The sequence below is a fragment of the Phaseolus vulgaris genome, chromosome 9 (assembly GCF_000499845.2).
Source record: "Phaseolus vulgaris cultivar G19833 chromosome 9, P. vulgaris v2.0, whole genome shotgun sequence".
Classification (NCBI taxonomy): domain Eukaryota; kingdom Viridiplantae; phylum Streptophyta; class Magnoliopsida; order Fabales; family Fabaceae; genus Phaseolus; species Phaseolus vulgaris.
Window position 1 is genome coordinate 25,771,384 of NC_023751.2, and position 144,179 is coordinate 25,915,562.

Genomic DNA, 144,179 nt, shown 5'->3' on the forward strand with positions numbered 1-144,179 from the left:
AAATGGTTATCAAGATTGGTTTTTGAGAATATATACATGCAAAGACCCATTCATATCTCATTTCCTCTTTTCATTTGCCGAAGAACAGGTGATTCTTTAATCATTTATTTTCATTTTTGTTGGGTTTTGATGTATTTTTTTATTCGCAAATGATGATTTTGTTGGGTTTTGATGTATTTTTTTATTCGCAAATGCTTATTTATGCGAGTATAGATCAATTTTTTTATTGGGTAGTATGTACAAAATAATATCTATGTTATTATCCATAAGATTAAAAACAGTTTCTAAGTAAGATTATAGATCAATCACAAGATTCATTTTTATAGGGAAGAGGTATGTTGGATAGTGTGTTAGTGGCTAATTAGGTAGTTGAGGAAGTCGAAGAAAGAAAAAAAGTTGTGTCATTATCAAAGTGGATTTTGAAAAGACATACAACTCTATCATATGAGAATTCTTAGAGTACATGAAGAGGAGATTAGGATTCTAGAGTAAATGAATTTCACAGGTGAAGGGTTGTTTAGAGTCGTATACAATATCGGTATTGGTTAATGGAAGTCCAACCACAAAGTTTAAACCAACTAAAGGTTTAAGGCATTAGAATCGGTAAGTGCCTTTTTTTTTATTCTTAATAGTTGTTGAGGGATTAAATGGGATTGTAAGGCAAGCAATTAGGAGGAATTTGTTGGAGGAATTGAAGATAAGTAAAAAAAGAGATAGAGATAAGTATTCTACAATTTGCAAAGGATAAAGTTTTATAACTAGGCCGAGTATAAACAACATTCTCACTATCAAGAGCATTTTGAAATGTTTTGAACTTGCTTCTAGGTTAAATATTAATTTCTATAAGAGTAATATAGGGGGATTATAGAAGAGTATCAAATGGATTTCTTTTCTAAGAAGCTAAATTGTAGTCACATGAAAATACCATTTAAATACTTGGAAAGGGTGATAGGAGGGAACCCGAGAAAGGTAGTTATGTGGAAAAAGATTATGAATAAGATCAAGAATAGGTTGGGTAGGTGGAAAGGGAGATTTCTATCTTTGGAAGGTAGAATATGCTTACTAAAATGTATCATTTCTGTTATACCCTTGTATTACATCTCTTTCTATAAGATTCCAACTACTCAAAGGAATTTCTTGTAGGAGTAGGGAAATAAGGGGAACAAGATAACATGGATAAATTGAGAAGACATATCTAAACCAAAGGAAGAAGGAGACTTAAGACTTAGATATCAAACTATTTAATGTAACATTATTGGCTAAGTGGAAATGGAGTTAAGGTCTGTAAATCACAAAGGATACATAAGGATATTTTAGAATCTAAATACGACTCTCGGAGAAACTTGAATGATAATGGAAATGTTACTTATGGGTCATGGTGGTGGAAGACCTTACAGGGTTTATGGGCAAGGCATAAATGGGGGAATGCTTTGATGATAATGTTACTTGGAGGGTAGAACAAGGTGACATTGTAAATTTTTGGGAGGATAGATGGCGTGGGTATATCTTTTTAATGCAGAAATAACCTAAAATTTATGGGAATGCAAAAATATAAGAACATAATAATTAACGATGTTGAAGGATGGATAAACAATAATTAGATATGATGTTTAGAATGAAGAAGGAGTTGGTTTGGATGGGAAGAACAACAATTTACTAAATTTACACATGACATAAACCAACTTGGTTTTCAAATTGGTGGTCTAGACGAATGGGTGTAGAAAGACGCGGGGGAGAATGATTGCATAGTGAAATCTACTTATAAAAAGCTAGACAACTACAGTAATGGAAAACAAAATGAATTGTTTGAGATGTTCTGAAAATCTAAGGTCATCCCATCTTCACAACATGTACCATGGAGAGTGCTTTTAGGCAAACTCACTACAGTGGAAAATCTGGCTCTTAGAGGAGTACACATCCAAGATAGGCTATGTATCATGTGCGGTAAGATGAATGAAACAAATAATCATCTTTTCTTTCCATGTCAATATGTTGGGAAGGTCTAGAATTTATGTTATAGATAGGTACGTGAGACCACTGTATAACATTATCACTCGAGACTACGCTTTCAACAATTTAATTTAATGAATTTTTTTAAGAGGTTGGGAATAAGATCTGGAGAGGGAAGTGGATAGCGGTAGTTAGATGTATATGAGACTAATGAGATGATTTGAAGGGAAAGTGTAAAGAAAGTTAGGGTGTTTGGATTAAGGTAAATAGAGTGGAAAGTGTGGGGAAAGTTTATAAAAGTTTGTGAGTGATGTGATAGATGTGACTAAAATTATATATTTTTTAATTGATAAAAATGTAAGTTTACATATTTATCCTTATATTTAAAAATGGTTAAAAATTAATTTGATATATTTATTTATAAATTATAATTATTTTTAATTAAAATATTATTTAAATATTTATAATTATAAATATTTGATAAAAATTTATTTTTCATTATTTTTATCTTTCCTTTTTTTAATTAATATAATTATTATATAAATTTATTTTTTAATTATTAAAAATATATTTATTTTTATTATTATTATTTATATTTATAATTAATTATATATAATATGATTAATTATGTTTTTATAATAATTATTTTTTTATAATTTTGATTATATTTTTTATATTTAATTTTAATTATATTTTAAGTAAAAATTAAAATAATTTAAGTTTAAAATAAAAAGGGTAAAAGAGTAAACTAAAGTTAAATATACAACTTTCTTCGCATATTTGCGAAGAAAGTTTTGCAAGCAATTTTTTTTTCGATTTGAGTGCTTTTTTGTCTCTATTACGTGGATTCATCTTCATTTCACTTCAAATAGTGTTTCTTTGCTTTTCAGCGCTTTGAAACAAACACAGCCTAAAGGAATCTCATTTTATTTAAGAATGCTAGGCAAGATGTAAAGGAGTTAAAGATGAGGACATAGGTGCACTGTAATTTTAATAAGACTATTTTCTCTTATTCAAATTAGCGTGTATGTCGAATGACATGTTTGAATATGACTAGTAGAACATAAAAAAAAATGAATATAGATAGTTGATAAGTGTCAATGTGTAGTTTTTATGATTGATAAAATTGAACACTTTGGAACTTAATTGTTTCTTAATTTAAGAAAACTACCCTAATCTGAGAATTATTGAATCTGATTATATATTTTGAACCAAAAAACAAATGAAGAAATTTAATCTCAATTTTTTGTGTAAATTGCAGATGAATATGAAGCATGGAAAGAATGTATTCAAGTTGGCATCGAAAGAAAGAAAGCAAAAACTTAATTGGATCACAAGAGGATTTAGCTCAAGCTAAATATGTCAAGAGTTGATTAAATGTGCAGTACTGATCTAGCCCAGGCTAGAAACGCTAGCTCAAGCTAAAAATGCACCGAAAGATCTAGCTTAAGCTAAATTAGTTAGCTTGAGCTAAAGTTCATTATATAAATTTTGAAACACAACTCAAAAGGAGGGGTGGAAAAAAGATTGGATCTTTAGAGAGAAGTTAGTGAGAGAAGAAGAAGGAGACCTCTGTTCTGAGGAGAAGAAAGTGCTCAGATCAGCCCTTCTTATGCAATCCAGATCAAGAATGAAGATTGGAGGAACTGTCATGAGTGGCTAAGTTCTTTCTAACTTGGGATTGAATGTAATTTACCTTGATCAAATGTATCCTTGGTGATATATATATATATATATATATATATATATATATATATATATCCTCTTTTCTATTTGTTCTTGATATTTTCGTTTTATGTTATTGCTTGATTATGTCTGATCAATAGAGTCTTGATTTTGATCTTTAAATTTAACTGGAAAGTACCTTTAAGGATCTGAAATAGACGAAAAGACTTTATAACTTGTAATGCTAGGAATAGATTCCAGGTTATTAATTGCATCATAATTCTATTAATAAAGCTAGATGATTTGTTAGATATCTGAGGAATCAGTATTTGAGAAATTATCTTATGAATTTCATTTGTGAGGAATCAAGGTGAATGACTTTAAATTAAGCATCAAGAATAAGAATAAGTAGTTCTGAGTATTATATATTGTATTATTCAAAATATAGATGATTGAGATAGATGTAATTCAATCCCAAGTATCTTTCTCTATATTTGATAAATTGGTTTTGTTACGTCCTGAATCAAATCCTAACTCTCCGAATTTGGTTATGAACAAAGTCTCAACGTTATTTTCTATACTTAATGAGTTTTATAACATAATAATAGTATAAAGAGTGTCATAACTAGGTTGATTCTTTATGCAGGAAAGGTACTTGCCACGACCCACAAAGATCATTCAAGGGCTTTCTACATTGATTTACGCAGATCATAATGGTATCACAGTACATGGCAGGAGCTACAAACTGATATAATTTATAAATAATACAAGCAGGAGGAGATTGTTCTACAATGAACTGTGACACAATAATATATGGGAGCCTACAAACCTGACAAAGTTGGAATGGGTTGAGGAACTAAATTATAATGAAGAATACATTAGAAATGGAGCAATGAAGCTATCATGACCAGCCAGTACACCTTTCTCAAGTTGCTTTGATATGGGGATAAAGAAGTTTTTACGGGAGAATTTGTTTTAAGAGGGAGGATTTGTGAATTTAGATTACCCCAAACATAAAGGAGAGGGTATGGAGTACTTGATTTTTTGGTATAAAGACAAATTGACTAACATATGATCACATCTTGTATATTTGTCTATAAGGATTGAATCACGTTTGTGTTTATTTTTTATATATAAATTTTCTTCAGTGATAAAAACAATTAACCTAGTTAAACGTGGCTAGAGATTATGTGTAAATTATATTAGAGCGATTTCAATCGCATTCAGAATATGATTTGATTCAATGAATGAATTGTGTGATATACTCCGAAACGTGTTGTTTAAAAGTTTTAAGAAATCATTCATATAGTTTATGTGGGTACCTACATACCATTAATTAGGTTACACATGAGTCGTGATGGACTGATTCTGTTGTATTTGAAGGATCCGTGAGGATTTGGATCCATGGTTCCTCACAAAAGTTTGAACAAAAAACAAATATCATGCATGCTAACACACGTACTTTGTACACACCACAAATATAGTAACATAACTTTATTGAAATTATATAAGATCTATAACGTAAGTGATAACTAAGGAGCAATTTATTTAAATCAATCACACAGTGGTGATACTTATACTAGCAATAGTCTTCCTTAGCAAAATAGGCTCATCATAAGAAGTTGAAGTTCAACCCTAGCATGCAATTCAAGGCCACACTGTTCTGTCTTCGTAGACAACTTCACCAACACGCCTCTCAGGAACTTCATATTCTACAACTTTCACAGTCTCACGAGTTTCTGGGTGGTGGTGGTGCCTATGGAAGAGGTGGTGGTGGTGGGGTTCCTCAACCTTATTTTCCTCGTAAACAATCTTCTTGATGGAAAGAGGAGCATCATTAGGGTATTCAACAGTGCTAGACTCCCTCTCAACTTCTGAAACATGGCTGTAGTACTCCCCTGATCTCATCATTTTACTCTGTGTTTTTGGATACTCACAAGTAAATCACACAAGGTTTAAATATGTAGGTGAGATTTGAGAACTATATATATAGGAAAAGGTTAATGCATATATGCATGCTATCATTTGTTTTCAATATTCAAAATTGACAAAAGTTGAATCTAATTCCAAAGTTTTTATGTCAAATAGAAAACCATAGATTCCTCCTAAGTTTAGATCCATCGTTCTTTACAGACAAGGCCAATGATTGACACTTGTCCATAGATAGTATTATTAATTATTAAGGAACGGCTATTAAAAATGTTTAAAATAATAACTATTAAATATATTTTTCATCATATATTATAATATACGCAAAATTATACTTGTTAGTAGTAAGTTAATATAAAATATTATAATGAATAAGTTAATATAAAATATTTTAATATTTCAATTGATATAAAAATTTGTTTATTATATAAATAAAACTGATGAATTTATTATAAGTATTAAAAGGTTTAGACTAATAATAAAAGATAATTTCGTCTGAAAATAAAGAGGAAAAATATATTTAATCTAAATTTTTAAGAGTAAAAATATTTTTTTTTTTAACATAATTAAAATGTAGTGAGATTTTTTATAGTAGGATTTCTCTATTTAAGATTTTACATAAAGACAATTATTTGGGGGCATAACTAAAAAGTTAAAGTAGTTTTATTCTCTGCGTCATAAGTTCACAAGTTCTTTTCGAATTCTTCCAGGACATTGTATGGAATAAATATAATGGGGTCATCTAGAATATGAAATTCTTGCCACATGCTAGTTAGTGAGAAAACCTAATATTTCAAAATGTGGTCATAAAGTTGCGTTCATATTTATAAGTTTAACACGTTACTTAGCCTTTATGGATTTATATTATGCTTTCGTGTGTTTTAATTCATATCCCATGAACAAAATACTGGTCTCACCTTTTGATGCAATATAAAAAATATTCATAATTTCAATATTACCTTTTCTATATATATTGTTTTGGCAAATGATAGATGACTTTTAGTTCCGATTATCTAGCCTTTATTATGATATAAATTTAGTATATATACATAAATTATTTTGGATGAGTTGAAATTGAAAAGAAAAAATAATATATAAAAAAAATTAATTAATTAATTAATGTTTTTATATTATGTGGTTTGAGTTTTTTTTATTCTTCAAACTTTTTCTCTTCTCTCATAGATAGTTTTGAGATTGAAGAGTGTGATGATGTTTACGTTAAGGTTAAGATTCACGTGATGATAGATACAAATAATAATGACTTTACCAAAAAATAGAGTTACTCAAAATAAAGTGAAGAGAGAGATTGAAAATGAAGGTTATTTTATTTTTGATATGAGAGATTTGATGTGAGAACCGATTGAGTGTGAGAGTATACTCTTTCTTTCTTTTGTTGTTACCTTAAAATAAAGAATTAAGGGAAAAGTAGAGAAGTTAATTTGCATATAAATTTTTTCCATTAATATTAATTTAAAAAAAAATATTTTTTAAATAATTCATATAAAATGATAAAATATCTCATTTTACTAATAAAATAAGATATATTAAATAAGAGTAAAATCAGAAAAAAAAATTATATACCAAAAAACGATTATTTAAATAAATTCTCTTTATATACCTGTATAAATATACATTAATATTAAATTTTTAATTTATATACTAAATTATATTAAGGTTTTAATGTCTGAATTATATTTAATACCTAAACTGTATATACTTAATTACTCAGATAAATTTAAAATAAAAAAAAGTCAAATGATTAGGTATAAATTAATGTATATATACGCATATAATAATTCACATGCATACTCATGAATATGGTGTATTACTGATATCTGGCAGCTCTTACATTTTGATTTCCATTTTCTTTCATTCCTTTACATATAAAATTATAATTCCAAATTTTTTATAATAACACTACAAGAAAATCATGAAATGGAAACCAATTTTTAGAAATCAAAATAATTAGTTGCAATAGTAATTAAATTATAGTTCATTCTAGAAACTTAAAAAAAAAAAATTGGTTTCTAAATTAGTTTTTATTATTGTTAAATAGTTTCTAAATTGGTATCTCATTAGTAACAAAGGTTTTAACTACCAATTATTTAGTTTCTAAATTTGGTACCAAAAGTCTTGGTTACTAATTAGATACCAATTTAGAAACTATTTAACAATAATAGAAACTAATTTAAAAACTATTTTTTTTTTAGTTTCTAAAATGGTCTCTAATTTAGTTACTATTGCAACTAATTATTTTGGTCTCTAAAAATTGGTTTCTATTTCATGATTTTCTTCTTGTGTGATAGGTACAAACTTTAGAATCTAATTAGATAATAGTTTAGAAACTATTTATTAATAATATAAATTATTTTAGATATCAATAATATTTTTAGTCTCTTAAATAATATGTAATTTAGTTAACATAGTGGCTAATTATTTAGTCTCTATTTAATTATTTTCTTGTAGTGTCATATCTCATAGATGAGAGTTACTTGACTAATTGTCGCCTAACGTAAGCAATGTAAAAGAATTCAAAAGGGAAACATGGACTTACAATATGCAAATCCATAAGTTGTAATAATTTTTATCTTTTTCTTCAATTCCTAGTGCGTGTAACAACATAAGACCAAATGAAATAGACAAAGTCATATTTTGTGAACTTATATACTCTTATTAATAACTCATTACAAATAATAATGACAAAAAATAAAATAAACCCTGAAACTACTAACCTGGTAAGAGAGCATAAGTTGTGGAGGAACTCAGGAGCTTCGAAGGTGGCGCATAGCTGCAATGGCGAGGTAAAGACGCCTAACAGTTTCAAACTCTATAACTCAACTCGTTTTATACTGAAAATGGTGAAAAACGAATGAAGAAAGCACATAAACTATGGAAAACAACATAAAAACAATAAGGAAAACACATTACAAGCATTGAGAGAAAAATGAAAGTGGTAGAGAAGATAACAATGAGAATAGCAAAGAAGAAAGTGTGAAGGGAAAAATGCCTGTTGGGAGAAATAAAAAGCCATATAAACGACGATTATGACCCAATAATCATAGTTTATATGGAATACTAAGGTATAAATGACGGTTGCCACAAAAACTATAGTTTATAGTGTTCACAATAGATGACAGTTGCCCACTAAAACTGTTGTTTATATCTTTTTTTCCAAATAGGGGACGATTGTAATTATAATCATCACCTATATGTTTCTTTTATTTACAAAATTTTCACCACTTTTTTTAGACGAAGCTTCCGTTTGAATCGTTGTCTATAAACATCGTCAAACCTCCTTTTTGCACTAGTGAATGGAAATCATTTCATGCTTTACACTCCATTCTTTGTAACTTTTCCATTTTACTTATTTTGATAGTCTCAAATTGTTATCAATTTTTCATACTTACTCTGCTTCCCATGATCTTCTTTCCCTTATTTGATTAAGTGTTGTTGTCATAAAAGCTACTCTGGTATGGTATTGTCTATGTCGGTCTAAAAGCTACTCTGGTATAGCTGTTGTTTAGCTTCATGGGGCAACCTTTTCTGTTTGTGGTTATGCTTGCTTGTTTTGATGTAATTTCATTAAGTGTTGGTGTCGAGGGGTTTAGGTGTTGATCAAGTGCTGATGCTTGTTAAGTTGTTATTGGATATGATCATGTAGGTAAGCCATAAGGGAGTTCTTCTTAGCTCTATGAAGAAGGCAACTTTTGATTTTTTATATGGGTTGGGATACCCCTGAAGTATCCCAGTTTATTCAATTTATCTCTTGCTGATAAAAAAAAAAAATGTTGTTGTCATCTTATATTTGAGTTCAAAAGAAGGATCTAATATATTCTTGGATTTTTCTCAAATACGTAGTTTATGTTATTCATTTTGAGCACGTTCATGAATCCTAAAGATTCCTTTTGCATCTCTAGTTGTATTATATTGCTTATTTTGCCCTACAATTGTTAGATAAAACCATTGTTCACTAGGTTTCATACTCGGATTTGTATTTCATCTAAACATTTTTCTATTTTCTCCCTTATGTACAACTAAACTATGGCGTATGCTACTACTAACGTGGAACAAAAAAAACATCCTGCATCTCTTTCCTTATTTTTCTAGGATGAGATTTTTATGTTATTTGTACTCCATAGGCTTAGAGGGAATTCACATACTACATCCTTAAAGTTACAATTGGAGTAGTTTTTCTGACTTGAAGACTGTTGGTATTTTAGAGGGACCTTTATAATTATGTCTACTAAGTTGATGGGTATTGAGAATCACTACAAATTATTCCCTCTATATATACATTCTCCTTCATGTAGATTGACGCATTAGCCTGATTGTGGCATAAATAGAGGTAAGAGAAATGAAAAAAGAAATTACCATTGGATCCACACCATTCTCATGATTTTAATTTGACTTATGTTTGGGGACAAAATAATGTCAACATGTTAAGTAAGTCAAATTGATGTATGCCATTTTCTATTCAAAATTCACTATAAGAAAATTTCGAATTATATACGGATTATTACATACGAATTAAAATTCGTATGTAAAGTGTATTAATAATACTAAGTATAATAAAAATCATAATATGATCAAAGAATTTGTCTAGTCTAGTGATTAATGTTTATTTGGTCTCCAAAATGATTTGGCTTCGAGTTCTTTTTTTATTTCCTTTTGCATCCGTTCAGAATCTCCATAATCGATGTTAAACTTTCTAGTTATGTTTGTGTCGGAATACCGATTCTAATAATATTTTGTGTTTTGGCCCACACTATAATTTGATCTCTAATTCATTGCATTTATAGTAAGTTTAATTAAAACTATACGTTTTAATTGATTAAAACAGTATAAAAATGAAGTTCAACAACATTTTAATAAGTTAAAATACACTACAATCGGTTAAAATAACCTAAGTTGTCTTTTTAAAGATTTTAATCATTTAAATAATATTTTAATCGGTTAAATACAACAACTTTTGGTTCTCAATAAAACTTTCGATATTTTATCAAAGGAAGAAATGCGTTTAAGAATTTTAAAAAAGGGAATCCACGTTGATGAATTTCTGAACGCAACGTCAGAGAATGAGCCATTTGTTTGAAAGGAAGATCAGTTTTGGATTTGCACGCATCGTACATACAATTCTGATAGGTTAGATGGAGATTGCACCAAATGAACTAGTTATTATTAACTATAGCATAATTAAAATTAAAAACTCAGAAAATTTTGTGTGCGTCTATCACGAATCATTGCCTTTCATAGAAGGAAACTACGTACTTTCATCGAACTTCTTATTCTTAAATTTTACTCTGATATATAGTATTAACAATATCTTCAAAATCAAACCCGCACTTGAGAAGACATTCAAGATTTTGAATGACAAAATTATGGAAACGTATCATATTTCCAATTCTCCAAAACTTTTTTAGAAATCCGTCTCAGTTTCTTTGGAAAGTATATATTGTTATCATTATCAAAATGAGTTTATGATTGTAGTTAAAAGAATCTTTTCCAACAGTGATTATTTGGTCAGAACTTGAATGAAAAATAAATCACCATGCATGCAGATTTACACAGACATATTAATTAACATAGGTTTATTGATAAATAACGACATATGGTTTATAACATCATGGGTAGCTAAGCAGGGATTTATTTAATACAAAAGCACACTAGTGGTGATTTTGATGTACTAGGTTAGGTGACCTGCTAGCAGTTCATAGTCACATGAGAAGACCTCGTAGGTTTCTTGCATTTCTGCAACATTCAATACCTTGGAAGGTATCGATCAGTGCCATAAGCCATTCTATTCTCTTCGTAGATAACTTCACCCATGCGCCTCTCAGGAACTTCGTACTCCACCACCTTCACCACCTCACGAGTCTCAGGGTGGCGCTGGTGGTGGTGGTGGTGGTGAGATCCCCCAATCACACTGTCCTCATAAACAACCTTCTCTGTGAACTCACGGTGGGCATTGGGGTGGTGGTAATTGCCCATCATTGGTGTATGTGTTGAATACTCAACAAAAGGCTCTCTCTCATATCCTGAAACACGGGTATACTCCATCTTTAGATTAGTTTGTGTTGATATCACAACTCACAAGTGATTAATGGCACAAGAACGAGGTTGAGATTTGGTTGGTGGGGTATTTATACACACCATATTCTGCCCTACTTTCTTTATTCTCAACATTAAAGTTGAATCTAATTCCTTCTAAACAATATGTTGCTTAAAAGTTTAGATTCTTTGGTGTGATATGCCCATGACATGTGAATTGCTCTAAAAGTAATAATTGACATGCACTAATACTTTTTTAGAAAATCAACACTACATTGTCTTCAACTTTCAAATTTCATAAAAAGAATTATTAAATATTTAAAAACAAAAAATAATTAGTTGTTATATTAATTAAGTTAAATATTATTTTATAAATTAAAAAAATTATTGATATTTAAAATAATTTTTATTATTAATAAAAGTTTATAAAATAATTTATAAATTAATATTATTAACTAGTTATTAATTATTTTATATTATAAATTAGATTTAAATTAGTCACTAATTTAGAATTTAAAGCAGCTATTAGCTAAATCTTAGTAATTATATTAAATATTAATTTAAAAATATTTTATAAATTCTATTAATAATAAAAACTATTTTAGATATTAATAATTTTTTAATTTATAAATAATATTTAACTTAATTAATATAATAATTAATTGTTTTTTATTTAAATTAATTGATATTTAATTGTTTTTAATAATGTTTCTTAAAATAAATATAATTATATATAAGTATTGTTAATAAAAAGATAAAATCTTATTAAAAGTAATTGATTTTTCTGTAGAGATAGATCATATATCAAACATGCTACTGGTGACACAGGTCTAATCTGTCTTTTAAGAAAATAAAAAGTTAAATTTAAAGCTCTTATTATATGTACTTTTTTTTCATTACTTTTATTGCTTTTAAAAAGTTAAAATATGTCTGTTATTATTGATATTTTATTTTATAGATTTAATTTCTCTAGAACTAATAAAAAATTAGTATTCAAATAAAATTTAAAATAATTTTTAAACTAAAATTATCTATTTAAATAATTTTATACCTTTTCTTTTTCTATTTATATACTTTTTTTCAGGTGGATCAAAATTTCGATTTCATTTTTAATTGGAGATTCATCTCCATTCATTTTAGAGGAGCTAGTTCCAAATAAACCAAGTTTATTCGTTTTGCCATCCTACTATAATATAACAAAAAATAAACGTCTAAAGTAGATATATTTCTAAGTCTTAACCTAGTTAAAATACGGGGAATTTTATAGAAGATTTTCCGTATTTGAAGAACTTTTTGTAGAATAAAAATGGAGACGTGGAAGTATTATTTGGCGTATAGCGAAAAGATTTAAGCTACTATATTCGCTAAAAGGAAATATGCAAATTCTTTCCAAATTCCTCACGCGTAGTGCTTGAAAGTAATATCATGGGACCATTCGAGTATAGAATTATAGGCACGTGCAAACCACTCACAAAAGCCTAATTCAGAAAATGTCTTCAATGACAAAAGATACTAGAAAAGATATAATTCACAAAAATTGATGCCATTATTTCACCAACTTGACTTCCGATGTATAATTCCTAGCAAAAGTTTAAGATGTTACATAATAGTTATTTATTACACTATATAATAAATAGACTAAAATTATAATTCAATTAATTTTAAGTTTAATTTAACTTTATAATATTAATTTATGAAATAAATTTATATTAATTTATATATTATAATTTAATAATATTTCTAATCGATTTCAAGGTAAAGTGTGTAATAAAAAGTTCAAAAGGTCGAGTATGGAAGAAATTTTTTTAAGGTAGAGTGTGGATAAAAGAATTCAAATATAGTGTGTGAAATAAAGGAAAAACATAAAAGAACTAACTAGATCTAAAATGGTACTAAAACTAGTGATATAATCAAAATCACATCAAAATAAAAAATAATGTCATTTAAATAAAATTGAGCACATATCATAATAGCAATAACAACCTATACCACCAACTGTTGCATAATCTAAGATTTGACCTTCTTTGGAGAAACTTATGCAACAACTGATTATGAACACCATGAATTTTCAACAAAGAATAGAGGCTACCACCAAAATTTGGAAAATTAAATGGGTTAGATGGCAACCAGCTTGAATCATTTTCAATCTTAGGACTCTAAAATTTCCAACCTAGACGATCACAAATCCAAAGAATGTAAGTGCCACCACTCTAAGATCAGGTAAAAATGTCTAAATGCCAGATCAAATTTTTGAATAGGATGTTTAGACAACATCAGTTGCAGATAGTTTGATCAAACAATCTGATTATAAATGATCTATCTAGATCATCTAATGGGTCGAATGCCTTTTCAATAAAGTGTAATGCACACAAAAAAAAATCTAGTAAGCCTGAGCAACCATTTATGCCTTTTCCATTCCCTATAGAGCTATTCTAAAGAGTAAGAAAATGGAAGAGTCTGATAAAGAAATTATGGAAACTTTCAGGAAGGTAAATGTGCTCTCATAGGAAGCATGTAAAGGTAACACTACAAGAAAATCATTAAATAGAAACCAATTTTATAGACAAAAAATAATTAGTTGCTATATTGACTAAATTAGAGATAATTTTAGATACTAAAAAATGATTGGTTTCTAAATTAGTTTCTATTATTGATAAATAGTTTCTAAATTGGTATCTAATTAACTACCAAGGTTTTTGCTACCAAATTTAGAATCTCAATAATTGGTAGTTAAAACTTTGGTAGCTAATTAGATACCAATTTAGAAACTGTTTATCAATAATAATAACTAATTTAGAAACTAATAATTTTTTTAGTCTAATGGTATCCAATTTAGTCACTATAGCAACTAATTATTTGTTGTCTCTAAAGTTGGTTTCTATTTAATGATTTTCTTGTAGCGTAATGAGAGGGTAACATGGTAAGGAATGTCTCTGCACTCATTGAGAGACATGTGGCCACTATATCTGAAATATGCAAGGACCAAAGAACCTTCTCCATTGCCTACATCATAAGTAGTACAAAGTTTGATAATGCCATGTTTGATCTAGGAGCATCTATAAATGTTATGTCTTTATCTATTTTCACTTATTTTTCTCTTGAACCTTTGCAAACTATAAGTGTTGTAATCCAGTTGGTCAATAGGAGCATTGTCCACCCTACAAGACTAGTAAAACATATGCTAGTTAGAGTTAATGACCTTGTCTTTCTTGCAGAGCTTTACATACTGAATATGGAAGGAGGAGATATGCCAACTGAAGTAGCAACCACCGTTATTTTTGGCAGACCCTTCCTAAAAATAGTTAGGACAGAGATTGATGTGCAAGTAGACACACTTATTATGGAGTTTGTAGATAGTCTAGTACAGTTCAACATCCTAGATGCTATGAAACATCTAGTTGAGGACTATTCTATGTATCATCTTGACATACTTGATGACATTGTAGATGATTCTGGCTTAGAACTTCTAGGAGATTTTAATCTAATTGATTGTACAAATGCAAAGATAGATATGTTTAAATCGTCTGACAATGCAAATTCCAATAATAGTAGTGATGCAGGTTCTGATATTAATGCACTAGTAAAAGTCATTAAGCCATAATGCACAAACGTGTATGATTATGCAAAATTACAAGTTGTTGAAGTATCTCTCAGCATTAGATTGTTACTTTTTATCATCTAGCCACCATCACTAGAACTGAAGTCATTCCTTGCCCACCCCAAATATGCTTATCTAAAAAATGGTAGAAGCTTCCAATGATTATTTCTACTACTTTTTCTAATGATCAAGAGATGAAACTGCTGGTAGTGATTGGAGAACAAAAGAAAGCCATTGGTTGGACGCTTGTAGATATTCTAGGTATTAACCCTTCCATGTGTATGCATAGGATTTTGCTAGAAGAGGGAAAAAATTATGAGACAACCTCAACACAAACTTAATCTAGATTCTTAACATGGTTAAGAAAGAGGTCACCAAGCTGCTGCAAGTTGGTATCATCTACCCCATATTTGACAGTACTTGGAAGTAGTGCTCAATAAATATGGGATAACAATGGTGAAGAATGAGAGCGACGAACTGATCCTAATGCAATCCTAACTTATTTTGGCTTCTTCTTTGTTGTAGTTTTGTATGTTGCGGAAGAATGGACTTGAAAGTGACATCAATGACCGAATTGAAGTGTGGAGAAAATGAAATGAAGAGGAGAGGTAGAGACTTAGAAGAGGTGTGACCAACTTTTAAGAAGATTCAATCAAAACACTAATAGAAGTGCAAATCTGAGAGTGATTGAAGACAAATGAGCTAACAACTTGGACAACCTTTCATTATCAATTCAAATCTGATTTACAAGGGGGCTAACACTTGTATTTATAGTGCTATGGGCAACCAAGGTGCAAGCTTTAACCCTAAAAACTCTCCACTCATAGAAAACACTTCATGTTTTCTATTTGCACTCTAGTAATTTATTTGTGCACCTGATGGTCTAGAGTTGCATTGGATATATAAAAAAAGATCTCAAACACGAGTAAAAGAATATTATTGTATGGTATTAATATTCTTATTAAGAGAAGGAAAAGGAGAAAAAAAAATTGATAGAAAGAAAGATATAACATGTTTGGCCAAGTTTGTTTATAAGTAAATTATAAGATAAAAAAAAATAAAAGAAATGTTTTAATAAATGAAAATAATTTATATACAAGTTAAAATTAAAAATTTAAAGAAATTAGACATATATAATAATTTGAACTATTAATTTTTATAATTATTGTATATAAGTGTTTATAGAACATTTGGCCGAATTTTTTAACCTAATCCCATGATTCATGCAGCAAATCTCTTTTGAAGATAAAATTTTATGTTAGTTTTTTATTGTAAAATATAAAAATAAAAGAAAATGGTACCACTGTTTTTGGTTTTGGTCATTATCATTAATAGCATCATCATCCATGATTGATATTCTTCTATCACTGTTGTCAATTTGTTCTTACCATTGTTGTTTTGGAGTATCCATGGAGCATCCTTATCATTGGTATCATCCAACCACCTATGATCTTCAATCACCACTACTTTTGGAACACTCTTCCAATCACAATCATCTCTCTAATCTCTTTTGCCCTCTTCTCAATTTCTCCATTAGCATCTTCAATCACTGTTACCTTTGACATCTTCCTCTCACCACTCACATCCTCAACCATTCACCTCTTCTTTCAATTCAAATTTCTCATTTTAAGGATTTTTTAATCATTAATTTCAGTTATCACAAAAGTTTAAATTAAAATTAAACTTATAAAATGCAATTACATATTTATTATTCAAAGACAAAGCTTCCACAAATGAAGTTAGATTCTTTCCTAGCCAAAAACATCACAAAACCTGTTGCAACATGAGTAGTGTAATACACCTTCCAAAACCCAGTTTGTTTTCATTATTTTATCCTTTTGTATATTTATCATTTCATTTCTTTTCTTTTCTTGTTTCCTTAATTTCAAAAAGGCATTTGTTTTCTAGCAAAATTTATTTTCCACCAATCTTCTTTTCAAGTCCATTCACTTCCTGCACTTTATCTTTGATGCTCTTAAATTTACTTTTTGTTTAGCTTGTATAGATTTCAACTTTTACTAATCACTTACATTTAGCATCTTTATTTATCTGTCAATTACTTCTTTCCACTAATTTATTTTTTTTTATAAATTTTTATATTCTATATTTTTACATTCAATATATAAATACTATTTACTTGAAAAAAAAAAAGCAAATGAGGAACGCGTTCTTTTATATTAAGTGCGAAGACTTATAAAATACCGATTTGCAGGAAAAAAAATTCCCTGCAGAAAAAATAAAAAAACTTAAAAAACATCACATAATATATATTAAAAATTATATTTCTTCTCAATTATTTCTTTCAATATATAAAATGATAAATTTCAATATAAAATAAAAATATTAAATATATTTATAATAAATAAATTATATATATTTATAATAAATAAAATATATATATAATAAAAAAATAGTTATGTTATAAATTATAATCTTAAAAATAATATTAATAAAAATATATTTTTTCAAATAATAATAAGAATAATAAAATCATAAATAATAATATTAATAAATAAATAAATAAAAATTAAAAAGTTAGAAATAATTAAAAAAAATATTAATAATAATATTTATAATAACAATAAAAATTATAATTTATTATTTTTATTTTTATAAAAATATTTTATTATAACTTGTATCATTTTTAAGAGTCTACCTAAGTAACGTTTCAATCTCAGTAGTAAAAGAACTTCTTATGTGTCTTATTTGCTAGTTAGCACGTGATTTATGAAAGTTAGTTACAATAAGTATGTTATATAATTAGGAATCTATATTAGTATTTTTGTCAACTGAGTTATTGTTCAACTATGTAACAGAAAACTATTAGTTGAGTGAGAGTTCATTAAGAGAAAATTTGAGTTGTAATACACTTTTGGTAGTAAATTTTTTCGTTGATGTAGATTAAAATTCGTTAACACTTCAATTAAACTATGTTATTTTTGTGTGATTCTTCCTTGTCCTTCCTCCATTTACATTTTAGCTATTTTCTTTTACGAATTTTTTGTTATCATTTTATTTTTTGTGTGGTAGATAGTTCTATAGTAGATTTGTTTTGAGCTATTCCACAACAAACTAGTATAGTGAATGTGGAATTCAATTATCATGACTTCTGCAAAGTATGAGGTTGAGAAATTCACTGAGTTGAATGATTTCAGATTATGACGGTTGAAGATGTGTGCTATTTTGTTTCAATAGGGTCTCTTTGAAGCTTTGCAAGGAGAATACAAGCTTGATGTAACCATAACAAAGAGTTGTTGGAGAAAGCTCACAACGCGATTGTTCTCAGCCTTAGTGACTAGGTGTTGATGCAAATCTCAAAGCAACGATGGACAAAGCTTGAGAGCTTGTGCATGACAAAACCTCTGGTGAACCATATGTATTTGAAGTGTTGTACTCATATAAGATGAGTAGTATAAAGAAAATTAACGAACAAATGGATGAATTCAACAAGTTTATTCTTCATCTGAAGAATATTGACATTTAAATTAAAGATGGAGATCAAACGTTGTTATTGTTGTTGTGTTCTTTGCCTAAGATACACGATCAATTCAAAGAAAACTTTTTGTATATCTCTCTCATGAGGAGGTTTACGCTGCATTGAGCTGGAAAGAGTTGAACGAGAAGTTTGATGAGAAGGCGTCCAATGCTAAAGATGACCTTGTAAAAGGAGGAAGATTGTATACTAGGGATAACGATGGAGTTAGAAGGAGTTGAAAGTCAAAGACTCGTGAAGGGGGATTTATATCGTTTATTAGATGTTATTATTAAAAGAAGGATAGTCACATCATAAAGTTATATCCACAGATATAGAAGAAGAGTAACATCTTTGACATACCATCAGGGTGTAGTAGACATCTGGTCAAGATAGATCATCTACGTCTTGTGAAGCAACTTTGGTAGAAAACAATTATATATCATCAAAAGTCCTCATGGTGTCAAGCAATATTGGTGATTGTGAATGGGTAATGGACTCAGGATGTTCATTCCATATGACACCTAGCCATTTATGGTTTCTGGAGTTTACATAACTTGAAAGGGGTGTAGTTCTCTTTAGTGATAACAAGTTTTGTAAGATAACTGGAGTTGGAATCGTTAAGTTTCCTTTGCATGAGAGAATTAAGAGATTGCTTGAAGATGTTAGGTTTTTACGTAGCTTGAAACATAACCTAACATTCCATGGTGAGCTTGAAAATAACGGATATGTGTTTAAAGATGAACGGGAGTGTTGAATGTGTTGAGGGAATCTATGGTAGTGATTAAGAGTGTGAGGAAGAATGACTCGTATACCTTGAAAGATATCGTAAGAGTGTACTGCTGAGAAGACAATCTTGTCTAAGACTGATATATGACATAGAAGGTTAGGTCATGTAATTGAGAAAAACTTAGTTGAGATGAAGAAGCAAGACTTGTTTGGAAGTGACAAAGTCTAGAAAATTTGTTTTAACATATGATAGTAGAGGAAGAAGAAAACTCTTGATTACGTTTATGCTGACCTTTGGGGACCATATTCCACTCTATCACACTATGGTGTTAGATATTTCCTTTTGATAGTTGATGATTACTTAAGGAAGTTATAAGTCTATCCTCGAATGACCAAGGATGGGGCCTTTGAGAATTTTAAAAGTTGGAAGCATCTGGTTCAAAACTAAATCAGTAAGACGGTGAATAGGTTCAAGGCTAATAATGGTCTTGAAGTTTGTCCAAAATTGTTCAACAACTTCTATGCAGAGAATGGCATAGTACGACACCAGACAACTGTAGGGACGCCTTAATATAATGACCTAGCGTAAAGATTTAATAGGATTGTTTTGGATTGAGTGAGATGCATGTTGTTGAGTGTTGGAGTTCCAAAGGATTTTTGTGTTAAAGATACTACTACTACTACTACTACCTACCTGATCAATAGATGTTCCTAAATAATAGTTGATATGAAGACTCTTGAAGAAATTTAGTCAAGACATTCTCCCAACCTTGGAAATTTACTAATCTTTGGTTGTGTTTCTTATTCTCACATAAAGGAAGGAAAACTAGAAGCGTGACGTTAAATGCATGTTTGGATATCCAAAAGGTGTGAAAGGATATCCCTCTTGCTGTCTTGAGTCAAGTTCAAGAAGTGTATCATCATCTGAGACACTGTCTTCAATGAAACTAAGATGCTCATAAGCTAAGAGTTTCAAAATGTGAGCTTCAGAGTAATTGTGATGGTGAGATGGCAAACATTTAGGTGGATTCTGATAAGTGAGAAGTGTTTAATGAAGATATACACTTTGAGGAATATAGATGAGAAGCATCTTATGAAGACAAACACTTTGGTGCATTTGATGAAGAAAGATGCTTTAATGTTTCTGATTAAAGACATACATGTTGATGATTACAGACTTTCTAAAAGACATAAAAAGGAGAATGATCATAGCTCCATAAAAGTATGGCTTCTTAGTAGTTGTTAGTGAGGTGTTAGAAGATTAACCTTCCAGTGTATCCTCTACATTAGCAAGTAAGGGGAAGACTCAATGGTTAGACATCATGAATGAAGAAATGAAGTTGTTTCATCTAAAATAATACCTAAACTCTTGTTCGTATACCTTTGGGTTATAAGTTGGTCAGTTGTAAATGGATTTTCAAACCTAAATATGGTAATCCAGGAACTAATCAATGAGAATTTAAAGTGAGATTGGTGTTGGAGGCTTAATTCAGAGAGTAGAAGTTTATTGTAATGATGTTTTCTCTTTGGTCATAGAACACATCCATACTAGTGTTGTTAGCTATGATTGTTGAGCTTAACTTTGAGTTGTAATAAATGGATGTTAATAATATATTTTTATATGGAGACTTAGAAGAGATCGTCTACATGGAGCAACCAGAAAGATTTGAGGTAGGAGACAAGAAGAATTATATTTGTAAACTAAATAAATCTTTGTATGGTTTGAAAAAATCTCCAACAAGTAATTTGATAAGTTCATTGCTAATGTTGTTTTTGAACATAGAAGTATGATACTTGCATTTACTTTAAGTTACTAGTAGAAGATTAATTGTTTCATAGTATTTTTGTATTTTGAAACATTATGATAGCTAGTAATGGTAAACTTGAGGTTAAGAAGGTTAAGATTGAGTTGAATAACAAATTTGATTTGAAGGATCTTGGGGTTGCTAAGAAGATTATAGAAATTTATATCATCAAAAATATAATTTGAAGCATATGTATGTGTCTTAGGACACCTACCTTAGGAAAATTCTTGCCAAGTTTGGGATGATAAACATGAAACTTGTATCCACACCTATTACTTCTCATTATAAGATGAGTGATGAATAGTCTCTTAAACGGTGGAGAAAATAATTATATGGATGGTATTTCATATGCAAACGTTGTTGGTTATGTAGTATATGCTTTGAAGTCACCTAAAATAACTTATGTTGTGAGTTAAATGTCAAATCTTGGACAATCTCACTAGCAAGCTCTTAAGTGGATTCTTGGTTATTTAGAGGGGGGCCACTTGGAAGAGTTTTAGTTTATGATGTGGCATGCCAGAGACATTTTCATAGAGGATTGTGTCGACTTGAACTATATTGGGTGTTTGGACACAAAAAAATCTCTCACAGGTTATGTGTTTATTACATATGTCACTACAATTAGTTGGAAAGTTAGTCTATAGAAGGTAGTGTTTTTATCAACCATTGGGTAGAGTATGTTGCCATGACTTAAGCAGTGATGGAAGCCTTATGATTTAAAGGTCTAGCTAGAGAGCTAAAGATGAAAATTTAGGTTGTCATTATCTATTATAACAAAGCTATACAATTATCAAATAACCAAGTTTACTATGAAAGAACTAAACACATTGACATCAAGTTGTATTTCATAAGAGAGAAGATTATTCAAGGGTCTGTGAAGGTGAAAAGGGTCACAACATATCATAATTTATATGATATGATTACGAATGTTATGCCAAATAAAAAGTTTTTTCATTGCTTTTATTCGATCCAGTTGATCGGTGATTAAGCATTCAATGGGCTCAGTGGCAGGTAGTGATTCTCATTCATAAGATTTGTATTGAACCAAGATGGAGATTTATGAGTATTGGTTCACTAACATCTTGTTGAGGTTCATAGTTTGTCTGACTATTCCAAATCGTCTAATGGTTTGAGATAGCCTAATGGTTCAAATCCATTTATCTTGACCAGTATGCATGTCTTTACTAGAGCTTTTATTTTTCATAAGATCATCTTATAGCATCAGACGTCTGCTTGCATCAAACTTTAACTTCCTTTTCTACTTGTATCATCACAAGAGTTTCCTAAGTGAGATTTCAAACTCAGTAGTAGATGCACTGTTCATGTCTCTTATGTGCTAGTTTAGGCGTGATTTACAAATGTTAGTTACAATAGTTATGTTGTACAAATAGGAACATGTATGAACAATTTTGTCTATTGAGAGTTGTTGTTCAATTATATAACATAATATTGTTAGTTGAGTGAGAGTTTGTCGAGATAGAAACTTCAAGTTTAATCTTTTTTTTATAGTGAATTTTTCCATGGATGTAGATTGAAGTTTCATGTGTGTGATTCTTCAATTGAATCACATTATTTCATATAAGTGATTCTTCTTTGTCCTTTCGTTATTTACCTTCTAACTAATTGTTTCTTTTGTGGATCCTCTGTTATCGTTTTGTAGTTTTTGTGATAGATGCATCTATAATGAATTTGTTTGAGCTATTCCGTAACAACATGCTAGATCGGGAAAAAAAAGATTTTGTTAGGATTGAGATGCTATAAAAGTTTGATAGTGTATTTAAATAAACTATGCCAAGGAGGTTTTGAGAAGATTTGGTATGATTGAAAGTAACTTAGGGGCAGTTCAACCGTTCTAAAGTCCAAAATGAATAAAAATGGAATAAGAAACTTTATTGATGAAACTTACTATAAATAATTGATTAGTAATTTCACATATTTAAACCAAATACAACGTTTGTTACAAATAAGTAGATATATTGCAAAACTAATAGATATTAAACTATAAGTAACTAAGAACACTTTGATATTTAAAATATATATATATATATATATATATATATATATATATATATATATATATATATATATAAACTATGAAATTCATTAGAAGGTAGGAGGAGATATCAAGCTATTCACATTTATATCTATTATGTGTTTTTGATAAGTTCAAGTGTTGTTTCATGATGTTAAAAAAACAACTTATTATTAATTAAGGAATTTGAATGAAGAGAAATTTAAGCATTTCCATAGAATATGTACAACTATAATATGGGATAACAAATTAATATAAGATTTCATTTCTTAAAAGATATTTACCAAATAAAGTACAATTGATGAATTAGTTTATTACGAAAGTCAGAATCAAGTAGCACGTGTAATAATCATGCCATTGAAAATGGAAGTTTTTGAAAAACTTCAAAAATTGTTAGGAGTTTGTGATATTTTTGAAATAAAAATTATTTATTTTATAACAACTAGTTTAACACAAGGATATAAGGATTTTATATTTGTTTTTCTGTTGAAATAATATTTTGACTTGCCAAGAGAGTCGTAGACTCTAGAGATATTTATTTGGTTTGTTGTTATGTTTCTTTTCCTTTGTTTATGTTATGAGAAGATTCAAGAGTTATTATCTTTTAGATATTGTGTGCACATGCAAAGATGTAGATTTACTAATTAGCTATTTAAACCAACATTATTGTTAATAATAACACACTTATTCTCTTCCATATTTTTCAATACAAATTCTAAAAAGTTGACGTAAAATATTTGCGCAAATTAAATTTGGTCAATTTTCTTGTCAAACTAAATTGTAAAAGACACTTTTATCCCCTCATTTTGACCACCTTTCTTCTCACCAACTCTTGTCGCATTTTCTCTGCTGACATTTCCACAAAAAATTGCCAAATAAGAATTTATAATTCTTTGATGGTGAGAGTCAACTCGCTTAGACCAAATCATGCAAACAAAAGTGGCACCATCAAATAAGAGTCAATAAATATCAATGAAAACAAACATGAGGCTTCATGTTCCTTCAATTCTTGATGGTGAACCCTATTGTAAAAGAAGAACATTGTTACTTGCCCCTTTACCTATTGTGTGTTTCTTCCTGCAATCTATCAAAACCCTTCCTGCACCTCATCAATTTAAAAAAAAAACATTTTACCCTTTTTTAAATTGACTTCTAGATTATCTTCTCCAGAAGTTTTTTCAGAAATTCTTTTCCAGAATTTATGAAATGTATTCTAGAAAAAAAAATTCAGAAAACATTTTCTAGAGATGAATTTGCAAGATAAGCTTTCCATAACATATATATAATAGGAGGTGTTTTCCAAAATAATTTCCCTTGTGTTCCGAAAAGAGTTTTCTTGATAAAAGTGAATTAGATAGAAGATTTGACCATTTTACCTATTTGATAGGTTGAAGGAAGAACTTTGATCGGGTGCATGAAGAAACACCCTTATCTATGAAGTAGACCAAAGCACTGACTTTGAGATCCAATAGTGAAAAAAATTCTAGATCCCTTGACTTTGGTTAAGAGAAAATAGAAATCACCAAACAGGTGAAACCAATCAAAGGCTATCAAAATACTTTAGTTTTGATCATTTTGTCCAACCATTGCTTTCCTTGGCTGCAATATGAATGCAAGAAACAAAAGCTGATAACTTCATGTGTCCACTGTACCCTTTGGGTTGGCAAGAACCAAAATTCCACATTATAGTCCATGATGGATAAACTCTATGTGCAAATCTGAACAATGCTGGATGACTAGTTAGCTTCAACAGACTGATGTCCTATGCATACATCTACGAGAGATGAAAAAACATGCCAAGTGGGATTGCAGAAAAAAGAACTAAATTTTACTGGAATTGGAAAGGTATTTTTATCTGAACATTTACCCAGTTGTCAAAAGGATCACTTTGGACTAGATTCTATCTAACATTTTTTTGTCATTTTTAACTCAAGACTTGATTTCCAGTTAATAACACTGACTAAAGCAGCAAAGAAAACCATTAGGCTTGACTTCGTCCTTTGCTCTTGGTGTATCGCCTGTGTCATCACGTTTTGCCATTAAGGAGCTAGTTCCGGGAGACTCTGGCGGCAAGACAGTGTTCTCAGAACTGAATATTCTTGAAGGAATCATGGGTTCAGAAGGTGCAACAGTGTAAAGATAATTTAGGAGCATTTGGATTATCTGGGTGAAGTTGGGTCTGGCATTTGGGTCCTCTTGCCAGCATGAAGTAAGAATTAGAGCCAGTTCCTCAGGAAGATTCTCTGCACTTGGCCTTACATTCTGAAACCAAAAGAAGCATTTTAAGTTATCAACTATATGCAGTAGTACAAGACAAATAATATTATATAAAAAGACGTAACAGGCACATGATCTTTTAACCTTAAAGGCTGCAGCATATGCAGCTTGAAGGTTTGACATGCCTTCAAAAGGAACTTTGTTGTGTAAGAGCTCCCACAACACAATTGCAAAACTATAAGCATCAACTTTATGGTTGTAATGCTTTTTCTCCCCTTGCCTCAATGTAACAGTACTATACAACTGCAATTTTTTGTCACTGTAATCAGTCATAGATGGTCATAGATATGGAGAGAGGACAGAGTGCATCTATTAATCAATATACCTCTGGAGCCATCCAGCGGTAGGTTCCTGTTTCAGCAGTCATCATCTCGGTTAATGACTCTTCTCTTGCTAAACCAAAATCTGCTAGCATGACTGTTTTCTGGTCTTCAGTCAACAGCAAGTTATCTATATAGAGGAAAATAAAAGGATCTTCATAATATTCAATATTTAGATGTTCTTCACTATGAAAAGTTTTACAATTGATAAAAGAATACTAGCTTAACAGCTAATAGCATAAGATGAATAAAAATGCTATTTCGTATTGCCATGGAAATTAAGAAATGTTTTCACACAACTACATGACATACTTCCTTTGACTCAAATATAAGCAAAATTAACTAATTTTTGCACTAATTAAGAAAGATAATTAATATCCTTTTAGTATTCTAGTAATCATAGTTAAAAAATAACTTTTTTCCTTAATGGGTCATTTGTTGGAACTTGATATCAAGAATAAAAAAATCATTAAAAATAAAATTTCAATTAATTGAAGGGCATTTTTGGGATGGTATCATTAAAATAGTGAATGTATATTATAGCATATTTGGTAAGGTTTCAGATATTTTTTTATACAAAATAAGTTGTTTCTAAAATAAGCTGGATGTTTGGGATATCTGCTGAAATTTAGTAAAGATTTTCCTAAAAAAAGTTATTTTCATAAATCTGAAAATTTGTAAGTTGGGATTTCTTCTGTAAAATCTGATTTTTTATTCATCCAAATATATTAAATATGTTAAAATCACTTTTCAACAAACTAAGCCAAACAAAAAATAATTTTGTATATAATCAATTATACATATTATTGATTATTAAAATGATCTAATTTTAACAAGTGTCCCAAACAAACACTAATGTATAACGTAATCCCAAGGTTAACAAAAATATAAAAACAATCCATTAGTCCCAACTCCCATTAAAGAAAATGTTGAGGTATATATTATCAATGAGCTAGTCATTCTACATTGGAACACAAAAAAAGTGTTTAGAAACAAAGAACCAATTAAAGCCTGTTCATTTCAGTATAAATTTTAAAAAGACATCATAGAACTTAAACACAGCAGATGTTACAGTATTTGAAGAGGGTGGGGGAGAATTGGAGATAAGCATAGTGCTTAGATAGAATAAGTGAACAATTCCTAGCAATTATCATCATATAAAATAGTGTTGAAACAATTATAAATTAATTTAAATCTTAAATCCCAACGAAGATTTGAAGTCGTATTGCATATGTACATAACTACTGATCAATTCAGTGCCAGTAAAACACAAAGATACACGATGAGAAATACAGTCTTCAAAGTAGTGTCACGTTCACTTTGACTGCTTTGTAAGATGCAACAACCTAATTGAACACTCATTTTATTTCAGTATACGACCTAAAGATCCAATTCTATCTCTCATAACGAACATACTTAGCAATAGCAACCTTAAAAACTGATTGTAACAAATATTCACCAGTTATTTGATTATGTTAAATTTTCTTCCAATAAAAACTATCTGACTTACGGACCAGTTATGAAGAAATGAAGACGTATTTGATAGAGGCATCCAATTAACAGTAAATGGAGACAAGTGAAAATAATGGTTGGGAAAATGAGGATTTGAAACCAAACCATCATGTGATATTCTTTTGAACATAAATTCTATACATATAAAAGGAGAAGAATAATAAAAATAGATTTGAAAAACACACATTAGGGCCAGGCCACTTGCAAATAAAACAAAGAACACATTTGATTATGGAATTTCTTATTTTAGAGGGGTCATAAAGAAGATATAAGAAAAAGATAGAAGTCTTGCCATGAAGAATACTGTTGCAACACCTGTCACGAATTTTCCCAGGAATGCAAATTAACTTAAACTACAATGCATACAAGCAAACATCTACTGGATCTGACTTTAGTTTATTAAAAGAAAGCAAAGCAAATTATTACCAGGTTTGAGATCACGGTGGATGATCCCATGGGAATGCAGGCACTCCATAGCACGTGCAATATCAAGTGCAAAACCAATGGCAACATGTCTATCCAAGCATTTGGGACGCATGTTAAGCAAATACTTACGCAGTGTTCCTCCTAATAGCAGGTCAGTGACTATCACCATTACTGGCTCCTTACAAGCACCAATAAACTGTTGAGAAACAGAGTGGAAATATTTACCATCACTAGTTCAAAACTTGGCATATAAAGTAGTTTTTGTATATTGCACATTGCTTCAACAACGAATACCAGACACAAGAATAAGAATCAGCGAAAGCTTAAACCAAATTCCCACCTTCACCAAGTTCTTATGTTGCACTCTAGACAACATTGCCACCTCCCTTGCAAAACGCCCTTCTCTCTTGGCGATGTCATCCGCAGTTTCTCCCTTGTGTACAATTTTAATGGCAACAGTTTGGTTTTTATATCTGAAACAGCCCAGCAAAAGAATTAGAAGCTGATTGACAAAACTGGAAACTTCGTGAAAAAAATTCAAACCAATTACTCTGATCACAGAAGCATAATTCAGGTCCATTAGTGATTGTTGCAGGAAATGAAGATGAAGGTCAACCCAAGTCCAAATTAAGAAGTAAAATTTTTCCAATCAACACAATAAACTATAAAGCATGAAGCTTTACAAATCAGTAAATAACACACACAATCAATAATTACAAATCCAAAAGCAAATGACATCCAGGTATCAGATATGCAATTTCCCAATAAGTAAAGATAAAAAATTCAACCTTGTGGAGAGGAAATAGGAAATGGGGTTTGAAGATATGAACTTACTTTCCCTCATAGACTTTAGCATGAGCTCCCTCTCCAATCTGTGGCCCAACAAAGAGATGCTTAGGATCAATCAGCCATTTGGGGTCCAATCTGAACTCGTCAACTGAGTAGAACCTAACTCCAGATTCCATTTTTTTTTTCTTTTTCTTGTACAATAATGGGAAGATGTTTTCAAGTGAAATTGTTCATGAGCCAGTTATGAGGCTCCACCTTGGCAGAGTGAAATCAGATGGAAGAGAACCCTAGAAGGGAGCCATTGGAAGAAGGCGGATTTGCAGAGGAAATGAATGGATATGCTGACATGTAACAGAGAACTAAACTAAACATGCTCTGCAGTGTGTTCTGAGGCTCAGAAACCACATCTCAAAAAGTCAGGCCCGGAGATCAAAAACTCAGCAGGGTGATGTTTCACATTTCCTTCGGAGGCAGAAGCATGGAACCCACATGCTTGAGATATAGAGAGAGAAAGAGAGAGTGACCACAAAAGAAAGCAAAGCCCAAAGCCCAAAAAGATATTTTGAAAATTCATGGGGAATAGAGAAGAATCCCCGGAAAGGGGAACATGGAAAAGAACCAATCACCAAGCCCTCAAGTAAAAACTAAAATCCTCTCTCTCTATATATATATATGAAAATCATAGTGAAAAATGGGTTATGGTTTAATTAATAATAATTAATTACAATGAGTATGGGCACAGAACGTTACACTTGATCTGCAGACAGAATCATGATCCACGAAAAGGATTGAGACTATATATTATGTATTAATTAATTAAAGAATAAAGTGTGGGAAAGTAGAGTGAAGAAATTTTTTAACTTTATTTTATTTGAGAAGAAAAAGGAAGAAGTGGAGGAGGAAACCAGTGATATAATAATAATAATAATAATAAAGAAATAAAGAGTGTGGGAGCCATAAACCCATTGAAGTGCACATGGAAACTGACCATGTCAACATGGGACGAACCTCTACGTAAGCTACCCACACGGACAGAGGTTAAACCAGGTTTATGGTAAAAAAAGAAGAGATACACAAACATGGTTTTAGAAATCTTAAGTAGGGTCCCTACGTATATGGGATTGATTAAGGAATTTTTATTCTTTTTCTTTGTACGAAAATCATATTAAAAATTTGCATTTTATATAGGATTTCTTCCATGACTTGGTATTAATGTACGATCATATGTTATGATAGAGACACCTTAGCTTAAAGTAGGGGCTTAGAGTAGGGAGATTTTAATCATTTATCAAATTATATTTAGATTACAATTACTTATTTGGTTGGATTGGGGAGTGGAAAGTTGAAGGTTTGAGAGAATGAGAGTGTGAGGATATGAAAAAAAAATGTGAAGAAAGTTCAGAGTGTTTTGATTAGAGTTTGTTAAAGTGAATGTGTGAAGAAAGTTTATTGAAATACTTGAACGATTTGATGGTTGTAAGAATATTTTAAATTATTTTTAATAGTGTAAATGGTAAGATTATAAATTTATTCTTTATATAAAAAAGAAATAACTAATTATTAATGATGTTCATATTTTAGTTAATTAAAATAAATTAAAGTTTTAATTATAAATAAAATAAAAAATAATATAAAATTCAAAGAAATAAATAAAAGTTTTTATATTTAAATATAATTTTATTATTTTTCAATTTATTAATTTAAATTAATTTTGTTAGTTAAGTTAATTTATTTAGATAATTTTAATATTATTTATGTTTATTTAAATTATGTTATGTTATATATATAATTATTATTATTAATAAAGATTTTTATTATTATCATTAACAAAATCAATATATTTTAAAAAGTAAATGGTTATTTAGAACATAGCATGAATATTAAGTAGTTGTCAAAATATATAATATAAAATCATTAAATTTGATGTGGAAAGAGATAAACATATGTTAATTTGTTTGTAATTTTGAAATTATGAAAAAAATGAAGAACATAATTATGTTAATTAGAAAAAGAAAACACATCCCTACTAATAACATTTTAATCCTTCTTGTGGAGATCTTCAAACTTCATCTATCTGAGTCACATATCCATGTTGATATTTGACTATCCACATATCTCACTTTAACACCTTCCAAAAGATTCCCACTATGATGAACCACAAGGTCAAAAAATGCTTCATACATATAACAAATTTATAAAAAGTATCCCTCTAAGACATAAATACTAAACAAAGTACAAAATTGCATACGTTTTAAAAAAACTTTGGGATCAAATTAAATTTTTTTTAAATCATTGTAGTAAATTAAATATTGGTCCTAAATATATGAAAAAAAGATAACTATATCTTAATTAAAAGCTCAAATTATATAATACTAAGTATATAGTTGTTAAAGTATTTGAGAAAATATTTATGCATACCAATTAATTAGAAGCATAAATTATATCACACTTATGTTCAAACTTTGTGCATATCTTGTTCAACCATTATGATTTTGATTTTGATTTAGTAACTTGTTTCAAAACAAATACGTTATTTATACTTAAAAATGTAATTACACCTGGAGCGTGATGAAAATCAAAAAATAAATATTAAAAAAATTAAATGCCTATTACTTAATATATATATATATATATATATATATTCACAATAAATATTTAATATATAAGAACAACGCATAACAAACAAGAAACACTAAGAATGTTATATTCATTTCCATTTATAAGAGTTAGACAAAACAAACATATTTATAATATAATATGTAGAGGAACATAATGAAAATATTATTTAAAAATGAGCATGACTTATTTGTAGAGTTACTTTATACCAGACAAAGAAAAAAAAATCTAGACAAAAAAAAAGTAAACAAATTTAAATGAATATTTGCAATATGAAGTAAACAAACTATATAACATCTATCTTTGTACAAAGTAATGATAGAAAAATTTATAAAAAATTATGTAACTTCACATACACTAAACATACTGGACAAATCTAATTTTGCATAATTTCCATATTCTTTAAAAACTATATCTATCATATCTTATTTTTAATTATTTATCAGTTTATATTTTAATAATAATTTATTTATAACTTGTCAAAAAATAATTCCATTACATAAAATAGAAGTTTGTATCTATATATATAATAATTGAGGGAGTAAAAACAGGCCTATTTTGACACGTGTCGCAACCTCAATGTAATATGTATTTTTTTAATTATATTTTATGTTGTACAATGGATATGGATATACGAATAGAAGCAAAAGCCAATGTTGTAGAATTTATTTTGTATTTTCTTAATTATTTCTGTTGTATTTTGTTTATTATGTTCCATTTCTCCATAAACCCTAAACTAATATAATGTATATTTTTAAAATACATGAAGAGAAAATATAATTATAATAATATGAAATATGGAATTATAATTTAAAGTTTACAATAAACTTCTGCATGGACAAGTCAAGTGAAAATTAATTTAAAAGCATTTTAATGACTTACTGTTATAAATTAAAATTAATATAATAAGTAAAATTAATATATTGTATATTTTTAAGAATACTTTAATGTATAAATTATTACCTTAAGTAGGACATCATAATTAATATATATATAGAAACATTATATTAAGTAGGATTTTAAGTAATACAGTATTTGTATTTATTAAATAATTTATAAATTTTATTGATTTCAAAATTAATGTAATGTATATTCTAATGTAATGTATATTAGAATACTTCCATAAACGGCGACTATGTACACTGCAGAACATTCATTTCACAAATGGCGATTATGTACACTGCAGAACGCCACTTCCACGAACGTAAACCCTAAATCCTAAATTATTTAATGTCATTCTTGAATAAAAATCTAAAATTAATAAAATTTCTAAGTTTTTCAAAATCATAAATATATACAAATCCTAAATATTTTTATTTCCTACTTAAATAAATCAACAAACGGCGACTATGTACACTGCAGAACGCCAAATCAACAAACGGCGACTATGTACACTGCAGAACGTCAAATCAACAAACGACGACTATGTACACTGCAGAACGCCATTTCCACAAACGGCAACTATGTACACTGCAGAACGCCACTTCCACGAACGTAAACCCTAAATCCTAAATTATTTAATGCCATTCTTGAATAAAAATCTAAAATTAATAAAATTTCTAAGTTTTTCAAAATCATAAATATATACAAATCCTAAATATTTTTATTTCCTACTTAAATAAATCAACAAACGGCGACTATGTATACTGAAGAACGCCAAATCAACAAACGGCGACTATGTACACTGCAAAACGCCACTTCCACAAACGTAAACCCTAAATCCTAAATTATTTAATGTCATTCTTGAATAGAAATCTAAAATTAATAAAATTTCTATGTTTTTCAAAATCATAAATAAATACAAATCCTAAATATTTTTATTTCCTACTTAAATAAAAATATAAAAGAAATAAAATTTCTAAAATTTTAAAAATCTAAATTATTTAATTTTCTACTTAAATAAAAATCCAAAAACAAATTATATTCCAAATTTATTCAAAATCGTAAATAAATACATACCTAAAGAAGAAAATTGACCAAAGCTTCACCAATTACCACATGACACCTAGACCTACCAGAGCTTGCCACGTACCAATTCTTAAAACTCACTTTTTTCTTTCTTTCTCTCTCATCCGGATATTAGGGTCTTTGCCTATTTTATAATGCAGGATTGTATAAAGTTCATAAAGCTATTGCAACACTTCAAGATCTATGTGCAGGTTTCCTTTTGTATATAACACAACTGTGAAGTTCTGTGAGCTATAGAAAAAGTTGTGCATTGGCAAGTCTCTTTTGTAAGGCACAAATGTATGACACAGCTTTATTTTAATGTGTTGCATGAAGTCAACCAAGTGCCCGAATGGTGTTTAAATTAGGCTATCAAATCAAAAGTGGGTTGTATTATGTATTATAGAAAAAGTTGTGCATTGGCAAGTCCCTTTTGTATGGCACAGGTGTATGACACAACTTTATTCTAATGTGTTGCATGAAGTCAACCAAGTGCCCGAATGGTGTTTAAATTGGGCTGTCAAATCAAAAGTGGGTTGTATTGAAGACAGAAGATAGATATGGTTTAATATGGCTTAGACTTGAGGTGAATAGTGCACATTGAACAATGTTTGCTGCAATAGTGTATAAAGTTGAAGAACCTATCCCAGAAGTCTAACAACTATTTCCAGATTTCCTTTTGTATATAGTTTAGCTTTTGTAGGCAACATGATGTATTTCTGAATTGAAGCAATTGTCAAATCTGCAATACAATATAGTTCTGTGGACTATAAGAGCAGCTATTCAATGGCCTTCCCCCAACGATGTTAAAATTGGGCTGACACATGCAAAGTCCAATCCTAAAAGGCATCATAAGAAGTGCATTCTGAACCTGCATTCTAAACCTCTACTGTACAGCTACAAGGTAAATTAATAAATATAAAAAAAATAAATCAATTAATGAAAATGGTGCATCATTTTTTTGGAATGTCACTATTTAAATGAACTTTTGTCATTGTGTTGTGTCACTGAAACTGTTTGGTCCATTTGCTGGAATACACAAAAATTGTTTGGTCCATTTGTTGGAATACACTAATGACGTTAACTCATTTCTTAAATGACGTTAATTCAACAAAGGAGACATGGAATGTGGTTGTTAGAGTGTTACGACTATGGTGTGTGCAAGATTTCACCAAACAGAAAATTCCATTTTCACTAGAGATGGTTCTACAGGATGAAGAAGTAAGTTTTTCAAAAAAACTCTCGGTTCTAACAAACATATATTTTTCATTTTTTGTGTTTAAAGATTGTTTTTTTTTTGAACTTTGTAGGGAGTCCGTATACATGCATCTATGAGGAGGACTCTTATATACAAATTTCAGAATCAAATATGTGAAGATCGCGTATATTCCATACAATCTTTTATTGTTGCCTCCAACTTAGGGTCTTACAGAACAACAAAACATGAGTATAAGATCAACTTTCAGTATGGGACGAAGGTATCTTTAATGGCTAATGAAGTGGTACCACAAAGTACACCACAATACACACCTCTCTCTCTGATTTTTGCTCCTGGCTTTGACACAGACTATTTAGTGGGTTAGTGAAATTATATGTTGTTTTTAGGGTTTAATGTTTCAATACAACATTACCGTTTTTAACTTCAGTAATTTTTTTATGTAGATATAATTGGAGTTCTGACTGGAGTGGGAACAGAACGCGAATTGCGAAAGGAAGGATGAACTAGCAAACTGAATGTCATCTCCATAGATTGTGATGGGTATGTTGTAACTTCAGTCCACCATTGTTTCCTTTTTTTAAACTAACGTTTTAACAAAGATGTTTTTTTAGAGTAGTTTTCGGATTCAATGCACGCTCTTCGGCAATTATGTAGATCAGTTAAATGCCTTCCTCGTTGTTGGGGAAGTAGAGAATGTAGTTATAGCTATCCAATTTGCCAAAGTAAAGTTGTTCAGAGGTATCATTTTGGATCAATCAAAGTATCTTATTTCTATTTTCAATAATTAGGTTCTAAGTATATTTTTCTTACATGTTAATTTATATTATTATATAGACAATATCTATATTCAGAACTGCATTGATTGCACAAAAGTGGAATATAATGTACTGACTGAAGAAGCCTTATTGTTGAAAAAGAGGTACTTTACAAATATCATTATTTGTTGTGTTCAAAAGATGGTTTGCATGTATTCTAATGTAGTTTTAATGTAAAGGATGTTAGAAAGTATGGATTCTCCATCCCAGGGGCTAAGCCAGCTATGTGAATCTTCAAAGCAAACTCCTGAAGATGAATTCCTTCAAACCTCCACCAGGACCACCATAGCAGGGCTGAAGGATTGTAGAGAAGTAAATGTCATTACATATTTTGTAATTCGTGATTTGTCTTTGGTTTTCACTTATTTAGACATGATATTTACAATTTATATTTACACAGGTGAACACCTTCATAGTTCTTTGCACTATAAAACATGTTGTGGACAATGATGATTGGTGGTACACTGCCTGCATCTGTAATAAGGCAGTTTATCCTAACTCCAAAATGTTTTTTTGTGAGAAATGTAACAAATACATTATGAAAGTCACGTTTAGGTACACATTTTGCAATGTTTCTTATTTATTTATTACTCAATATTGACTGCAGTTCAATACTAATATTGTTTTTTTATGGCAGATATAAAGTGCAACTACGTGTCATTGATGAGACTGATTCTACCATTTTCATTCTCTTTGACAGAGAAGCAAACTCACTGCTGAATAAATCATGTGCTGAAATTTTGGAAACTCATGATAAGGTTATCGTTGCACACCTTTAGATGTGAATTATATTATATTATATATATAAAGATCTTGGTTAATTTGAATTTCATTTTGATTTTAGAATGGAAATCTTCCAAAAGAATTTGCAGACATACTGGAGAAAAAGGTTTTATTCAAGGTTGATTCAAAAACTGATACAGGTTTCAGGTTTGAGCAAACCTTTAGAGTTAAAAAAATTTGTATGGATGAAGACATCATAGAACGTTTCATTAGTGACAATAATAGTTTATTGGTAAGTTATGCTTTCCAGTACCATGTGTGTAATATAAAATATTTCTTCAATACTGATTTCTTTAAATGCATTTTTTTGAGAAGGAATTGTATGATCAAGATGGCAAAAAGGGCAAAGGCAAACTAGCTTTGACTGATGCTTCCTGTGAGAACATCACAGAGGTATTGTTTAGTTCTGATAGAGAGTAACATTAGTTGAAAACATTTATTCTTAATGTGTGTGTATTGGAACAGGATTTGTTGAACAAGTTTGGCAGTGAATGCAACGAGTGTCAATCCCAAACTGTGGATTTGAGCAAGGACAATGCTACATTGACTCCACTTAAGAGACAGTCTCCAGCATTGATTGAGGTTGCAGAGGAAAATCTTCCGCTTAAAACATTTAAAAGAAATATTAAAATTGAAAAGTGAAATGTAGTTTAAGGATTATGCTCAAATTTGATGTTTGGAGGATATTATGGAACATTACTGAATCAACAAACATTCTTCAATTATGTAATATTGCTATACATTTGAAATATTTTGCAGAATTATGTTTTTCATTTAATATTATTGGACTTATTTATTGGTGTTATTTATAGATAAATACTATTATATATGACATGTTATGTCTTGCATTGTATAGTTGTGCATTGCTATTGTTATTTTGTACATTTGCATATTTTGATATTCAATGGCTGAAGATTGTGAGAGGATGCAGAAACTTCTGTCACAGGAAAGTTGTAGATTGTGAGAAATAAAGCAAGCACATTTAAAAGTCACGCTTAGGTACACATTGCAATCTTTCTTATTTTTTTGTTCCTCAATATTGACTGCAGTTCAATACTGATATTGTATTTGTATGGTAAATATAAAGTGACACAAGGTTGATTCAAAAACTGCTCCAGGTTTCAGGTTTAAGCAAACCTTTAGAGTTAAAAAAATTTGTGTGGATGAAGACATCATAAAACATTTCATTAGTGGCAATAACAGTTCATTGGTAAGTTATGCTTTCCTGTACCATGTTTGTAATATATTTCGTTCACTACTAATTTGTTTAAATGCTCATTTTTTTGGAGAAGAAATTGTATGATCAAGATGGAAAAAAATTATATAGAGGTTCTGTCACAAGAAAGTTGTAGAGGTGAACCAAAATGCTGGAAGACAAAGACTTTGGACTGAAAAGTGTTGAAATTTAATAATTTGGCACAGTGCCTCGTGTATTTGATGTATAATGTGAATGCATTAGACATTCTCATTTTCAACATGTATAATGCATTAGACATTTCATTATTAATGTGAAGGAATCAATACAGTGTCTTACAGCAGTCCACATTTTGAGGATGGAGCAATACTTTGTCCCACAACTGAATCAGTAGAGCAAGTGAATGATTTTATTTCATCTCTATTAAGTGCTCAAGAAATAACTTATCTTAGCTCGGATACACCTTGCCAATCAGATGAAGACCAGGAGATTCAAGGGGAATGGTTCACGTCTGAATTCTTAAATGAGATAAAATGTCCAGGAATACCAAATCATCGACTTAAGTTGAAAATTGGCGTGCCTATTATGCTTTTGAGAAATATTGATCAAGCCAATGGTCTTTGTAATGGAACAAGGTTGCAAGTTATTGCTTTGAGTAAAAATGTAATTCGTGCAACAGTTCTAACAGGACCAAACATTGGTGAGAAAATATTGATTTCAAGAATGAATTTGATCCCTTCAGATGCAGGTATGCCCTTTAAATTCCAAAGAAGACAATTTCCAGTAGCTTTATGTTTTGCAATGACAATTAATAAGAGCCAAGGTCAATCATTGGCGAAAGTTGGTATATATCTTCCACGTCCAGTTTTCACACATGGACAGTTGTATGTAGCTATCTCTAGAGTCAGAACGAAGAAAGGATTGAGAATTCTTATTCTCGATGAAGATGAGAATGTAACAAACAAGACAAAAAAATGTTGTTTATACTGAAGTTTTTGACAATATTTGAAAAACAATGTTGTTATATGTTACACCTTGAATTGTAATTTGAAGTTAAATCATATTGTCACATTCAATTTATATTACAAAATGACAACATGGATATGTCCCACAATTTCATACTGTTATATATGACATGTCATGTCTTGCATTGTATAGTTGTGTATTGCTATTGCTATTTTGTACATTTGCATATTTTGATATTCGATGGTTGAAGATTGTGAGAGGATGTAGAAACTTCTGTCATAGGAAAGTTGTAGATTGTGAGAAATGTAACAAGGACATTGGTAATAACAATTCATTTGTAAGTTATGTTTTCCTCTACCATGTCTGTAATATGAAATATTTCTTCACTACTAATTTGTTTAAATGCTCATTTTTTGGACAAGGAATTGTATGATCAAGATGGAAAAAAATTATATAGAGATTCTGCCACAGGAAAGTTGTAGAGGTGAACTAGAATGTTGGAAGACTAAGGTTTTGGACTGAAGAGTGTTGAAATTTAATAATTTGACACAGTGCCTCATGTATTTGATGTATAATGTGAATGCATTAGATTTCAACATGTATAATGCATTAGACATTTCATTATTAATGTGAAGGAATCAATACAGTGTCTTACACCAGTCCACATTTTGATACTGTTCTTTTCATTTTATACTTTTCTTTTACTGTTTTCTTTATGATATTTTTACTTCTAATGATTTGTAATATACACCCTCATGAATAAATAACTTTTTTAGTGGTTAAATATCCATTCACCTTTATGCAATATCTAAATAAAATAAACAAAATCTAATTAAAAAGTATGGTGCATATGTGAACATATATGTGCACATTATTATTATAACATTTTTCTTCCAATGATATAGTAATAATAGTAAAAAAGTATAAAAAATTATTAATATAGTAATAATACTTTATAAATAATTATACATGTATTTGTTAATATATATATATATATATATGTGTGTGTTTTTTTTATATATTTATATTTATGTATATATAAATATTTATTCAATAATTCAATAAAAAAAACCCCAAAAAATACCATAAAAAAAGTCAAAAATATAGTATAAAACATTATTAATATAATAATAATAATAATAATACTTCATCAATAATTGTACCTAATAATTATATCTGTATTTCTTTCCCGAGCGATGCACGGGTTAGTAGCACTAGTACATTTTACAAAACAGAAGCAACTAAACTTTTTCAAAGGCCAAAAACTGCAAATGAAAATAGGATGCAGCAGAGACAAAACAAAAAACAGAAAAAAAAAAAACAGAATTCATCAACATTATGCAGAACTATACAACAACACAACATCCTTTCACACAACATCCAGAACATTTATAAGAAACAATGAAAAAAGATTGTACCGAGACTAATCAGAGACAGTGTTCCAAGAGTTGTATTCGATCCTTGAGAAAAACTGGAGGCACGAACGCGGTATAAAATGCACCGCAGCTTTGAAAATGAGAAATGGAGAAGATGAAAACCAAATTTAAAAAGTCAAATAGCAAAAAACTAAAATGAATACCTAATATAACAAAAGCAGAGTGAGAAATGAACCTTCAATTCAGAGGAAGAATGAAGAAGCTGAAGATGATTTTCTAGGACAAAAACGAAGGGAAGAATGAGAACGTGAGAGAGCTGAAGGAACGTGAGAGAGCTGAAGGAACGTGAGCTGAAGAATAGGGAGAAATGTTTAACAGTGAGAGAGCTGCTGAACTTTTGAATGAAGAAGGTGTAAAAATCTGAAAAAGATTGTAGTGTGTGAAAAAATAAAACATGAGAAAGTATTGAAAAAAGTAAAAAAATATTACTTTTAAGAAAACTTTAGGAACTTATCGGGGTTATGAAAACCCCATGTACTAATAGAGGTTCTTATAACCTCTTCTAAAAAACTCCTAGTAAAATTAATTTTTTTTAGAGGTTCTTATAACCTCTTCTAAAAAATCTCCTGATAAAATTAATTTTTTTTAGTGATAATAGAAGGGTAAGTATTTAGTGGGGGTGGGAAGAAAAATGATGAGTGGTGAAAAAGAGTAGTACAGAAGAAGCAATTATTGAATCAAACATTAGCTTGAAGCATCATGAGTCTGCGTCTCACAGAAAGTCTTGGATTAAGAGGACACGTGGTGGCCATGTCATACCCTATCAACATAGATTTCTAGTTTTAGTTTTTGAAGATTACATGTGAACTAAAAATAACAATATTTTTTAATATATAAATACTTTTGTAAATATCATTTTATATGTTATTGTAGAATTGAATTAAGTTTAAAATTTAATTTTTTAATGTTTGGACCATGTCGCCTTCCTTTTTCCTCAGCTTACATCAACTACGAAGCTTGGTTTCGTAACGGAGCTTTGAAGGCTGATCTTTTAGGTAAAGTTTCTAATCTCACTGCAAATTATAAAATTATCTTATATGAGACATGTTAATTGTTCGGACTTTAAGCTTTTAAGCTATTTGATAAGTTTTCGCTTCAACTTATATTCAGATTTTGAAGTGCTTAAACCAGTAACTGTTTATATTCATCGCGGTCGTTTTGAAATTTGTACACAATAAACTTCAAAAAAGGTAGTAGAATTTGTCCGTGATTCTAACTTAGCTTGTTTCAAGATACAAGAAAGATTTCTGAAACAGTGAATTTGGGAATTCCAGGTTTTCATGTTTAATACAAGTTTTAACTTTTTTCTGTAATTACTGAGATTAACCAAACAAGTTTAATTTATACACACTATAATTCTTTGGTGTCTTTGAATTTGTGGCTTTTAATGAGGTAGATGATTCTGAAGAGCATATCTCATCCCACTCATAAACCTAATATTAGTTATACGCATGCGCCTCCCCCGATTAAACCTACGGCCCCTCACATAATCTTCCACACTTAAATTTAATAATTATTCCACCCAACCTGAGTTCAATATTAACAATATCCTGAAAATGATACATTTCATTTTCCTCCAACATTCTCCACCAATTAAACCTAATATTCAAAGTGTACAACTCCTATTTAATCTGTGACCCAATTGGCTTCAAGATTCCACTTTGAAGACAAAATGTTTTCTGGAGGGGATAGTATTGTTAAGACAGATCCAATACCATACTCAATCATCTATTCAGATAACAAGGTTTCTCTGAATAAAAATGAAAAAATTTGGTAACTAGTTTTATTAGTCTAAGTATATCTTAGTGTTAGTCTTTACTATATGTAGAAGCTTTCTATCATGTTCGTTACTTGGGAGTGGTTCGTGGAATGTGGTGCCTTGGTGTGACCAATTGAAGGTTTTGTCACATCCATCTGTGGGTGGATTTTGGAGCCATTGAGGGTGGAATTCCATTCTGGAAGCTGTTTTTGCTGGTATTCCAAGGCTGATATTCTCTCTTTTCTTTGACCAAGTGACACAGTAGACAAATTTTGGAAGTGTGGAAGAATGGGTGGGAGTTAAAAAGATGAGTTGGAAAGTGAAGAATTGATAACACACAAAGAAATATTGGAAGTGATTGGAGAGTTTATGGATCTTGAAAAGAGTAAAGAAATCAGAGAGAGGGCCCTAGAACTTAAGGGTATATATGACCAAGCAATCGCTGAAGGTGGATCCAATAGGAACCTCAATGCACTTATAAAAGATGTTTTGTGTGTCCAAGGTCATTGAGCTTCAGTGGAGCGCTAGTTCCTTATTATGTACATTATTTAGTTTTGCTTAAATTAGCCGGATATAGCTACAAAGGAGAAATTTTATAAATAAAATAATATTGTTCTTATTTGATTTTTTATGCTTGCGAGGGTGAAGACTAATGATAGTGAACGGGATAAAGAGAAGTAGTACGGATATATGCTGACAACATTTTAAATTCAAATTGTGTGCATGGTTGCATCTCTTATTCGAGCTTAGAGCTATGTTCCTAAGAAACCTTTTAAAGTTCACTTGTATGGAATCACAATAACAACGAAGGAGGATAAAGTTTGCTTTTATTTAAAATATATTCTCAAACGGGGTAGGAATTAGAGAACTATTTCACTTCCTCTCCGTCGGTCAATTTGTTCTTCCTTCTTCCTCTCGAACGGACTCCTTCTGCTCCTCTCACTCTTTCACTTTTTGTCTCTGCGAATTTCGGACTCGGATGGTACCTGCAAAAGATACTCATACGCTCAAGTTAAACTTCGACACTCGGCACTCAGTGTGTTTAGTACTAAATGATGACGTACATAATCCTTTGGGAGATGTGCTTATTTATATAATTATGGATCCTTCGTTATTGAACCTAATTAAGGATTTAATTTGTAATTAAGAATACACTATTTAATGTTTGACCTTTGATTAGTCGTTAGTCCTCTATTTAAGTGTAATGGTCTCGATCAACTTTGATCCGACGTTGATTGTATAGAACCCAACTCGTACACCATCTTTGCCTTTGGTTTCAATCTTAAGTTTATGGTTTAGAATGTTTGCAAAATTGTCATTTTAATGTTTATGAAAATAATAAATATTGTTAAATTTGTATCAAATTTATTGTTGGTCAAAAATTTTCTTCATTTATATTATTTATCTCAACAATTCTTTTATTTAAATTAATTAATTAATTTTTATTTTTTATTTCCTAAATTACATTAATAACTTGTGTAATTTAATTAATGAATCCCATTATGCAAAAATATATTATATGTACTAACAAATTAGATAAAAAAAGTTAGTTTAAAATTAAAATCTATAAGTTAATTTTTATTTTTCATAAAATAATAAATAATTTTTAAATATTTAAACAAAAAAATTATTAAAGATGTGAAAATAAAATAAAAACATGATTTAAGGAAAAAAATAAAAGTGTACTTGAAAACTCCTTTTTTTTAAATTTAAATAAAAAACATGTTTGAAAACACGATTTAAAAAAATTAAAAAATATAAAAAAACGTGTTTAAAAAAATTTGAAATCATAGTACTTCTAATCACATTTTTTCTAAAAGAAATAAAAAAATATAATACGATTTAAAATTACTCTTAATTTAAGTCATAAGTGATGCTTGAAAACACAATTTCTTCATTTCATATTTTTAAACACAATTTATTGATATCTATAAAAAAATTAAAAAATTTGTCCAAGGAATTACACCACCTTAGTAAAATAAAATAAAAACTGAATTCGGAATCCTTTTTTTAAGCTGTTTTAAGTAATGTACGGAGATAAATACAATCGGGAACAACCTTAAAAACATGTCTAGAAACTTGGATAACTAACCCATATTTGACTAAAACTATCACCAACTTCTTGTTTGGACTCTCTCTCGGAAAACATGGATGATTGCAATTTGCAACCAAAAGATGGCAATCTTAACCGCAAATTGCGAATCTGAATATAAACAAATAACAGCAATCTCAACTTCACAAGGAGGAATCCATTAAACCTTAACCTTACTCCACCTCTTATAAACGGAAGTGCCAGAACACGCCCATTCAAAATAATATCATTATGCCTCCACCATCAAATAGCATGAATCCGAGCTTCTATTTATAAGTGTTTTACACTAACTTTAATAAGAGACCAAGTTCTAAACCATTTCATTTCATTTTACTTTATTTCATTTCTTCCTATCAATCCGAACAGGATAGAAATTCATAATTTCCCCTCATTTAAAAATGGGAGTCACATATTTAGTTAAATCTACATGAATTCCACCTAATACAAAAAAGTTTGGGAAAGAAAGTTAATACTGGCTTTTCTCATCCAGATATTGCCTCAGCAAAACAAAAGTATATGTAAGCAAAGCAACCCACGTTATTTTTAGTGGGGCAGAGAACAAAAGGAAGGAGTAGCAGGAAATTGTTGCTTAGCAGCACATAGTATGTACATTATTTCTCGAAAATACAGGTATGACAGTTGGACCTTTACCTCATAGCTGCTGATCAAGATATGCGTCTCTGGGAGATTTGGGCGACATAGGAGTTCCAACGGCAGTTCCAATATACCCAATTACATTTCCAGAAGCATTCTTCAACCAGGAGGTGCTTCGTGTTAACCAACCACCCTGTTCTAGTTCTTGCATTTCTTGGCTGCTTTTGCTCTCCTCCTCCAACAATATATCAAGCCACCTCTTGGCCATAAAGGTCTTTACGGCTTCAACCCCTTGATTTACAATCTCCATTGGTGGCAATTGAAGAGGATTCTGCTCCAAGTTTAGCTTGGTCAAATTATCAAGGCGCCCAAATGTATCAGGAAGTGCATGAATCTGATTATTGCTGAGATCCAATTCCCTGAGGCTAGTCAAATCACCAAATGTCTCTGGTAGTTCTTTGAGGTCACTGAAGTTACTGCTCAGGTTGAGAACCTCCAGATTAGTCAGTCTCCCGATTGCAATAGGAAGCCCATGTAGCTCATTGAAGTGAGCATCCAAATAGCGCAAGGACTTCAACTCACAGATAGATGAGGGAAGAGACCGAATCTTGTTCAACTGAATAATGAGTTTCTGCAAGTTCGGCAATTCATATCCAATGTTTGTTGGCAAATATGATAGATTGTTAAAGCTCACATCCAACTCAACCAATGACCTGATCATTCAATATAATAGGAGATCAATCAATGATATTCTTTATATTTTAAACAAATTCCTCAATGACTCCAGTATGATTTCTGGTACCGGTTTTGAAAAATGAGATGAGGGAGATACTGTACACTGTTTGAACGTAGATTTTAAAATGGTGAAAGACGCAGAAATAAAATGACAAAATCCATATAATCTTGATATAAGACACTCCAACAATTTGAATAAAAAAACAGTTTTTTGATCATGCATGCACAAAACTGGTCCTATTTTACTATTCTAGCCAGACTGGTGGTCTATTAGAACCAAATCACAAGGCATAGCAAAACTGGTGACCATAACATCGTGTTACTCTAATGAATTTCTAACTTACCTGCAGTGACAGATGGGATCAGGAAGCGCAGTCAGCTTGTTTCCAGAGACATTGAGCAATTTCAACTTTTGTAATAACCCAATTGAATCAGGCAGAGACTCCAAAAGATTTGAAGACAGATTAAGCTCCACAAGGTTTTGCAGTCCAGCTATTGAATCAGAAATAGCCTATTGATGCACAGAATATTTATTAGTATGTATGTGGAGCAGTTAAAAACTTGTTTGGATAAACTTCTAATAGCGTGCTCATAAAAGAAAAAGTTAAAAAGATAAAATAAATTAAGTTTTTCTCATAACAAATTAAATTAACTTATGCAAACGCTAAAGTTAAAAAGAGCTATTATAAAAATTGAAATATTTAAGCTTATTTTAACTTCTTATTTTCTCTCAAGGTTCTAAATTATTAAGACAAAACAGTACTACGGCACGATTTTAGACATATCAATGGTAAACCAAGAAACACAACACCCACATTCAAAATAAGAGCTAACATTAACTAGAAATTTGTGTCGCAGTATCTACAGCATCTTGAGAGATGAACAAGCTTATTAGTCAATTTTGCACAAAGACACATGTCACTACCAGCTTAAACGGAAAAAAACTGGGATCAGGAATAAACATTTGCAAGAGAAAAAAAAATAATAAGATAAAATGCATTGGGTGTCTCCATTTAAAATTAACCCAATTTAGTTTATACAAGAAACTAAAATAATTATACTTATTTTTTCTTCTCATAGAGCCTAATTGATAAATTTATGGAAACAAAATATAATTGATTGATGATGTTGTATGATAAATAGAATGGTGAGTATTATTAGCGTGTTTGGAAAGGGGTTGAAAAGAAAGGAATGAGTTGAAGTAGTAGTTACGGAGAGTTGATTGGCAGAAAGATCAAGCAGGAGCAAGCCAGGAATGCGACCAAATGCTTCAGGCAAGAGCTTCAATTGGCGTCCAGAAAGATTGACGCGTTCCATTCCCTTACCATAGGCCTCTTGAAGAATTCCCACAACCTCTTCGTTCACTTCCTCGCCAACAACATCCCCATCACCATCTTCCTTCATCTCGTACATTTTCACCAACCGCTTCTCCGCCTCCTTCAGAAGCTTCTCGTAGGCCTCGTGCATCTCGTCCAGCTGCACCACCGACTTCCAGATTCGCTTCTCCGTCTCCGCCAGCTCCCGGCACTCCCTCTCCTTCTCGGCCTGCTGGGCCCGCCACCCGTGAATCTCCATCTCCGCGGGCCGGGCCCGGAGCACAATCTCCTCCAGGTCGTGGGACAGCTGGGCCTCGAACTCCGCGAGCCTGGCCCTGGCGCTGTCGACTTCCTCGTGCGTGGGCCGCTCCCCGATCAGGTTCAGGACCGTTCGGGCCTGGGCCACCTGGGATACGGCCCGGCCCATGGAGGCCATGAGGTCCGGGTCGGCGAGGTGCGGCATTTGCCCCAGGATCTCCGGGGCGCGCGGCTGCTCGATGTCGAATTGGTCGGAGTCAGAGTTCGCGGGGGCGGCGGCGGCTGGTCTGGGAGTGAGGGAAGGAAGGCGCGACATGACGTAGGAGAGGAGGGGAAAGGTTCCAGGGTTGGGATCCATGGCGAGAGAGAGAGAGAGAGAGAGAGAGATTTTGGGGTTTGGGAATTGGGAATTTGTGATGAGTTGGGATAATATAGAATCGATTCAATGCAGCGTTGAGAATATCGTCCTTGAAATTTTGTCTGATTTAGTTACAAGAATTAGGAATTGGACAGTGACTTCTGATTTCATTGCTTCAGTTAAGTAAAAGTTCATATGGAATCTGGAACAGCTCACTTCACTCACTGCTTACTCGCTTCTTCTTTTTTCCTATCTCTCTCTTCCTTCGTCTTTTTAGGTCCAAATCAAACAATATCTGATTTTTTTTTTTAGTTGTATATCACAAAGATATGTACAAATTAATCAAATTTTAAATGAAAAAAAATACGGTTATATTTGGTCTCTTGAAGTTTGAAAAGGATCAACAAATAAAAATAAAAGTTTTTTTAGTTAAAAAATAATGATTATAATTTAAGCAATCAATGGTCAATACATTTCTTCAAGCGACCCAAATGGTTGGACTTGTGTTATGTTGAAAGACAAGGGTATAAATAAAACATTTATCCTATGTTTTATAACTTTTAAGTAATTATTTTTGTGCATAAGAAAGAAAGATTCGTTTTATGTATTATTATTGGTGAAAGAAACATATTTTTATTAGAGAAGAGAGTGAATAAGAATGAGAAAAATAAAAGTTTACTTGTAATGGGATTAGAGATTACTTGCAATACATTCTTCTATTTTGGTAGTGCTCTCCTTCTTCTATCGGCTTCGATTTGGTCGGTCGACACTTGATATCGGGTGTTATAGGACCGTTCGATCCTGATCGGTACACCTAACCCTCAAGCTTGAGGGAAAATCCTTCCAGAAGGGTCTAGCATGACTATTTTGTGTTTCGAGGTTGGAGGAGACAGGACTGAACGCTTGTCTATACAAATTCGACGTTGATGGGACGCTTTTCAAGACATTTCTTTAAAGTGAGAAGTGTAACTACTCGATGCGAACATGTCTGATTGGTTCTACTGGTCGTGACGTTTTAAGTCGCTACGATTAGACTCGTTAGATATGAGTAGATCTAACGGTTCTGAGGGGTACGACGCTTCGCGTTCTCGTAGTAGGACCTCTATAAATAGTGGTTCCCTTCATGTGTGTTTCTTTGATAATTCTCTCTGACTCCGAATACCAAGTTATATTTTGAGTATCGAATTGTGGTGTGGTGTTTTCCACTCTATTCAAAAGGTTAGTGATGTCTTTTTTCCGAGTCTTAGTTTTTGTCTTCTTCTTCTAGGGGGTTTCGTTAGTGATGGGGAACAAACTGGGGCGGTTGGTTGGCCTTAGTGGGGCAACCGACCTTGCTATCCTACCACCTCGTCAGGCTGGTTACGACTGGGTGGATCCTCATGTAGTTGAGCATATCACCCTGAGGCTCGTCCTCGGTTGACAACTTCGTATCAAGAGTGTCATGTTAAAGTCAAACTCACCTTTAGACGTTGTTACAAATGAATGTTGTAGTGCCTCTGAAAGTGTCTGTCATGGTCGGGAGGGGTCGAGTCAAGAGTTCTTTATGTTTATTGTTGTCTTTTTGCTAACCTCCACGTGAGTTTAATTGTTCACAAGTTTACAAGAGAAGTCCTTAGGATTCTCAACGTGGCTCCAAGTCAACTGCATCCCAATTCATGGGTTGCATTGCAAGTCTTTTCGCTTATTTATGATTTATTTGGACTAAAGTTGTCTCCTCAGTCCAATCTCTTTTACTACAACTCCCACTTGCCCAATCCCGTGGGTTGACTTTCTTTGTCCAGTCGGTCGAGCAATATCATTTTTGCTCCCTTGACCTCATTCTACAAAAAAAATTAAAGGTAGATTTTCCAAACTATTCATCGAATCAAAGGGGGAACCTTATTTTTATAATCTCAAGGGAAAAACAAATTTTCTTTTTATTTGACTTGGTCTCCCACTCGGTATAAGTCATCGTCGAAGTCATTTATGATCCGCAAGATAGAGAAATTTTCTATGTTTTTTATCAACTACCGAAGAGGCTCCCTTCATAGAGGATTCTTGCAGTGTATCAATCGTCCCACTGTTGGGTAGACTTTTCTGATATGTAGAAATTTCTTTAAGTCCTATTTTCCTAAGTTTTTTTACCGTGCTGAATTTGATTTTTGTTTATAAGTATCATGGCTCAAACCAATCCTGAGGCTACCAACATGATGAAGCAGCTCCGCCGGCTACAGTCGACAAAAGAGCTCGCTTGAGATCATCTGCTTCCCATCCAACCTTTTCATATTGTAATGTTGAGAATATGGTCATTTCTCTATTAGTTATCATACATATATTCAATTGAGGCATGACATATTTTCGCAATAATTGGAAGAACCATATCCACCGGGAAAAGACGTGCCATCATCATGGGCAATGGATTGCAATAATTAAATTCGTCATTGCATGAGTGGAAAGACCAAAGTATGCATTCCAAGATGTAACACTAGGTGTCTTGAACATTGTCCAAAAGATAAGGTGAAGCAATATTTGCACAATTGTGTCCGAAAAACTTTCTTGTACAATTTGCAACCATCTTGGAAGATCATTATATGATACCTCTCAATCGCTAAATTACATGGTAAGATCACTTTGTTTAGTAATTCATGTTTTTTTGTACATCACAAAATAACCATGATGACTATTTATTTTTACAATTACACTTTTATTAGGATGGAAAGGTTTGCCTTGACTGAATTTACCACAACTGGATTAATTTGGATTGAGTCCAAATTTAGGTGTTCCTGAAAAAAATAATTAAGAAATAAGTATGAGGTGCTTCAATTATTTTATCTCTCATTGATGTCTGAATTTGCTAAAAGATGTTCGCAATCGTTGTTGGCAAGCACTATCATAATGTATGCAATGTGCTACTTGTCTATTTGTCTTGGATTCCACTACCATAAATTTGCAGCATTGGTCAATGTAGTATTGCTTAGTGGTAGTTAGTGATGTGAGTTGATTTTTAGGATTGTTCATTTTATGGTGTGACATTTTACTTAGATTGAGATTTTAGGAATTTAAGAGTGAAGACCTTAGGAAAATCCCCACTGGACATTAACTTAACTAAGTGGTTAAGTAGATGTGAAGGTTAATTTTACAAAGGCAAAAGGAAAAGATAATTATAAGGTGAAAATGATGCTAGAAGGTGCAAAATTAAAGAACAAGGAAAAGAAACCAAAATAGAATTGTCGAATGGAAATAAGGAAAACCAAACAAGAACATGATACAAAGAGTAAAAATGGAATGGCAATGGAAGAATAGATGAAGGAAGGAGAAATCTTATGTGATGGATTTGAGAAGTGGAACATGCCACTTGGAGTGTGATTGACCTCCAAGATAAGTGAAGATAGTCGCCACTTGAGAGCTCTCAATACTCACAAGATAAGACCTAAATGCTAAGAGGAATTCAAACCTCACTAACACCTCACACAATTTGTGCAGAGTAACTCTTTTTCTATTAATTTCAACTTGTCAAATACACTAGGTAGGTCTCCTATTTATAAATGAAGGAGGTTTGGAAAACAAGTTAAATGAGTAGGATGGGAAAATGGAAAAAATGGCTACTTCTTGAAGACTCCTTATAATCTTATAATGTTCAACATCTTTTATAAAAAAAGTTATTTTACGTAATTTAATTTATTCTTATTTATTTTACATTAAAACTCATGTTTTAATACAAATACTTATTCACATAAATAAGATTGTAATCGAAGACTATCAACTATTTCTATAAATAAACATTTATAATATTTATATAATGTGTTTAAATTTATAAAGATAAAGTTATTCCGTTATCTAAGTTTGTCGGGACAATGATAATACCAAAGTATTTAATAATATTATATTACACCTTTATACGTTAAAATCACAAACCAAATTAGTGAGTTTTGCAAACACTTCAATAACGTGATATATACCACATAAATTCATTAATTAAAATGTCATTCAAAACTTATTTAAAATTCAAAGTTAAAGTAAAGAAAAATTTCATAAATCTAACTAAGAAAAGGTTAAATGTACATTCCCATATGACAAATAGCAAGTGTACACCTTCACATTACTTCATATTTTTTAAAATTTAGTTATTTTTTTTGACACAAAAGTTATTCTTATATGTGTTAGAAGAAGAAAATATTAAAGTACATGATATTTATTAGAATTATCGATTAATAAAGTTTAAGATTTTAGTTAAATCACGTGAGTTATTTTATTTTTTTATGATATTTCATAATATATAATATAAGAACAATATATATATATATATGAGAGTATTGGTTAAAGACTCATATAAATAAGATTGAAAGAGCTTATTACAAAAGTTCATGTGTTACAGATTCAGATAATTTAGTGGTTAGTTTAGTACATCACTTCGTTATTATGTTAATGGAGAGTCATACAACTTTTACATAAGTTGGAGTAGACACAGGACACTATTGGAAAGGTGAAACTTTTGTGTGAAAAAATAGTTAAATTATAAAACTTCATATTTGTCACTGTCATAATACACTAATTGATGAAGTGAAATCTTTTTATTAAATCAATACACTATTTTATTATTATAATAATAAAAATTCATTGTAATCTTGGATGAGTTGGGATAGACACCTGACAATAGTGCAAATGTGATGTTTTTGTGTGAAAAAAAAAATTAAAATATAAAATTTTATGTTTATCATCTTCATAAAAAAAATATTGATTAACAAAATTGTAGATTTTTACCAAATTAGTACAAAAGTTGGTTAATTTAGTTCTCATTCTACAAATTGTATCAAATGAAAATATATTACAGAAGTTGTGTAAATCCCTAAAAATATAAAATTATAAAAGAGTGTTAACAAGAAAGACATTTAACTCAGATAAACGGATAAAGAGAGAGAAACATTGAGTTGAAAAAAAAAGAGTGTACTAAAGAGTTGAAGAGAGCATGAGAACACCAAAACAAAACTCCCAAAACTGAGTAGAAATAGAAAATGCATAAAAGAGATGACTAGTGGAAAAGAAATGTAAATTATAAATAATGGAGAATGAAAGAAAAGTAAAACGGTAAACAATAAAAAATTATTTAAGTGAAAAATTGAAGTCACTAATTTGTGATATGGCACGTGGAAAGGTACCTTATAATAACATAATAACTCTATCATGTGCATGCTATATTACGTGTTCTTATTGGAATCGTACACGTGGCCTAGCTTTGTGTGTGGTATGAAGTTGATGAATTGAATTAATATTTAAGGTGCATGTGTTGCACAAACATCAAAACATGCATGTGACACAACCCTCTTCCTCGTGCCACTTTCCATTCTCCTCTGAATCAAAACCCTTGCCATTCAACTTTATCACAAATGTCGGCTGTGCGGCATAGGCCCATGGCTCAAAATCACTAATATATAAATTTGCATAAAAAATATTTTTTAAATTAATATATTTTTTTTAAATATGAATTTTGAAAAAAAAATTTAAGTTATTTTTTTAAATAATTTCATAATATTATTCTCTTGCATAATAACATATAAATAAATAAAAATATAAAAATATTTTTATTTTTTATAAAATAAAATAAAATTTCAATCATACTAATAAATTGATTAATAGAATATTTTATTAAATATATACAAAATTTTAAAGAATATATGATTATTATTTTTATTTAAAAAATAATATAAAATATTATATATAATAATAATAATAATATATTTAAATTTTATTATAAAAAAATAAAATTTGATTTACTGTATTTATCATGTATTGAAATTAAAACAATATATGCACTTTAGAAAAAGATAAAAAAAAAAATACTATTAAATATTAAAAAAATTATTATCATTGTGAAAGTGTTATGAATTAGTGATTTTGAGTAATTTCTTTCTGCACTCTCCATGTTTTTCTTCTTGCATCCCATATTTCAAAAAATATTCAAATTACTTTTTAATATTTTTTATTGATTGTTTTTTTTTAATTCTAGAATGTGAAATTCAGAAATTTTCCAAATTATAAAATAAGTTAAAATTTGTGTTTCGAATAGTATAATATTTCCTATCTCACAATCCATAATACAAATTTGTATTAAAGATTATAAAATTTAGAATTGATAATATTAAAAAAATTTAGAATAAAAGGATAGAAGAAAAAATTATGAATGAAAAAAAAAGTTAAAAATATGCTAATTATGTTAACCAGTCCGTCAAATAAATAATCTACCCGTATTTTTTCTTAATGAATCACATAAATATAATTCTTTATAATAATTTCAAGAACAAAATTATACAAAATTCTAAATACCAAAATAATGGTTTTTTTTTTTACAATATAACCATGACAAATTTTTTTTTTTCAGCAGATTATACTTTAATGAATTAATTCACTAATCATGATACTGTAATTGTAAACATCAAAATATCAAGAGTTACTCCATTTGGGTCATAAAATTGAACACCTATTTCGTATTTTCTACTTCATTAACTAAGTAATAGTTATCCATTGTTAAGGTTCGTTAAGTAAGTAATAGATATTCTTAGCTTGTTTTATCCTTCCTTACATAACCTATCAATCAGTGTATTATAATAGTCCATCCCATCATTCCTAAACATGTTAGGAATTTATTATGTTCTATTTCTTTAAAAACAAAAAAACTCTTTAAAAATCATTCATTTTACCGATTGACTTTATCAATTTATTTTATAATAAAATAATTGGATTCAACTTTTCTTTTGAAAAATGTTCATATTTATGATATAGTTCTATTAGTTATAACTTCTAAACACAATTATGGGTTATTGTACTGTTCAATGCATCACAGAAATAAAGGCTACGTTAAGCATGTGACTTGAGTATTATTTATATATCAAGTTATTGTTGATTGATATTGAAAAAAAAAAAACTATACATTAAACATCAAATTTCTTATCATACGATATTTTTCTTTACTATTTTTTATAAAAAATCAATAAATATTTAAACGAATATCTCACACTTCTAATAATTAGTCATTCCATTTTCCTCTAATTTCTTCCATTCAAACTTTCTCACACAGTTTAATGAACAGAAAGCAGTAAATAAAGTTTGAACAAAGCATTATAAAATAATACAAAAATCATAGCTGATAATATATTTCAGAATGTTAATTGTTCAAGAGGAAACTCATTTTTCTTTTGCCTAGTACATTTGTTATACCTCCCTAACATAATCCTTATTCATTTGAGTTCTGAGACATAAGCAAAATCTCTTTCTGAGCCAGTTCAAATATTTCCTTCAACCGAAGGTTAAACTTGGCTATTATGTTCCGGTTGATCCTCTGCTGAAACTTGGAGCTCTTAAGCCACATAACACCAATGTAAGCATCACACTTGCAAGCACATTCACCAAGAGATGATTTCTCAATTTCGTACCTAAGATGAATCTGCAGGCAATGAATATTAGGTACCCTTCAATGGAACAAGATGAACTAAGTTAATTTATCACAAAACAATTGAAGTTTGAGTTTCCAATTAGCATACATGAAAGTGATCAGCAAATGGGACACCATGAAGAGCCATAACTTCAATCACAGTCCAACCTCCAGTGTTTGCATTTTGGCATTTTTGTTGTGTGCATGTGACTTCACCTCCGAAAGCTGACACTTGTCGATTGAATTGGTAAGAAACACGCCTCTCGAAGACATCAGGTTTTACTAGCTCCCACGAGGTAGTTTCATAGTTCATACATCCTGTTCTCTGCATAATTTTATGCTCCAGGTTTCCTCCACCAAAAATTCCCATCACAGATATCATCTGAGCCAGAGTACGTAACACAACTCAATAGAGCTAGATAAGCTTATTACTACACATAAACTAATCTTAAAGAGGCCATTTCTGTCTTTAGTTTTATTGTGGTATTATTAATTGGTAGCTTACCTTGATTGGTAGTTCTGCAGAGAAAATTCTGGACATTTTTTCTTCATTCTCTAAGATAGATGCAGAGTCTTCTGGAATTACAAAGCCTTCTTGATCTTCATGTTCTTCGGTAATTTGTTCTCTCTGATAGGGGTTTAGGATTCTTGTTCTCCACAAGGCCTTTATTGTTCTTTTGTGGAAACAAAATGAGATGTCAATAGATGTCATCAATATATGAGATTAGGAATATAAGCATGCCTTGTTCATACCTGGAGGCAGCACTAAATGAAGAAAATGATTGAAAATGAAACCTAAGTCTCCCTTCTTCATCTTGAGTCTTTGCACCGTACCTTGCATCAAGACCTCGACCTCTTCGCAGAATTATGACCAATGTAGGGCTTCCTAATGTTGCCCATGAGGGAGGAAGCACTTGTATCTCTTCAATATCTTCCCAAAGGAAGAAAAATTTGGTTTTGTGTCCAAAGAAATTGGCATGAAACCCCAGAATCCGTGCTGAAAGAAACAGTCGACCCTATAGCAGGAAAACATCCTTTGTATACATTATGGATATAACTTGTTATGCATCAAGTCAACATTTCATATTATTAGAGCAAATCTCCCTTTTGATGTCTTGCGTACCTGTAAAGGCATTTTTCTCTTGAGGTAACAAGTGAAATCTTTTATGAGAAATTCTTCCGGAGGTAATGCAAACAATTTCTGGAATGTAGAATTCCTTTGTGGTGATGTAAGATTCAACTGCCATTCAGATACTCAGTTATATACAATAAATAGGTCTAAATGTTCTATGACACAAGTAGAAAAAAATGAAGTAGGCTAGGTTGAACTGCATGATACCAATTACGAAGGCATGTGCATGGGGCAAGGAGAAGGGAGCAAAGAAGATTCCTAATGCTAATGCTTACCTTTTTGCCTACTTCCTTTTCCATCTTCTCCAAATATTCCTTGATTGTCTCAACTCCTTTATTATTGTCCAAGAAAATTCTCAGGTGCAACTTTGACTGAGAAGATTGAGCAAGTTTTCCTTCGAGCAAGAGCCACATGTCTGCCAACTCAGTTGATGTGTGCTTTAGGAAATTGATCTCAGCATGTCCAAGTGAAACATCCTGGTCAAATGGACCGTCAAAATCAAAAACTTCCACATCCAAAACTGATGGTGGTTCTTCCATAGCATCAAACTCTAATATTTCTGCATATAAGTATCAATACAAATAGACAATTTCAGTGAAGATGTATCCATATCAAAGCAAGTTATTGCAGATTAGATAACTATTAACAAGTTAGAAGGCAAAACCATTCCATTGAGGATTCGACGTTTGAAGCTTGACAGAGCTTGATCTTGTTTGTCCATTACAAGTGAAAACTACATAGGGATCTGACAACCCTTCTGATTCCAAGGAGGCCAAGTCAACCCCCTCAATTAAAGCCACTGTAAGAACCCATCCAACACCATGAGCTTTGAGGCCATGGTCAGTTCCTATTAGAGGAAAATGAAGAGGAGTGTGATCCCTCAGATGAAGTCTCTTAACAGAGATAACAAGAATAATATGTTCAAATGATATTTTTACTTACCCATTTGAAATCTTGCTTGAACAAAGTGAGACAGCATATTATAAACACGCTGCAACTGGGTGATTAAAACTCCACTTATAATGAGTTCCCCAAAACTATCTGGCAATTCAAGACCCTTAAATTCCAAGCCCTGGGGTAGACTTGGACCACAATATAGAATATGCACCACCACATACAAACACATGAAAATGGTAGAAACCACAGTGAAATTACAAAAGTATGTAATTGCCTGCCACCAATGCCACTGGTCTTCAGTTTGCAAAGTTGCTAAAAAATGTTCCTTGTCTGAAAAATTTGCCTTATTTTGCACCTTAAAATTCTGCGCTAGTTTTTCGGAGAACAGGCTAAAACTCTCCTTCAAACCCTGTCTTGCCCCACTTTCTATCATGCTTTTCATCATTGTGCTATGGAGGAAGACAATGCTCCATGACACAACAAGATGGGAGGATTCCTCTCCTGAAGATACCTCTCCACCAGGCATTATCTTGTAAAGAAATTCAATCCTAAATGTATTCCCATATGGGACCTCTGGTGTACTTACACTAACAAGTATAGCAAATTCCTTTCTACACACTCTAATGTACTTTTGCTCCTCAGTGGCAGTGACTGCCTTAATCAATTTTGTTGCAGCTTTTGTATAGGAAACAACTCGTGTTAAACTTGACATGTCTCCATTTTTCCATGTCCAAGGTCCCTCTTGCACATTTGTTGTTCCCTGCAGTTCAGCCAAATCTTTACGAAACTGTGAATTGGGTGCAAAAAGAAACACATTAAGGTCACTTGGAGAGACTAAATAAATCTGGTCTACTAAAACACCGCCAGACAAATTTTCAGGCATCTCAGGTTTGCTATCTCCTGATTCCATTAGTGCAAGGGCTTCTTCAAAGCTGCAAGGAGATGAATCTTCCTGAACACTATCTTCACAATCAGATAACATAGTGGATAGTTCTGAAGAATCCCCGGTCTTTGAGTTTCCTTCTTTCTTTTTGAAAATCTTATGCACAACATTAGCAATAACCTTCAACTGTTTGCCTAGGCCCATTTTATCACAAGGTGCCCGACATGAAGTGTGAAGACATTCCAAGTCTTTTGAGTTCTCAACTGCAAAAGTTGAATTTGGAGGATGCTTATGCTTGGTAAAAGAAGCACAGCATTTACCATGAAGAGAAACAGTAAGGAGAATTTTCCCTGATTATACAAGACATTGAGCTAAATATCAGTCACATATGGCAAAGCAGTTCAAAATTACACAGAAATAAAAGAGTGGTTTAAAAGAAACATAAAGTAAGAGAGAATAGTTCATACACTATTAGTACAACGACAAGTTTATAGAATTGTGTATCTAGTCACAAGTCATATAAATCATTATATATGATAACTTTATTGAATTTAAAGAAAAAATCATTAGAATCATATCTACTATGAGTTTTTGTTAGTGTATGTATAGACATTAAACTCATGTCATGTGGTAAACACAAACAAGTAGAAAAGATGATTATGTTAATGCTAGTGTGTGTAAGTAATGTAGTGAGGGAAGCAAACCGCAATATTTATTGAAAAATTTTCCACTCTTGGGGCTTTGAAGAGAGAACCAGGTGGGCAGCAAGGTTTGCTTATCCTCAAAAGCAATTGAGGCTACAGGTATCCGTACCTCACCCACGAAACCCACATAACCATTGGTCACCCTGCACTCATTCACATGACTAACAACAGACACAAGGAGCACGTCCTCAGCATCATGCACCCTGAAACAAAACTCCTGGTTCCAAATGGGGGTGCACTTGTTCGTCAAAATCCTTGTCTTGGCCTTGAACTTGGCAAGTCTAAGCTCTACGTATGTATCCTTCACGGGAAGGTCCTTGGCCTCCAAAATACACACGTAAAGCCTCAACATAGCTTCTAATAAATTTGGCTCTTTACAACTCGTAACACATAAAGCAAAAGCAGGGTAGCATGTGAAAGGGTGTTACAGTAAAAGGAAAAGAGTGGTTTTTTCTTCTTTATTTTCGTGGAATGAAGAGGGGGAGTCACGTGTTAGAGGAATACGTGGACATTGAAGTGAGATGACACGAGGTTTGGTTGCAAACGGAAACTCTGGTAGTTGTTATTAGACATTCCTTATGGATGATGGTTTCTTCAGAATTCATGATTCACTTGTCAGGTTTGGTTGTTGTTGTTATGGGGTCAAAGTTTCCTTAAAGTTAGTTTTGTTGTTGTCAGTGATGTGTTGTGTAAGCGGTGCCAAAATTGCAGTAGGGGGCAATATAGGATAAGGGAAAATGATTCATCTACATCCAAACTAGTGAGCAACACCTAAGATACACATAGATACATAGGAAATATAAAATATATAATATAATGGAGTTATAGAAAGAAAGAATAAGTGTTTAATAAGTATATAACATAAAGGTGTAAGTCTATTTAGAGAAATACAAATTTAATTTAGAGAAAGATACCATTTTAATTTAGTATGTGAAAAGTTCGATTTTTAATTAAAAGCACATATATTATAAATAATTTTTTTTAAAATAAATTTACGAGTATAAATTGTATATTAGAAATACGATATTAGATTGAAAATGTTCATCCTATATATGCTTCTAAAACAAATTTGTTTTACTAAAAAAAAATTGTGTATAGTTAAAGAATGCCCGAAAGAGCTATTAATACTGCATATGTATTATAAAATCTGTATATACGCTTATAAAATAGTTAAAATTCTATTATAAAAATATTTTAAATATAAATTTCATTTTTGTAATTTTTAGTTGTTAATACACTTAAATGATTTATGGAGCAATTTTAAATTGTTAATAATAATTATGTAATGTTTTTATAGTATAAAAGACATAGAGCATGGAAAAGGTGGAGAGTTTGAAACTCCTCACAATCACATCACTATTCATTTAGTCTTATTGTGTATAACGTAGGTAGTATACATTGTAGTTGGCAAGTGGATAACTCTTGAACATCAAAATTTGAATTTTCTCTATTGTACATTTGGACATGACACATAGCAGATTGTTATTCATTTTTCTGGAACAAAAGAGTAATATCTTCTGGATATTGATGGTCAGCTCGTAACATGCACTTTGTCTTCGTCCCTTGATTGTCATCCATGATTTTTAATATGTTACGGAATAATGATAACAACTTTTAATTTCTGCAACATGTCACGATGTGCAAGAACTCCATTCTCAGCTTCTCACCACTTGATATTTTAATTTATGTGACTTAGACCATTAGTGAAACAAAATGATCTCTTTTACAACATGTGTCAATACTTAATACATTACTTAAACAAAGATTCACACATCATCCAAATGTATGACCCTAAATCCATAATAATTTCATCATTTTCAATAAACATTAACATATAATATAACCCATTTGCACAAAATCTCAAATCAATTAAATATATAATTTAATATTAATTTTTCATTTATAAAAATATTCATAGTCAATCCATTAAAAAGAATAGAAGGAAAGAAAAAAGAAAAAAGAACAGAAATTATTTAGCTAGGAGTGGTTGGGGTCCAAACAATACTTGGATTTTAACCAGGAGTGGTTGCACATTCAAATAATAATCGAGTTGTTTTAGGAGTGGCTCAGGTCCATTTGCATCTTCGTAGTGTTAATTTGCTTAGTGAAACTTGATCGATTGATCGAGAACTAGAAGTAGTTTATTGTTTATGTTGGAGATCATACGTCAATTAGAGATTAAGACATTTCATAGTATATAAGTTGGTGAAAACCTCACCTTATAAGTCGGTTTTATGAGGCTGAGTTAGACTTAAAGTTCATTTCTCAATATGGTATCCGAGCTCTAGTTGCTACATTTACCCATGAGTGAAGTTGTTGATACCTCACAAGATCTTTGTTCACCTTACCTTGCTACATTTACCCATGGGTGGTCTCGTTCATTTTAAATGAGCCTCATTTCAAAGAACAAGATAGGTTTCATTGATGGAACTGTATAAGCTCCCAATCATACTAACTCATTATTTCCAACATGGCAGAGAGTCGATATACTATTGTTTCCTGAATTCTCAAGGTTATGATTCATATTTTTGATATTCAAGAGATGATGACAATTACAAATTATTTCACTCAACTAAAAAACTCTTTGGGATGAACTTGATCTTTTTCGTCCGGTAACTGTAAGGACCGAGAAAAATAGTCTTAGAGTAGAAATGGTACAATTAAAATGACACCTGAATATTTTATTATTTAAGTGAAAAAGCTATATAAATAGAAAATTAGTTATTCAGGTTTCATTTTAAAAGAACCACCATCTCTCTAGAAGTTTTCTTTTCCTTTCCTCTTCCTTCTCTCTAAGATTTTGACCTCTTCGCTCATCTGTTTGACAATCGGAGTCCACCATTAGACTCCTGGCAGCGAGATCTACAAGACTGCCCGATTAGAATCTTTGATAGAGTAAGTTCATTTTGTTCCCCTTTTTCTTTCTTCTCCCTTCTCTCTAAGATTCTGATTTCCTTGCTCATCAGTTTGACGATCGGAGTCTGCCATTGGACTCTTGGCAGTGAACTCTACGAGATTGCCCGATCAGAATCTTAGATAGAGTAAGTTCATTTTTGGCTCATTTTCTAAGTTAGTTTTGATCTGGTTAGGGTGCCTTTTAGTTTAAGTTTGCATGTGAGGTTTTTATCTTCAGAATTAGTCTCTGTTAGATCAGGGTCCTAGTGATATAGTTAGATTTGTGATCAGAACTTTGTGGTGCAGGTTAGACTATCCTTTAGGCTTTTGGTAGATTTGGAGCTTTTAGTGAGCATCGGCTAAAGTTCAGGTAAGGGAAACTAGTCTTATTATTTTAATTAAAACCCTAGGTTAGAAGATTCTGGATGTGGGGGTGACGTGGTCACCAATTCCAATTGTCTTTGCTTGCAGGATTGTCTCTTTTGAAGAGTAAAGTAATATATTGACTGAAATGGTTGATTTTAAATCTTTTATATTGATTTTAAGGTGAATAATTTGTTGAAACTGTTTGTGATTGAGAATTGAAAGTGTTTGAATGATAATATAAATGAGTTGAACTGTTCTTTTTGAATATTTTGTTGAATTACTTAAGTGAGAGGTTTGATGAGAAGTGGTTGTGTGATTTCAAATGATGGTTGATTTAAAAAGCATATATTTTGAATATTTACTTATGATTCAGTTTATGAACTAAAATTGTTTGTGACAATTTTTAAAGTAAATTATGAGTTGATTATTTTGAGAGCTATGTTTATTGTAATCTGAATTCTGGTGTTTTTGAGATAAGTTAGTTGTTGGGTTTAACAATTGGTGATCAAACTTTAATTTTCATGTTGTGGCTTCCTCATCCTTTTTTATTAAATACTGTTGGATATAGTTGTAGTTGGAAGATAATTTTATTTCATTCTCCTTTTATTGTCTCTCTTTTTGGATAGTAAAACTTGATGTTATTTAGATACACTTTGGAATCCTTTTGATTCAAGACATTTATATGATTAGTGAATGAATTGTTGTGTGTTTTGGAAATTCTAAATTGTGGAATGATTTGATTGTTTGATGAGGGAGATTTTGATGTTTAAAATATATTTTTAATCAAAACATAGTATTTTCAGGAAAGAAAATACCGTGTTAAGATTGTTTAGGATGTGCATTGACTAGGGATTCGTCTAGAAGGAGATATCCTGACTCTCCTGAGATAATGAAATCATATAGATGAAGTTATTCAGGTGGTGAGAGTCGAAGGAGGTTCATATGAATGGGTAAGTTGTTTGAAAGATAACTAACTTGACCTGTTATATGAGTTAACCCTGTCATACTAGGAGAGATATGATATTGAGATTCTTTATGCGCATAACTATGTGGATTTCACAGTGAAATAGTATGACAGGTGCAGATCTCTGAGTCTAAGTCAACGCACGAGTCTTCCGGAAGTAGAGTCAAGAGTCTATGTGTTATGAGTCAGTAGAAGTCCGACATATGAAATATGAATTTTATGAATGTAATAGACACTTGATGAAATTTTGAAAATGTGTGAATATTGATGGTTTATGTTGATATAAAGTTTCATATTTGATGTTTTAAAAATAGCTAGCTTACCCTGTGTTTTGTTTTGTGTTTGTTTTCTTTAATCTGTGATGATCGTGTTAATTTACACGGGAGCAGATGAGGTTGCAGGTGACAAAGCTCCTTAGTGAGTAGTCAGAGGAACAAATGTTTTATTTTAGACTTTTGTGTATATATTAAATCCCTATGAAGAGGGATATCTTTTGAGATACAAATATGAGAAAGTAACATATGTTTATATGTATAATATAGTAGAAAATATGGGTAAAAATAGGGATGTGACAGTACCTACTTGTTCATGTTCCTATAAATGCACCTGCAATGCTCTTGTGAATGTCTCTAAATATAAAGTACAAGACCACATTATTAAATTTCTAAGGGGGCTAAAAGATAATTATTTGACTGTGAGAACTCAAATCCTATTGATGGATCATTTTCCATCCTTTAATAGAGTTTGCTCTCTCATTACACAATAAGAGAGACAATTTTTTGGTGATCAATCCAAGGCAATGATTGCTACTAGCAAAGGAGGTTATAAAAACAGTGCTACAACCTATGGAAGAGGTGTTGATTATGGAAGAGGAAGCTATGGAGATGATATACTTCTAAAAATTTTAGTCATTGTGGAAGAACAAGACATATCGTTGATACTTACTATAGAAAGCATGACTTTCCACCCCCATTTCAAGTTTAAAAATAAGAACCATGATCATAGTCATACTAATGCAGTTTTTTATAATACAAATTTTAATAATGATGAGCAAAATCATAAAGGTTAAAAGTCAAAAGTGGAGTCTCAACAAATTGGTTTTACTCCTGAGCAATATCAAACATCGTTAGCTCTTTTACAATAGTCAAAATCCAATGACAATGTTTCTAATCAAGTCTTTGTTATTCTTTCCAACATGACAACACAAAATGGTAATAAATTTCTTTCTTCCTTCAGTTCTTGGATTCTTGATAATGGTGCTACTTACCACATTTATTGATCCTTAACTGATTGATAAACTATCTTGTGTTCTTACCTTTGACTTTAATGGCTATCACATTCAGGACAACAACTCCTTGAAGATGATTGGCTTTGCTAAGATGCAAGATAAACTTTATACACTCAGAATCTCATCCTATCAAAAACTTCAAATCAAACCTATCAAATCTACTCATACCATCAATATCGTTAATGTTAATGCTAGTGATCTAGATCGATTAGGTCATGTTTCAAATAAATGTATTGATGTTATCAAGAATAAGTTTCCTTTTCTTAAATATAACAAATCTTTTGTTTGTGATGTTTGTCATTTTGCAAAGCAAAAAAAAATAAAATTCATTTCCTATTACTACATCTAAATCAAATAAATGTTTTGATTTGATCCATGTAGATATTTGAGGACCATAATCAAAACCATCAATTTCTGATCATAAATATTTCTTGATCATACTTGATGACTATTCGAGGTACACACGAATTTTTATTTTAAAACAAAAATCTGAAGTTGTCAAGATTTTGGAAAAAATTGTTGTTTTTGTTCAAACATAATTTGAGACAGTAATAAAAATAATAAGTGATAATGAGACTGATTTTTTCATGACTAATTTCTTTGTCAATAAAGGAATAGTACATCAAATATCATGTGTCAATATTCCACAACAAAATAGTATAGTTGAAAGGAAATATGGTCATTTATTAAATGTAGCAATAGCTCTCATGATACAATCTCATTTATCCAAAATATTGGTCATATTCTGTGATACATGTTGCACATATTATAAACATGCTTCCCACACCTATTTTAAACTATTTTTCTCTTGTGCTTTGATGACGTTCTCCATTAGTCACCTTGAGGTCTCGACATTGTCTCTCAGCCTTTGTTGCTCGGCTTAGGATTCTTCATAGAGGCGTTCCTGCTCCGCTCGTAATTCCTGAGTTTGTCTCCTTGACTCCTCGCTTTCACGTTGTAAGGCCTGCATCGTCTCTATGACCTGCTGCAGAGTGAATGTTTCTCCGTCGTCAGGCGTGGTTGTTTGTTTGGTAGGCCTCATGATTCTAACTTTTGTATTTGTTTTCCAGTGAGAGTGGCAATAGGAACAATTTTACCTACCCCATGGTGGGAATGTTCTCGTCGAGATGAGGTCGGTCGAAATCTGGAAGAGTTCCAAGTGTTCTCCCTTCAAGCTCTTAGTGATTCGGCTTCTAAGGTACGAGGGGGCTTTACCTGCAAAAAATACTCTGACACTCAAATCATTAAGAGCATAAAATTTTGTGTATGTAGTGAGTATAACGCAAGATATGAGTTGAGATTATTCTCTGTGAGTGGTCATCTACTTATAAGCCTTCATGAACTTGGATCTTTGATGTTGGTTTCTCCAAGTTTAAATGTGACATACTATAATATCTTTTTATAAAATTTGAATATTATGTATATAAATCAAAGCATTTATGTAATATAACAATGGGATACTGTGTAAGTAAATTAGAACATTTATGTAATGTAATCAGGGATATTGTGCATAACATTTATATAATATAATCAGGGATATTGTGCATTAAAATCACGTTAATAGAGTGTTAATCGTGTTTTTACGGGATTTTATTCTCTAAATGTCACACTTGGGTTTTATCAGTATTTTATGAATTCTCCTTTTTTCCTTAGGCCAACTGGCGAATTGGGCTTGGCCCATCTTGTTGAGTTTGGGCCCGTTCAGTTATATATTGGTCGAGACAAGCCTTCGTGCTAGCCATGATACAAGTGTTGTTGGACTATCTCTTTGGGTCGGTCAGCTCAACAAAAATGGTCGAGCAAGTCCCATACGGTACAATATTTGAGTCTTTTAAAGTTTATCATAATGAGAGTTTGTTGAGCTTATCAGGTCACTTACTATCAGGCCGTCATCGGATCATCCATAAATATATAGTCTCACGCACGAGTTGTCACTCTCGGCGTGAGGAGGTGTGTTATAGATCCCAAATTGACTAGAAATTAAGACATATTATAGTATATAAGTGAATGCAAATTTCACCTTATAAGTCGATTTTATGAGATTGAGTTAAATTTAAAATTCAATTTTCAATAGTTTATAAAAGAACCAATATAGAAATAACTTGTGCAAATCTATCTTATCCATTATCTCTTTAGATTGCTTGTTATCTTCATCTAATTTAAGAACTAAGAGCTTTGTGAAAAACAAGTTTTGAATTTTTTTTATAGTACGTCTATCAAATTTAAAGTTACATCTGACGATAAGTTTTGAAACACAATTAAATCCATTTTTTTTATATGATTTCTTCAAGTTTTCTCAAAATGTTAAACATAAAAAAAGACAAAAATATAATTAATTATTATTAAGATTAAGTTTATGAAAGAAGCACAAAAATTTAAAGAGAAAATAAATTGTATAAATTTTAATATTTTCAGTCCCAAAAAAATACCAAAAATAATAATATTTAATATAAAATAACTCTAAAAGTTTAAACATATTAATTTTATTCACATTGTAAATAAATAGAAAAATAATAATTCGAAATCATCTATACTAAACTCATCATCCAATTTCTACAATAAAAAATTAATTTGGGTTGAGTGAAATTTAACCTAATATAAATAGAACCTAAATGAATTTATTTGAAAACTCTCAAGAGAATAACCTTTCATCCATTATCATTCATAAACTAAAATGATTTAAGGGAATGGATACCTTTAACAGTGGATTAAATAAATTCATTTTGAAGAAAGATGGGTGATTCATTAATAATTTTATAATAAATTAAATATATAAAAATTAATAATTAATATATTTAAAATTAAAAAAAAATTATGTAACATTTTTTATTACTGGTTGATAAATAACAGGTGGGATGAAATAGAGACGTTGGAGCGTGAGTGAGGAAGAAAAGATGTTACAGTTTCCGGCATATATGACGCAGTACCCACTCTCCACCAGAACTATTCCGACGTCGTTTCTTCTACCCTCTCAGTGGCCCCACCCCCAAAACGAAGAACTCCTCCTCGCCTTGGAAGAGTCCGATTTCGAAGAAAAGGTCCTTTCTTTTCGCTCTACCCTCCACCCTTTCTCTTCTGTTACCTCTCTTCATTACATTCTGTTTCTAACGCCATATAAATTCCTTCAAAACGCTATTTTTGGGGATGTACTCTGTCACTTTTATACGCATCTTTGCACACATTTTTTCTTCTAGGTTTCTTATGTTTCTAATCAAATGATTCAGAATTTGGGATTTCAGAGGCGTGTAGGGATTTGATCACATGGTACATATGAAACATTAGAGTGTGAATGAATGGTCATAACTGGGAATTCACAAAATGAGAAATATTACACATGATTTTCTGCTGATATGTTAATCTAAACACACATGGTCGGAAATTTATGTCAAAATTATCCTCTCTCCTTCTAGAGAGGTATAATAGGTGGAACATTTTGTTTCTTAGATTTTGTTCACATATTTAGGTTGTTAGCATCTTTCTCTTAAAATTTCATATCTTAGGGAACAACAAAGTTTGGTCATCCTATAAGGATAAAATCTGCCAACTAAGTTTGGCACAAAAAGATGGTTGGATGCCTTCTCTTGTTGATCTGACCACTGTTTGATTCTTAGTTGTGTATATGATAAAAGCTTTGTGGAGAGAAACAAAGTCTACTTTAATGATCACTATCTTTTGTTTAAGGAATAATTCCCGGATTTCAAGTTAGGAGATATCCTCGAACTATACTAAGTGCATGTTTGGTTTTTAGTATCATGGTCCAAAAGTATGTTCACAAAGTAAAACATGAAAAACATGCTGTTTGGTTTTCAGTTGAGCCTGATTTTAAAATTTAAAGAACATCTTGTTCTATTACAATTTTATCTTGAAACTCGATTTAAGATAGAAGAGAAGGTAGAGTTGTTTTTATAAACTCAGTTTGCGAAATGAATTTTGTCTAAACTTAAGTTTACAAACTTTAGACCAAACATGCCCTAGGCTATGTTAGGAATAAAGTTTGCAACATGGATAGCTGTTTTCTCATTACATCTATATGAACCAATAAAAGGTAGCTTCAGCATCATTCAGGCCTGTGGATGTGATTTTTGCCAAGGATGTGGCGTGAAAATGACATACCAAACACACAAAACAATAAAATCTCCTCAAAGGGCAAGCTATCATTTTACCACATCAGCATCTAGCTGTTTGCTTGAACTTACCTGCATGGCTGTCATGATATTAACTAGTAGGCATATTTGTAAAGTAATCGTCCGCATATACATCTTGACAGTTAAGAAAGGCCTGGATTATCCATGACATAAGGTAGTTTTCACTTAACAAGATAATAAGTTACAAGGTGCAATTCACTGTGCTCTTTGAATTTCTCTTTCATATTGTCCATTGCCGCATACTCATCATACCTGTCATTGTCGTCACGAATCATTGCAGTGCAATGAGATTAGGAAGATGAACAGCAACCTCATTGTGATAGGGAAAACCACAAACGAAAATGATAAAGAAGAGTTTGACAACGAGGCAGATGACGACGATGCTGACAATGTAGAGGAATCTGAAGGTGAAGAATTTGAGCAAGAAACTGGTTGAGTTGAGAAAGCTGCACATCAGTGGCCAATTATGTTCTGTTTGTATGATTTGGGACTGCTAGGCCAAATCTTTGAATTGAGTTTTTCTTCTATTTTGTTATTGGACCTAGTATTGAGCATTGGCTTCTCATTCATATAGAACTTTGTATATATGTGTTCCTGATTTTTGCTTAATTAAATATCTTTAACCTTCAAGTAGCATAACCAATGTTTAACAATAGCACGAGTTAAATTCAGATGAAACGATGAGTCAAATGTTAATTGTTTTGGTGAATTTAACTGAAGAGTAGAGAGCGGTTAAAACTTAAACTGCTTGAAGAGTTGAAACAAAGACAAGAAAAGTACTGGAGGCATTGGGTACATGGGAACAAACAACTGAACAGATATAAACATTATATATATATATATATTTATATATATATATATACACACATATATAAAACTAAGCATTAAACTAAAACTTTTGAAACACCAAAAAACACAAGGATTTGTCCATCTTTGTTCACTCAACTTCTCTAGCCACTAGAAAGTGTGTAATGTAAGTTTGTTAATTACTTTTTCTTACAAAAATAAACTATTTCATTTATATGCACTTCTGTTCTGATTCAATAGATTGAAGAGGCAAAGAAACTTGGGAATTCTGTGTAATGAGCACTTACAACTTTTCTATCAAATAGGTCATTCTTTGTTGAGTTGCTAAGGATTTTTACCACATCATCATTTGATTCCAACAAACAAAAAACGTCTCTTATAGTTGATTTTATGTTATTTATGGTCTTTAAGAGGGAACAACAAAAAAAGTGAGAATTATTTTAGGAATTTTTCTTTAGACAAGAACATTTTTAGAAAATTTAACAAGTCTTGAGTATCTCTCAATCTATAATTTTATATCTTTAAGTCTAACTTGTATTTAACGTTTTAAAAAAAAAAGATTATCAATAACTAAAAGTGTAACATTATGCTACAATGTAAAATATTTATTACAATAAATATATAAATGTAAAACATAATTTACATGTACATAAATATTTCTTTATTATAAAATTCAGTTATAATATAAATATTTATGTACTATAAACTATATTATATAGGTATACGAAATAAATGCAATGAGACAAAAATAAAACACTATTTTTTTGTTAACAAATAGTCTCTCACTGTATTTTTTATCTTTTGTAAGATACTTCATTTTACTCCATTAACAAAAAAATAACTAACTTCGTGTCTCGTTAATACTAATTAATATAATTACATTGAGTTGGACATTTTTAAAATTATTAAATTGCAAACTAAAATGAACTCCATTTCCGTCAATTTTGACTCTTGTTTTTGTTGTGTTGTGTGTACCAAAACACGTGTCATTAGTCTGTAAGAGAAGTCTGAACACACATTTTGAAAACTTCAATATCAAGTTCCTTAAATGGTACGTTGTTATTCTCTTCTCAAAGACTAGCTACTAAGAGAATTCCGTTTCACATGCAAAACTCTAAAAAACCATATCCTCACAAATTATATACACACCAACCCTACAAATATTAGCCAAGAATCAACATGGAATATATGATATAGATTCTACTCAACAAGCCTCTATCAAGCTTCCATCTACATCTTAATACCTTAATTAAATTGATTATCAAGTTAATATAGGAAACAATGTTTTTGAGATATTGTGGGATAGTGTAGTCCTCATTATATATAAAACCAAGGAGATGAATAAGGTGATAATGGAATTTCTTCGACAATAATATTGATTTAAAATGAAAGTTGTTTGATTAATAGAAGGCTAACTTCTATCTTGAAACAAAACATCAAGTCTAATAAATATTAATAAGTCAAATGTATTGAGGAAGAGAAGTTTAAAATGCATCTACATGTAGGATAAGACCCCTATTTCAATTATAAAAATATCAAAGGAGGTCACATATTTAAATTATGAGTTATGCAAAGAAAAGTTAGTTCAACAACCAAAATATAATTATTTCTAGGAATCATAATTATAATGATTTAAGATTTTAAATTAAGTTAAAAAATATATTAATAACATAATTAAAAAAATGAATAATATTGTGAATATAATTAAGTTCAAATTTTTCTTAAATATAAATTTGATTTACTATAATCTTAAATCATTAATTTCTTAAGTTTTAGTTTATCTTAACTCTTTTTTTATTCTTAATGGTGAATCAGAAAGAACGTAGCGATGGAGAATTTGATCATATCAAACACGTTATGTAATGTTTGATGATCACTCATCCTGTTATCATCATATTCACCTTCTCTACCATGAATTTATCTTAACTTATAAAAGTTCATATTTCAATATTTTTTTATTTGATTGTTGACAGAAAAGTGTATTTTTAAAGTAGAATGAAGATGCTCACCTTAAACATTTTGTTCCAGAAATTCTGAATTCTGATTTGTTTTTTTTTTCCTGGCAGAATCAATATTACTTATACATGTTTCTGTGAGATTGTTGGGTTGATTTTTCCCCTGGTCATGCGTTTGATCAATTCAGTTCTGGGTTTTGCCAATCCAATCTGTTGTTATTGGGGCTTGATTATAAATAATATTCTCCTTCTGCATGCACTGCATTTCCCTTTTGAAAGGTTTTTCTGGGTTGCAGTCTGCTGAAGGAAAACGTTGACTTCTTTGCCTTAAGATTGTAGATATAATTAGAAAATGAAGCTGTGGTTCGTGTGATTGAGGAAAAAAACTTGGCAGTGACGGATTCCAGTGGGTTCAGTGATCAAATAATATCGGCAATCAGTTAGTAGTACCTCCAACAAAATGTCCTGATGCAATTACTAATTCTCCTTCGATGTCTTCTGCCAGCTTTTGAAACTTGTCTTCTCCTGTAAGGGAAGAAACTGCATCTTCCAGTTCTATAAAAAAATCATTTCCTGCCCGAATTGCTTAAATTTTAAACAAAGGCACTGATGTAGCTTCAATGTCACCCAGCAGAAGTATTGACTCAGGCCAATCTGAAACAAGCAAAGTTGAAGTTGGTGAGACCAGCCCCCTATTGAGACTTTCCAAGAAACTACACAGTCTGCAGAGCAAGGAAGTGAAATTCCAAGCAATTTGTCAGGAGGAATTCTTATTGATCAGTTATATATACATAGTTGCACCAGGAGACTTGAACACATTACTATTTTCACCTGATTCTAAATTTCCCAAGGCACTGGCTGATCTACAGGGTACTACAGAACTGCAAGTTGGTCCTTGGAAGTCAGAGAATGGTGGGGAGTCCTCAAAAAGATCTCTTACTTACCTCAAGGCAGCCATTAAATTTATGAACGCTGTCAAAGGATACGAGGACCAGACATATTTAAAGGCTGATGGGAAGAACTTGGCTGTTTTGGCCATTGTCAGCATTCTAGATGTTATGTACGGCAGCACCTTCAGGGAAGAACTACTTTATGTGATCATACCTGGACCAGAGTTGCCATCAGAGGAACAGTGTTCACGTCTGGTGATATCTTGGCGAATGAAATTTGTACAGAGCACCATGATGAGAGGGAAAGCTTGATCAATAAGCTATTTTATTGTCAGACTGTAAAAGCTGTTGTCTCAAAGGACCTTGGTTCTGGTAAGGAACAAGCTTTGGCAACATTACGACCAGAGCCTCAGTCACTGCAGGTTTTTTTTATCAGCCTCAGTGACTCAGGTATCTAGCTAACTTCAAAGTCTTCTTAATATTCTTAATGGTAAGAAAAATATACATTGAGAACCTGGTCCAGTATAAATCTTTTTTCTAAATTTTAATTTTTGTATAAAATGACAAAATACCCTTTTTTATATCAGGCTTAGTGTGTCAATATATCATTCCTGTAATGGTAATGTCCGTGTTTGTGCATATGTGGCTAGCGTCTCCTAGTGGAATTCAAGGGCTTAAATTCAACAGATTCTTTTCGGGAATTTGTTGTGTGTGTTATCTTGGTTCTTCAAGGTGAAAAACTATTGGGTCTAATCTCACGCTTAAAGCAAGCCAGAGCACCAAAGGGTAGCGATCATGGAATTAAAGCACAAGGGGAAGGATGGATGTTAACTGTGGCCATAATAGAAGGAAGCAATTTAGCTAATGTTGATTCTAAGGCTTTTTGTGATCCGAATGTGGTGTTTACCTGCAATGGAGAAACAAGAACCAGCTCAAAAAGTTCAAGAAATCCTGAGATGTCAATTACCACTTGGAGACCTTGTTTTCCATCTCCAGCGACGAAGATCTCGCTAACATAATCGAAGGATACGATCGTGCATCGTTGAAACTGGCACATCCAATGAAGATCAGACCCGTCCTCTTTCCGCATAAGTCGGAGAAGAAGGTTTCGTCTGCTTCATCGTTGTCCTCGGCGTCGTCCAGCGCTAGCCACTCTCCCGCAAGATCGCCTCACACATCCGCTGAATCCTTGCCCTACGCGTACGCTATCGGCGCGTAATGGTTCGTCTGTTATCTTGAGATGTCAGTTACCCAAGGGAGACTTGGAGACCTTGATTTCTATCACCAACGATTAAGATCTCGCTAACATAATCGAAGAATACGATCGTGTATCGTTGAAGCTGGCGCATCCGATGAAGATCAAAGCCGTCCTCTTGCCGCCGAAGTCGGAGAAGAAGGTTTCGTCTGCTCAGTCGTTGTCTTCGGCGTCGTCCAGCGCCAGCCACTCTCCGGCCAGATTGCCTCACACATCCGCCGAATCCTTGCCGTACGCGGCGGCGTACCGCCGCGGATACAATTACCGGACACCGCCGCTGCCGTCTGCGTATGCTATTGGCGTGCGGCTCGGCGAAGTCCTGTTGCTACACGCAGTTCGATGGAAGTCCTAGGTTTTGGCGTCGAGGACATCACTGCTATAATTACTGTCATTGATGCCAACCGATTATTCAGATACTAGTAACAAAAGAATCGCGAATACGATGGATTCCATAGATGATGACGAAAATATCAAAAGGACCGAGAAAACGAAAAAGAAAAAAGGAAAAAAGATGAGAGAGGGTTGTGAAATACAATTATTTTTTTTTTAAATTTTGATAAAATTTAGAAATGGATGAATTGAGGCTCCAGTTTCTTGAATCGACCCTAAACTTATTTTTGAGTATAAGGGCTACTCGGGACTCTAATTGCCGCAAGGTTCCACTCTAATTGCCGCAAGTACTACTATCCTCCATCCCTCTCCCATGGCGGAGTCAAAGATGATGCAACTGCTACGAACTTTAACATAATTCTTTGTTCTTCCTTTTCTTTTTCAAATGTCTTTCTTTATAAAAGTTAATTAATCCACTTTTGTTTAAAATATTGTAGATACTTTTGTTTGACGTTCAAGTTTAACGCCACCTGTCGTAGCAGTTCTCATGTTTTCAGCTCGACCAAACTTGTGTGTGCCTAAATTCAATGGCCCCTTCATGGACTATTGGGACCATGGCCTTCTCTTTCTCCATCTAAATTGTTTATTAAGTTTTCATCTTCTCCTGCAATGGTGGGGCAGATTCTTACTTCACACCCATTTTTCTATTTATTCCAAAACCGCATCCAATCATCGGTAAAAGCCGTTGAATTGAACCCATAAAAAAAGGCTACCAGAAATATGCCTCAATCATGTCACTTTCACTTAACCAACTTGCCGACTTGCTCAACCAGCGCCTATCTTCAGGTTTCGGTCCTCAATATAATTATTGCATTCTTTATGCCATTCATTACTTTTAATTCTATTTATAATTGAACCTTTCTTTTTAGGATAACCTTCAAAATAACGTGGCTTTTCATTGTAATAGCCTGAAACCCTAATTTCAAGAACGTTCAAGGTTTTGTCCTTTTCAACAATCCCCACAATTCACGCTACAATGTCTCCGTCATATTTCGACCTGCAAATTCAACAAGAAATATATAAATCAACAAGAATAATCGATAACTAATTTCAAAAAAAAAATGTCAAGGGAAATACGTACCCACCTAAATAATCAAGTCGTATAAAAATTGAACGCGTGAGGCCACAGTTAACACGCGAAACCGCCAAAGCAAACGTATAGCTCTTGGAATCGTTGTCTCGAATCAGACGGTTGTTAACGGAACACTAACTGTTAAAAAACAGAGTCCCGAATAGCTCTTATACTCAAAAATAAGTTTAGGGTCGAATAAAGAAACTGGAACCTCAATTCATCCATTTCAAAATTTTATGAAAATTTAAAAAAAAAATAATTGTATTTCACAACCCTCTCTCATCTTTTCTCTTTTTTTCTTTTTCGTTTTTTCGGTCTTTTTGATATTTTCGGCACCATCTATGGAATCCATCGTATTCGCGATTCTTTTGTGACTAGTATCTGAATAATCGGTTGGCATCAATGACAGTAATTATAGCAATGAGGTCCACGACGCCAAAATCTGGGGCTTCCATCGAACTGTGTGTAGCAACAGGCCTTCGCCGAGCCGTTACGCATGCCAATAGCATACGCAGACGGCAGCGGCGGTGTCCGGTAATTGCATCCGTGGCGGTACGCCGCCGCGTACGGCAAGGATTCGGCGGATGTGTGAGGCGATCTGGCCGGAGAGTGGCTGGCGCTGGACGACGCCGAGGACAACGACGGAGCAGACAAAATCTTTTTCTCCGACTTCGGCGGCAAGAGGACGGCTCTGATCTTCATCGGATGCGCCAGCTTCAACGATGCACGATCGTATTCTTCGATTATGTTAGAGAGATCTTCATCGTTGGTGATGGAAATCAAGGTCTCCAAGTCTCCCTTGGGTAACTGACATCTCAAGATCACAGACGAACCACAAAACTGGCTAAGTTTCACCATCAATTCTGCACAACGACGTAAAGAAACGTTAAATTAAATTCACAAAACAAAGAAGAAACGAACAGACGCAAGACTGAAAGCGGAGGCTTAAAGATTGCTTAAAGAACCTGAAAAGAAGATCGAACGGTGGACGTTGAGTACTCTGGTGTGGCCGCCAACGTAACGTAGTTCGCCGTCCGTGGTGCGCGGGCGTATTTTGCCGCCGTAGCTACAGAGGAGCTTGATACTTTGACTGGGTTTGGATTCCATGACTCGTTCTCCCTACCGAGTGAGTTATTTGTAGGGTTGAAAGAAAAGAAGGTTTGAATTGGAAGATTCTGGAAAGAGAGAACTGAGTAAGAGACTCGGAATTTTCGCTCCTCCGTCGTTGGAGGCTTAGTGCTTGAAACCCTGGGCAGTGCATTTGGGGTTTATTTATAGGCGGAAATAACTAGAAGAGCAGGCCCACGCGTATTGTTACCAATATAATTTTCTTACTCGTTAAACAACCGTTGATTTTTATTTCTATAAAGAGGACCGTTTATTACAAGTAAAATATTTAACGTCTTTACATTTACGATATTTATTAAATATTGTTAACTCTTTTAAAGATAACTATTAAATAATTTTATTTAGTGGAATATATCTTTTATTAACTTTTTTTCAGTATTTTCTAAAGCAATTTTGTTTAGTTAATTCATTGATTAATTAAATACTAATAATAATTAATAACAATTATAACAAAAAAAAACTACGAACCTACTAGGAGTGTTCCTTACGTGACTAATAAGTAGGAATTAAAATGAAAATAAAACTAAAAAGAGGGAAAGGAAACTACCTGGAGTGTTTGGTAAGTGATTAATAATGACGGTCAATTCAGACTATTCCCATATATGCGGATATTCCTTTCTTTTTGCTTTTTTAGTAGGAAAGACTACGTTCGTATTCAAGAAATAAAATATAAATATATAATAACGGAAACTTTTAAATTTTAATTCTAATTCATCTTAAAATTATATCATTTTCAACATCGAAATTATCTTACCTAAATAATAATATAAAAAAATAGCGAATATAAAAATTCTACTTCTGTTAAAAGTAATTGTACGTAAATCTGTTTATATTTTTTCATGTAAATCTATAATTTAAATTACTTTTTTCAAATTATAAATTACGCATATAAGTCTAAAAAATACATATATTTTTAATTTAATAAATATATAAAATTAAAATGATTTATAATAACATATAATTAAGTATTTTGTGTACACATTTCGTATTTTTATTTTACTTTTAATTTTTAAAAATTTAAATTTGAAAACTATCATGTATTATTATACAACAATAAAACAATAATGAAAATAAACTACTCATCAACTTCAATGCCCACACTAATGCCCCACAATGCGCCTTTCTTATTTCTTTCATTCTCATACAAATCTATAATTTATATTACCTTTTTAACATTATTTTGATTCAAATTATAGATTACACATTAAACATAAAACAATAAAATTGAGATTGATATAAATTTTAAATTTCAAGTCAATAAAATAAAATAGTATAATAACAAATATATCTGCTGGTTAGTATGAAAGGAAATATTTTATTCATGTAACTAGTATTATTTTTCTCCTCGGAATCTTATGTAACCTTTTTAAATTATTCACACCTTTTAACGATATATATCACACCACAAACTATTCATATTTATTTTAACTATCTATCACTTTTTTTCTTTAATTTTTAAAAATATAAAAACACGGAGGATCGTTATTATTATTAAAATAAAAAATTAAATAAGAAAGCAAGCGATTTCTTTTATATAGATTCGAAAGAAAGAAAAAAAACAGTTGGACTGTGATACCCAGGCCCATTCTGATAGCCACCCTTTGATCGAGAAGATTCTAAATATTGAGCCAATATTAACCTTTCTTTTGATAAAGTTTTCAGAAAAATTATACTAAAAACGGTGTTTATTAAAAAGTGTTAAAATTAATTATCTAAGATTAAAATAAATATGGTTAATGATTGAGTTTTAATATGTATAAATTATTTGTATTTTTATGGTGTTGGTATTCAATAAAGTTGTACATGTACATTCCCGTTACCGAGTTTTAATATTATTAAATACTCTCTTCTCACATAAAATAACTGTAAATTAAGAAGTATCTTAATTTTATTTGTCTCTTTTTTTACTCTACTTTTGGATTTAAAAATACTTAGTATCATATTTATTACGAATACTTTCATTTAATCTTTACTCGTGCATCTTCTCTGGCGCAATCATATGCATGTTTTAAATATGTAAAAAAGAAAAAAAAAATATACGTGGTTAAAGAAAGCCATAATTAATAAATATAAAGAGACTGCCTCTTTTGTTTCTTTAAAATGGTACAATTTTTTCTAAGATTTATTATAATGGATAATTTTTTTAAAAATTAATTAATTATTCGTATAAGTAGTTAAACATTATATGATTTTTTAAAAAAAAATTGACACGATTTAAGTGTAATTTTATTGAAAAAGATATATTTTGAAAAAATAGATAAATTTTGTCAATCTGATATGATTTTATTATAATGAAGTTGTGTATATGTGACACAATTTTATTATAAAGAAGTTGTGCATGTATGACACAATTTAGGTTTTGTAAAAGTTAAGTCATTTTAGTTTGATACGATTTTAGTACCAAGAGGTGAAATAGTTTTAGACATACACAACTTTGATTAATATTAACTGAGATTTGTATTTTTTTTCTTTTAAATAAAGTTGTGTCAGAGTGACACAACTTCAATTGACACAAATTCAGTATAATCATATATGAAACCTTAACCGATATACCCTCCCAACATCTAAAGATGTGAGTCGGTCAAGGATTAAACCTTAATCGGTATACCCTCCCAACACCTAAAGATACAGGTCGGTCAAGGATGAAACCTTAACTAGTATATCATACCGATAACTAAAGACGCGGTTCGGTCAAGGATGAAACTTTAACCGGTATACCCTCTTGATACTTAAAGATGCGGTTCAGATAAGGACGAAACCTCAACCGATATTCCCTCCCGACACCTAAAAGACTTGGCCCAATAAACCACACTCAACCTGGTCGGTCATATCGTCTGACACTCAACAACTTAAGCAAGATAAATCTTATTTATGATTGTTTCGATCGATTGACAATTACAATTAATTATAACTTGTATTATATTAAACTGGAATGAGAAAGAAATGGTCGATATATTGATAAAAGGAGAAGGGAGTCAAACCCTGGCCCTAGAGGAACAAAAAAGGAGGTCACATCCCGATCATGAGGGAAAAAAGCATTAAAGACTAAACCTACTGGTCTTCATATTCAACATCTTCATTAGTGGCCCTCGACGTCGATGTCGGAAGATCAGACAACTCAGCAAAGGTCACCATCTGACCCTCATGAACGTCTTTGTTGACGTCAAAGGAACTATCAACAGGTGGAACCCCATACAGTGGGTGGGACTGTCGAATGGCTTGGTTGAAGGTCTCGCCCAGCAACAAGACGATGTTCCCTTGCTGAGTGAGGAACTCGTCCTCCATAGAAACCTTCTTGGCTTCTAAGGCTGAGTTCTCTAACCTTAGCGCTTCCATGGCCTTCTCCAGCTTGGCCACCTTCTTCCTCTCGGTCACGTTCTTCCTCTAGGCCATCTCCTGAGCCATCGCCTCAGCACACCGAGCATTGCTCAGCTCGAACTCAGCCTCAACCCAAACCACCCTCGACTCGTAAGTCGACACTGCTTACAGCGACGACTTCAAGGAAGTGGTGGCTTCAGATAGGTCGTGCTCAAGCCAAGATATCTCCTCAACCTCTTGGTTGCAGGTATTAGCGGCTAGTTGTGCCAGCACTACTCCTCGATTGTGCAACTCTATGGAAGCCGAGAGGAGTTCATCTTCAAGAACCGAGGAGAGGAGATTCTCCTCGGTCGGTGTTAGCCCGATCTAGACACCCCTTGAAAACTTGGAGTCTCCCCTAAGGAGCGCCAAAGGGTGATCGACAGCGGCTTCAGTCGGAGGGGTCCTTGTCGGCGAGGGGGTCTCGACCCGGATTGGAGAAGAATGTGGGTCATCGTGGAGTGCCACTTAGAGATCGAGTGGTGGTGGCAATGTACCTTCTCTTCCTTTTTTTTCTCTTTCAAGGTGGTGGAGGGCTTGGCCCAGACAGTAGAGGGGTTGTGGGCAGCAACTGTCGCTAGGCTTCCTCTGGCCATACTGGCTGACTTATTACATCAAATGCTTGTGGAGCCTCTTTCGTCATGATATCTACAACAAAAAAGGACTCGTTAGTTAACAACACATGCCAACCGATAAGTAAAGCGATAAAGAAAACAAGATACCCTGAAAATCAGTCCACCGTTGGAACGACTTATATATAAATAGGAGCTTTCGAGTAGGAAGCCTTCTTGGGAAGCTATCGAACAAGGTATAGACCTCCCGCTCCTCAGCACTGGCGATCGAGCGAGGCCATTGCTTGAAGCGAGTAGCGGTCTTGGTCCAATACAATGGGAATTTGGACTGCCCGAGCTTGTCAAAAGAGAGCTCCCTACCCTCAGGCTCAATAAAATTTTTGAAAAACTTTCCTATGAAATTCGTGTATGAAGAGGTGAAGGGAGCGAAGAGCGTGTTACCCGACCGACTGGCAAAGGACAACCAGTTGATAGGGTCAACCGGGTGGGAGGTGTAATAAAGAAGAAAGGGGGAGGGAGATGGATGGAAGTGGAACATATCACATATAAGCCGAAAAGTTTGGAGGGAGGCTTATGTGTTTGGGTGAAGTTGTGAAGGAGCTACGTTGAATGCCCGAAGGACACCCTTTTGTAAAATCGTCGAAGGGTAAAGCTACGTGTAAAACCGAAAAAAGACAAGAATAAACAAAGAAAAATGGACCTTCCAAGGAAGCTCGACCCATGCAAATGGTTTTGGTTGGATGACAATAATCAATAGCCAAGATGTCTTCAGGAGCATCTGATTTTAATAGATGATGTTTGTCCATAAAGGAGCCAAAGAAGGTTGAGTCCCTATAGGCGGAGATGAACTCGGTCACCTTTGGATCAACCCAGTCAAGTCCCGAACAATGGGATGACTATTCGGCAGGTTTTGCCCCGTCGGAAGCATCCTTCGGATCGTTGAACCTTACAGAGATCTCCATACGGGACAATGTCTAAATTGACCCAACCAGCAAAGGCTCGATCGTGGAGGAGTCAGAAGAGAACGAAGGAGAAGACAAAGATGATGAAGAAAAAGATGAAGAGCTAGAGGAAGACATGACTAACCTTTCAGAATGAAGGGAAAACACCTCGCCAGTATGTCTCAGTTTTGGAAGTCGGAGCAAGAGAGCAGTGAGGTGGAATAGTGGGGGACCATTATTTATAGCCTTTGAAGAGGAAGGAAGCCGAAGCGTCACATTCATCTCTATCGTTGGATCTCCCTCAATGAAATGGTCCACGAAGAATGGCACCAAAAAACCTAAGTCATCATTACACGTCACATCACACGTTCTGTGCCGCCAACGTCACATCTCACCTCGGGAAACGCCAACGTCACATCTCACCTCGGGAAACACAACCTTCATAATGACCTCAGATAAAGACTCTTTGGATTAAACATCCTCGAGCCTGGAGGGCAAGTCAGTACGGTTCGCACAACCGAGACTCTTACTCGGCACCCGATCCAGACTGACCGACATGAGCAACAACGAGACTGATTATTGACCCAGTGTTTGTTAATCTCATTTTATTAGGCCCACTAACGACAATGAGTCCACAATAATTATATAAATTAGCACAGATCCCAAAGGACCAGGAACGCAATCATCTAATCCTAAATTGTGAGTGTCGAGTGTTGAAGTCTAACTTGAGCACCGAAGTACCTTTTGCAGGTACCATTCGAGTCCGGAGCTAGCAAGGAGGAGAAGTGGAAGAGTGAGAGGGTGAGAGTTCAGCTAAGAGGAAGGAGCGAAGTTCAGACTGACCGACCCACCGACCGAGGAGTAGTTCGAATGTTCTTTTGGTTCCAACCCCTTTTAAGAACAGGTTCTTTCAATCAAAATAGGAAACAAAGTCTGTGTAGGAGAATAAGATAATAAAATCTACAAAATCTCAGGAACAAAATTAAAAGCAAATCATCTGCAAAAATACGAAGAAACAAATTTTGTGTTAAATTTGAAAACAAAATCTAAAAATTATGAAAAGTTGAAAACTGAGAAAATGTGAATAATACCTTATATTTCCAAGATCCTTGGAGCAAAGAAACATATAAAAATATGCAAGATTCAAGGGAAACAAAGGAAGTCTTCACAACGCGACGTGTTTGAAAAACATAGCATAATAGTTTTCTTTTTTTTTCCATTGTAATCCTTTTGTTTTGTCTTCGTATGAAAGGTTAAGCCCATTTGAGTTTATTCTCTTGTGATTTCGCAATGAATATTGAGATTTCTGTATGATAAAATTTTGTTCTTCAATTTAGTGTGGCAACTTATGCTTTATTGTTGGTCTTTTTGAATTCTGATTTTTGTTAAAGAAATTGTTTTTATCGCTTGTTGATAATCTAGTTCTTTTCTTTATTTAAAATCTTTGGTTAATTCGCTTAGTTCTAATAAATTTGTTGTTCGCTTAGTTGGAGACGAGTGAGATACTAAGTGTTTGATTTCGTGTAAAAATTGAAAGGATATTAATCTTAAAAAATCAATGATGAATTCGTTCTTGAAAAAATATGAGAGTCAACCTATTTCTTTTATTATTTTTAAGCGTTTATTTTACTTCTTATAAGAATCTCAAAACCCTCATTTTTATCTTTACTATATCTCTAACCTTGTTTGAAGATAGATTTTGAATCCTAGATAACTAGGTTCACTACTAAATTCTTTGGAAGATGACTTAAGATCATCTGACATCTATACTAACTCTTTATTGTTAGACAATTTAATACTACATTAAATTTTTTTCACTAAAATCATTTCAATTTAACAATTAAACAAATATATATATATATATATATTATCATAAATAAATCAGTGCACATAAAATAATTGGTAGCATATTTTTACAACACACTTTTTCTTTATTTAAACTTATTGAAAATTATAAAAATTGATGTGTCCCTTCTCCGATTTAATAATTTTTTTCTCAATTATATAATTTATAATAAATTTGAACCAGAAAGTGTATTAATAAAAGTGTGGTGTGAGCAGTTTGTGTTCCTGTGGAAGAATAATGGAGAGTAAAGTGGTGAAGAGCATGTTCCCCCAAATATGCATCAGGTGCTGACCACAATTCCTATTACCATCTCCATCTTCAAGTCACACTCTCACATTATGTCATCACCATGTGGGATATTTCCCTTGCCAAGGCCAAGCTTGTTCGGTTGTTGTCACAAACACCTTCTATGCTTCTACTTTCTTCTTATCCCAAAACATTATCCCAAACTTTTTTCCTATTTAATATATATATATTAATTAGAGGGGACTTGCTTTTTATTTTTTAATGTAATACAATACTAGATATTTGTTCAACCCTGTTGTTTTCAGAATTATACAAGTATTAGTCTATAAATACTGTAGCTTTGGGACATAATTAAAGTTATTAATACATTTATATATGTTTAACATAAAATATTAAAATAAATAAGTTTGTGCAGATTTTTTTTATATATTGGTTTTTTTTATGTATTTTTATTTAATATAAGACTCTAAGATAAACTTCATTTTAATAATTTTTTCATTGAGACCCTTCTATATTCGCAAATTTTTTTTGAGAGAAAATGTTTTTTCTTTAAATAATGAGTACGTCAAGACCTTTGATATAAGAAATTCACGAATTTAGAATTATTTACTTTATCCACTACATCATTAATGAACTGATCATATTTATACTACTTAATGAATTTATTTTAGAAAATATATTAAAAAATTCATAACAATTAATCATAAAAAATTCATTAAAGAAATCTAGAACTACAATTCACACCTTTTTTTATAAAAATGTTTTTCATACTACACATTGATATTCAATTTGATATCTCAGTTATACTAACACCTCAAGTAATAATAATCGCCTGTCATCACATGAAAAAAGTATTACTAAAAAAAAAATACAAAAATATGAATAACTAGACCAAAACTCATATGTTAACAAAAATAATACATAAGTAGATTATATTTATTCATAAATAATTCTAAAAACATACTAGATGGAAGTTTATTATACCAATAAAATAATTCTCTATGAATAAATTTTAAATTAGCCAACTTATTAGTATACACATTTCCTTCACGAAAAACATAAATAACCTAAACCTAATTTTCTCGCAGAAATTAAGACAAGTATTTTATCGATTATGAAACATCTACGAAACATTAATTCTAGCAGTAAACGTAACACAAATCAAGACAAAATCACATTTAAGTCTGACATTACTAAGCTTCATCTTTTGAGCTTCATTCATAACATAACATGTATAACTTTACAAAATCCAACCACCATAACATAGAAGCAGTGTGAACATCAATTCACACCTTACTACAATATAAATATTTTATCGAAGAACGATATCTTCTCAATCATTTGTTTAAATTAAGATAAGATTAATGCTATTAAGAGGAAGTTAATGATATGGCTGCTCTCGTCTTTGGATATTTAAATTCAAGACGCAAATCAAGTGAATACTTATAATCTGCATAATAATTTTGGTTTTGAATTTGGATATTTAATCTTATCCTCTTGTTTGCTCAAGATTTCACACGTCAGTGCCTTTGAGTGGACATTTATTTTCTATATTTTATTTATTTGTCACAGTGGGCACAGAGAAACCTCGATCTCCTTTTGTGTCCGAAAAGATTAAAAAAAAAATCTTATATATTGTGTTCAACTTCAAGTTGTGCGAACCATGTAACGAAATAGAATAACACAAAAGGAGAGATGGTTAAAAATAAAACAATGTTAAATCTGGACAAAAATAAATAAAAAGGTTAATTAAAATACACATAAGATAGTAAAGATTTACGAAAACCATATTAAGGAATTGGAGGAACCCATTAGGACCAAGAGTAGGTTTCATTGCTGTAAAAATGTTTATACGATGATTTAGTTAGGTGATGATTTTAAAATAGTGGAAGTTAGGTGATGATTTAGTCAGGACCAATTAATATGTCGTCTATACTCAATTAATATAGACGATAGTTGAAGTTGTGATTTATATTGTTTTCCTATAAATGACAATTTGTAGTTCATAGATAATGATTATTTAATTAATTGTTTAACATTATAAGAAAATCATAAAATAAAAACCAATTTTAAAGACAAAAAATAATTAATTATTATAATGACTAAATTAGAGATCATTTTAGAAATTAAAAAAACTTTTAGTTTTTAAATTAGTTTATATTATTGTTAAATGATTTTTAAATTAGTATTTAATTAGCTACCAAGGTTTTAACGACCAATTATTTAAATTCTAAATTTAGTAGCAAAAATCTTGGTAGCTAATTAGATACCAATTTAGTTTTTTAGTTTCTGAAATAGTTTCTAATTTAGTCACTATAGCAACTAATTATTTTTTCTTTCTAAAATTGGATTCTATTTCATGATTTTATTATAGTATAAAGTGTGATATATAAAGAATTCAAATAATAAGCATACGTTACAGTTGTTGTCTAACTATCACCTATATTTTTTTGAGATTGATAAAAGACTCATATAGATGATGGTTACGATGAAAAATATCATTTATATGAGTATAGACTTTATAAACTATAATTTTTGACAAACTATCGTTTATGATTATTATTATTTATATATATAGTTTGTTTATTATGTTTTTTTCCTCTTAATTAACATATATTTATTAAAATCCCAACCAACTTCAATAATAATGAAAAAAACATATAAATAATTAAAACAAAATATTATTAATCAAAGGAAATTATAAAATTATGTGTAAAGTAAAAATTTCTATACACTAAATCATATAAACCAAAACTAAAACTAACACTAAATTATATAAACTAAACATCATATATCCTAGTGTTATAGAATCTAGTGAAGTATGTGGTCTAAGTATTTCTCACGTAGTTCATTGATTTTGAAGTCTTTGTTGAACATCTTTAAAATAATGCATCACAAAAGAAGTTTGGGCATCATAATACTTAAAACACGATATTTTCAAAATCCAACAATATTTACCAACACGTATTAAAAAATTATAATTATACATACAATTCAAAAAGTAATCATTCCAACTTTTCAATTACAACTAATAATGTAAGTATTAATTTAAATAAAAAACTAACAAATAATTCAATTAATAATTTAACTAAAAATTTAAATAATAATTTAACTAATAATTTAAATAATAATTTAAATAATAATTTAAATAATAATTTAACTAATTAATCAATTCTAATTTTACAATTAAACTAATAATCTAACTAACAATTTAAAAAATAACATAATTAATAATCTAAGTTTACAATTAAAATACTAATCTAACTAATAAATTAAATAATAACCTAACTAATAATATATTTAATAATATATCTAGACATAGAAATAACAATCTAACTAATTAATAATTTCATTATTTACAATTAAACTACTAACTAACTATCGGTTTAAATAATAAGCTAACTAATTATCTAATTAGTAATCTAACTAATTAATAATTCTATTATTTAAATTTAAATTACTAATCTAACTAATTATTCATTAGAACTAATAATTATAAATAATGATGAAAAAATAAAATAAAAACCCTAAAGTTATTAACTTGGTAGGGACGAGTAGAAGTGGAGGAATTGAGGAATTTGGAAGGCACATAGGACTATGGCAGCGAGGAGAAGACAAGCAGGCAACTACCAACTCTAGACAACCTTGTTCTACACTAACATGGGAGAAAAAAATTTAAGAAAGCACATAAAACATCAAATACAACATATAACCAACAAAGACAACAATGGGAGCAAACAGAAGGCATAGAGGGTTGAAAACAACAATAGTAGAAAAGAAAACTCAAAGGAGAAAAAGTTAAAAAATGAAATAAATAAGGATATAGTTGACGGTTATGACCTAATAACCGTCACTTGTACATAAGATTCAAGTATAAGCAATGCTACCCTTAAAATCATCGCCTATTTCAACAAATAGGCGACGATTCCCCCAACAATCGTCGCCTATACCCTCTACTTTTACATAGGTGACAGTTATAATTATAATCGTTGTATATATCTTGTTTTTATTCACAAAATTTACACCGCGTTTTAATAGATGATGCTCCCGTTTAAATTGACGTTTATGGTAATCAAATACACTTTTTGAACTAGTGTTTAACCAATAAATGAGACCTCTTTTGTGATATGAATATGTTGTTAAAAGCAACTTTGTTTCAACTTTTTTCATTTTATCCTCTTTCCATTGCAAGGAGATTTTAGTTCCACTCATTAAAGGTTTCAAAGATTGAAAATTTCAAAATCTAGTCTAAATTCAATCCAATTCCAATAAAATCGATTAGATCTAAAATCTATATAAATTTTAACTAGATCATATTGATTTAAATTTTTTAATTAATTTAAATTGGATTAAATATAGATTAATTTTATTTTGTCAATTAGATTAAATTTGATGTAGGATTAACCTTATCAACCTAACGTGAGATCAATCCAATTTAGCTTAATATTGTCCTGACCTGATGTAGGTTTGATGTATCGATCAAACACATTCCCAAATGGACTTAGTCCGACTTGGCCTGATCCATCTCAATCCCACTTGAACCCGACTTGACCTGAACTCGACTATACTCAACTCAATCTAAGCACAACCTAACTTAATCCTTATCAAACTTAGTCTGACCTAAGTCCAACAAAACTCGACTGAACATGGGGTCAATCCGACTCAAATCGACCTAGGTTTGGACTAACTCGACTTGACCTGAATTTTGACCGATGCAAACTGACATGAGTCTAGACTGACACAATTTGACCTAGAAACATACCAACTCAGCTAAAATTAAATTCAAGATAACTCAACTCAAGACCATTGGTTTTCTTTCCATTTTTTCCATCTTATTCTCTTTCCATTGAAGGAGATTTTAATTTCACTCAAGACCATTGGTTGATGTAAAAAAAAGAACCCCTAGCAACACCATCAGTATTAATCTTAACCCAACCTGGTGAAGGAAACTCCCATATAACAGGAAGAGGATGAAAAACTTTGTCATTACGAGTATTAATATGAAAGATCTTAAGTACATTGAAGTTGAACATATCATTCTTCACAAAACTTTTAGACGAATTATTCACTAAGCAAGTGAAATCTTTAATAGTGGAAATGGCCCTGGAAAGATCCATCCTAACCTAAAATCTATAATAATTCCTCATACGCCATATCATCCAAATAGAGAAGGTAATCACAACAAATTTAATCAAATTATCCAAAAGACTACCATCACTCTTAATAAAAGAAAGGCATCCACATTAGAGAAATGAGATTTTTTTTTTGTTGAACCCAACTCTAAATATGCAAAGTATTTGGACATTCAAAAAATAAATGTTGAATAGATTCTTCCTGCTTTTCACAAATAATACACATAGAACATAAATGCAAACCTCTGTGTTAAATGTCATCCGTAGGAAGTCACCCATGTAAAACTTTCCAAAGTACCAAAGTTTTGGAAGGAAGAATATATTGAGACCAAATAATCTTACCCCAACCACAAGAAACTCTTGCATCCAAGAAAAACTTTCGAGCAGATTTGAGAGTGAAATAACCAAATTCTTCCAAAATCCAATAGGAGTGTCATGTTCTTGCTTAATCATGATATTTTTGAAAATAATGATTCACCTGTTGTAGAGTCACGAGAATAATCCAATCACTACCATTCTAGAATTGGGAAACTATAGTCTCCAAGATTCTAGAACCTTTAAGTACCACTGTTATGTTTTTATAAACAAGTAAAAGAACACCATTTATCATTCCATAAATTAATATCAGTACCTGTTCCAACATTCCAAGAGGTATGTTTAAGAATAATGTTATAAAATTGTTTAAATCCCAAGCCAAATAGAAGAGAATTTATAAGCCAATATGAGTTTATACTTAGATTTAAAGACTCTGACTTTCAGGAGAAGAGACCAAGGCTTATTACTCTGAGTTGATACCTAGATTTAACCACAATATTAGCCAAAAGAATTTGATCCATCATGCTAAGAGATTTCCCTTTTCAAAACGCAAGCTTCAATTTGACTTTATCAACCAAAGGTTGAAAAAACATGAGCTTAGGAGCACCAACAAAAATAGGTACCCCTAAATAATTTAAAGGTAAAAGGACATGACTGCAAGAAATATTTCATTGAATTTTTGTAATAAATCTTGTAGAATTATCCACGGTAAGGAAGCTACTTTTAGAATTGTTAACATACTGACCAGAAAAATCACCATATTTTCTAAGAAAAATACTCAAATATTTAAGAGACTTGTTATTCGCCCTACAAAAAACAAATATATCATCAACATATAAAATGTGAGAGAGAGTGAGATAAGCTTTAGGGCTAGCCATATGTAAAATCTTGTTATCATTCACAAGCTTAGAAATGCCTCTGCTTAAAACATCATCTACAAGACAGAAAAGCAAGGGAGATAAAAGATCATCGTGTCTCACACCTCTACTACAAGGAAAAAATTTCACAAAAAGCATAGTTGATCGAAGAATTGTACTAATCCAACTGAAAAATGAATGATGGAATCCAAAATGTTTCAAAACTAAGAAATTCCAATTCAGAGTGTCAAATGCTTTATGAATATCAACTTTATAAGTCACATTACCTTCTTTAACCTTTTTAGAAAGCATATTAATAGCCTCAAAAGCAATACCAATACAATCATGAATCTGTCTACCCTGCACAAACCCATATTAATTAGGAGAAATGATTCTAGAGGCCACCATAGCAAGCCTATCTGTCAGTATTTTGGAAATAATCTTAAATTTGAAATTGGCAACAACAATAGGTCTAAAATCTTTAGTGGAATCAAGACCTTGAATCTTAGGAACGAGGGAGACCATATTACTATTCATCCCAAGAAGAATCCGATTTTGTTTAAAAAACTGTTAAACAACTTTGCAACCCAATAATCTCCCAGCAAGAATGATAAAAACACCACCAAAACCATCAGAACCAAGAGCACTGGATAAAAAAACAACATTCTTGATTTACAAATAATCAGGGCATTTGATCAACATAATATTCTCCTCAAAGAAAACCATAGCAGGAATATAAGTACAAATAAAATTATACGTATTACCGGTAGTGTGAGCATTAGAATTAGAATCAGCATAGAGCTTTTTATAAAAAATCTAAAATATGATCATCAATGAGCTTAGGATCCTCAATACCACCATTAACAGTTCTTAATCTATGAATCCCACTGGAATTAGTTCTTTTTTTGACCACAACATGGAAAAAAGGTAAGTTTTTATCCCCATCTTTAAACCAGAGCATCTTGACCTCCTCTTCCAAAACAAGTATTGACAATGAAGAATATGGTCAAACTCCTCTTTAGAAGTCTTTTCTTGACAAATAAGCATTTCAAAGATTGTGGACTAGCACTCTCCAATCTTTGCTGATATTTAAAATTAATATATTTTTATGTTATAAATTTATTTAAAGATGGGGGAAAATATATATAATATATATATTAAAAAAATAGAGAAATCACTTGAGCATTGCATACATTAATAACAATTATGTGAGATAATATAATAATTTAATCAAAGTAAAAATATTGGTTTCAACATTAAAAACAAGGAAAATATTTTACAGGAGTAAAAAAACACTTGTCCATTTTGCAAAAAACTAAAACTATATTTAAATCAAATTATTAAAAAAAAAACTATATAAAAATGCATAGATTTATTTACAGTAATAAAAACCTAAAATGAGTTCCGTTCTACTAACAGAAGAGGAAGATGAAAATGTTGAATATAACTAACAAATTCATTGTCAGCTTTTGTCATTACTTATTAATAACATTATTTGTATTTAGATATATGTACATCATATGCTAATGGGTTATTTTATAAAAAATAATTATGAAATTTATACATAAAAAAATTAAAAAGGAAATTAGAAATTGATTCATGAAAAAGTGGGGTAGTGGGAATTAATTGATGGAAACTATATATCATGCACATCCAAAGGATCATTTTACCTCATACACATGTAGAGAGAGGGAATGATATTAATCTATGATGTGAAATAAGAAAGATAGATAAAAACATAAAATAAGAATAGGTGTCTTTTTAAAAAGAGGTATATGTCTATCATTATTAGTTTTAGTGGATAAGTATAATCCACCAAATGAATTGCTTTTTTGTCTGTCTGGTCTTCTTTGGCCCAGAAAAAAGTGTAACATGTAGTTGCTAGCTATAGGCTCAATAATGCATATTATTGTCTTGTTGTGATTTGTTTGTTTTGCTTTTACAGATTGTTGATTATATTTAACTAGTATTTTAGGTTTAATGAGATTTGTTGTTATTAAGTAATTTAAGGGATTGAGACATGAATGATGAAGAGAAAGTGTCCCCTTTAGTTATTTATTTTAATGTTGTGTGTATGTTTATGTAGGACAAATTTACAAAAGTGGGGTAGTTGTATTTAGAATTTATGGAATATGGATAAGTTGTGTTTAGATATACAGCTTCAAAATAAATGAATAAGTCTTGCTTCAAGTACAATTTTGGTTATTAAATTATCTTTAAATTGTATTGTCATCATTAATAGATTATATAAGAACCTTATTAAGAACTCTATAAATTTTAATACTATAGTATTTTCTCCATTTCACGTAAGACATGTGAACTCACATATATCTTATATTTAAAAAGCCTTCTAATTATTTTTCCTTCTCACTTAAAAACACTGAAAAAATCGTAATGATACGAGATAAATAACCTTTGCAACTCATAAAATTATGTAAGTGACACGAACACCTCAACTTTGTCCAATCTTAAAAATTACCAGTATCCATAGATGAAGACAACACGAAACAAATGAGAAACATGAACACGTGACAATGAAGTATATAAAATATTATTTTTCTTACAATCAGAATGAAGTATTTTTTTTTTACAATCAGAATAAATTACTACAGACAAAATAAAATATTATAATTTATTTAATGACCATGATAATTTAATATTAAAATAATGAGCTAGACCTTTTTTTTACTGGAACCACATTTTATACTGAAAGAAACTGAAACTAAAATACTTTCTCTTGCTGCACCACGTGTTGCACCCTCAATTTCACCTCCCTTGTTGTTGCCTTCTTTTAGAGGAAGAAGAAGATAGAGTTGTTCTAGAAACTCGTTCTAGAAATTTTGTTATGACATATTTTAGAAAATTTATTTCAAAATTTTGTTTTGAAAAGTTTGTTTTAAAAAAATTATTTTAGAAAACATCTCCTATGTTATTCAAATCTTGTTCTAAACAGTGAATGCATTTTATATGTTTTAGGTAGATTGTTTTGGAAAATCTTTTTCAGAAATTTTAGAAAATTTGTTCCAGAACAGGTAATTTGAAAGTTACCATTAAAAAGAGTAAAATGTCATTTTAAAAACTTTGAGGTGCAGTTAGAAATTATGAGGCGCAGAGAGAAAAAGCCTAAAAACTGAAACTCCAAGCCCGTTCAGGAACAGAAAGGCTTTTTTTGTTATTGGGCCTAGGCTGTGAGGGTCAAAACCGTAAAAGAAGCAGAAAAAGCTTGAGATATAAATCCAAAAACCCTAATTTTGTTTTTCCGGTGCTGCAAGGGCTCAAAGCAGGAGGGGGGTGGTTGTGTGTGCGAAGAGAAGAGAAGAGAAGATGACGACGCGGTTCAAGAAGAACAGGAAGAAGAGGGGTCACGTGAGCGCCGGTCACGGGCGCATAGGGAAGCACCGGAAGCATCCCGGAGGGCGAGGTAACGCCGGAGGCATGCACCACCACCGTATCCTCTTCGACAAGTACCATCCAGGCTACTTCGGGAAGGTCGGAATGCGGTACTTCCACAAGCTCCGCAACAAGTTCCATTGCCCCATCCTTAATATCGACAAGCTCTGGTCCCTCGTCCCCCAGGAAATCAAGGACAAAGCCTCCAAGGACAACATGGCGCCTCTCATCGACGTCACGCAGTTCGGTTACTTCAAGCTTTTGGGGAAGGGCGTTCTGCCGGAGAACCAACCCCTCGTCGTCAAGGCCAAGCTCGTCTCCAAGATCGCCGAGAAGAAGATCAAGGAGGCTGGAGGCGCTGTTGTACTCACCGCTTGATTTTAACGGTACCTTTAGGGTTTTCTTTTCCCTATTTTCGATACGTTTCGTTTTTGATGGACCGGCCATGTTGCTTAGTCTCTCCTATATTTCAGGATTTAATCTATTACGCTCTTCTTTAATCTAATCTATTGTGAAATTGTGATTGAATCGAATTCGGAATTTGTCCAACGCATTTTTGGGTCTATTCCATTTAAAGTTATTGACTTCTTTCGTTAAAAGAACTGTGCTTTCGGAAATGGGATATTTGATTTGAGTGTTTTTGGGAGGAATGGTAAAGAGAACAATAAAAAACATTGTAAACTTCAACCTACGTTGAACACTTGAATGTTGAGGACGTGTGAATGGGATGTGATGTTTTTCATGTGTTGCAGTTTGAAGAGCACTGCGGTTTGGAATATATTTTCAATCAAAGTTTTTAGTACATTTTAGTTTTTTTCTCGTATGTATAAATTTTAGATGTGGAAGATAATGTCTCTCTCACTTTAGAAAGTGATTATCGTTAACTCTTGTCTATTGTTATTACAAAAGCAAAAAGGCTAAAAAGGAAATTATCTTTGAAAATTTAAAGAAAACTACACCTACTGGTTCGTAACGTAATATCTAAACTCTTAATATTTTTAAAAACTGTAACATAAACTTTTACATTGAATCAAGTGATTTTCATCAAATTTGCAAATGTGTATATAAACTTAAATACTTTTTTTCCCTCGTCGGTCACCAAAGTTAACATGACAAGAATGAAGGAATTCCAATAACATGACAAGAAACAGAAAGTTCAAGAAAAATAGGCAGAACCAGCACCATAAAAGGAACCTATCAAAGGTACTATAATTGATAACAAAACAAATCTAAATAAGAATTGGCAGCTATAAGTCTAGGAATTATGCAAAGTTTTCCAGATTGACTTTTCCGCTCAAATTTTGATCACATATTTCTAACACAATAGGTAATGAACTAAAAATTCAGCTCAAAATATGTGCTAAGTCAATTGCACTAAATAAAAAATGAAAGAAATTTTCACAACTTCATTTAGGCTTTTTAAGTACTGACATCCAGGATTTCAATATTTATCATTTTTTTTTCTATTGTGAATTTGGATCTAACACATTGAGTTTGTCAGATCTAAAATTTCATGAAAATTGGACGCATAATTAGGTTAGAATAATTTTTTTAATCCATTAATAATTTACAAAATACTCGTAGCGAGAAGGAAGCGTAATGAATCCAATGAAATTGAATAATAAACAAGACAAAATTGAATCAATGTATAATGAGACTCACTACTAGTTTATTAACAAGTCAAGAACTCAAGGACACACAAAGAAAAAGCCACTAGTGCTTATACACTCATATTTACTCAAAGTAATTCATCAAATAGTTTGTGTGCATTCGGCTAGACATTTCTACAAACAGTTAGTAAACTAGCATGTAGGTGGAATTTTATGAAAGCGAGAAGGAAGCCTAATGAATCCAATGAAATTGAACAATACAACAAGATAGAATTGGATTGGTGCATATGAGACTCGCTACTAGTTTATTAGTAATTCAAGAACTCAAGGATACACAAAGAAAAAGGCACCAATACTTATACACTCATATTTACTCAAAGCAGTTCATCAAACAGTTTATGTGCATTCGGCTAGACATTTCTACAAACAGTTAGTAAATTAGCATGTAGCTGAAATTTTATGACAAGCTAAGGATATACATGACGTTAGACATAACAAGCACTGATTATAAATTAAAACGAAAGTGTTTCCACACAATTTTGACCGATTAAAATTGATAAAAAAAACTCAAGAACAAAAGCAAACACACACGGATGACACAGAAAAATGAAGAACCTAAGTAAACTTTGTTGTTTTCTGTTTAAGAAAGGAAATGAAGAAGTTTGAATTGATTAAATGTGAGGATAAAGCGATTAAATGTGAGGATAAACAGATTAAACAGTGAAAAACAAAAGCTCTGATGACCAATTGATGGAGATCTCCTTGCTCCATGCATATTCTTCGGTTGAAAATGAGATGTGAATGGAGATTATAGGCAGCGAAAGTGGAATTTATGTAGAAGAAAAGGAACCGTAATTGTGTGATGTGGAGAGTGGTGCTTGGAAGGAGGTTGAGCCTACCTTTAAGGCTTCACTCACTAGAAAAAAAAGAGGCTAATTCTCCCTGCACCAGATCAATTGATCTGTACCCATCATTTATTTTAAACCTCAAATTGCCCTTGTCATCTTTTCTAGATTTTCGTATTAGGAATGATAAAAAAGCTTCCAGATTTTAGCATTCGGAAGAGATTATTGTGCTACGGATTGTCATATCCGAAAGATACATCTCAATTCCGAATTTGTATATCCGGAACTGTCTTATTTGTGTTACATATATAAATATCTAGAAAAATAAGGATAAAACAGACATTTTCTTTGCAGTGTTGGGTGTAGGTCATAATTGGTCTGGTGTAGGGAAAAAAAAGGAAGCAAGAGAAGAGATACTTCCAAAAAGAGAGAGAGCTGAATTCAAATCAACAGAAATCCATTACACTCAATTTACAATAAAAGGAGAGCTCAATTTATAGGGAGAGGGGAGATGAGGTGGTGTGTTATGCAAGGGTTAGGGTTTGGAAACCATACCTTGTCGCCTAAGGAAGCTTCTCCAAATCCTAACTTGCATGACAAGTTAAGGTTTCATAGAAAAGGTGTATCATCTCTCTTTTAAGGTTAGGGTTTAGGATTTAGGTGTCAATCCTATAGCATTAGCTATATATCGAAGTTATGATGTAATATACCCTATACACTTTTTTTTTCTAAGATCAAGTTTAAGTTAAAGAATAACTTCATTTTTACTAATCTCGTAAATTTTGGAGATTTCTAACTATTTCTTCTCCAGACAAAAATAAGGAAATGTCACAAAATAAATTTAAATTTATGAAATTTAGAAATATTTATTATTATCATAATTATTTTGAGAAAAATTATGTTCATAACTAATATTAAAAATAACTTTTAACATTAATTCAATAATCATTATTAAAAGTTTATATTTTCAATTACTTTCCATTTAATCTCGATTCTAAACCGATTAAAGAAAATGATATAGATTTTCTCTATCAATGAACATTGATATAAAAAGCATCTCTATTAAAAATCACCTATGGCAATATTCTATAGAGTGGCCAGTGAGAAAGGTTAACTCGAATTTGGAAAAAGAAAAAGAAAATGTATATGATGTGAACACTATAAAGAGAGGATGGGATGTGGATTCCGTAAACTGGTAGCGCACGTACTGTGGTGGTCCATCCTATAATTCGTTCTTATGCAAGGGAAAAAACCAGGTTTTGTTCTTTGACTTTTGGTGAAACTTTCCGTGAAACTTTTCTTTTAGTATTAATTTTTTTAATTGATGAAATTAATTCTTTTATTTAATTGGTTAATTGTAACAAAATTCCCTAACTATTTTCTTTAAATATGATATAAGATTCAATTCACATATTTCTAAAATTGAAGACTAAATTAATTAATTAAAAATCTAAAAATTGAGTAAAAACTATAAAAAAAAAATAATATAAAAATATAAAAAAATAAAAAAAAAATAAAAAATAAAAAAATAATATATATATATATATATGCTCTAAAGACCTAGTTAAAGACCTAGTTAATTGTTTAAGAGAAGAATTGGTACAAGTAAGATGAAGTATAGATATTTATAAAGTATAAAATTTATAGATGAAAAAGAAAGTTAACACCTATTCCAACTTCATTTTAGAAAAAAATCACAATCTCTCTAAGAATTTGCTCTCTACCACTTAGGGATCCTGGTGGAGAACAGAGCAAGTCCACTCAATTAAGATTTGTTTTAGAGTAAGTTCCTCTTTGTGTCTTTTCTTGAGAAGTTTTGCATGCATAAGGACTAAGGGTCTTGCATGTGGTCCTTCTAAGAAAAAGATGAATCTCTATTAATTTAGAAATATGAAAGTATGTTTAGATTATTGATCAAAGTATTTTTTTTATGTAGATTTAGTCTCCTATATGAGAGTAGTTGAATTAGAAGCTTAAACTTAATTTAAGCAATAATTTAACGGTAAGGGAAAGTAGTTAAGTTTTGATAGTGCCTTAAGATAGATAATCTAGATGTGAATGTGACATGATCACAATAATTGATTTTATGCAGGAATTATGTGTTATTTGAATGTGCTTCAAATGTTCCAATTTGAGATGAAATCACTACTGTAAAAGGCTTATAGACGATGGTTTTTCAAGTTGTACAATGACATTTTCAAAATTGTTGTCTATGGAACCGTCGTCAAAACATACACCTTATAAGACCTCGTTTATAATTTTGGATATATACTTAGATTCTAGGAGATAATCATAGTTTATATTTGTACTTATAGACTACATTTTAAGAAAAAAATCATACTTTATATCTCTGGGCAAAATAAATTAAAAGACAGTAAAAAATGTCTATAGACGATGATTCTAGCTATAACCATTGCCTAATGCGTGACAAAATTTTAAAAAGTATTAGGGGACCATATAGACAATGGTTCCTAGTTATAATTGTCGTCTATATGGTGATATGGACGACAATTTTGGTCTAAGTCGTCATCTATATTATAATTTTTTAGTTCAATTTGTTTAGTTAATTTCCTTCTCTTTGTTAACTTGTAGTTTACTAAACCCCATCCAGATTCAGAAGTATGACCGTAAAACATAAAGGACCCAAACCAATGTAGATACCTAAAAATAAAAAATACCTCTTGTAGATGTTCTTAATTTAAGCAAAGACACCCCTATCATGGTAATTGGACAGAGGTTGGTCACATCACATGACGGGAGAAAAGCATATATTCCAAAACCTCAAACTATCATTTATATCTTTTATTTTCAAATAGATGACGCTTGTAATTATAATTGTCGCCTAAATGTTGCTCTTATCACAAATTTTGCACCAGATTTTGTTAGACGACACTCTCGTTTGAATCAACGTCTATAGATGCTACCAAACCCCCTTTTTGGACAAGTGAATTGTTTGGTTTAAATGAATGCATTTAAAAGGAGATATTTGTTGTATGTTGAGTAGTGAAAAGTGAAAATATTTCAATGGAGTCGAATTGGTTTAAGTTGTTATTTTGGAACAAAATATTTCATGTTAGGTATAAGAAACGAAGGAAAATCTCAGTTTGAACCAATTGGATCACATGTTACATTTTGCAGAATTCCTTAATTATGTAGAGGAGCAAAATGCTCATTGGGTAAAATTCAATTAATTGAAAATTTGAGAGGTCAGTTTGTTAGGTGAGTAAATTCTCGCTCAATGAGGTATTTTTATGAAAACTTCCAGTGGTGTAGTTGTTGAACAAAGACTTTGGTTGTTGGGTGAGCAGAATTTTTGCTAGGTGACTAAAATTCGCTAGGCATGCTGACGTCTTTGGCTGGACGAGGAAAATTGGTTGGACAAATTGGAACGTGTGTTTAATTCGTTGGACATGCCAAGTCTTTACTAAGAGAGAAATAGTGCTTTCTAAACTTTGAAATTTTTAAATGTTAAAATTTGTTTATCTTTCATTATATTGTGATATTTGATCAATATGTGATATTTGAATTTTATTATAATTATAATGTAATTAATGATTAATTTTATTTTATTAGCCTTTAAATTGAGTTAGATGTATTTGTATGAATGAAAATCTATGATAGTATGACTCTGATATGACATGTGGTGTGTGATGAACATAGTTATTGTAGTTATTTCCAAGGAGGGAATACTATGTTGAGTTTTTTAGATTGTATATTGAATTTAGGATTTTGAAGGAGATGCTTATGACTTTACTGATATTAAACTCGCATAAAGAAAAATATTAGGTGATGAGAGTCAAAAGACGTTTCTATAACTTCTTCTGCAATGTGAGAAAGAACGGTACTTGATAGGTCATAAAAATAAAAATTTACTTTGTCATAGTGAATATAATTCCTATTATGTAGCTTTGTTACACTGATATGAGAGATAGCCAATGGATTAAGAGTTAGATAATTGATTCTAATAAATATTTAATAATTATAATAAATGTAATATGTCTGTATAATTTAATATGTATATGTATGAAAGTTTTAAAACGGTAATGTACCATACTGTGTGAGTTTGTGTATTGTTTATCAACTTGGAATACGAGTAGATGTTATTATACAAATACTCTCTTAACATAAATATACTGAGAAGATAGAAAAAAAATTGTATGTTTATGTTTTATTTATTTTCCTTTTCTTAAAGTTGTATATACTTTTTAATTCCTTATGAAGAGCAATTAGAGAAGGGGAACGTGTTATTTTTAAAAAAATTAAGAAAAAAAATTATATATGACATGATGATGATGATGTTAGATAGTTAAAATAACCATTAAAAAAGGATGTTGATGTTATGTATGATAATTTGAATTGACGGGTATACATCAAAGTCATGTTGCATCGCACTTCTCATGTTTTTGGTGTGGTATGTGATATCACATGTTAAAATTACGTCGCATCATTGTCACTACGCATTCATTTTATTTTTATGTATTTAAATAATTTCATATGTTGTTATTTAATTTATACATTATTATACATGTTAAAATTTATACATTGCATTTTTAATTCTTATTTATCGTATTAAATATTATTTCAACATATTATAAGAGAAAATTTCATATTATTTATTATAAATAATTTAAAGCATAAATATAAATAATTTTATCATATATAATAACTTACGATAATAAGATAGTATAAACTACTTTATATCATTTTTTATTTAATTAAAATTTTATCGCATATATTATTATATCTTTATAAATGAATTTAAATTTAAATTTTATTTAAATTATTAATTTTTTGCATAGAAATAACTGTATAGCAATAATTTTTTGTTATCAGCGGATAACAGTAATCTATAATAATTAATATTAAAAAAAAATTGCTGATAAAAAAATGAGGTTTCTTATAATCACATTTTACATATTTTGTGATGAAGTTTTAACCTTTTTAATACAATCAATTTTATTAGTTTTGTTATTCATAAGTTGGACAAATCAAATTAATGTACTATTGGAATTGTGTCGGTGTGTGGATAGAGTGTCCAATAAGGATACGTCGTTAGTTTTGAAATATTTGTACCCCAAACAAACCTTAACTAGATTAATTTAGTTTAAATTTATTTTAAAAATAAGTATATTAAATATAACCCTTTTATTTATTAATAGAAAAAACACCATTCATATTTTTTTTATTATTATATGTATTTATTTGTATCTATAAAATATGTTTTATTATATTTATTTAAATGAAGTATAAATATATGTATATTCATATCTTTAAAATATCAAACTATATATACTTTAAAGAAAAAAAAAATCAAATTCTTCTTTAAAATATTGATATTAGAGATATTTTCCGCCTATTATTCAATAGAAATAATTTTTTATTAATGCATATCTTCATTAATTAAAAATTAAAATTTTTATTTTTTATTTTTTTATTTGCGTATTCTTATCAAGATTAAAAAAATATAAAATGTAAAACGAGCTATCATATTACTGAGTATTATAATTTATTTGATTTTAATAAAAAAATAAAAATCGAATTACAAACTGAAATAAATAAATAAAATAACAAAAAGCATAATGAAGTGGAAGTAAAAAAAACAGAGAGGCACAAACTTTTAACAGGAGAAACAGAAAAGTTAGATAGTCTATATATATATTTATATATATAATTTTGTTTTGTAGGATACTTATGATTCGTAAAATCAGTTTTCAAAACAAAATAAAACTATAATATAATTTTTAAGATTAGTTATAAAGAAAATTTATTTTTATAGATAGATATAATATATTCGTATTTACAAAATAAATTATAGATTTATACTTTTAATATAATTATGTGAATAAATACATATAATAATTATGTATTTCAAATAAATACATATCTATTTAAATATTTTTAAATGCGGAATAAAAATCATTTTAAAATTTTAAAACAATTAAACTTTTAAGAAATTAAATTATTTTGAAATAGGGTTCAATGTTTATGCTAAACTTATAATTGTTTTACCTCTATGTGATTTTCTTAAACCTTATTTTTTTAAAGTTTTATTTTTTTTTGAATAATATTGAGTCTAAAGATCTTAGAAATGAGAATTTTTCTTAATCTTCGAAATAATTTTTTATATTATCACCCTTACTCTTTTGAATTTTGAAAGAATTATTTCTATTATATATCAATAACAGTTTGTAACGACTATTTTAGTAGATAGAATTAATTAATTACTGATTTTACTTTTATTAACATATTTAGTTTTATTATTTTATTTTAAACTTTAATTATTTTAAAAAATAATAGAAATTTAAGTAAAACTTCATAAATATTTTATTAATGTAATTTATTTTTTTATAAAATTAGTAAATTTAAAATTTTATTTTATTAATATTAATGGTTAAATTATATTTTTTTTTCTTAAAAATTTAGAGAATTTGGATCTTTATAGTACTTAAAATTTGACAATAATTTGAATAAAGGACAAATTGTATGTAAACTAATATTTAAAATTAAATAAAATATTATTATTCACTTACTTATATTAATAACATAAATTTATAATTTATTTTAATAAATATGAATATATTATATTTATATATAAAATTGATTCTTCTTTATAACTGTTTTAAATAATGATATTACAGTTTAGTTTTGTTTTGAAAGTGCTTTTCCAATGAGTAAGTATCTTTCCAAACAAAATTATGTCTTTTTTTCTTCTACTTTCATTATGTCTTTTTTTTTACTTTTATTTATTTATTTCACGTTATAGTTCGATTTTTATTTTTCTTATGAAAATCAAATAAATTATAATAATATGATAGCTAATTACTTTTTTTAATCTTGATAAAAATAAGTAAATAAAAGAATAATAAATAAAATTTGTAATTTTTAAAATTAAAAAAATTATGAATAATATCTTTTATATAATTTAATTAATGAAGATATTCGTTAATAACAATTTTATTTATTTTGAATAATAGGCAAACATCTCCAATATCAATTTTTGTCTTTATTTAGTTTTTTTTTTAAATTATGTTTTTTTAAATTTTAAACATATATAAATAGAAAATTTGATATTTAAAATATATTAATATACATATATTTATATTTCATTTAAATGAATATATATACATATGATAATAATAAAATTAAAAAAAATTGTAGATACACATGCTTAAGAGCGCGCCAATGTATCCGCTAGTATTATTGTTAATATAAAATTTTAGTTTATATAGTTTTAAAAATCAATAAATTTAAAATTCGTTTTAATATATATATATATATATAATAATGATAAAAATAGAAAATAAGAAATACATGTAAATACAATGTTTATTTCATTTTGTGATTGATACATGTTTATTTCATTTTGTGAAATGTGTCAGTCAAGTACAAAGTTTGTATCACGGGTTCTTTATAGTCCATTAATATTTTTTCTCACGATAGGTACCTATAATGTATAACTTGGGTTTAGTTTTCTGTATTACCAACATTGTTTTACCTAATTTTTAATTTTTAATGTAAACTAAGATTATTTTGGCATTTTTTCATTTTTAAATTTATTTTTGTATTTATTCTTCTTATTAAAAACGAGATGAGATATTTTGTTAACTATTTATATGATAACTCATAAATATATCATACCTTTCGTATATAATATTTAAAGTTTTATTATAGTAATCTTATTTTGTTTATAAAAATAATGTATTTTATTTACATGTTTATAAAATAATGAAAATATTTTAATCAAAATGTAATTATGTGAAGAAAATACATTGTTTTCTAATAAAATTAATAAAAATAGATTATTATAATAAAGTTTAAATATTATAAACAAATGGTCTCATATATTTATTCATGTGTTATCATAGAAAAAGTTAACAAAACTAAACCCAAGTTGTATACTACAGGTAAACAGAAAATTAAACATTGCATATGCCTATCTTCTTTATTTTTTATTTTTATTATTATTATTATTATATATATATATATTAAATAAACTATAAATTTCATATTTATTAATTTTTAAAAATAAATATAAACTGTAACAACGAAAAAAATAAATAGAAGCAGCAGACCCCACATGCACGAAACTTTTCTTCTTTTTCTCTTTTCATCTCTCCCTCTTATATTCATTCTCTCTTAAATTTCTCTTCAAATCTTCATCTATTTTAGAATCTAATCGGACCACGTTGTAGCTCAGAAGTTAAGGAACATTACCTTTTTCTATATGCAGGGAATTTAATAGTTCCTAGGATGAAAATGCCTAGGGTACTTGTTCTCAATTTTTCTCTTTTTTTGGGACTTAATATTTCTTGAGATGAAATTTCCTAGAGGAATTTTTTCCCTTTTCCTCCTGTATTGGGGACTTAATAGCTCTTGGAATGAAAATCCCTCGGGCATTTGTTCACCCCTTCCTTGTGTTCGGGGGACTTAATAATCCATGGGATGAAAAAACTTAAAGCACTCGCTCATCCTTTTCCTCGTGTGTTAGGGACTTAATAGTCTTTGGAATGAAAATCACTAAGACACTCATTTATCATTTTTCTCGTGTGTTGGGGACTTCATAGTCCTTGGGAAGAAAATCCATAAGGTACTCATTTGCCCTATTCCTTGTGTGTTGGAGACTTAATAGTCATTTGGGTGAAAATCCCTTGGGTAGTTCACCCTTTTCCTCAAGTATTAAAGACTTGATAATCCTTGGGATGAAAATATCTAAGGTACTCATTTTCCTTTTTTTCTCGTGTGTTGAGGACTTAATAGTCCTTAGGGTAAAAATCCCTAGAACACTGATTTGTCTTTTTCTTTTTTGTCAAATTTTTGAAACTAAGAATAATAATTCTTAAGTATTTTTGGTAATAAAAATTTGAGAAGATCGAAAAATATATGCACATAACCCAATTTATAAAAAATTTATTTTATAATTTTTATTGACTATTTATTATTTTATTAAGGCTATATATGTATGTATTTAGCACAGAAATAATATTTATAATTTTTTTATCATAATAAAATAATTAAAAAAAATATTTTGTGATTTTTCAATTATATTTTATAATAAATGCCTAAACAAATTAATTATTGAGTGAAGAAAACTAACATGAATAATTAAAAGGAAAAAGTATTTATTTTGAAATTTGAGAATAAACTCTCTTTTCGTAACAAAACCTTTCTTTTATTAAAATGAATAATAATAGAAATATAGTAAATGACATTAGCACACTTGATATGATTAAAACTTCTACATTTATATTTAATATGACTAAAACTCTGCGTGTAAAAAAAAAAAAGACAATCATGATGGCGATAATATGTGTGTAACCAAATGTGAAATTTATTTAATTATATATTGAAGAGAGAAGTAAATCTTGTGTGTACCATATTTTATAAAAACATAAAACACGTGGATAAATGTATATGAATAAATAAGAGTAATAGAAGGATAGTTTAGTAATATTTTCATGATAATAAATTTTAATTAAAATATGATATATCAATATTTAATGTGATAGCTAGGAGAATAGAAAATGAAATCACACAATTTTATAATTAAGTGATATCGTACTAATTATTGTGCTTCTTCGTAATAAAGAGATATGATGATCTATTATTTTGTTAGAGTATAAAGTGTGTTATGTTTTTCCAATGTCTTACCAAACCTATATTTATAGCTACTCATTCTCTTGAACTTTATAACTCTTTTGCTAAAATTAAGGTCCACTTTTTTATTATATATATTTTTCCTTGTGAATATTTAAGATGGTGAGCCTTATCTTAAAATGAATGTTGATAGACAAAAAAAGACGTACCCTGATTCAGTTTGTTAATTTGTATCCTTTCATGGAATGAAGAAAAGCTTGGTAATGATGTAAAAAATGGTTACTATTAGTTGTTTGGAGTTTATAAAAATGTGTAGAAGCAAAAGCAGATCGTCCTATCACCCCCCCACCAGCTTATCGTATTGGACCCCATTGATAAGATAAGCCCTCTCCCTCTTTTCTTTAATCTCAAATCTCAACGTACACTTCTATTATTCCCAACCCTCTCTCTCCCATTTTCAAACATCATCAACGTTCATTTTAAATATTTAATCATACTTTAAAAACATACAAAAATCAAATTAAACTATTTAAACATCCATATACGTATATTTTTCTACTTTTAGTTTTCAATGGATCTCACTTGTTTCATGCCTTAACTGCTGAAATCTTAGTCTTTAAACTTTGTGTGTCAATTTTATATTTTATTAAAAAGCATATAAATCTGATATTGTTAACAAAAAAAAATTACCATTAAATTGATGATTTGCGTGGCTAATTAATTGAGTGCAATTATTTTTGACACAGGAATGGTAATTAAGGATGATAATGGTATGGGAAAAGAAGAGAATTAGGAGAGTTAAAACTAAAAACACGTGGCTTGATCTGGCACTATATAAGCAGAGTTACTCTCTTTTTTTCGTGTCCATCGTCACAGCTGCCTCTGCTTCCTATTCATTTCATTGCTCTCTCTCTCTCTGTTGCGTGGTTTGTTTCTTTGTGTTCAGATCACGGTGCTGGTGCAGTGGAAGAAGAAGAAGAAGGAAGAAGAAGAAGAAGAAGAGGGTGAATTGCTGTATGTCAGTGTACTGTGCTGAGACCTATTGGGGTGGCGGAATCGGTGAGATAGCGAATCCTCTGCAATGGCCTCAGCTTCGCAAAAGGCGACGCCACCACCACCGCCGTCGCCGTCCTCTTCTTGTTGTTCCGCCGCCGCCGACTCCGCCGCCATTCCCCGCGCCGCCGCCACGCCGCAAGACTGGACCGCCGCCACCGACGTCCCTCTCATTCGTCCCGTCGATTCCTCCACAAATGCCTCTCCTGCCAAGGGTACCTATCATAACATCTTTTCACTTCTGTTTCTCTCTTTTTTACGTCACATCAAATCGAATACCTCAATTGCATACAAAAATTAAAATAAAAGAAAATGTTTAGTTATTTATTTGCAAGAACAAGAATAAGCCTTAAGCTCCTCTCTCAGTGCCTAGAGATCATTCATTTTAACCTCTACGTATATTTTTTTTGAACTCGTTTAACAGACAAAAACGTAGAATTGTGGGGTTCAGGTATGAAGAACCACGAGTAATTAAAAACAATATGCTTCACTTCATGCTGTTATGTTTGTGTGCGTATGATGATTGTATGTGAAATGATATCTGGTTAATGATTGTGTGCTTGTGTGTATTTATCCTCGTATGCTTTTATTCATGGAAATGATAATATAGGTATAACCATACTCTCGAGTTGAGAACACGAAACAGAAGTGAGAATGGGAGAACATGAATATCGGTCATCTGGTTCTGTTTTTGGGATTTTAGTTTTTCAGAACTTAATCAACTTTGGATGAGGTATTGATTGTTGAGTGGTGGCAATTTGTTTAGAGAACATTTTTTGGAACTAACAAGTAAAAAAGGAAATCAAACAGGTCTTATATTCTTACTTTCCAATTATTTTTGCAAGTTCTTGAATGTAGGTTCTGCTTGCTTTCGCATTTTTTAAATATTAGCTAAACTATGTTACTATTTTTGTTGTAATGTTGCATAGGAGTCACTGCAATGACAAGGCCCCAATCCAGCCATCCTTTGGACCCTTTAACTGCTGCTGAAATATCTGTGGCCGTGGCAACTGTGAGGGCCGCTGGAGCTACTCCTGAGGTTGTCAGCTACACTATGATTTTTTTTATTATTATCTGTTTTATTCTTTGTTTAAGTGGAAGTTGGATGGTGCTGGGAACAATTCAATGATTTCAACTAGTGATTACTTATGATGTTTCATCTTCTGAATTGTATTATATATCTTGCAGCTTAGAGATAGTATGCGCTTCATTGAAGTAGTTTTACTGGAGCCCGATAAAAATGTTGTTGCACTAGCAGATGCATATTTCTTTCCACCTTTCCAACCATCATTACTTCCCAGAACTAGAGGAGGACCTCTAATTCCAACTAAACTCCCTCCAAGATGTGCTAGACTTGTTGTTTATAATAAGAAATCTAATGAGACTAGTATATGGATTGTTGAGTTGTCACAAGTACATGCAGTAACTCGAGGTGGCCATCACCGAGGAAAAGTAATTGCTTCACATGTTGTTCCTGATGTTCAACCTCCAATGGTATGTTGGTCTTTTCCTTGTGACTTCTGATTCCTTTTCTAACCATTGTGTAGTACTTTAGTGTTTTTAAATAATTTTACCCCTTAATGATGGTTTAAACTTTGGCAGACATTTTTGGAACCGGTCACTGAATGTGTTGTATAAATAGCAGTCTCTATAGCTGGTTGGCTTGCTTTTACTATGTGTTTATGAATGAGACTATAATAGTTTCCTATACGAATAGTGAATAACAAATCTGATTACAAAATTAAATTTAACCAAAACATGTTTTTAGTATTTCTACATCTGTCACACAAATTTTGTTGGGTAGTCTGTCTTGATCAGGAAAAGAATTTAATCCAAAGTTTTTTCAAGTCTGTATATCTTTCATGTATTGGTTTTGTCAACCCTACAAGCTGCAAATTAAATGGACAAGACTGCATGTCACCTCTTTGCGATGAGTGGGAAACAATAATGATTGGTTTAGTGTATTGGTAAAGTCTAAATCTGAAATTGGATTTCCAAGCTTTGTTATACAAGATAATCAGAAGTGTAAAGTTTTTGAAAAGCTGTTAAGTGACTTACCTCTACGCATATGTCCAAATTTGTCAAGCTGCTGCAGTTCTAATATTCTACAATTCTCAATTCCATAAAATTCTCTCTGTATTCAGGATGCTGAGGAATATGCAGAATGTGAGGCTGTAGTCAAAAGTTTTCCCCCATTTATAGAGGCTATGAAGAAAAGGGGTATTGAAGACATGGACCTTGTAATGGTCGATCCCTGGTAATTTTAGTTGGATATTCATTACTGATGGATCTCTTTTCTGGAGACATTATTATCTTTCCCTTTGCATTTTTTGTATTGAAACTTTGTTCTGCATAACTCTGTCGCAGGTGTGTTGGTTATTATAGTGAAGCAGATGCTCCTGGGAGACGACTTGCCAAACCCCTCCTATTTTGTCAATCTGAGAGTGACTGCCCCATGGAAAATGGCTACGCCCGCCCAGTTGAGGGCATCTATGTTCTAGTTGATATGCAAAACATGGTGGTGATAGAGTTTGAGGATCGTAAACTAGTTCCCCTTCCACCAGTTGATCCCTTGAGGAATTATACTCCTGGTGAAACCAGAGGTGGCTCTGATAGAAGTGATGTAAAACCGTTGCAAATTATTCAGCCCGAAGGTCCAAGCTTCCGTGTCAATGGGTATTTTGTTGAATGGCAGAAGGTAAACGCTAGGTTACTTTTTATTAATTTGTCATTGGAAATGTCAAGAGTTGATTCTTTGCAACTATAATTTGAAACTTGATATATATAACTTGTCTTTGTTCTTCCTCTATTAACAGTGGAATTTTCGTATTGGATTCACACCCAAAGAAGGTTTGGTTATATATTCTGTTGCATATGTTGATGGTAGTCATGGGCGAAGGCCTGTTGCTCATAGGATGAGTTTTGTGGAGATGGTTGTTCCCTATGGAGACCCGAACGAACCACATTATAGGAAAAATGCTTTTGATGCTGGGGAAGACGGCTTGGGAAAAAATGCACATTCCCTCAAGAAGGTTTTTAGAATGACATATTTCTCCTCTTGTTTCTTCTAATATGACATTGTACTCTCAGTGAATGGATTCCTTATAGTCTGAGCTCAATGTTTGTTGTTACAGGGATGTGATTGTTTAGGATACATCAAGTATTTTGATGCTCACTTCACTAATTTCACTGGTGGGGTGGAAACAATAGAAAATTGTGTATGTTTACATGAAGAGGATCACGGAATTCTCTGGAAGCATCAAGACTGGAGAACTGGCTTAGCAGAAGTCCGAAGATCTAGAAGACTTACTGTTTCTTTCATATGTACTGTGGCTAATTACGAGTATGGATTTTTTTGGCACTTTTATCAGGCAAGTAGAGTGTCATATCCTTTTTTAAGATAAACATGCTTACATCAATGCCATTTTAAATTATTGTTAAATTCACAAGCATCGAGTATCTGATGAATTATTGTAAGACTCTGCATCTCTATCCTTTCAGTTAATTAGCTAGTACTTTTGGTCGAACTGAACTTTCAGCTTTAAACATTTTTTATGTGGTTTACTTTTTCATGTATTATTTGTATATTCTCTTCTTCAAAGTTTTATGTTATCCTCGTCATATGATATTTCTGGAAAATGATGGTGTGTGATTTTTCAGGATGGAAGGATTGAAGCTGAAGTCAAGCTAACTGGAATTCTTAGCCTAGGAGCCTTGCTGCCTGGAGAGTTTCGAAAATATGGAACCATGATTGCACCTGGTCTATATGCACCAGTTCATCAGCACTTTTTTGTTGCTCGTATGGACATGTCTGTTGATTCTAAACCAGGTGAAGCTTTGAATCAGGTAATTTTCATTGAATTACTAAATTTTACCTTACTGGGCTTAGGGGTGTTCAGAACAGAACTGAACAGAAAAAAATAGCCGATAACTGATCTTAAAAACTAAAAACTAATTAAAATAAAATAAAAATAAATGATTTTTATTTTCAAAACCAAATGGTTTGATTTTCAGTTTGACACTTCTGAATCGATCTAAATTGAATCGAACAAAAATCAATTATTTAAATATTAGTATATTATTTATTACTTCAACCATATACTAGAGAATGATAGGAAAACCTGATATACCTAACTTGGTTTATGCTTATAAATATATGATGGTGGAGTAACATTATATGTTTAATATATGAATGAGGCGGAGGAAGAGTTGTCGTGTTGGTGCAAATGTTACATTATGAGCCTTGGGAGAGAAAAATACTAAAGCAAAATAAAAAATTATTGGAAGGAAACATGCAGAGGGGTGATTTTGATGTTTATGTTTTAAACTTCCTCCAAAATTGTATAGGTGTGTCCACGGGATTTATTAGGCTTATGAGAGGTAGATTTTGGAGATTATCTAGTAGTTATGCCACAATGTATTAACACAACATAAACACATTTGCTTTTTGTTTTTTCTTTGTTGTAAAACCATAGATACTGCTGTTGTCTTTATATTTATTTTGTTCTAGTTCCTTTGTTCATAAAAAAAGAAGAAGCTGTCAATGTGTAAATAAATTGTTTATTACTATATACAATGTTGAAAAAAACAAATATTTTTAGTTAGTGAAGTAACGAATGAGACTATTCATGATATAATATTAAGCCATCGTGTTAAAAAGATAAGACCGAATAAAAATTATACAATAAAACCACAAAACCGATCTAAACCTAACTACAAAAATTGGATCGATTTGGTTTGAATTCTCTTATGTTCAAACTGAACTGCATAATTTTTATGTTTGCTTCGGATGTATTTTTAAGCAAAAACCGAACCAAACCATACCACGAATATACCTAACTAACTGGGTAATGCTTTATCATTTTCTGTTCTGTCTATATTAATAAAAATTAGTTTATAATAAAATTAACTTCTATTTCATCCTTTAGTACTTGTTAAGTGTAGGTGAATCCAATAAAGTGGTCATTGCATACCTATTTTGATTAAAACATAGATAAATATTTTGACAGTCCTGGTCTAGTGAATTTTCCTCCTGCAGAAATATTTAAAGCATATTTAGTTCTCGCATAATGTTTCATCTTAAAGGATTATTGATTATAATTTTACAGTAACTCATCAACATTTATAAACAAAACTCAAATTAAGTGCACCTTTTTTCATCATGATTTATGAAAACTTTTTAACTTTTTGTTTCATCCCACCCCCTACAAATTGCAAGTTTGTGACATTCCTGGCCTTTCCTTGGGTATTCAGATGCCAATTTTACTGTTATTTTAACGCTGAAATAATGGATATTTTCATGATTTATTTGCAATTTTTACTTGTGAACAGCTTTCTTATTCTCCAATAAACCAAGTATCATAATTCTTTTATTAAGTGCACACTCTTACTCTAACAAGATGTTTGGTAGGTTGTGGAGGTCAATATGAAAGTTGAGGAACCAGGTGAGAATAATGTTCATAACAATGCTTTCTATGCTGAAGAGACTTTGCTCAGATCTGAATTGGAAGCCATGCGTGATTGTAATTCTTTGACTGCTCGACATTGGATTGTAAGTCTTCTGTGGGTTATATAGCCAACTTCTGACTATTGGTGTTAAACTGTTGGTAATTTGATTGGTTTCTTCTGGAATTTGATTGCTCCACACTGGTAATTTTGCATTTTGTCAAACTGTTGAATACTTTTTTGCAATGATGAGAAATTATTGTTACACATAGCCTAAACAATCATATATAAGTCTTTTGAATTTCTTTTATTGGTTTCTTATGGAAGAAAACAATTTCAAATAGGTGTCTTTTCTACCTAATTCTGAAAATTCTTTATTTGGTTTTATCACCAGGAAAATGTTTATTCATTGTGGGTTGGCATCTTGTGTCCAATTTTCATTTAAAATCAGGGCTTTGTATATTATGTTAAAACATGGTTCTAACAGTTTTTGACTTTTTGAGTTAATTCTTTGATCGAGACCTGTTAATTTTTTTAATAATTCTTCAGGTAAGGAACACAAGAACATGCAATAGAACTGGCCAGTTGACAGGATACAAGCTGGTTCCTGGCTCGAACTGCTTACCATTGGCAGGCTCGGAAGCCAAGTTTTTAAGACGAGCTGCTTTCTTGAAGCATAATTTTTGGGTAACAACATATTCACGTAATGAGATGTTTCCTGGAGGAGAATTTCCAAATCAAAATCCGCGTGATCGTGAAGGACTAGCTACATGGGTTAAGCAGAACCGATCTTTGGAAGAAACTAATATAGTTCTTTGGTAACCTTCCCCCTTTTTCCACACACTCCTACTGGATTTCATGAAAGTATTCAGTTTAACAAAATTTGTAATGCTAAATCATTTAAAGTGGTATATTGAAGTGTCAAACTGCATCAAGAAATGACCTGTCAGTTTTTTTATTTATTGTTTTATTAAAATGTCAAAAATAAGTTTCTTCATATTCTTTTTCCCATTTACTTAAACATTCCACCCTCAATTTGTTTTCAAATTTTTTTCCCTTCAGACTAACTGTTATCTTCAGGTATGTATTTGGAATCACACATGTTCCTCGTTTGGAAGACTGGCCTGTTATGCCAGTAGAGCACATTGGTTTTATGCTCACGGTAATTACTTCATTCAGTTGGTTGTTTTTATTTACTTTTCTTGAGAACTCCAGTAGTTGGTTGTTTGTGCCAATCATTTTTGGTTACTTTATATGGTGGCTTGTTGATCCTATTTTGATTTTTTTTTACTATGTAATGTTATGCTTGAATGCGAAGAACTTTGAACAGCACTAGAATATCAGTAAATTTTTATTTGGTATTATTGTTCTGTTAAATGCTCGGTGGACCTCTTCTTTTCCATCAAATGAACTTAAGACCAGAAATGCGTTTTTTATTGTCTATGATTTTTTGGGTGTGTTGATCTAATTAACTTGTTCAAGCCACATATTTAATTGCATCTAGAAGTTTTCCATTTGTTTGATCTACAAAGCTCCCTTCTTTTGTGCAGCCTCATGGTTTCTTCAATTGTTCCCCTGCAGTAGATGTCCCACCTAATGCATGTGAAATGGATTCTAAAGATAATGAAATTAAGGATAATGGTTCTTCGAAGCCAATTCAGAATGGGTTAACGGCAAAGCTTTAGGAACTTGCCGACCAAAAGTTATGGGTATGGGCTGCTGTAAGAGAAACACACAAGTACTATTTTGACATCCCCTGAAATATGAAGTTGAGCACATTATATTTTCTAATCTAGAATATTGATTAAGCTATTGGCTAAAATCGTGATCTCGTTTATTTTGGTAATATTCGTTTGACAATTCTCATTTCAAATTTGACTTTAGATGCTTGTAATGAAACAGTGAATTCGACGATATTATTTGGTTTAAAATAAATGGTTCGATACTGGGTTTGGTAACAGGATTCAAGGTATATATAGTTGTATTGTGATTTCCTGTTCTTGTTCCCTTTTTACCGTGTAGTTCAAATTTATGATTTTTTATGCATTAGAAATATCTCTACATAATATTTGTAGAATATATATATATATATATATATATATATATGTAGAAGTTGAAATCTAAAATGTAATGTAAATTACATTTAGCATTCTATTTTATATGCCGTAAAAATCTTGTCATCGAATAGCTTTTACTATGAATTTATTCTCTTTTTGTCATCAATAAATTCTCTAAATCTTGTGCCTTTCACTTGTAAGTAAGTAACTCACTTCAAAATAATTTTAAAAAGTAAACTCATTGAATAATAATTTTGAATGAGTATTCCAATATAATGCATCACATAGTTTAAAACCACAAGTACCAGTCAATATATATTAGAGTACTTTTTTTTTACAAGTATTTTCATTAATCTTCCGTTAAAATAAATTAAAGTGATCTCTTATTATTATTATTTTAATATCAGCTTATATTGTCCTAGTAATTTCACTTCTTTACTCAATAACATTATGTTAAATCTATTTTACCTTTTTATCTCAAATATAATTTACTTTGTACAAAAAAACGTAAAAAAAACACTAGTTTTATCGTATGTATTTCACAGTAAAAAAATTGTACGTTAAATAATCATTGCCTAATTTTTTAAACAACTTATTATCCAAAAAAATACCATCCTGGTCTGGCATCAATTGGGCAATTAAAGAAACTTTGGCAGAAATGAATGAAAACTTTTGTGAAGTACTTGCGTCGAACAAAAATAGGAAATCCGTTAAGCAGTTTCTCGTGATCGAAGACAAGAAAACACGCAACATAACTCCCACATGATTGTGTTTATATCCCTGTTATCATCCTTACATGCTATCAAGATCCAATATGGCTGAAACCTCTTCAAACTCGGCTTTAACATCTACTTCTACCACCACCCAAATTTTTCTGCTTCCTCCTTCTTTCCTCACATCTTCACGATGCCTATCCATTTCAAATTAGATGAAGAAAATTATTTAATTTGGAAACATGTTCTTGTTACATTACTTAGTCTTAATCTTACCAAATCTTGGATTCAGCCTCTATTCGTCCGCGGTTCTCCTCTGAAGCTAATGCATCAACCTCCACTCTCTTTATTGCGTTTCTTTTATTCGATCAACAAGATCAAGTCATTGTTGTGTGACTTCTTGCATCTATGTCCTTGTCTCTTCTCACCAAGATGGTTGGACCTCTCTTCCTCCCATCAAATCTAGTTAAATCTGCAAACTCATTATGCTTCTCCAACTCGTGCCTGTGTTAAGAAACTTAAACTTGATCGCTCCATTTTTTGTCTTTCTTCCTGATATAAAGAAGACGGTTGGATGTCCATTCATTATTGAAGATTATTGAGGTCATTCTTGATGGCTTATCCGAATAATATGATGCCTTAATCACCTCCATCACCTCCAGGATCGATTCCTACACAGTTGAAGAAGTTGAAGAACTTCTTTTAGTCCAAGAAAAAAGACTTTGAAAATTTTCGTTCTTCTCATGATCTTCTTCTTCAAGCTCAGACGACTTCTTTCTCCTCCTATTACTCTCACCTTAAGTCGTCTAACAATGTTCAAAGATATGCTCGTGGTTTTACGCGACCTCCGCTCACCAAACAACCTTCTCGCTTTGCTGGTGCAAGATCATCATAAACACCTTTGTGGCATTCTTCCTCTCCTTCTTCAACCTCTACTTCCCCTTCCAAGATTCAATGTCAAATTTGTTGGAAGACTAGAAATTATGCCTCTAATTGCTGGTATAGGTATGATCAGCCATCTAACTCTCAAATCACAGCTAATATATCTCAGCTTGTTCCTACAAGTGAAGACGATGAACCGTCCTTTTTTTTTCTCCTCCCACTTTTCCTGATTCTTTGTGGATAGTGGTGCTTCTCATCACTTCAGACATGATGATACCAATCTCACTGCCAAAACTTCATACAATGGTTACTAAGCATGTTGTTCTACAACATATATTGATCCAAATTCTCAATATACTTTTGCTCTTAATAAATTATTTCATGTTCCTCAAATCACTAAAAATCTTCTAAATGTATCTCAATTTGCACAAGATAATGTTGTATTCTTTGAATTTCATCCCCTCACCACTGTTTTGTCAAAATGCAGGATACAGAGGAGATAATTCTTCGTGGAACGTTTAGGAATGATTTATACGTGTTTTTTGATTTTGTTCTTGTCTCTGAACCTTCTACTAATGTATCATCTGTTTCGCCTGCAAACAATTCTTACACCTTATGGCATGCACGTTTCAAACATGCTAATGCCACTGTTATTCATCACATCATGCAACAATGCAATGTTACTTTTAATGCTAAACATACTTTTTGTGATTCATGCATTGTAGGAAAAGCTCATCAGTTACCTTTTCTTGATTCACACACTGTTTACACTGCACCCTTACAACTGATTTTTATTGGTATTTGGGGACTCTCTCCCATTCCTTCTTCTGATGGTTCATACTATTATATTGCCTTTTTTTTATGTATATAGCAAATATACTTGGCTCTATCTATTACATCATAAATCTCAAGTTATCACTGTCTTTGAATCTTTCGAGAATTTTTCCGAAAAAAAAACTGGTTTCCAACTAAAATATATTCAAACCAACAATTCTAAAGAATTTCTTTGTTTAAAATCTTTTCTTGATGAACATCGTATTAATCATCGTCTAACATGTCCATATATACTCATTAGCAGAATGGATGTGTTAAACGAAAACATTGTCACATCACATACTTTGGTTTAACTCTTCTTCTTTCTCATGCTTCTTTTCCTCTAAAATATTGGGGAGAAGCTTTTACTATTATTGCTAATATCATTAACGTTTTACCATCATCTACCATTAACTTTGATAGTCCTTATCATCTTCTTTTTCATAAATAACCTGATTATTCTTGTTACAAAACTTTGGGTTGTGCATCTTATCCTCTAATTCGACCTTTTAATAAAAATAAATTAAATTTCTTTCATCTGTTTGTTTCTTGGTTATAGTCCACACTACAAACGATATATTTGTTTGTCTATCCTTGGTAAGAAATACATTACACGCAATGTTGTTTTTAATGAATCTGTCTTTCCTTACTCAACATGTTTCTTACTGTCTAATATTGTCACTCCCATTCCTAGTCCCCTCTCTTGCATGCTACTTTATCTCAACCTTTTTTAACTGATATGTGACTCACTCCACACACATCTCCTTCACCTAATCCTCGTTCATTGTCTCCTCCCACCACCACATCATGCTACTACAGTTGCCTCATTGTCTATTCCTATACAGAATGATCATCATATGATCACAAAAGGTAAATGAGGTATTTTTAAACCATGTATTTTTTCCACTACAACTGAGCTTTTTGTTGTTCATACTACTTTCGAATAGTCTCTGCAAAACTCCAACTGGGCTGCCATGAAAGATGAATATGAAGCTCTGCTAACAATACTTGGTCGTTCCTAGTATTCAACAAATTGGTTGTAAATGGGTCCTTAAAAACAAATACAACGTTGATGGCTCTTTCCAACATCACAGAGCCAAACTTGTTGTTAAATGTTTTCACCAACATGCAGGCATTAACCACTGTGAAACAATTAGCCTTGTTGTTAAGCCAACAACTGTTCATGTTATTTTAACCCTAGCCTTATCCGGCAACTAGTCTGTCAATCAAATAGACATCAACAACGCCTTCCTTTATGTTGATCTCCAAGAAAGTGTTATATGCTTCAACCTCCATGAGTTCAAATTGATGCTTCCAGTCTGGTATGCAAACTTCATAAAGTGATCTATAAACTCAAACAAGCACCTCACTCTTGGTTCGAAAAGCTAAGTCATACTCTCTTTGCTTGACTTCTCTTCACTAAATCAGACTTTTCTCTCTTTATAAAATTTGAAAAAAATATTTAAATTATTTGTTCTAATTTATGTTGATAATATTTATGTTGGTGATATTCTCTCTGCTTGGTTTGGGATAAGTGACTTCTCGCATGGGCGTGATTGAACTTGTCTGGGCGAGTTAGACGAAAACAGGCCCAATGTCACTGAAGTGATATTGTCTAGGTAAAATTGGGTTTGCTTGGACGAGATCCTTTAGGTGCTTTTGATGAGTGTTAGAGCGTTCTACCTTCTTTTATTAGTTTTTTTATTCTCTTTTACCCTTTCATCTTCATTCTTCCTTAGAATTATGAGATTCACACAAATTTAGGAATAAATTATTCTTATTCAAATTATAATCACAAAATATATAAAAAGGTTTAAATTCATAAATTATGGATTATATTATAGTTATTTTAACAATTAATATCGATAAGTGTGTATATTATAATATGAAATATTATTAAAATATAAGTTTCTAAAACTTGGGCTTAAAGTGAAACAAAATTTGGACAGATGAAAATCTATTACAAAGATAACCTATGCTAAACTATATTCCAACTCCTAAACCGTTTAACACTTTCTCTATTCAGCAGATTCGTGTGATTGTTCCTTTCAACTAAGCACCCCAATATTTATGGTCCAGTTATCTTCATGGAAGCTCAATAAGCTAAAAATCTACTACAACAAAAATTAAATCAAAAGCCTATCATTATTGAATCAATTGATTAGACGGTCTATGCAAAATTTTCAATTGAAAACACAACTCTCAAACAAAATTATAAAAAATAATAATAAATATAAATTATAAATAGTAATATATTCTCTGTATTCTTATATTTATTTAAAGTACTAAAATGTTTAGGGTTTAGAATATTTATTTCAAACTTATGTAAAAATATTATAATTTATTCATTATTATATTATTATTTGATGTTATTCATTATTTTGAAGTTTTTTTGACAATAATTTTTTAATATTATTTTCTTTTCAAAAATTATTTAAAAAATATTTGGATAAGTAGATATTACTCGATAAAAAATAATACACAAATTCTATACCAATTGAATATTAGAAAGGAATATATATCTGGGTTTGATCATTGGGCCACTCTGAGAGGTGGGTTGACATATTTTGGAAGGCTTATTATTACAAACCCAAAAATACTATTATCACACCCGCAACTTTTTAAGAATATTTTTTTACTAAATATTAGTGACAAAACATGTTTCAGTTAGATTAATGTGTGTGAATTAAAAATGGACAGTAAACAAATATTATTTTTTTGTATATTTTGAATTAATAAACTACAGAAACATATCTTCGCCGTGTACTAATAATATAAAAAAACAAGTTTTTGTGTTCAATTTAATTTATAATACACAATAAAAACTTGTTTCTATAATATATTTTGATTCTATTTGTTTCTTCCATTAGTCGTCAATGTCAATATTAACAATATCAATTATCAATATTAATACTCACTCCTTAAGAATTACGTAAGGCATTATCATATGTAAACCATTATCAATATCAAAATCCACAGAAAATAAATGTTATAAAACTTGAATTAAAAATAGATAAATCTAAAACATTACCAAACTAAGTCAAATCAAACATAAAATAATACTCTTTATGTTCCTAAACGTAAAACACTTTGTTGTAATTTTATTGTCCATTTTTTTAAAAGACTTTTTTCCCTTAATTGTCCCTTGCATGAACTATTTTTACCAAGGCACCCTTTTTAATAATTTTAGCCTATTTATATACATAATAGATTTTATGAATTATATCGCTTTATAATGGGGATTAAAAAGGATGAGTAATTCAGTACTATTATTTTCTCTCTATAAATTAATTATTGAAGTGAAAAGTAACTTACAAAAAAGTGACATTGTTAATCCCAATATTTTTAAGGTAATTTTGTAACTATGTTTACCATTAAAACACAAATTTTACGCTAATAATGTTTTCTTAATAAGTGTGAATTAATTTATAAATATCATATATTTAGGAGGAGAGTAGAACATAGGAGTTGATAACATCACCTATGGTGGGTTTCTTTTCTTCTAGTCTAATTTGGGAATTAGTTTATTTCCAAAGCGTTTTTTTATTGCACCTCTATACTTTCTTCTTGCACCTCCATAGTTGTGAAGAAAATAATATTTTACCCTTAATAAAAATAATAATTAATCCTAAATCAATACATCTGAAGAAAATAATATTTTATCATTGATAAAAATAATAAGTAATTCTAAATCAAAACATCTTTTATCTTCTTCCTCCCCTTAAGCACCTCCGCATCCCTTAGTCACCCATTTTGACCTTAACTTTTCTTTGGAGGTTTTTGTTGTGATTTAGAGCATTTTAGAGCACTTGTGTAACACTTGTTCGAAATTGAATTTGCGTTGGAGGGTTACTACCTTATCCATTAACAAGGTTTATTCTCAAGTTTCTCGATAAATGTTGTTTTACCTATGGGGTGAATGCAAAATAAAAGCTAAGATGATTTTTTTTTTACTTGTGTATTTTATAATAAAAAATATTCTTAAATCCATAATTACCTTTCATATTATACAATCTAAAATGCATATAATAAAACATATACATTAAGATTGTACAATCAGAAAGGTATTTAAGATTCGAAGATACCTTTTAGATTGTACAATTCTAAATGAATAAAGAAAACATTTGCATTAGACGTCTATCATTTTATTAATCTAAGGGTCATGTTTTCTTACAAAAGAATGACTAGGATGAGAAGTGTTACATCTCAAGGTCATGGAAGACATAGACCTACAAAATTAGTTTGTAGAGGAGGTTGTCACGAAGTATGTGAGTGATGCTAATATGATGGAGAAACATGAAGACCGACTATTCAATAGGAAGGATTCCCTAGAGAACCTTCGCTTGAGCCAATTTTGGATTGTACAATCCATAATATAACTTTACAATTCAATTGTACAATCTAAAAAGCTTTTCAGATATAATCCAGAAGTTATTATGGATTCAATAAGTCTTTTGAATTGTGCAATTTGTAATATAAAATTATATTCTGGATTGTACAATCCAAAATAAAAAATTATATTATAGCTTACACAATTCGAAATATAAAATAATATTTCATATTACCGAATTTAGAATATAACTTTATATTTTAAATAGTGTAATCTAAAATATATCAAATAAAAATATTATAATATGAGTTGTGTAATCTAAAAAGTTTACATATTACAAAATCTGAAAAAAAAATGAAAAAACTTATCACAAACAAAACTAGCTACCTGACCACCAAGACCCACCACTGCAGCTAACCACCAAAACAACCAACGGTACAAGCTTCACCATTAACTTCATTCACCACCACCAACAAAATCCCATAACCTAATACTATTTACAGAAGAGTATTTTGGAATTAAAATAATTATGGGAGTGCAAGAAGAAGTTACGAGTTGCAAGAACAAAGCACCTTTGTGGGTAAAATGGACTTATTGGATAAAGGATCCAAAAAGCTATGGCTAAACATCTCATCAATAGCCTTTAGAAGCTTACAAGCATAACTACCTTTTCTACTGTTTGTACAACTCTTGTACTATCTATCACCACCTTATATATTATGCATGGCAATTCTTTCCAGGATTTTAATCCAAGTTAAAAATATTTGTAAAATAATACTCGTGAATGGTTCAATCATAAAGAAAACAAAGGTTTAATATTAAAAAAAATAGAAAGATTAGAAGAATGAAATAATCACACCACGTTTCAATATCCAAAGGATAATTAAAAAAGGATCAAATTTTTAAGATATTTAATCTCACATGAAATCAACTAATTTTATCTCTATTTATAAATTTAGAATTGCATCATATAATTAACAATACAAATAAAAATGTAGAATTAATGACGTGAAGTAATTAAGAAGTTACTACCTCTTTGAACAAAGGTAATGATAAAAAGGACTTAAGAAGTTACTTTTTACTTTTTATATGTCTTCTAATGTTATTTTGTAGGAACTAAGAAATCTAACAAAAAAATTTGATTCTAGTAATATAGTTGTACTATTTCTTATTTTATCTACTTCTCTTTCCATCTAATACAATATATACGGGCGTAAATTATATAAAAATTATTGTAAGTGTTTGGGGGTATGATAAGAACAAAATAAAAAGTGTGTCATTGAAATTCTAAATAGACAAATAAAAATGAAACTCTTTTTAAAACAAAATAAAAAAGTACAGATAACAACCTTCTTAGTTAAAGATGATAATGAATAGTTAGTTAGATGTGTTAATTTTTTCAAACATTTTAAGTTAGTTAGATCTCCATAACGACACTTAATTATCTTATTTTAAAACATCTATAAACTTTTAAAAAATATTTTTTAAATCACTATAAGAAAATTATTAAATATAAATTAATTTTAAAAATAAAAAATTAATAATTAATTACTATATTAATTAAATTAAATATTATTTTAAAAACTAAAAAAATTATTAATAATTAAAATAGTTTTTAAATATAATTTAGAAAATATAGTAACTAATTATTTTTTTCTTCAAAATTAGTTTTTCTTTAATAATTTACTTATAGTGAATTATAATGAATGATTTAAAAATATTCAAAAAGTATTTTAACAATATTTAAAAAAAATATTTAATTTCAAAACATTTTAAATTAAAATAGTTGTTTTTTAAATATTAACTATTGCATCTTGTCTGGATCATCATTCTTTATAAATTATTCAAGTTTCATTTTTTTTTAACTTTTATATAATGTAATGTTTTTTGAGTTTCTCATTCTATATTTGGATTGAATAATAGAAATAAGTAATAATATCATTGAGTAATTAAACATGAGAAAGTTTATTTTAGAGGTTATGTTTAGGTTTTTTATTAACAAGCAAAAATAAATAAATGTGGTGCACTTCAGAAGTTGTCTAATCGTTGTACAAAATAAAGAAACAAACATGTCTCTCACCAAACAAAACATAAATTCAAAATTTTGCCACCAACTACCTACACAGATAACACCAGTCAATAAACCCTACCACTCAAAGTCGTTACAAAAGCTACCACCCCTCAAAGAGACTAAGGATCAACTCGACCAACCTATAAATCATCAAAAGCTTTTAATCAAATGCATACATACCAGGGTTCTAGGAACCAATTAGAGAAGGAAAAGCCCACTGAAGATACTTTTGATGAAATCCAAGACCAAATCTTTATTGTGCCAAGGAAGAAAATTTCAGAATGATCAATCACTCCACCTTTAAAATTGAATTTATTCATATGTCTCCAGATCAACACAATACAAATGTTTCCCAAAATGAGATTAATAGATGTAGACGCATTGAGTAATTTAAACTGCATGAAATGTGAAACAGGAGTAAGAAGGTCTACCGAACCCACTCTTAACCACACATACCAAAGATTCCAAACTAGTCAAGAAACCCTGCAACAAAAAACATATGACTTTTCGACTCCTCTTTCACCATGCACAAGCAACAAAGGTTACTCTCGATCACTACCCCACGTTTCTCCAAATTGACCTTAGTGACAATCTTGTTTTCAGTTACCCTCCAAGCTGTGACATGATAAGCTACCTCTGGGTTAATCTAGGGTTTTAAAGCATATCTTTAAAAGTTACACGTCATGGTCATCTTCTCAATAAGGAGACCTTCACTCTTTATTAATCATTCATTGAAAGAGTTTGAAAGAGACTTTGGGACAATTTCCTTTTAGAGATTTGATTTTATCTCATTGTGAATCTTATATTGATTTACTTACATTCAAGTGGTAATTATTTACTTCTACTTATCTTGAACTTATCGTTTATCTTGAACTTATCGTTCAATTAGTGTGTTCTTCAACCTTTTAGTATCAATCAATCTTTTTCCTATTTATTTCAAATGTTCTTTTGTTTCTATATTTATCCTGCAAGCATTGTTAGTGTTCAAAAAATGGGTATGCATTCCACTTCTTAAACTTGAGTTTGATCCCTAATTTCTAATCGAATCTTAGTTTCCTTGGTTTACTTGAATATTATAGCTTATGTTCTTTTCATTTCCTTAATAAAATTCATGTGTTATTGGTTGTTTTCAAAACCTATTTCTAAACCAAACAAGTTCATCTTATAAAACTTGTATTTCTATTATCCAATTGGTTGAATATCATCAATATGACTCTAAGAAAACCTATGGAAATAAATATTTCATTTCATGTTTTTTAACTCTTTACATAATTTGGTATATCCAAATCTTTAAGATCCATTTATAGGTTGCATCATGGGTATTAAGATCAAGACACCCAATTATGGCATCTCGGATCAAGATTGAATTGAAGAAATGGATCTAATTCATAGGATGCTTCTTCTTGCACCACCATATGTTCTTGTGGCACCCCATAATAAATGTGAAAATACCTTTTTGCCATTCAGTAAAATAAATAAATAAACCCTATTATGTTGTATTAAATCTTTTTCTTCTAATATTGTTTTGATTTGTAATTGTGTATGAGGTTGCGAAAGTTGCTGGAAATGGATGCCAAATAAACTAAATTTGAAGTGGAGAAAATAGGTTTGGAGGAGTGAGAGGTAACATCAACTCACTAGGAAGGAGTCTAGGGGAGACTACACAAAGAGTCTAGCACACATATTTATAGTGCTAGTTCAGTCCAAAAGAGAGTCAAAATTCAAAAGTAAACCCTAGATTTAGAAGAGCAATTGAGAGTGTGTCATGTGTCTAGTCACACCTCCTTTGCCTCTCCCATGCTTTCCTTGCGCCATCTTTGTGGTTCAACCCCTTTGGTGCGTCCTCCTTACTCCAAGACCAACCTAGAGTTTTCTTTGGGCTAACGGAAACCCAATTGAAACCTTGGGTAGGTTTAGAACCCTAACCCTAACCCTAATATATCATAAGTCAAAATATAAGACCAAAAATCCCACTCTACTTGGTTGAAATACATGTCCCAATTTATTTAAGAATTACGAACTCAAGTAAATATGATTTTACTCTAAAATTTTATTTATTTATTTTAAACTAAAGTTAGAACAAAAAATGATGATGACTTTTCCCTGCTAAAGTCAATTGAATTTCAGTCTTTTTTTAGTCTATGACCAAGGCTCTAGTATTCTTTTATGACATGGATGTTTCTCTGACATACTTTGCACTAACCTTCTTAGAGTTATTCTCTTCATTTGGCCTACTAAAAATAGACAAAAACCCATTTAAGCTCTTAATGTGCTAGTAAATCCCTGAACAAAGCTTTAGGTCTTCTTCCTTCTTATTTTATGATGTTGTGTCTTGATACGTTTCCATCATATAGTGTTGAAACAAACCTCATACAAAGTATAAGAAATCAAAGAAAAGATAAAGGTAATTTAGGATCGAAAAAAGAGTTAATACCTACTTTGGTTATTAAATTTGGCCAAACCTAGACTAATCCTTCTTAAAGTCAACAACCCTACAAGTGGTCCACTAACAGGAAAACAAAATCTTCCCTCGACCTTTAAGGAATGGGTGTTAACCCTACCACTTGACTTTTAAAGGGTTACAATGTTTTAAATATTTGAGACAATTTCATTTTCCCCTCTTTTTGTTTTATATCGAAAATCTTTCATCTCATCCCTATTTCTTTTGTTAAGATTCAGACGATCTAATCCTTATTAAATTTTTTGATAATAACAAATAATGAATATACTATTTACATATTATTTTATATGAATTTTATTATATGTGTTTTGTGCAAGTTGTAACTCACTAGACCGTCTAGTGGTCAATATCAGTGTTATACACTACAACAATTCATGCCTTTAATGATTAAATCTAGACACGTAACAAAGTCATAATCACAAATTTTTTCTAAAGCTAAAATGAAACCAAGAGTGATAAATTTATGTGATTATACAAGCTTTAAAGGATTAAATGCAAAACATAAGTTATATAGAAAATTTATATCTATAACATTAAACCATGAAAAAAAACAAAAAAAATGCACTATTATCTATAAAACACATCATGATTTTATTGCATACTTTTAAATTGCTTCCATATTAAGAGATGAAAGCATAAAAGAGAATCAAATAACTCTAGTAAAGTTTCCAATCATTGCAAGTCAAGGAATGCAATGAAAACTCTACGAGAATAAGAACACATCAATGGTGCTCTACAAGCAACCTATAAAAAGAATTCAAGTTGCAAGAGAATATGTTGTTAAGTGTTTTTGGTACGAGAGCTATACAACTTTGTATTTTTCATTATGTGAATTAACCTTGTGAACTTAAATTACCCTCTTTTGAGAGTTTTTCTTCTTCACTTGTTTAGGTTGGATGAAAGGAAGTTTTATGATTTGAAAACTTAAAAGAATTGGCTCAAAAGTGGAACTCTAATAAAACTCTTAAATACCTTAGGATCCTTGCATTGATGGAGTTTTGAGCTTGAATATGAACTATGTACTTAGTTTGAAAGAATATGAAAGTGAAACAAAACATACAACTTAAGAAAAGATTATATCCTTGTTGTGATTGGATTTTTATAAGTGTTTTCATGACTATTTGTATGGTATTTTTCATAACTTTTATTTAAATATTAAAGTCAAAATGAAAAGTGCATACCTTCTAATCTTCACTTATATCTCATTACCTATTTATCTAGACGGTTCTTAATTAAATATTTATCACGATTTTAATACCTATTTAGTCTGTGATGACCTAACTATCAACCTAAGCATATTTTATTGTAGGATTAACATTTGTTAATAAAGTGTATATGACCAATAGCATCTGTGTATAACCGAGAAGTTTTCGATTCTAGGCAAGTAAAATATTAATCATAAACTATAATAAGCCCTTAAAAATCTTGACACACTCTTTAAAACAAATATTTAATCTATTTCATGCATAAGTTAATAACAATAAAAGAAGCATTTTTCTTCAAGTGACGTTACCCTAATAAACTAAGCAAATTATTTTTAACTAGTTTATTAATCACGTTTCATTTAAGGTACACTAATTATCGAAATATATTATAAAGTAACCCTAAACTAACAATGAAATTAGTTGCCTCTTGCCTTACTAAAGGAGATGTGACGGTAGGGTATGAGATGCTCTAAATCGTTCAAAGTCTGCTTTGTGAAAATATCCTAATTTTAGGGTTTGCAGAAGCTAGTATTAGCTAGGACATTCGGAGAGTAATAATATCTAGAGAATAAGAAAAAACATTTCAATGTCCACTTGACTTTGTAGAACTAAGTTAAAATCGTTAGGGAATTTGGTAAAAGAAAAAGAAGAGAAAAATGCACTCATAAACTCATTGAATACGTAATTAGAAGTTTCTTGAGTTGAATGAGGAAAGCGCAATCAGTGAAAAACACATTTGCAGAGATGACAACAGAACAGGTAGCTTATCTTTGATGAGAAGCCATCATTTAGACGTTCAAATTAAGGAATGCTTTATGTACTTTCAAGTTTGTTCGCTTTATCGTTTTAGCCCCCCTAATAATAAGAACAGAAAATAAAGTAGTTTGTTTCCTTGAGGGTGTTTAAGTTCATTGTGGGAAATTTAAATGGTTAGAGATAATGATATTTTATAATTGTTAGAGTGTGACAAATATTAAGTAAGAGTTGTGAAGTTGACGCTGTGAACGTGTTTATTCCATTTCAAATTTAAGGAGAGAGATTTGCGAAATCGAAAAATAGATGGAAGTTGGACGATTTCTCTATAGTTTTGAGATGCTCTAGGTTTGGTGTCATTTAGATCGGAGGAATGTCTTCCTCCTTTCCTACAGGTCTTCCTTCATCTCTAACGGTTGCTCCATTTCTGAAGCCACTAATTTAGGTTATGAAAGCTTCAACAGATTTTTGGTTATTCTCTCTATATAAAAAGATGTTCCGTATGCATCACTCACAACTTCATTGCCTCTTCCTCTTCTCACATCTAGCTCACGTTTTCTCTTCTCTCTCTCTTCCTCTCCACTCATTTTTTTTTTCTTTTACTTTATAATTTTTCTAGGTTTGTTTCTTACTCTTTTAAGAGTAGCTTGCTAGTTCTGATCCTCAAATTTTTTTTGAGAAGTTCCTGTTATATCCTGGAAGACTTGCACAATATACTGTAGATAAGTCCTTACGAATAATGATCACTCATGCCTTAGAAAATTAACTTTGTTTGTGTTTTAAAGTCTTATTTACTATAATACATATATAAGTGAGTAAAAACTTCAACTTATATAAATCGGTTTTGTAAAGTTGAGTTATGCTTAAATTCTACCATAGAAAAACTTTATTAAACTTATTAGACCACTCACTATCTGACTATTATTGAACCACCCATAAATATATTGTGTCACGCATATGTTGACAGTTTCTCGATATAACTATATATTTAAGATCGTATAATAATAATAATAATAATAATAATAATAATAATAATAATAATAATAATAATAATAATAATAATAATAATAATAATAATAATAAATAGAAATAATTAAGAACATAGAAATAAGATTTAAATTTCACCTACAAATCAATTTTACAAAAAGTTAGATTTAAAGTAATGTATTATAATAATAATCGCTTTTAAGCCAAAAAGGCATTTTCATTCTGTAAAAGTTAAAAAGTCATTTTCATTCGGTAAAAGTGCAATTTATTGGCATAAATTACCACAAACGAGTCGCTAGATGTCAAACACCATTGTTAAAGATACTTGGTAATGATGCTGGGGAATATGTTGTTGCAATGGCACATTGTTACAATCTATGATCGATTCCTTCTGACTTGGGCATGCAATTATTTTCTTTAGGTCTTTGGCCTAAGCTTTCATCATTCCCAATGACAGTGAGAATCTGTTTTTGACATTCTTTCCTTCCATCATCATCATCATCATCAACACCTATCAGGGTCTATGTCTCGAAGCCAAAGCCCTGAGGTTAAGTTCAACGCATTACTTTACCATTCTATTCAAGTCCAATCACCACGCATCATTGCTGCCTACCTAACTTCATATTCTTTCAATTCATCCACTTCTCTGATTTGATGCCAATTGCAAAACAAATCAAGTTAGCTATAATTTTTATTATGAACGCTTAAATCAACTTACAAGATGAAGTGTAAATCAAGATTATAGATACATACTTCTTACTTGTGTTAAATATACTCCATTTCTAAGTTTAAAGTAATGGATGCCACTTTTTATACGCTTCCAGTAGTTAAAATAGATAAAAGAAACATCAATGTGTGATTAATATTACTATGCATACCAACACAATTGATTCGAGTTAACTTGAGTTCGAATATTTCAAGATTTGAAATTCAACTTTTTTTTAAAAAAACATAGAGACCCTAATAAAACATATCAATACAAATTTCTGACTATGATGAGTAATTGACAAAGTTTGTAAATATCAAAGTTAGTCAAAGGTAAGGCTACTAAAGTTAAACCTTTTAGCTCTACTAACAAACATTATTTATGGTTAGTATTTTAGTAAAGTTAAAAGGTTACTTGTTTTGAATGTATAACATAACTCTCAAGTACAAAAGTAAAAAAAAAGTCTCTTGAAATTAATTTTCTTTGAGTCTCATTCATGGTTAATCCCATTTTTTTAAAAAATACTTCCCATTTAAATATCATAAATATAATATGTACAACTAACAATATGTGTATGCTTTTTTTAGGGTTTTTTTTTGTTGTTGTTGAAAAATATGGTGTGATTTAGCATAGTGTAGGTGATAGTAATTAACATGCAGAGAATTGGAAAGATGTGTTCCTTAAAGGCAGTGACAAAGTTGAACTTTGAGACATTAATAAAGATCTAGGTAGCTAGTTGAGAAGAATTACTTTTAACCCTAAAAAGAGTTGAGTTGACCAGCAATGCAGGACCTGGGAAAGGGGCTTTAACACCATAAGCATTTTTCCTCATTGATTTCCTTTCAAGTATGAGACAGTATCCTGTGATGTCCCTTTATTATCATATATGGTTACAAGTTGTTGGGTTTAAAGGCTATTATTCAGCAAAAGCATCCCAATATCTCTTGTCGGCCGCACCTTTAGTTGACCAACACAACAAACCCTTCACTATTATTATCTAGTATTTCACTTCAACCAAGTTTTTCTTCCTTTTCTACCATGTTTTCTTTCTTAATTAATCCAACACTTTCACTTTCTATCATCAACACCTAAATGTGTTCCTCAACTAGCCAGCAGCTGCGTCGGCATGTAGTGTACAATACTCATTACTACATAAGGGACTACATTATTAATTTGTACTTTTTTACGTTTGGATTTCACTAAACATCACTCAGTTAAGGTTTAGCATAGGTTTAATGATGATATCTTGAACTTAAGTTTAGCATTAATGGATGTTATTGACTTTATTAAGAAAATTAACCTAATTACTGATTTTGACCTGTGACAGCCTCCGCAATGAGAATCTTTTGATTTACTTCTCATACCTTGGCGGCAGAACCTTTGGTGATTAATCTATAACGTGTGAAGTGTGAACATGCTATCGCTTAAAGCATCTTTCTCCTAATTCTTCTCAATAGCAAATTTACAAGTTTCATAAATTATGAACTTTAATATACCCATCCTAAAAAACTACCCAAATAAACTTTCTCCACTTTAATTCCTTAACTAAATTCACATCCTATTCACGTGGTAAGAACTCAGTCTTTAAGAAAACGACAATTTGTTTCCATCATATTGAAAATTCAACTCTTGAAAACCGAATTCTCCAAATAAATAATAAGTTAATCTAGTTTGAGAATTAAAATAGAAATGAGTTTATTTGGATACATTTTTCTGAAATAAGTTTATTTTGGAAAAAAAAATCACAAATTATAATTCTACCAGTATTAAATAAATACAAAATAAATTATAAAAACATTACAATGAATAAAGGTTTTGAAGAAATTGGTTCGTTTAGAAAGCAACAGCAGAAAAGGATGCAGATTAGGTTAATATTTTATATTTTTTATTATTGGAAAATATGTATTATTTTGGACAATAAAATTAGTTGTGATATTTTATTTTGTGAAAAAATAATGAATTATATGGTTGAAATAATGTATTTATTTATATGGGGCTGGATAATAAAACAGTCGGCGGTAGCGCGCGTCGTTAGTAACAGTGATTATTAGATTTTATTTTTTTCAAATAAAGACTGCGGAAATAATACATCCAATTATGATAAACATATTGCATTCACAATATGAAATTAAAATATTATTATCAGACTGACTCAGAAATATATATGTAAAAGTAATTATAATTATGATTGTTTATAAGTATGTATTAGATTAGAAAACCTTATCTTTGAAAAAAATCTTAGTTGGTCAACGACAGGATCTGTGGTAAAGTAGTTGTAATTTGCGTGTAGCGCGTGAACAGCACATGCTATCGGTGGTGGCTTAAGCAAAATTTATTGTAAAAGGAACATTATTAATTGTAAGGTTTAGATAAATTTTGCGCGACTCATAGCGCTTCAAGTACGATGTAGTTATGGGCTATTGAATTTCTTTTCTTCACCTGAGCTGTCACTAATTGTGATGTTTTGTTTTTCCTGTCTAATATATTCGGGTAGGGTCTGTGCCCAACTTTTTTTTTATTTTTATTTAACTATTTTTAATAATAATATTATTATTATTTAATTAAAATAATCAGTTCAGTTTAAATATTGTTTCTTCATATACTTATAATTGATTATTTGAAATCTATAAGTTATTTTTATAATAATAATAAAAATAATTTAAAATATTAAATAGTATATAAATAAGTAAATAATTTTGTTCATTTCGTTTGAATAAAACAACCATTTTTCTTTTCATTATGTTTTACTCTCATTATTTTTTTATCTTTTTTTTCATTATTTCTTTCCTTGGAACATTAAAGAATTGTACTCTTGTTAACACCAGGGCCTAGCTATTGGCTGTCATCTTAGGTCATTTTAGTCTGAAATATAAATTTTTAGTATGTGGAATAATATATCGCTTACATTAAAAAAATATCTCTTTTCCTCTTTCTTAATTCTTTTGGTTTTTTTTTATAAGACGCACTATAAATATCTCATTTATATATTATGTTTGGATTGAGAGAATGTATTAGTGATTTGAGATGAAAATAGGGAAAAAAAAAGATTCTTTGATATGTAAAATGGAATTGTGTAAAAGTTTATTGAGGTTTGTGTATTTTTTTTATGGTTGTGAGATAATTTTTAATTTTTTTAAAATATTAAAATTATAAACTTAAAAATTTATTATTATTTTTAAAAATAATTGAAAAGTAAAATATGAAGATTTTTTCTGTAGATTTTAATTAATTAAAAATTAGTACATTATTTCTAGTACTATTAAATAAATATTTTCAAAAAACTACAAATTACTTAACATTGTCAAAACATGAAATAGTTCATTGAAAACTAATCTTTCTGTTATAATAAAAATTTTAACATTGTAAATTGTAAAACTTTGTTTGAAAAATAATTAACAATCAATTTGGTATGGGTATATAATGAATTATATTTATATATTATATAATAATAAATAAATAAAATTATTGTTTTTAAAAATATTATAAAATGTAAATTAATAATATAAATAATTTATTATATATATGTAAATAATTAATTTAATAAAGAAATTAGAAAAAAAGTATCATGCAAATAGATATTACAGTTATATATATTACAATTATATGTATATAATGATACATTGTGTCAATCTCTCACCTTTCTTCATCCGTTAATAGTTGCAACATCCTTGATTCAAACAAGATTAATTTATGCTTTTCTATAGTTGTCTATAGTTTTAGGTTGAAACAAACACACTCTTAATGAGAAAAAATGATTGATATCTACTCTTACTCTTACAAGAAAAACCTTCTAGAACACTAATCAACTTAATAGCGTGTAGCTTTTGAATAATGTATACCAAGATTTAAGTTTTTATCATAATAAGATTATAGTTTTTAAGCTAAATAAGATTACGAGATTTTATAATTGAAATACATTTTTAAGAAATTATAATTGGAACATTTATGTTTTGCTTGGATTAGGGAGTGTGGTTGAGGGAGTAGATTTGAGAGGAAAGTGTGAAGAGAATAAGGTTGTTTGAATTAAGGTAATTAGAGTGAAAATTGTAAAAAATATTTATGAAAGTTTGTGAGTGATATGATAGCTGTGATTGAAATTATATTTTTTAATTAAAAAAATTTAATATTACAAATTTATTCTTGTATTTAAAAATTATTGAAAAATTAATTTGATTTATTTATTTGCAGATTATATTTATTTGTAATTAAAACATTATTTATGATAATTAAAATATTATTCTGTTACTGTGTTAGAGTTAACTTTTAAAAATATGAATTATGTGAAATATTCGAAACATATTGATGATTGTTATAAACTTTATTTAGTTAAATTAAAAAAATTATTATTTTGAATTATTTATTTATGGATTGTAATTATTTTGTAATTAAAATATTATTTCTAATACTTTTAAAGTTAACCTCTTAAAAAAATATGAATTATGTAAAATATTCATAACATATTTATGATTGTCAAAAATCTTATTTGGTTCAATTAAAAAAATTAAAATTGTGAAGGAAAAAAGTCCGTGAAAATTTGGAAATATATTAAATTTGTTTATGTTTAAGCAAAAGTCATTCATAAAGTGAATGCATAATAAATATTAAATAGAGTACATAAATCATTCAAATTACAAATGTTATGGAAAATAATAACAATCATACAATGAAATATGTATAATTCAAAAGACTCCCAAAACTAATGAAGTTGTTGTTGGTAGTCAATTCTGTCATGAACCATGTTGAAATGTGTGTTGATGTTGATATTCGGGTTTGTATTTACATTCAACACTCATGCAAAAAAACACTACCATATGCTTAGCAAAACTCTAATATTTACAACAATTGAAAAACATGCAATTAGAGATCAAGAAGACTTTATAAGGGATGTAATAAGGCTAAGGTAAAGGTAGGTAAAATGAGGAAAATGGGTTTTAAAACCATATAAAAACAAAGGAGCAATGGAGGATAGGTATAAAAACAAATGTAAGTTGTTGAAGTAATGGGGGCTAAGTTCAATAGGGGTGAATTGTACTTAGTTAGATTTTCGCAATAAGTGATTTATAACAATCCCAACAAAATTTCTACTGATTGTTTTTCAAAACAACAGATTGATATCTAGAAAAGTACATTGATTAAGAAAAATGAATCACTCTTTATAAAAAACAATTGATGAAATTTCTTAACACACAAATTTTAAACCACAATCTTGTAAATCAAAATCACAATTTGAAAAGATTTAAATCTGTTTTAAGGAATGAATTTATGAATTTAATTTCAAAAAATTATATTTAAAAATAACATATTGTTTATATTGTTTTTCTGGTTAACAATAACAAAACAGAGACATTACAACTTTCAAGAAAAGTGAAAAATTCAAATAAATCAAACGATGTTTTAAAGAAAACTCTTTGATTCAAATTAACTTGTATAACTAGTAATGAACATGAATGGATACAAACAAAATCAATTTACAATGAACCACACAATATTGTTTAACACACTGCTTTGATTATTTTAGAAAAACAAATAGATAAACAGAGAACAAAACAACTTGTTTATTTTTTGAAACAATTGATTGATTAAACCGTACAGAAAATTATGCAAAACAAATTAAAATGCAGGGATAAAGAAAACTTAAAAGACACCAAAATTTTATATTAGTTCACTTATAACAGAGCTACATCCAGTCTCACCTTACACCAATGTGAGATTCACTATATAAACAAAATTCTTTTACAAGAAGAACAAAAATAGTTCTTAAACACTATAAGAACCAAATCACACACTACAATACCCTGTCTCAAATGTAATTGTCATCAAGAAACCCTATCTTGGCCCTTACAAACACAAATTCACAAAACAGTAATAAAAGGGAATGAAATCACCTTGACTATGAACAAAGAAATGCAACATGATCTCTCAATTCACAACAACATTTGAGGAATCTTTGACATCTATCTAGATGATGAAAATTAGGCTCCAAGAACTCTCAAAGATTAATCTAAGACTCACTATTTCAAAAACTTCTAACGCTAAGGTTCTCTTAGATTGTAAAAGTGTATATTGTGTAACCTTTTTTTTAAAAAAATAAAACACAACCTTTTATAGAAGTTAAAACAAAAACAGTTTTAAAACAGGAAGGGTGCAATTAGTAAAATCAATCATTTAAACATTAAAACAATTTGTTGATTTTACTTAAAAAATTGTAGTTTGTATGAAAACTTATTTGTATGATTATCAACAACAAGTTATGTTCCATGATAATAGATGTGGGTAGTTGTGCTAATGTGGCAAGTACAAGAGTAGTGGAAGAAAAGCTTGGATTACCCACTATCTCTCATACAAAGTTGTATAAACTACAATGGCTTAGTCAAAAGGGTGAAATCATGGTTAATAAACAAGTCCTCTTAACTTTTGCTATAAGAAAGTATAAAGATGAGATTTTATGTGATATTGTGCCAATGGAAGCAACACATATTCTATTGGGAAGGCCTTGGCAATATGATAGACAAGTTTTACATGATGGTCATACCAATAAAATGTCTTTTAACTTCCAAGGGTATAAGGCTATCTTAAAACCCCTCTCTCCGAAAGAAGTTCATGAGGATCAAATAAAAATGAAAACCAAAAGAGAAAATGAAAATAGAAGGAAAGTAAAACGGGTCTCAACATCTCATCTCACGCAATCAAAAACATAATGTTGACCCATACAAAACTAACTACGCCTCCTAGGTATTCTTCCTCCTTCTTTTTTTCATTACTTGATAAATCTAAATACTTGACTTCTTGGATAAAGAAGTTTAGGGATGAAATTCAAACACCTCTTAAAGGTTCTCACCTTCTAAGAGGATTTTCACCAAAACAACATTTCATTCCCAAATATTCTTTCCAAACATGGCTTGTATCTAGAACTTACCCATATGAACTCTCAAAGCTTAATGAACATAAGTTTACTTCACTTACAAACCTCGCACTATCTTATATGTTAATAAACTGACTATGTTATTTGCAGGAGTTCTAAATTCGAGGTTGAATTCTCTCTAACATGGGGAGCATGATACAACCCAAGTAGCCAAGCAGATGACAAAGGACTCAAGAGACAATTCACACTATGATCAGTCATCTCAGCAATCAAGACAAGACCCCACCAAATATCAGACGAACCTCAACGTTAGAAGAACTGGGCATAGACCTGAACATCAAATGTTCTTTCTTCTAGTCTTCTTAAAAGACAAAAACATGTTTGTAAATAAATTGGGCTTACTTTAGGGGTCCAAATAGAAAATAGGCTAGAGTAGGTCCATATAGCATAATAGGGGGTGTATTTATCAAATCGGGCTTGTGCCATGTCCATTAGGATAGAAAGGTAGCCCTAGCTTTTAGAAGCTAGGACTAGGTGTGACATTGACCAAAAGTCCAACCCTAGGTTGCCCCCTCTCTTATTCCAATTCTACCCTCCTCCATTTTCCCCACCAAGGCACCCTTCCCTATAAATAGGGTGCCTTGCCTCATGTATTTACACATTGAATTTGAATAGTAAAGAAACTCTGCAAAAGTGATTTTGTGAGACTTGTGATCTCTCCTTTTGGGTCTTATCTTGGGTGGGTAATATCTCAGGTGGCGACTCTAGTTATCCGGGTCTTATCTTGGGTGGGTCATATCTCAAGTGATGGTTCTTGCATCACTCATCTTGGAGTCCCTCTGCTTCAAGTGGCGTGACTTTCTTTCTTCCCATAAACTCTGTTCATCCCTTCCTTTTGTTATTTTTATTTATGTCTTCCTCTCCATTCCATATACATCTTCTTCTACTTTTTAATTTGTTCTTTATTTTGCTCTTCTTCTTTATTTGTTCCTTGTCTCTAATTTCGCTGCATCATTTGTCACCTTATAGTTGTCTTTTTTCTTTTTGCCCTTTTAAAGTGAACCTTCACACTTACTTAACCACTTGGTTAAGTTTGTGTCAATTGAGAATCTTCTTAGGGTTCTCACCTTATATTGCTAATTCAAAAATCTTAAACAAAGAACAACCAATAAAATGTGCAATCCTAAAGTCAACTAACATCACCGTTTAAGCTTTTCATTCTTCATTCTTCATTATAGTTGTTAAACACTCAATATAGAAACATACTTAGCATCTATCTCCCATCTAGGTACACGAAATACTCAACATCTCTTCAGGTCACCCAATATTCTTACATCTCTGCGGGATACCCAATATTCTTACACCTCTGTAGGTTACCCAATACTTTTACACATCTACAGGTCACCACGTATTCTCTACCTCTCTAAGAAAACAATCACAATATCCCCCTGAGATCAAAACCTTTCAATACAATGAGAAAATACTCCAGTTCAAAGAGAACAATGAAAATCTCACAAGGTATACTTCATATAGTGAAAGATTTACAATGGTTTAACACACAACCCAATCTCACATATTGCTCTACAATAAAAAAAATGTAAACTATATAGCACAAATCCAATCATACAACTAAGAATCACACTTGTGTGCTCTTTAAAAGCATGTATATCACTATATACACTTCTTTGTTGTGATATTTGAAAGCAAGTATATCACTATATACACTCTGTTGTTGTGTTATTCATATTCAAGGTCATTATACAGTTTTCAGAAATGTGACTATTGAAGTTTTGGGTTCTTCATTCCTCAATATAGTCATTAGACGCTCAATATTAAAACATTTTCTCTAATTAATCTTCGTGTATCTTGAACGTGTAAGGAATTTCATATTCTTTTCTTTATTTTCTTCAGATATGAAAGTTGAGGCTATAATTCTCTTTACTCAAAAATAAAGAATCTGCCACATTGTTCTTCTTCTTTAACGCACTAAACACTTGAAATGCAAACTTCAACTTTGATGCAATCTGTGTGTTCTTGAACCATTATAAACTTTTAAAAATGTTTCTTTAAATGAATTAAATTAAACATTGAAGCTTGAACCAACTCTAAACTTAAATATTTCCTTTTTTGCATTGTTCATCATCTTCCATATATTAGACGCTCAAAATGAAAATATTGGCTTTGATGAAATCTTCACGTTTTTAATCAATATTTGTTCCTCAAATAGTTTCTTTATTTGAATAAACTTTGATCGTTAGGGATTGATTGTTTGTCAAGACCTTCTAACAAGATCTTTTGGTCTATTTCTTTGAGATTTTTTGAAGAGACATTCTTATTGTGCTTATTTTATTTATTTATGTGAGATCGTCTGACACGTATTTTCACATTTGAACAACTTGTTTGACAATGTTTCTTATTTAGTTGTTATCCTTATAAGCTCTTAGAGATTTGTCCAACATTGAGACAAGATTAAATCGTCTAATGATCTTTTATAATGAGCATGTGTCATTAGATCATCTGATGTGTCTTTTACAGTTGGATCTTCTGTCAACTTAAAAGCAATGAGTCTTTTGTTCATCTGCTACTAATAAGATCGTCTAATACTACACATTAGTTTTTGGTTATTAAGATTTTATTATTATTAATTCTGATTTTATTACCCTTAAACTATTTTACCGTTATATTGCATTAATGGTCAGTTTACAGACCTGTTAGTATCCTATTTTATGAATAAGATTAGTTTTGTAATTTTGTGCAATTACGTTCAATCAGTTGCTACAACCTTTTGTCTTCTCTTATTTCTTTCAATTAGTTCCTACATTAGTGAGCTTTATTACAAACCATAACATGTCTTATAATGTTTGTTATCATTAAAATATTTAAGCTTTCGTATCAAGAGACTGATAGATCGGTAGTGTCTTTTGTTGTGGGATGTTAAATATGTTGATATAAAAATTTGAAGTTTAAAGATTTGGTAATTACAAAATTGAAGATTTGATTCTTCCAATCACAATGTATAAGTTAATGATGATATTGATCTTGTGTGTTTATCTTAGATTTGAGTTTTAATTTTTTGTTTAAAGTGTTTCCTCTTGATTTGATTATTTACTAAGTTGAAAAAAGCCTTAGAAATTTTGTTGGAGTCCTTTGTGTTTCACACTTTTGTTTTAAGATATTAAAATTTCTTAGATTTGTTAGAAAAATAAAAAAGAACATTTTAATATATTAAAAGGACGATTTAAATTACTAAAACCATTCAAAGCTGCCAATGTGACTTTGTTTTAATTAATTAAAATAACTTCAGTTATTTTAACATATTAAAATATTATTCAAGATATTAAAACTCCGAGAGCTTATTTCCAAGCTTTGTTTTAATCTATTAAATGGATTTAATGGATTAAAATTGTTAACTTCTAAAATTTATATACTTTCTAACTTCAAAATCAATAACATCAAATCAAAATAATTCTTTCTAAAATTCTTTTTTTTTCTATTGAGAAGACTCTGACATGAGATTAAAAACACTTCCTAGAGCTTCTGACTTTAATCTTTGGTTTTAAGTTCACATTGTAATCACCTGTCTATCTTTTCTTCTCAATTGTTCTTAAACTTTCTAGGTGGTCTTGCTTCTTTTTTTTTCTGTGTATTTAATTTTAACTTTGATTCTTTAGAGTGTTGCTTGTGACAGTGTTTCCCAAGTGGTGGTAGAAGATCTTAGTATGTGCTGTATTTCTAGTTTCTTTAGGAGTTATTGTAAAATTTTAAATATAGTGGATTGATTTAATCAAGTAATTATGCAACTGGATTTATGTGATCTCTAGTGAACTAATATAAATCTTTCTCTTTCTCTTTTTATTCACTTTAATTGTTATATTACACATTTATCATATGCCTTTCATCTTTTATCACAAACTAAAACTACTTTCTTATCAATCAATTCAATAATTATTCGTTACCATATTTTGAAAATTAGTGATATAAGTTTTGAGACTTTGGGATGTCTTATGGCATAACTTTCTTTTAATCATTTATGTAAATACCTTAAGTTTTGTACATGGGATTGAGATATTCATAGGATCCTATTTATATTTCTATCATTTTTTCTTACAGATGAAAATAAATATTTATTTGATATGTACGTTAGTAATGAATCATAAGCATAAATTCAAGGTAGGTTATTGGTGCAATATTTAGGTTTTGTGATTGAAAATATATTATTGACTAGTGGCTTTCCCCGTCTGAAATTGGTGTGTAGGAAATAGGACCATTTTGAATGATACGGGCCACTGTACTTCACTCTTTTGTATGTTATGAAAAACACCATTATTGACTCGAAAAACACATGCACTCTGTCTAAACACTTAACATCGCTTAAATGCGATTTCTCATCACCATCACAATACTTATCCAAATCTATGGGACCCTTTCATTTTTTTCGATGCCTTTTCGTATGTATTGGGAGTTGCTTTGGTTCTGATTTATGACTCTTCTGCTTTTTGCATGTACAAACTGCTTGCATTCATTACTAGACTATTTATCTTAGGCAGCAGATAAACTGCTAAAAAAAATATAAAATATAAACTTAAATTAAACCCTCAAATGTAGCATACTTTATCAGTTAAATACTGTTTTACATGAAACATGTGTTTTATATTTTCGAACAATAATATATATTTTTAGGTTAAATATATCTTTTATTTCTATATTATAGTATGAAATTAGTTTTTATCTATAGGTCATGAAACTCTTGAATATTTGTAGTAATAAGAAAATTATTAGAATAACTCTTAAGGTTTTTAGTATATATATTTCTAATTAAGCTATTAAATAATGTATAGTTTTATTAGTATTTCTAAATACAACTATTAATAAAGAATAGAACCTACATTAATTAACACTACAAGAAAATGATGAAATAGAAACTAATTTTTAGAGACCAAAATAATTAGTTGCAATAGTAACTAAATTAGAGACCATTTTGGAAACTAAAACAAAAATTGGTTTCTAAATTAGTTTCTATTATTTTCTATTATTGTTAAATAGTTTCTAAATTGGTCTCTAATTAGTTTTCAAAATGGTCTCTAATTTAGTTACTATTGTAATTAATTATTTTGGTCTCTAAAAATTGGTTTCTATCATTTTCTTGTAGTGTAATATTTATTTAGCTGCTAATGAAAGCTTCCTTTTATATATCATTTCGTATATGTCAGACATGATTTTAGTAATGATTCAGATATTTTATTATTATCAGACAAAATTCATTTTGCGTCTAAAATTTCATTCGGGTAAAAGTGCTAAGAAAATAGCTTAAGTTTTATATCAAATTTTCTTTAAAGAATAAACATTTCAACTTTAATTTCAAACAAAAGTAATCCTTTTTTTATAAAATCAATTTCATTGAAATTACAATAATTTATTTAGTGTTATATATATTCACCTGCAAAATCATTTTAACAGTAAGAAATATGCATATCTAGCAACATGAAAAGATCTAGCGAATCAGCAAATTGATCTGCAATTATAAAATATACAGTCACGTTCTCTGTTGTTATAATTTCTGGAACCGGTCTGAAACCAGAAGAGAGCTGCAACTCATGATGCGGATATCAATATATATATATATATATATATATATATATATATATATATATATATATATATAATGTATATGCACATATACAGCAGAAGCATTATTAATTCTGATGCAAGTTATGTATAATATAGAGATATATCCACAATAAGCACCAAGTTATGGAGCTGACAAGTTATGTATATTATTGTGTGTTGGAGCAGTGTGTGGTGACAGATAATTAGAGATGATTTTGAAACAGGCACAAATTTGGACATCAGTTTTGAACCGTGTATACATGATACGAGAAGACCCTACACCTACACCTTAACATATAACTCTATATGCTTCATTTCAATATGAATATGAATCTCTCTCCAATAATGCACTTCTTTGGCAGCCAATTTTAACCTTTTGGAGGGATTCACAATATGCATGGTGGTGCCTGGAGCCCGCAACTGGATCATATCATATCATATCATATCATATGCCTGTGCCTATGCCAATGCCAGCAACACACACCATCTCTCTCATTCATAATAATATACCATATACCTCACCATATCATAATCACACTCTTTCACCAATGCTCACGTACCCTTCATATTTTTGTTTATACGTGTCTCATTCTGTGTATTCATCAACGCGTACATAAAACGTACGAGCACTTAGGATAAGAAGCTTCATGTTTTTTTTCTTTTTCAAAGGCCTTTTTCGTTCCCTAATATTATATGTACGGCTTTTCATTCGTTCATCTTTTTCAGCTTCACTGTAGACTTTTCCACAGATCAATTCCACCACACTCATGTAACATCATATATATATATATATATATATATATATATATATATATATATATATATATATATCCATCCTTGTCGATGTATATACGTCCATTGAATTTCTGCATCGCTGCAAATAGCTGTGACAAGTACCCCTCATCATATTTGATAATTTGAGTCTTTGACCCGCTTCTCCATGGAAGACAACCAAAGTAAGCACGACAAGGACTATTATTTAAGAGAAAAGAAAGAGGAATGTGTGACGGTGAGAGAGAGAATTTTACATGAAAGTGAGAGGAATAAATGAACAAGGTTTTGAAGTCATCTTCTTTGGTGATTTTAAAAAAAAGTCATGTTATTTGGTTTTTGTGTTTTAATATTAAAAAATTAGATAGTAATCACGCTATTAAAAAAATTATATACACGTTTAACTTGTAATGTATTCACGAGTCAACTTACAGTGTATAGTACTCTGAATTATAATTCTTCTGTGTGAAAATAAAAAGGTTTTGAATGGACACGTGAAAAGATTAGGATAACAAAAATAATTAGCTTCACTCATTAATCAGCAATAATCGTCATTCAAACTTCTGCTGATGAAAACAGATACATCAACAGGAAAAACAAAGATATCCGGGGAGGAGAGGGATCATCTCATCAGTTCTCAAATCTTTTGCTACAAATCTGCTGTTATCAACATCTTTCTATTGTTCTCTATCTTGTCGTTTCAATTTTCAACGAGAGATAAAGAACACAAAAAAATCAACTCAAAATGAAATAGAAAAAAACAGAAGAATTTACAGCTCACATATGCTGGAACACATCAAAATTTGCTCCCGTTAGATCCTCCGACAGTGCCATTAACGGATAGGTAGTGAAATCTATGGAATTCTGAGTCAGAAACTGCCCTTCTTGCCACGAACTTGTCTTGAACTCCTCAGATTTTACCACATTGACTTGAAACTGTAGCAAAGGATCAATTTTGTTCTCAATTTCCCATGATGAGAATCCCGCATTTTCCATCGTTTGAGACCCGGCCCCTGGATAAACACTCATGCTTGAGCTATTGCTGGAACTTTCCTTCAACAAAGAACTGATTTTAGAAGCTGAGTTGTTGTCTGAAAACTCTGCCACCGACACGTTCCCGTGGTGATCAGAACTGTTCAGACACGGCAATGAGGAGAATCCATAACTTGAATTAGTTCCCACTTGGTTCTGATCAAACAGTCTAATTGGGTTCACACTTGAATTGTAACCCATTTGGAATTCAAAGTAGGACAAAGGGTCCAATGCATTCTTGCTCATGAAAACTTCCCTTGAAGTTTCTGTTACATTGAACACACCATCATAGTAATTTGAATTGTTCACTAGAAGTGGTGAATCCTGTGATGAGGAGACTAAAATCCCATGAGACACTGGTAATATCATAGACGGTGTCTCTATGGTGTCCTTCTCTTCCTTTATTATGTGATCTTCAGCACTGAGGAGAGGCTTGTGCGTAGCAGGGTCAATCCCTTGTTTCATTAGCTTCTTCTTCAAACATGAATTCCAAAAGTTCTTAATCTCATTATCTGTTCTCCCTGGTAATTGAGCTGCAATTTGAGCCCACCTGACATTGGAAAATAACCATTTAAAAAACTCTTCCAAAGCATCACAATTTGTTAGCATATCATTAATTCAATGCATATAATCCCACCTATTTCCTAGAACTTCATGAAGGCTAATTATAAGATCCTCCTCTTGTTGAGAGAACATCCCTCTCTTTAAATCAGGCCTCAAGTAGTTTATCCACCTCAATCTGCAACTCTTTCCACACCTTTGCAGTCCTGCAATTGATAAAGTAATGGTTTTCTTTCAGTGACAAGGAATCATAAAAAAAACAAACCGAGAATTTGGGGAAGTGTTAAGATTAATACCAGCTTGTTTGGGAACAGAACTCCAGCAGCCAACACCAAATCTGGTTATGTAATTGAATAGCTTCTCATCTTCTTCGGGGGACCATAAACCTTTCCTTAGTTTTTGCTTTAAACAACAGGAATGGCGACCCATGTGTGCGAGGACAGTGAGAAAAAGGACACAAAAGGACAGTGGTGTTTCTTAATTATGGAGAAAGGGTGTGTGAACTATGAAGTGGTGACTGGGTCTATATAGTGAGACATTACCCGTGTGCTTGTGTCAGTGAAAGGTTTGTGGAGGTGGAAAATGTGTCAGTGTTGCTGTGTAGAGAGGGTAAAACTTGGAACTAATTGTGTGCATTTAAAGAGAAGAGGAGGGTGTAAATCATACTTAGGATTCAAGTTATGAAATCGAATGGGAGAAAGAGAGAGAAAGAGAGAAGCTGAGGAGGAAGGTGAAGCAATCAAGTGGGATTTACGCAAATCCGGTGCTGCTTTTTGCATTGTATTGGATTGGTTTTTAAGACTCCCTATTTCTAGAAATAATTATAACAAAACAATAATTAAGTATCATAAACTATAAAACCTCTATAATATAACCATCAACTTTAGACTTCTATTTTCAACTTCACAACATTCTTCTTCAATTAAACTCATTTCTTTTTAGTTTTAATCATAAATATAGAATTCTGTTAATATTTTAAATACTTTTTAATAAAAAAATACATAAATATTTTCTCTAAAACAATATGGTAAGTCATAAATAAATATGCTCTATGAAATAAATCTTTTGTGAGAAATTCAGTTACATGAAATTTCACTAAAGTTATATTTTACAAATTTTTCTATTTCAAGAAATAGGAATTAGAGTTCAAAAACAAAAACCGTTTTTGCTAGTCTGATTCCTTTTACTATAAACATGATATTGCCTTTGGTAAATGTCGAATTTATTCCGCATGTTAAATGTTAGATTCTTCTTTTGATTTAAAGATAATAATCCTGAATCATAACCTAGCATAATTGTTCTTTTGAGTTAACCTGATCATGATGATCTCATCCTATATATGATGTCATTTTAAATCAATGCAAAAAATTTAGATGTCCTCAAAGGCAATTTATTTTAAGAAATGTGTTGTCTAACATATTTTAATAAAATTTATTGAAAATAATCATAAAATTGTGTGAACCTACTCACTCTATTTAATAAACTCTCATTTATGATATATTTTTAGTAATTTTAGTCAATAGTAAAAAGAGTTAGAAGAAATGTATTATTAACAAACCTTTCTTAGGGAGTATTTACAGTACTTGGAAATTTAGAACGCGTTTACTTAAAAAAAAAATTTGATTTTAAAATAACACTTTCTAATTATTAATAAAATAAAATAAAAAATCCTTAATGTTTTGTTATTTGGTAAAGAGAAAAAAACTGTGTGAAAAATAAGAAAGATTAAATTAGATAGGAAAAAAGGGGATGGAATTTTAAGTTTCTTTTATTTGAAAAAAAATAAAAGTAAATAATATTACAAGTTTGTTGAAATTAAAAATATTATTTTCCACTTAACAGAATTATAGAATCATATCAACATCTATGATGTTATTTAATTATCCTTGAGCATATATAGTAAGTTAAATTATTGCTTCAAAGTTTGAAAGCATTTTATTGATTATAATAAATGTGTAATCAATTGAATGGTACTTTGGGATCAAAACATTATCTTGAATTCAAGAAGTTCAAGAATAATTAAAGATTGATTCATTAACTATTTTTTTTATTTCATTTTTACTAAACAATATTAATTATTATTAGGGGTGACAAAAAGGATAAGTTTGACCCCGATCATCCACTTACCGTCATGATTATACAGGCTAAAGTTAGTAATTTGTTCTGTCATATGTCAAATTGACTGTTGGTGTGTTGGTCTATCATTTCTTAACTTTTTCTTCAATTTTTTAATTTTTTTTGTTTTGAATATGATTTTAATAATTAATATCCCTCTTGAACAATAAAAATTGCAAAGAAGAGTAATAAAATTGAATTAAACTTTAATATTATAATCAGAAGAGGTTTAA

The 144,179-nt window shown here is 30.7% G+C and overlaps 7 protein-coding genes, 2 long non-coding RNA genes, 1 other non-coding gene and 1 pseudogene across 13 annotated transcripts; 5 read left to right on the forward strand and 6 right to left on the reverse strand.

Moving 5' to 3' along the window:
* Nucleotides 1-25,034: 25,034 nt before the first annotated feature.
* On the reverse strand, nt 25,035-29,191 carry LOC137821197 (serine/threonine-protein kinase STY13-like). The gene is made up of 6 exons (XM_068625672.1): nt 28,598-29,191; nt 28,104-28,236; nt 27,764-27,959; nt 25,831-25,955; nt 25,590-25,748; nt 25,035-25,490 (listed from the first exon to the last, which is right to left on the reverse strand). The coding sequence occupies exons 1-6, from the start codon at nt 28,726-28,728 to the stop codon at nt 25,176-25,178; spliced, it is 1,059 nt and encodes a 352-aa protein (XP_068481773.1). The 5' UTR covers nt 28,729-29,191; the 3' UTR covers nt 25,035-25,175.
* Nucleotides 29,192-34,189: 4,998 nt separating this feature from the next.
* On the forward strand, nt 34,190-38,136 carry LOC137822332 (uncharacterized; annotated as a pseudogene).
* Nucleotides 38,137-40,154: 2,018 nt separating this feature from the next.
* Nucleotides 40,155-41,919, forward strand: LOC137820658 (uncharacterized). Its single transcript, XR_011082665.1, has 2 exons — nt 40,155-40,524; nt 41,358-41,919. It is a non-coding gene; the product is annotated as an uncharacterized lncRNA (long non-coding RNA).
* Nucleotides 41,920-43,754: 1,835 nt separating this feature from the next.
* Nucleotides 43,755-46,962, reverse strand: LOC137820659 (plant intracellular Ras-group-related LRR protein 9-like). The gene is made up of 3 exons (XM_068624842.1): nt 45,922-46,962; nt 45,054-45,220; nt 43,755-44,687 (listed from the first exon to the last, which is right to left on the reverse strand). The coding sequence occupies exons 1-3, from the start codon at nt 46,639-46,641 to the stop codon at nt 44,033-44,035; spliced, it is 1,542 nt and encodes a 513-aa protein (XP_068480943.1). The 5' UTR covers nt 46,642-46,962; the 3' UTR covers nt 43,755-44,032.
* A 6,779-nt stretch (nt 46,963-53,741) lies between these two features.
* On the reverse strand, nt 53,742-58,219 carry LOC137822003 (C2 and GRAM domain-containing protein At5g50170). Of its 2 annotated transcripts, none has more exons than XM_068626870.1 (9): nt 57,663-58,219; nt 56,121-57,308; nt 55,843-56,025; nt 55,454-55,737; nt 55,170-55,286; nt 54,800-55,062; nt 54,552-54,720; nt 54,156-54,428; nt 53,742-54,058 (listed from the first exon to the last, which is right to left on the reverse strand). In XM_068626870.1, exons 1-9 carry the CDS (start codon nt 58,012-58,014, stop codon nt 53,849-53,851), a joined length of 3,039 nt encoding a protein of 1,012 aa, XP_068482971.1. In that variant the 5' UTR covers nt 58,015-58,219; the 3' UTR covers nt 53,742-53,848. The 2 variants fall into 2 exon arrangements, with proteins under 2 accessions (XP_068482971.1, XP_068482972.1); XM_068626871.1 differs by having other exon boundaries at nt 56,121-57,221; nt 57,663-58,103.
* Nucleotides 58,220-66,028: 7,809 nt separating this feature from the next.
* Nucleotides 66,029-67,959, forward strand: LOC137821974 (uncharacterized). The gene is made up of 2 exons (XM_068626799.1): nt 66,029-66,213; nt 67,601-67,959. Exons 1-2 carry the CDS (start codon nt 66,070-66,072, stop codon nt 67,754-67,756), a joined length of 300 nt encoding a protein of 99 aa, XP_068482900.1. The 5' UTR covers nt 66,029-66,069; the 3' UTR covers nt 67,757-67,959.
* Nucleotides 67,960-69,931: 1,972 nt separating this feature from the next.
* On the reverse strand, nt 69,932-70,030 carry LOC137823245 (small nucleolar RNA R32/R81/Z41). The gene has a single exon (XR_011083098.1). It is a non-coding gene; the product is annotated as a small nucleolar RNA R32/R81/Z41 (small nucleolar RNA).
* Nucleotides 70,031-70,054: 24 nt separating this feature from the next.
* On the reverse strand, nt 70,055-74,092 carry LOC137820794 (uncharacterized). 3 transcript variants are annotated; one of them, XR_011082685.1, is made up of 3 exons: nt 73,703-74,092; nt 71,880-73,614; nt 70,055-71,388 (listed from the first exon to the last, which is right to left on the reverse strand). It is a non-coding gene; the product is annotated as an uncharacterized lncRNA (long non-coding RNA). The 3 variants fall into 3 exon arrangements; XR_011082683.1 differs by having other exon boundaries at nt 70,055-70,736; nt 70,914-73,614; XR_011082684.1 differs by having other exon boundaries at nt 70,055-70,804; nt 70,914-73,614.
* A 16,692-nt stretch (nt 74,093-90,784) lies between these two features.
* On the forward strand, nt 90,785-92,006 carry LOC137822011 (large ribosomal subunit protein uL15x-like). Its single transcript, XM_068626884.1, has one exon. It carries the CDS (start codon nt 91,408-91,410, stop codon nt 91,849-91,851), a length of 444 nt encoding a protein of 147 aa, XP_068482985.1. The 5' UTR covers nt 90,785-91,407; the 3' UTR covers nt 91,852-92,006.
* Nucleotides 92,007-103,931: 11,925 nt separating this feature from the next.
* On the forward strand, nt 103,932-111,992 carry LOC137820613 (amine oxidase [copper-containing] zeta, peroxisomal-like). The gene is made up of 12 exons (XM_068624779.1): nt 103,932-104,790; nt 105,505-105,614; nt 105,764-106,069; nt 106,720-106,832; nt 106,943-107,273; nt 107,392-107,607; nt 107,710-107,946; nt 108,236-108,421; nt 109,986-110,126; nt 110,570-110,838; nt 111,101-111,182; nt 111,571-111,992. The coding sequence occupies exons 1-12, from the start codon at nt 104,604-104,606 to the stop codon at nt 111,703-111,705; spliced, it is 2,313 nt and encodes a 770-aa protein (XP_068480880.1). The 5' UTR covers nt 103,932-104,603; the 3' UTR covers nt 111,706-111,992.
* Nucleotides 111,993-140,747: 28,755 nt separating this feature from the next.
* On the reverse strand, nt 140,748-142,611 carry LOC137822571 (transcription repressor MYB6-like). The gene is made up of 3 exons (XM_068627481.1): nt 142,128-142,611; nt 141,908-142,037; nt 140,748-141,820 (listed from the first exon to the last, which is right to left on the reverse strand). The coding sequence occupies exons 1-3, from the start codon at nt 142,258-142,260 to the stop codon at nt 141,016-141,018; spliced, it is 1,068 nt and encodes a 355-aa protein (XP_068483582.1). The 5' UTR covers nt 142,261-142,611; the 3' UTR covers nt 140,748-141,015.
* Nucleotides 142,612-144,179: the final 1,568 nt, after the last annotated feature.

Coding starts and splice junctions, on each gene's coding strand:
- LOC137820613 (XM_068624779.1), top strand. CDS start 104,604: ATGGCCTCAGCTTCGCAAAAGGCGACGCCACCACCACCGCCGTCGCCG. Junction 107,947..108,235: donor TTTTTTGGCACTTTTATCAG/GCAAGTAGAGTG, acceptor GTGATTTTTCAG/GATGGAAGGATTGAAGCTGA. Junction 110,839..111,100: donor GAAACTAATATAGTTCTTTG/GTAACCTTCCCC, acceptor TGTTATCTTCAG/GTATGTATTTGGAATCACAC.
- LOC137822011 (XM_068626884.1), top strand. CDS start 91,408: ATGACGACGCGGTTCAAGAAGAACAGGAAGAAGAGGGGTCACGTGAGC.
- LOC137822571 (XM_068627481.1), bottom strand. CDS start 142,260: ATGGGTCGCCATTCCTGTTGTTTAAAGCAAAAACTAAGGAAAGGTTTA. Junction 142,038..142,127: donor TTCTGTTCCCAAACAAGCTG/GTATTAATCTTA, acceptor TATCAATTGCAG/GACTGCAAAGGTGTGGAAAG. Junction 141,821..141,907: donor CATGAAGTTCTAGGAAATAG/GTGGGATTATAT, acceptor TTCCAATGTCAG/GTGGGCTCAAATTGCAGCTC.
- LOC137820659 (XM_068624842.1), bottom strand. CDS start 46,641: ATGGATCCCAACCCTGGAACCTTTCCCCTCCTCTCCTACGTCATGTCG. Junction 45,221..45,921: donor TTTCTGCCAATCAACTCTCC/GTAACTACTACT, acceptor GTGCATCAATAG/GCTATTTCTGATTCAATAGC. Junction 44,688..45,053: donor GATCCCATCTGTCACTGCAG/GTAAGTTAGAAA, acceptor TTGAATGATCAG/GTCATTGGTTGAGTTGGATG.
- LOC137821197 (XM_068625672.1), bottom strand. CDS start 28,728: ATGGAATCTGGAGTTAGGTTCTACTCAGTTGACGAGTTCAGATTGGAC. Junction 25,749..25,830: donor ACCGCTGGATGGCTCCAGAG/GTATATTGATTA, acceptor AAAAAATTGCAG/TTGTATAGTACTGTTACATT. Junction 25,491..25,589: donor CATATGCTGCAGCCTTTAAG/GTTAAAAGATCA, acceptor TTTTGGTTTCAG/AATGTAAGGCCAAGTGCAGA.
- LOC137821974 (XM_068626799.1), top strand. CDS start 66,070: ATGTTACAGTTTCCGGCATATATGACGCAGTACCCACTCTCCACCAGA. Junction 66,214..67,600: donor AGTCCGATTTCGAAGAAAAG/GTCCTTTCTTTT, acceptor GAATCATTGCAG/TGCAATGAGATTAGGAAGAT.
- LOC137822003 (XM_068626870.1), bottom strand. CDS start 58,014: ATGTTGAGGCTTTACGTGTGTATTTTGGAGGCCAAGGACCTTCCCGTG. Junction 55,063..55,169: donor AGAGAAAAATGCCTTTACAG/GTACGCAAGACA, acceptor TTCCTGCTATAG/GGTCGACTGTTTCTTTCAGC. Junction 54,721..54,799: donor TCATTTAGTGCTGCCTCCAG/GTATGAACAAGG, acceptor TTTCCACAAAAG/AACAATAAAGGCCTTGTGGA.